The 144,179-nt window shown below is 37.9% G+C and overlaps 2 long non-coding RNA genes and 1 pseudogene across 4 annotated transcripts; 2 read left to right on the top strand and 1 right to left on the bottom strand.

The window, feature by feature from the left end:
* Positions 1-26,615: 26,615 nt before the first annotated feature.
* LOC134808068 (uncharacterized) lies at positions 26,616-36,965 on the top strand. Its single transcript, XR_010150233.1, has 6 exons — positions 26,616-26,665; positions 30,488-30,710; positions 30,840-30,971; positions 32,584-32,764; positions 34,581-34,772; positions 36,726-36,965. It is a non-coding gene; the product is annotated as an uncharacterized LOC134808068 (long non-coding RNA).
* Positions 36,966-43,080: 6,115 nt separating this feature from the next.
* On the top strand, positions 43,081-96,446 carry LOC129136062 (uncharacterized). Of its 3 annotated transcripts, XR_010150234.1 has the most exons (5): positions 43,081-43,210; positions 57,776-57,882; positions 92,772-92,869; positions 94,384-94,550; positions 95,024-96,446. It is a non-coding gene; the product is annotated as an uncharacterized LOC129136062 (long non-coding RNA). The 3 variants fall into 3 exon arrangements; XR_010150236.1 differs by lacking the exon at positions 57,776-57,882 and having other exon boundaries at positions 43,093-43,210; XR_010150235.1 differs by lacking the exons at positions 57,776-57,882; positions 95,024-96,446 and having other exon boundaries at positions 43,106-43,210; positions 94,384-94,696.
* On the bottom strand, positions 86,514-86,928 carry LOC100615603 (RNA guanine-N7 methyltransferase-activating subunit-like protein; annotated as a pseudogene).
* Positions 96,447-144,179: the final 47,733 nt, after the last annotated feature.

The following is a 144,179-nucleotide window of genomic DNA, read 5'->3' as shown; positions in this document are numbered from 1 at the left end:
TTTCAAGCACAAAAAGTGGGCGGCTGTTTGGGCAGACACTGAGGTAGCTGCAGGAGTTTTTTTTCATTCCCTACTGGTGCCTGGAACGCCAGCAAGACAGAACCATTCACTCCCCTGAAAAGGGGGCTGAAGCCAGGGAGCCAAGTGGACTTGCTCAGCAGATCCCACCCCCATGGAGCCCAACAGGCTAAGATCCACTGGCTTGAAATTCTTGCTGCCAGCACAGCAGTCTGAAGTCGACCTGGGATGCTCGAGCCTGGTGGGGGGCGGGGTGTCTGCCATTACTGCAGCTTGAGTAGGCAGTTTTCCCCTCACAGTGTAAACAAAACTGTCAGGAAGTTTGAACAGGGTGGAGCCCACTTCAGCTCAGCAAAGCTGCTGTAGCCAGACTGCCTCTCTAGATTCCTCCTCTCTGGGCAGGGCATCTCTGAAAGAAAGGCAGCAGCCCCAGTCAGGTGCTTATAGATAAAACTCCCATCTCCCTGGGACAGAGCACGTCGGAGAAGGGGTGGCTGTGGGCACAGCTTCAGCAGACTTAAACATTCCTGCTGGCTGGCTCTGAAGAGAGCAGCGGATCTCCCAGCACAGCGCTCGAGCTCTGCTAAGGGACAGGCTGCCTCCTCAAGTAGGTCCCTGCACCCCATGCCTCCTGACTGGGAGACACCTCCCAGCAGGATCGACAGACACCTCATACAGGAAAGCTCCAACTGGAATCTAGCGAGTGCCCCTCTGGGACGAAGCTTCCAGAGGAAGGAACGGGCAGCAATCTTTGCTGTTCTACAGCCTCTGCTGCTGATACACATGCAAACAGGGTCTGGAGTGGACCTCCAGCAAACTCCAGCAGGCTTGCAGCAGAGGGGTCTGACTGTTAGAAGGAAAACTAACAAACAGGAAGAGCATCAACATCAACAAAAAGGATGTCCACTCAAAAACCCCATCTGAAGGTCACCAATATCAAAGACCAAAGGTAGATAAATCCACGAAGATGAGGAAAAGCCAGTGCAAAAAGTCTGAAAATTCCAAACACCAGAATGCCTCTTTTCCTCTAAAGGATCACAACTCCTCACCAGCAAGGGAACAAAACTGGACAGAGAATGAGTTTGATGAATCAACAGAAGTAGGCTTTGGAAGGTGGGTAATAACAAACACCTTCGAGCTAAAGGAGCGTGTTCTAACCAAAGACAAGGAAGCTAAGAACCTTGAAAAAAGGTTAGAGGAATTGCTAACTAGAGTAACCAATTTAGAGAAAAACATAATGACCTAATGGAGCTGAAAAACACAGCATGAGAACTTCATGAAGCATACACAAGTATCAATAGCCGAGTTGATCAAGCAGAAGAAAGGATATCAGAGAATGAAGATCAACTTAATGAAATAAAGTGTGAAGACAAGATTAGGGAAAAAAAATGAAAAAAGCCTCCAAGAAATATGGAACTATGTGAAAAGACCAAAACTACGTTTGATTGGTGTACCTGAAAGTGATGTGGAGAATGGAACCAAGTTAGAAAACACTCTTCAGGATATTATCCAGGAGAACTTCCCCAATCTAGCAAGACAGGCTAACATTCAAATTCAGGAAATACAGAGAACACCACAAAGATACTCCCTGAGAAGAGCAACTCCATGACACATAATAGTCAGGTTCACCAATTTTGAAATGAAGGAAAAAATGTTAAGGGCAGCCAGAGAGAAAAGTCGGGTTACCCACAAAGGGAAGCCCATCAGACTGACAGCAGATCTCTCTGCAGAAACCCTACAAGTCAGAAGAGAGTAGGGGCCAATATTCAACATTCTTAAAGAAAAGAATTTTCAACCCAGAATTTCATATCCAGTCAGACTAAGCTTCATAAGCAAAAGAGAATTAAAATCTTTTACAGAAAAGCAAATGCTGAGGGATTTTGTCAGCACCAGGCCTGCCTTACAAGAGCTCCTGAAGGAAGCACTAAATATGGAAAGGAAAAACCAGTAACAGCCACTGCAAAAATATACCAAATTGTAAAGACCATCAACACTATGAAGAAACTACATCAACTAACGGGCAAAATAACCAGCTAACATCATAATGACAGGATGAAATTCACACATAACAATATTAACCTTAAATGTAAATGGGCTTAATGCCCCAGTTAAAAGACACAGACTGGCAAATTGGATAAAGAGTCAAGACCCATCAGTGTGCTGTATTCAGGAGACCCATCTCATATTCAAAGACACACATAGGCTCAAAATAAAGGAATGGAGGGATAAGTACCAAGCAAATAGAGAGAAAAAAAGGCAGAGTTTGCAATCCTAGTCTCTGATAAAACAAACTTTAAACCAACAAAGATCAAAAAATACAAAGAAGGGCATTACATAATGGTAAAGGGATCAATGCAACAAGAAGAGCTAACCATCAGATAGATATCCACCCAATACAGGAGCACCCCGATCCATGAAGCAAGTTCTTAGAGACCTACAAAGAGACTTAGATTCCCACACAATAATAGTGGGAGATTTTAACACCCCACTGTCAATATTAGACAAATCAATGAGACAGAATACTAACAAGGATATTCAGGACTTGAACTCAGCTCTGAACCAAGTGGACCTAATAGACATCTACAGGACTCTTCACCCCAAACAGACTATACATTCTTCTCAGCACCACATCACCCTTATTCTAAAATTGACCACATAATTGGAAGTAAAACACTCCTCAGCAAATGCAAAAGAATGGAAATCATAACAAATAGTCCCTCAGACCACAACACAATCAAATTAGAACTCAAGATTAAGAAACTCACCCAAAACCACACAACTACATGGAAACTGAGCAACCTGCTCCTGAATGACTTCTGGGTAAATACCGAAATTAAGGCACAAATAAATAAGTTCTTTGAAACCAATAAGACCAAAGACACCATGTACCAGAATTTCTAGGACACAGCTAAGGCAGTGTTTAGAGGAAAATTTATAGCACTAAATGTCCACAAGAGAAAGTGAGAAAGATCTAAAATTGACACTCTAACATCACAATTAAAAGAACTAGAGAAGCAAGAGCAAACAAATTCAAAAGCTAGCAGAAGACAAGAAATAACTAAGATCAGAGCAGAACTGAAAGAGATAGAGATGCCAAAAAACCCTTCAAAAAATCAATGAATCCAGAACCTGGGTTTTTAAAAAGATGAACAAAATTGATAGACTGCTAGCCAGACTAATAAAGAAGAAACGAGAAGAATCAAATAGACACAACAAAATATGATAAAGGGGATATCACCACTGATCCCACAGAAATACAAACTACCATCAGAGAATACTATAAACAACTCTACACAAATAAACTAGAAAATCTAGAAGAAATGGATAAACTCCTGGACACACACACCCTCTGGAGACTAAACTGGTAAGAAGTTGAATCCCTGAATAGACCAATAACAAGTTCTGAAATTGAGGCAGTAATTAATAGCCTACCAACCAAAAAAAAGACCAGGACCAGACATATTCATGGCTGAATTCTACCAGAGGTACAAAGAGGAGCTGGTACCATTCTCTCTGAAATTATTCCAACCCTAACTCATTTTATGAGGCCAGCATCATCCTGATACCAAAACCTGGCAGAGACACAACAAAAAAAGAAAATTTCAGGCCAATATTACTGATGAACATCGATATGAAAATCCTCAATAAAATACTGGCAAACTGAATCTAGCAGCACATCAAAAAGCTTATCCACCACGATCAAGTCAGCTTCATCCCTGGGATGCAAGGCAGGTTCAACATATGCAAATCAATAAATGTAATCCATCACATAAACAGAACCAAATTACAAAAACCACATGATTATCTCAATTGATGCAGAAAAGGCCTTTGATAGAATTCAACACCATTTCATGCTTAAAGACTTTCAATAAAGTATGTATTGATGGTACGTATCTCAAAATAATAAGAGCTATTTATGACAAACCCACAGCCAATATCATACTGAATGGGCAAAAGCTGGAAGCATTCCCTTTGAAAACTGGCACAAGACAAGGATGCTCTCTCTCACCACTGCTATTCAACATAGTATTGGAAGTCCTGGCGAGGGCAATCAGGCAAGAGAAAGAAATAAAGCCTATTCAATTAGGAAAAGAGGAAGTCAAATTGTCTCTGTTTGCAGATGTCATGATTGTATATTTAGAAAACCCCATCGTCTCAGCCCAAAGTCTCCTTAAGCTGATAAGCAACTTCAGCAAAGTCTCAGGATACAAAACCAATGTGCAAAAATCACAAGCATTCCTATATACCAATAGTAGACAAACAGAGAGCCAAATCATGAGTGAACTCCCATTCTCAATTGCTACAAAGATAATAAAATACCTAGGAATACAATTTACAAGAGATGTGAAGGACTTCTTCAGGGAGAACTACAAACCACTGCTCAAGGAAATAAGAGAGGACAGAAACAAATGGAAAAACATTCCATGCTTATGGATAGGAAGAATCAATATCTTGAAAACGGCCACACTGCCCAAAGCAATTTATAGATTCAATGCTATCCCCATCAAGCTACCATTAACTTTCTTCACAGAATTAGAAAAAACTACTTTAAATTTCTTTTGGAACCAAAAAAGAGCACATATATGCAAGAAAATCCTAAGCAAAAAGAATAAAGCTGGAGGCATCATGCTACCTGACTTCAAACTATACTACAAGGATACAGTAACCAAAACAGCATGGTACTGGTACCAAAATAAATATATAAACCAATGGAACAGAACAGAGGCCTCAGAAATAATGCCACACATCTACAGCCCTCTCATCTTTGACAAACCTGACAAAAACCAGCAATGGGGAAACGATTCCCTATTTAATAAGTGGTGTTGGGAAAACTGGCTAGCCATATGCGGAAAACTGAAACTGGACACCTTCCTTACATCTTATACAAAAATTAACTCAAGATGGATTAAAGACTTAAATGTAAAACCTAAAACCATAAAAACTTTAGAAGAAAACCTAGGCAATACCCTTCAGGACATAGGCATGAGCAAAGACATCACGACTAAAACACCAAAAGCAATGACAACAAAAGCGAAAATTGATAGATAGGGTCTAATTAAAGAGCTTCTGCACAGCAGAAGAAACTATCATCAGAGTAAACAGGCAACCTACAGAATCGGAGACAATTTTGGCAATCTATCCATCTGACAAAGGGCTAATATCCAGAATTTACAAGGAACTTAAACAAACTTACAAAAAAAAATCAAAAAGTAGGCAAAAGATATGAACAGACAGTTCTCAAAAGAAGACATTTATGTGGCCAACAAACATATGAAAAAAATCTCATCATCACTGGTCATTAGATAAATGCAAATCAAAACCACAATGAGATACCATCTCATGCCAGTTAAAATGATGATCATTAAAAAGCCAGGAAACAACAGATGCTGGAGAGGATGTGGAGAAATAGGAACGCTTTTACACTGTTGGTGGGAGTGTAAATTAGTTCAACCATTGTGGAAGACAGTGTGGCAATTCCTCAAGGTTCTAGAAGTAGAAATACCATTTGACCCAGCAATCCCATTACTGGGTATATACCCTAAGGATTATAAATCATTCACTATAAAGACACATGCACACGTATGTTTATTGCGGCACTGTTCACAATAGCAAAGACTTGGAATCAACCCAAATGCCCATCAATGATAGACTGGATAAAGAAAATGTGGCACATATACATCATGGAATACTACGCAGCCATAAAAAGGATGAGTTCATGTCCTTTGCAGGGACATGGATGAAGCTGGGAACCATTATTCTCAGCAAACTAACACAGGAACAGAAACCAAACACCGCATGTTCTCACTCATAAGTGGGAGTTAAACGATGAGAACACATGGACACAGGAAGGGGAACATTACACACCAGTGCCTGTCGAGGGGTGGGGGGCTAGGGGAGGGACAGCATTAGGAGAAATACTTAATGTAGGTGATGGGTTGATGGGTGCAGCAAACCACCATGGCACGTGTATGTATGCCTATGTAACAAACCTGCACGTTCTGCACACGTATCTCAGAACCTAAAGTATAATTAAAAAAAAAAAAAGAAATCCTGTTGTAGGTGAAAGAAGCCTTGCAATCACCTTGATGATTAATCACTGCTAACATTACAGGAAGGGAATCCCGATCCAAACCCCAAGAGAGAGTTCTTGGATTTTGCACAAGAAAGAATCCAGGGTGAGTCCATAGAGTAAAGTGAAAGTAAGTTTATTAGGAAAGTAAAGGGATAAAAGAATGACTACTCCATAGACAGAGCAGCCTTGAGGGCTGCTGGTTGCCCATTTTTATGGTCATTTCTTGATTATATACTAAACAACGGGTGGATTATTCATGCCTCCCCTTTTTAGACCATACAGGGTAACTTCTCGATGTTGCCATGGCATTTGTAAACTGTCATGGTGCTGGTGGGAATGTAGATGTGAGGACGACCAGAGCTCACTCTCACTGCCATCTTAGTTTTGGTGGGAATTAGCTGGCTTCTTTACTGCAACCTGTTTTATCAGCAAACATGTATGCTGTATGACCTGTATCTTGTGCTGACTTCCTATCTCACCCTGAAACTTAGAAAGCCTAACCATCTGGGAATGCAGCCCAGTAGGTTTCAGCCTCATTTTATCTGGCTCCTATTCAAGATGAAATTGATCTAGCTCAAACACCTCTGACAGTAAGTCCTCCTTAGTTTCACCTTGTTTTGCGGATCTTGGCACATGTTAAACCAGTTGGGAGACAGCATTAATGGAGTATCTGCTAAATGCCAGTCTCTGCCACAGAACGGGTGGGTTAAGGATTCATGTGAAATGATGGTGAGGGGATGTTGAGGGATCTATGGAAATGGCAAAGCATCAGAGAAACAAAGCACATGATTCCTGTCTTTAAATGAAAATCAGGCAATTACAAAATAGAGATTTTTATTTTGAGGAAAGCTATGTGGAAATGCATACAGTCCATACAGAAGATATGCATTTGAAAGAGTGGTTTGCTGTATGATATGGGATAATCTGCATGAGTCGACATTGGTCAGGGAAGACATCCCGAGAAGGTGAAGAAGTGGGGGAAGGGCATGTCCATCATGAGGGTGAGTTGTGTGGGCAGGCCAGAAATGAGCATAAGGTGGTAACTGGTTATCAGTGAGGAGATGGGGATGGGGAAGTCTGGAGAATTTTCTCTTGAGAATGATTCTGAGTGGTGCTGAGTTATACTTCTGTTGCTGTTGTTCAACGTTAGCTGTAAGACAACACCTTTGATCTGCTTCTAATCATCTGTTTGGCTTGCTGGAGGTGTCTTCTAGAAGGAATGATAACCAACAGTTATCCAGCATTTACTACATGCCGCATGCTGCTTGAGTGCTGTGTGAGAGTCATCTATTTGATCTTCAGGGCAACACTGGGTGTTGTTAGGTGTTATTATCATCACTCCATTTTATAGATAAATAATGTGTCAGTCAGGATGAGTTGGGCTATGTTACAAAACAAATAACTCTCAAATCTCAGTCATTTAAATTGTAAGTTCTACCACATGGGGTGGAAGAGGGGCCTCTCCTCACTGAAGTCATACAGGGATCGAGGCTGACAAAGAGCCCATCTTGAACTACGTTTCCTTGATCTCTGAGGAAGAAAAATGGAATCTCGTGCACTGGTTCTGAGAGTTTTCACTTGAAAGTGATGTGTGGCATTTCTTCTCACATTTTGTCAGACAAAACAAGTCATATGGCTATGCCTAACTTTAGAGGGAGCAAGGACAGAAAATTCTAGCATGTAACTAGGAGAGAAGAAGAGGACTATTTATGAATGGCTTTAATAACTAACTATAAGGAACTGTGGTGCAAAGAAGGCAGGGGACTTGACTTAAGTTTTCACAGCTATTGTGGTTCTATGGCCCTTTTCCCTACCAAACCTACATTTTGCTTTATATACAAACTGTGTGTGGGGGAGTCAGAGGGGATGGCTGGGAGTAAGACTGTGATTAGGGATGAGATTCACTCCTTAACCTCTTGCTCTCTGTGTCTAGATTATGGTGACTGGAATAAAATCTTCGAGAAAATCATTTCATAGTATCTCTTTGGCCACATGGGTAAGGAGAGGAGAAAGAAATGGAAAGTGTAGAAGAACGCTGAAACTGTATTCCAACAGACTCAGTGTAGTTGTCAGAAATGCTGAGGATTTGTTGTCCTTTTAGGGGAGAGTTATCAGTGTTGGAAAACAGTCATTTAAAAATAACAGTGAATTTAGACACAGTTGACCTCCGTCCATCCTTAAGATGTTAAGATGATTCTGCTTGTTTACTGTTGTCATCTTGATGCCATGAAGTGATTTGGGCAATTGCTGGGTGTAGGATGGATAGAACCATTTATGGGAGTGAAGAGAGTCATCAAGGAAGGCTCTGAGGGTAACAGAGAGAGAGCAGGACCTCCAGAGAGAAGCAAACGCTTGGAGAAAAAGACTTGAGCCTATGAAACAAGGGTGCATGTATGTGTGTGTGACAGAGAGAGAGAGAGAGAGAGAGGGAGAGAGAGAGATAGAAAGAGAGAGAGAGAGGGAATATGAAATAAGTAGGCCCACCCACATTCAAATTTTCTATTCCAAGAAAATCAAATTTCTGGGTTATAGGATCAAAAATAAAAACATCCTCTATAAAGAGACTGTTAAATCAGCTGGCTCAGCCAAGAATCCGAGGACTTTTGTGATCTTCCTCACCTTGTTGGGGTTGGCAGGCCCTTTCTCTGGAGCACATGGTGTCAGTCAGGCTTCAGTGGTGTGACTGGAGTTCAGGGGCTAGGGGAAGTCAATGTGGGGAATTTAATCCCCACCTCTACTTGCTGAGTGAGGCTCGGGTGGTTTTCTACGGGCTGAAACCCCTGGGTCCCCTGGCATCCAACATAACATCAAAAATAGCCCTTGCTTTTTAATTACCAAGGGTGAAGATCTATTATCTGCTCCAAGAATTGATAATCTGTTGTAATTGGGAATATAGAGTTGGTCTCTTTCAAATATGATATTAAAATATTTGGTGAGCAAAATGAAAAAAATTAAAATACAAAAGAACTGTTTGTTATACTACAGTCAGATTTTATCCACTTAATTTTTTATTTCTTGATATTATATACATATGGTCAGAATGATCACATTTCCACATACTTTTAAATAATATAATTTTTAGTTAATTTAAATTTAAGTTAAAGCTGTTAGTTTAATTAAGTTTAAAGTAATTATGTTTAACACAACAAATAATACAAGTATATATAATGAAAAGTAAAAATCCTCTTTCCATTCAATCCTAGTTCTCAGAGGTAATCACTGTTACTACCTTTCTGTGTTATTCTGAACTTTTCTTTCTATAAAATAAGTATATTTAAAAAAATTGATTTATCCATTTTGTTATTAATAGAATGGGTTGCTTTGAGACCAGACTCTAGTATTCTGGAAGCCTTGATGACCAGAAGCAAGGGACTCTATGCTTTCAAAGATTCAACAGTTTGCCATTTATCCAGAGGGAGCAGTGTTAGACTGCATTTTTGTTTTTTTGTTTTTAAAATATTCATTTTTTCTTTCTTTTTCAAATTTATTGTATCTTAAATTTAAAAAACAGATCTAGCAGGCACAAGTGCAGATTTCTTACATTCATAAATTGCCTAGTGGTGAAATCTGGGCTTTTAGTGAACCCATCACTCGAATAGTGAAAATTGTACCCAAAAGGTAATTTTTCAACCTTCACCCTCATCCCACTTGCCCACCCTTTGTAGTTTCCAATGTCTATTATTCCACTCTGTATGTACATGTGTATTCATTGTTTAGCTAGAGAGAACATACAGTATTTGACTTTCTGTTTTTGAGTTATTTCAATTAGAATACTCATCTCTAGTTCTACCCAGGTTGGGGCAAAAAAGCATGATTTTTATTCTTTTTTATGTCTGAGTAATATTACATGATATATAAATATCACATTTTCTTTGTCCAATCATCTAAATGTGTAAGTGCAGGTATCTTTTTGATCTGATTATTTTTTTCCCTTTGGATATTTACCCAGTAATGGGATTGGTAGATCAAATGGTTTTTCTATTTTTTAGTTTTTTGAGAAATCTCCATGCTATTTTCCAGAAAGGTTGTACTAAGTTACATTCTGACCAACAGTGTATAAGTGTGGCCTTTTCTCTGCGTCCTTGCCAACATCTCTTGTTTTTTGACTTTTTAATTAATAACAGCCATTCTGACTGGTATAAGATTTTATTTCGTGGTTTTAATTTGCATTTCTCTGATGATTAGTGATGTTGAGCATTTCTTCATATGTTTGTTGACTGCTTTCATGTTTTCTTTTGAAAAATGTTTATTTATGTCATTTGCCCACTTTTTAATGGAGTTATTTGTTTCTTTCCTGTGGAGTTGTTTGAGCTCCTTGTACATTCTGGATATTAGCCCTTTGTTGGATGCATAGTTTGCAAATAGTTTATCTCATTTCGTAGGTTGTTTGTTTACTCTGTTGATTGTCTCTTTTGCTGTGGAGAGCTTTTTTTTGTTTGTTTTGAGACGGAGTCTCGCTCTGTTGCCCAGGCTGGAGTGCAGTGGCACAATCTCCGCTCACTGCAAGCTTCGCCTCCTGAGTTCATGCCAGTCTCCTGCCTCAGCCTCCCGAGTAGCTGGGACTGCACACCCCACTAATTTTTTTTGTATTTTTAGTAGAGACGGGGTTTCACCGTGTTAGCCAGGATGGTCTCGATCTCCTGACCTCGTGATCTGCCCACCTCGGCCTCCCGAAGTGCTGGGATTACAGACGTGAGCCACCGTGCCTGGCCAGAGCTTTTTAGTTTAATTAAATTTCATTTGTCTATTTTCATCTTTGTTGCATTTGCTTTTGAAGACATGGTCATAAATTCTTTGCCTAGGCCAATGTCCAGAAGAGATTTTCCTAGGTTTTCTTCTAGAAGTTTTATAGTTTTGTGTCTTATATTTAAGTCTTTAATCCATCTAGGGTTTTTTTTTTTTAATAGTGAAAGATATGGATCCAGTTTCATTCTTTTGCATATGGATATCCAATTTTCTTAGCATCATTTATTAAATATGGTGTCCTTTGTCCAGTGTAAATTTTTTTTATATTACTGAAAATCAGTTGGGTATAGGCATATGGCTTTATTAGACTGCATTTTGGATTAGGAAGACATTTTCAGTAGCCCCTTTGGCTATATTCTGTCATGGAATGGGGAATTACCTTCAAAATCAGGTAAAGGGCTGTCACATCTTTCCAGAGAAGATGATCATGTTGACTGGGAGATGGAATGATTTCTTTCTATCTCTCAGGAATGTGAGGAGCCTTGTAGGGCAGAGGTGGGTTTGGGGATGGGAAAGAGACAGCGTGCTAGTGATTTTCTGGGGCCAGAAGACTATAAGGAGAGAGATGGCTGGGCAGGGAGCTGCTGGTGAGGGACACAGAATGGTATTCATTGAGTCTGGGGACAGTCTGCAGCCTGTGTAACCATGGGCAAGAAAGTATTCTCTCCATGCCTCAGTTTCCAAGTCTATTATATGAGGCTAATAGTAGTATTCACCCCCTAGGGCTATTATGAGGAGTAATATGTCTATGTGTCTATGTATGTATGTATGTATGTATGTATGTATGTATGTATGTAATGTATCTTTTATACTTAGAACAGTATGTTATACAAGTGTTTATTATTTATTATTACTATTTTCTACTTTATAATTATGTTCTTTTATTCTCAGGCCTTCAGTACATCTTTATTAATCTGACTGCCTGGTTGCAGTTACATTTGAGAATAAGACTGAGATCAAATTCCACGTTTAGAGTGAGAAATGACTGCAGTTGAAGACTTGGTTGCAAGAGTCTAAGAAGACACCTCAGGGAGAGAGACAGGATCCAAAACAAGATTGCTGGCTGAGGTGAGAAGCTATAAACCAGGAAGGACTCATGGAACCTAGAGGTATTCTCCAGAGATTCCTCAGAAATACCTAGGGAGAGGAATCTGATGGAAGACTGAACTTCTTCAAACAGGCAGGAAATGGTTATTTAGCCATTAAAGGAAATGTGAGCCAGAATAAGTTTGGAGAATTTGGGAGCATGTGAATTATACACAATAATTGTATTTTTCTGCAACTTCCTGTTTTCCACTTAATTGTATATCGTAAACTTATTTCCAGGTCAGTATATAAAGAACTATCTTATTTTTCAAGCAGCTGCATACTGTTTTTAAAGGTAAGTTTGTTTATTTAACTGTCTCCTCATTGTAGATGGATGTTGGTTGCTAGCAATTTGTTGTTGTTATACATAAACAGTGCTGCAGTGAACTACCTCACATATAAATCCTTGTAAACATACTCTCATATTTCTGTAGGGTGAGTTTTTTCAAGTGGGATTGCTGAGTTCCAGATGTATGCATTTGAAACTTTAATAAATTCTATAAGAATATCCTCTAAAACGTAAAATTTAAATTACTACACTTAAACTCCTATCAACAGTATATGAAAATGTTCATTTCAAGATGTCCTTAACAATGAATTCTATAAAATTTTTGCCAATATGATAGATGAAAATAACACCTCATTCTTTTCAACATACTTTTCTTTGATATTAGTGACACTAATAATCTTTTCACTGCATAATTAGCCATGTATATTTCTTCTTCTATGATATCTGTGCCTTGTTTGTTTATCTATTGGATTGTTTACTTACTTTCTAATGGTAGGGATTTTTCATATTTTATGAATGTTAAATTATTAAATTTAGTTTGTTATATGTGTTAAAATACTTTCTCCTAGTTTTTTTTGTCATTTGGCTTTGCTTATGGAGTCTTTCAACACAAACACATTTTAAATATTTATGAAGTTGAACATCAACCATTGACTTTATAACTACTGAGTTTGGGTAATTATTTAAAAGCCTTTCTTACTTCAAGAATGTAGAATCGTCTCATATATTTTCTTGTAAAATATAACATTTAAAAGTGTTTAAATCTTAACTGGAGCCCTCTTACAAATTTGATTTGAAGCAGAGTATAATATTCTATTTTTCTGAAATTATTAGCCAACTTTCCCAGTATTAAACAATCTACAGTTACCCTCTAACTTGAAATGCCACTTTTATGAAATACTACATTCCTATATTTTTGTCTAATGATGCATCTATTTTGTTCACTAAATTGTTTATTCTAATGCAACTATTTATATTATTTTTGTGGTACCTTTATAGTATCTTTTGATTTGTGGTAAACTAAGCACTCTCTCATTATTCTTTGTAAGAAAAAAAGTGTATTGCCAGTATTTATTAATTTTTTCAGAAGAACTGTAGAAGAAACATAATAGCTACCTTCCCATAAAAATGTTTTATATTTTTTGTTGAAATTATACACAGAATTCATCTATTAATATGGAAAAAATTGGCATATTAATCCTTCATCAATAGCAACATACTATGTCTCTCCATTAACTTAGGTCTTTTATATTTACTTCACTAATGTTTTATGGTTTTCTTTATATTTCTAGGTCTTACACATAACTCTTTTTATTTTTGTTCTTAAGAATTTCACAGCTTTTGTTGATACTATGAATCAGATTTTTCATTAATTCTTTTAATTGCTTATTATTGAACATGAAAAAGTAATCTTTGTATTGAAATCTTGAGTCTGATCATGTTTCTATTTTAAATTCATAAAGAATTCTAGTAGAAGAGGAATTCAAAGAATGTTATAAATGGATGTTTCTCTATGGGTGAAGGAACTATTTTATTCACAGGCTGATAATTCAACCTAAGCTAGTTTGGCATCATGTAGATAAATAGTTGAATTATGGATTTAAAATACATATTCTTTTCTAACTACAAAGGTAATGCTTATTAATTTAGATGGTTTTGAAAATACAGAAAGGCAAAAACTTTTTTTTTTTTTTTTTTTTTTTTTTGAGACGGAGTCTCGCTCTGTCGCCCAGGCTGGAGTGCAGTGGCGCGATCTCGGCTCACTGCAAGCTCCGCCTCCCGGGTTCACGCCATTCTCCTGCCTCAGCCTCCCGAGTAGCTGGGACTACAGGCGCCCGCTACCACGCCCGGCTAATTTTTTGTATTTTTAGTAGAGACGGGGTTTCACCGTGTTAGCCAGGATGGTCTCGATCTCCTGACCTCGTGATCCGCCCGCCTCGGCCTCCCAAAGTGCTGGGATTACAGGCGTGAGCCACCGCGCCCGGCCGCAAAAACTTTTTTTAAAAAACTGTTATTCTCTACCGCTACTCAATCTATCATCTATCTCTCCATTCATTCATCCCTTTGTTTATATCTGTTAATCTTTGTACGTGTTCATGTATAACTTTTACATGATTGGAATCATAATACATATTCCATTTTAAAATCTCCTTTTTTACACAAAAATATGTTGTGAATATTTTTCTATATTATTAAATATCATTAGCTGAACTTTTAGAATTGACTGCATGTTTTGGTACCATTTAGACATAGTTTAAGATACTCAGAAGTTATGTGGCTTTGCCACTATGGATGAATCTTCTTTACTCAATATTAATTACTTTAAAATAACCTCAGCTAAGTACTTCTCAGCCATAAAAAGGAATGAATTAATGACATTCATAGCAACTTGGAGACTATTATTCTAAGGGAAGTAACTCAGGAATGGAAAACCAAACATTGTATGTTCTCACTCATAAGTGGGAGATAAGCTATGAAGATGCAAAGGCATAAGAAGGATACAATGGACTTTTGGGACTCAGGCGAAAGGGTGGGAGGGGTGAGGGATAAAAGAATACAAATTGGATTCAGTGTATACTGCTCAGATGCACCAAAATCTCACAAATCACCACTAAAGTTCTTACTCATGTAACAAAATACCACTTGTTCCCCAAAAACCTATGGAAATAAAAAATTAAAAAAAAAAATAACCTCACCTAAAATGGACTTCTGTTTTTGGGAAGGTGAAATAGATATACTCTTCCCAGATCGCACCACTGCACTCCAGCCTGGGTGACAGAGCGAGACTCCATCTCCAAAAGCAACACAAAACAAAACAAAACAAAAACCCTGAACAAAATATGAAACACAAACAAAAGAAGACTCTAAAGGTCAAGAGAAGAAGGCAGAACTAGGGAACTTGGAACCCAAGAAACAACACTGTGGAAAGTTCCCTGGGTTTTCTTTTGGCCTCACATATCTGAGACTTGAAACTAACGAAGCCAGCAACCTGGAAATGCCAATAGGAGCAGACAAAAATGTCCCTTCCAAAAGCCTACTTTCTCTAGCCAAAGGCCAGCCAATAGGCAGCCTAGCAAGATAGAAAACTTTGACAATAACTGCTGTACTCCAGCCAATGCTACAGAAAAATACAGCGGCTCCAGCCTCACCCCCACCAGCAAAGGCCAAGTGGGGAGCATAGATTTGCTCCCTTCAGAGGGATAGTGAAGTGTTGTATGCCACCTCCACTGGGGTAATGTCAGAAAAATCTGAGCAGGGAGCTGGGAGTTTCATCCACACTGAGTATTCCCTCTGCCTCCTTTTTCCTCTACTTTTGATGTCAGTGGAGACTACATGGGGATTCTAGACTTCCACCCACAGCCACTGGTGCAGTAGTGTCAGAAAAAGCTTGGTGGAGAGTCAGGACTTTTACCACCACTTGTGGCCACCCTGCTCCCTTGGTATTAGAGGAGCTCAGGTGGGGAGAAGCAACTCCTACCTCTGTCCAGTGGTAACAAGTGGCATCCCCCACCCCAATGTGTCAATGGAAGCTAAGTGACAACCTGGACTTTTACCTTCATTTGCTAGGAATGAGGTGGCACCCTACTTTCCCTGCCAGGACTGTGTCAGAAGAAAACAGCTGAAACAGAAGGTTTAAATAACATCTTGAGTCTTTTAATACCCAAACTGTCCATGTTTCAAATGAAAATCACTTCTTAAACCAAGAACCAGGAAGATCTGAAACTGAATGAAGATAGACAATCAATAGTTGCCAACACTAAGCTGATAGAGATATTAGAATGATCCAGAATTTTATAGCAGCTGTCCTAAGATGCCTCAACAAGCAATTAAAAACATTACAGAATATACTAAAATTACAAATTGTAAAAACAGAAAACTTTAATAAATAGAAAGTCTCAAGAAAGAAAGAGAAAATATAAAGAATAATTCAATGAGAAATTTTGGAACTGAAAAATATAACAATCAATATAAGAGACACAATGGACAGGCTAAAGAGCAGTATGGAGGGAACAGAAAAGAATCAGGTAACTGGAAGACAGAACAACAGATATTACTCAGTTAGAACAATGTAGAGAAAATAATAACTGAAAAATAAAGGACAGAGCCTTAGGGACCTGGGAGAATATAATAGAAGATATAATGTGTAATAAGAGACCTAGAAAGAGAGAAGAAAGAGATGGGACTAAAGAAGCACTTTAAGAAATAATGACTGAAAATGTTCCCAATTTGGCAGAAGATGTAAACCTACAAATTTGAGAAGCTGGGTAAACTCCAAAGAAGATAAATCCAAAGACATCCATATGAAGACACAATAGAGTCAAACTTGAAATCTAAAGACAATTTTAAAAAGCTTCAAAGTGCTTAGTGACAGAAAAATAACACCTTACTTACAGGGCAAAAAATAATTTGAATGACAACATATTTCTCACCAGGAACTATAGATCCCAGAAGGAAGTGGTGCAACATTTTTCAAGTGCTGAAAGAAAATAACTGTTAACCTAGAATTCCTATACTTAGTCAAAGCATCCTTCAGGAATCAATGGGAAATCAAAGCCTTCTCAGATGAAGAAAAACTAAGAATCTGTCACCAGCAGATCTGCTTTAAAAGAACAGCTAAAGGAAGCTCTCTACATGGAAAAGAAATTCCAAAAGAAGAACCCTCAGAACATCAGGAAGAAAGAACATGGTCAGTAAAAATACAGATACAATATAACTGACTTCCCTTCTCTTAAGTTTAATTAAAAAAAAACACATGAAATAAACAAACCAAAGACACTTAACATGAAACAATATTTTGAAGCAAGTATCATATACAGATAAATGTGGACAGCATTTTTTCTCCATTAAAAATACATAGTTAATGGAATGTGTACTTACCATGTAACTCAAAATGAGAATTTGGCCTTCAAAATAACTATTAGAGAGGAAATTAATCCTAAAAAGATATGGTTAGAAACCATTCTGAAATTTTGTCAAAAGTTTCTTCCTTTCCTGTCTGCTTACTTGCATAATGTATGATGAAGGGATTGGACTTGATTGTCTCAAAGGTCTGTTCAGTTGAGCTCATGGCACTCTTGAATTTTTTTGGCTAAATTTCTGAAAGATCCACAAAATTGCAAAACCTTTAAAAATACTTTATTGTACATAAAATCACATCTTTGATGAATGAGGTGGTTTACTTTATGAAAGAATTTTAAAGACGTTAAGGAATGATGTTTTCCTGTACTTTCTGTGCTGGGTTCTCTTCCTCCTTCCTTTTTAAGAGTGAGAATGAAGAAATTTAATTTAGATTAAGCATTGAAACAAAAAAAAACATTGAGGCAAATAAGAAATTAGTCAATATTATAGGAACACTTATTACCTTTTTTTTTTCTGTTCTTCTCTTTTACCCCTTCTTCCTCTTCCTTCCCCTCTTTATTCCCTTTCCTTTTGGAAGCATTTGAGAGTAAGTTGCAATAACTATTACCCTTCTCCATAATTACTTCATTATGCATATCCAAAGAACAAGGGTAGTCTCCTAAATAACAACAATATAGTGACCAGATTCAGAAAGATTAACATTGATGCAATACTATATAAAAAAAATCCAAATTCAAAGTTATTTTCTTTAAACAAATAAAATGTCTATTTTAACAGAATAGGTTAAAAGGAAGGGAGGTCCCATCGCATTTTTATAACCCTTATTCCTTTGCCTCTTTCTTTCAAGTATCCTTCTCTGGGACTGGCATCTGAATGATTTCCCACCCCTACTGGCCCATCCTCTTTCCTGTCAACACTTGTGAGTCTTTCCCGTGTTCCTTCAGGACTCAGCTAGGTACTGACAGCCAGTCTTCCTAGCCCGATGTCCATGGATGATAACGATGGCTCCCTATGATCTCACTTTCCCAGGGGCATCGGCAGTTTTTTCAACTACTTTCAGAAATGTGGGCAGTTTATACAGAGCTTCAGAAGCCAGAGGAAGTATTTTGAAGAAAGGGGACAATTGGTATCTCCTTACCTTATTGTAGCAAGTTTCTACCTATCCATAAGCAAATATGAACAATTTAAAGTTCATAAGCAAATGAAAACAATTAAAGTTTAGGGGTAGGAAATGATTGAGGTGCCAGTCTCTGAGAAAGATATTTAAAAGAAAGAGGGAAAGAAATGAGTGTTAAACATTCTATGGGACCTCCCTTCCTTTAAACTTATTTTGCTAAAATAGACAGTTTATTTCTTTAAATAAAATAACTTTGAATCTGGGTATTTTAGTTAGTATTACAATTGGTATTTTCTTACCTTATTGTAGCAGGTTTCTACCTATCCATAAGCAAATATGAGTAAGTTAAAGTTTTCTGGAATTCAGTGTTTTTTGCCATATTTGAGAAGCCAGTGTTTTCAATAGGTCTATAATATTCTGCTATGGAAAAAAAGCAAAGAAAAGCAAGATACTGAATAATGTTTATAGAATGAGCTCATTGCCAAACATAAAGACAGTTTTTCTCTACATCAACATATGCTTGTGTGAGTATGAGGGAAAGAACAGAAGGATACACACCAAATTACTAACATGGGTTACCTTAGGAAGGTGGGCTTAGCTTTCTCTTCATGTATTGCTATATTTTTTTACTTACACAAAACATGTATCCTTTTTGTAATTAAAATAAAAATAATACAGTTTTTGAGAAGCAAAATACTCAGAAAGCATATAAAACTTCTGATTTAACACAAAACTCCCAACTACCAAGAAGAGAAAGAAGGCCATTGATAGTATCATGGAACATATTATATGGTACATAGGGGTTAATTGCTCAGTGATGAATGAATGATACAGGATTATCCATGATGAAATATAAGATTATCTTTTATATAAATCTGTTTCTCCTGGGTAAATTTTCTGGGTATTCTTCATGCTAAGACAAATTTTGCTGAACTCAGGAGAGAAGCAAATTGGGAAGGAAGTAAGATTTCATTTTGGAGAAATAAAACTTGAAAAGGTTATATTCAAGAAGGGAAATGAGGTTTTCTAGTTGGATCCTAGGAAAGGCATTAGCACGTGCATTCTGACTTTTAAAATTCCTTGCCTCAAGTGTCTTCTGGGTCTTATGATTTCTGGACTTAGTACATTCACCTTCTAGGAACATTCTTTTTTCTCTTAAGACACTCTGAATGCCAGACTGTGTCCAGTGACATATCATCTTAAGTGGTTGAAAGACAAAATATTTAAATTGCCATACATTTTGTCTGCCTCTTCATAGAAATGATGCAAATCAGTTTCATATTTCCAATGAATTCTTTGACTCTCCTGGTCTCACATAGGGCCTATGAAAAACACAGCTTTTCCCCAAAGAAGACCTTCATCACTTGAATTTTATTAGCCTCCCCAAAGGCCTAGTTTCTGTCTAGTGTCCAGTCTTGGAAGCATCTGCTTTAAATTTCCTTTAAACAACTGTTATATGGAAATGACTTCCTTTCTTCTCTCTCCACTCCTCATCCTAAACTGAGCTGCCCCTCTACTTCTCACTGTAACAATCTTTGATGTCAGCTTATTTGTGGACCTCAAACACAGGAGTGGGACAAGTCACCAGCTCAGAAGTCTCAGGACCAGCGACATCAAGAGCAGGAAGTGGCCAGTGCCTCAACTTCACTCCCCTCTCCCTCCCGGAACAGGCCCTCCATCACCGTATATAATTCATGTCACTGAGTGGAACATGTAAGCCATCTCACTTCTTTTTGTCTTCACAAATGCTTTAAACACAGGCTTGGAAAATCTGTGGGCTTCTCACACGTTCTCAGATATATTCCTTTGCACCTAACTGGAGTGAAATGATATGGTGCTCAGTGGAAGGAATCCGGTTGTGCCAGCAGAGGTTGGGGCTATGGAACAATGTAACTGGAAGCGAGCAGTGAAAGAAACCTGGAAACTCCTGTCACCCTGTGCCTCAGTGCAGGCTGGCTCAGTAGCATCAACTTAATGTTCTGTGTGGGATGCTAGCACATTTGTGTTTGGAGCCTGGTAATTAGATTGTGAGCAGGAGGCAAAATCCCAGCAATCTGGTGGCATGGACAAGTCTTGGTGTCAGAAGGCATGGTGTGTTGAGGCTTAACAATCTCAGCTCTATTTTTGTCTATCACCCCTTTGATACATATCAAAAAAAAATCCCACCCACTAGTTCTCTTTCTCCTCTCCCCATCAAGATCAAGCACCATAGATGAATTAAATAATAACAATAATAGAACAGGAAAATAATACACCGATGATCAGACATCAAAATGAAATGTAGACCCTTAGAACAACTTTGCTTCGTGTACTTTTAATACATTTTATATGCCACACGGCAATTTACTGAGAGGTGGATTTTAACATACCACATATGCTATTGGCAAGATGAGAATTACTGAGTTGAATGTTGGTTCACTAAATATGCTGAAACCCTTTTACAGTGTAGACTCTGAGGAACAGCTAACACTCTCTTTATGGGCACATTGAAATGAATTGTGCTTTTACTGTATGTCATTGTTATGTCTCAGGGGACATGATTTCAGCAGTAGCTTTGCCAAATTTTTGCAATAACATGATTCCACTGTATTTCTATTTTAGTACCACGATCTCATGGCTTGAAGTTTATTTGAAAAAAGAAAACAACATAAAAAAGAGTGAAGTTCAGCCAAATCCAGGTTATTCAGGATTTAAGTTATAATCCAGCATGAAGATTATCCTAAACTTTTGCTTCTCTTCCTCACCTTTATTATTTTTCATCTTCGGTGGATGTTCCTGCTCAGTAGCATATTTCCCAGAAAGAATCAATGGGATTTAATTAATTTCTTGTGTGAAATGCTGCAGAGATACTTTTTGAGGGAGGGAGAGAGGGAGAGAGAGATAGAGAGAGAGAGAATGAGAATGTATGTAGAGAGAGAGAGAAGAGAGAAATGGTTGGAAGCTTTTGGTAATATTTTCTGATATGTATAAACTTAAATTACCTAGAATTCATGAGCACTTCTGCTTGTTATCCATGTAGAAGAGATCATTAAGAGATTGCTGTATTTTATCCATAATGTACTTTTCTGACCTAAATTATTAGGAATAGGAATATCCCATCTGCATGCTATGAATAACACCATGTGTGGAGAATCTGCACAGATCCTGAGATAATTGTAGGGATGAAGCTGTCTAAGGAGAAATCCCAGGCCTTAGGAGGGTGTGAACCTTGTGGAAAGGTGAACAAAAGGGGAAGAGCCCTATTTTGAATCAAGGAAATCTTAACTCATGAGAATAAAATTAGTGTGAGGAGCCAAATCCTGAACAATCTTTAGCTTCCTTATTTTCTCTCTGATGACACTGTAACTGTCTAACTAAAAAGGAGAGAATCAAGTTAAGGAGCAAAGTATTTGGTCAACCCTTTAAACTATTTGTCTACATCATTTTATAGGTCAGCATACTTGTTTGAATTTTCCATTTGTCTTTAGAATATCTACCTGGAGAGAAGTCGATATTTAACTAGAAGAGATGGACGCTGTTGGGCTAATACAAAAAGTTGAAAAATTCAACCCATGAAACATTGGTTTTTATTTCATTAGCAATTTTGGTTTCATTTTTTTTACCCAAATTAGGCTGAAAAATGAAATCAAAATTGCTGGTGAAATGAAGCCATTTTATACAAATAGCACTTTGCATCCTCAAAAAGAGAGATTCCACAGAATGTTCTTGTACAAACACCTGTAGTTTGGGACCATGTGGAATCTCTCTTTTTAAGGACACAAAGTGGTATTTGTATAAGAACATTCTGATTCTGGATCCACTAGCTGCAAGAAGACCTGATTGAACCAGTGCCTCCCGCTGTGGGTGAAAATCAGCCTGGCCTCTCCTGGGACACAGAGGGGACCAAACTGTCAGTCACTAGAATGATTTGTTCTCACTTTCCAGCTGGCTGGTTTGGTGCTGTTGTTGATGCTGCCACAGTCATTGTAGTGTAGGGTAGGTAACAGACTAGCCTTCCAAGCACCTAGCTTTCCACCTCCTTGCTGAGACTTTGGCTTGGTCTCCTAGAAATGGCTCCTTTTAACCCAATAAACAGGGAAGTGGGTGGGGGGATAGCTGTTTAAAAAGAGCACATTTTAATGGAAAAATGAGGTATTTTCCATTGTGGTAATGTGTCTTTTTTTTTCAATCATAAAATTGCTCAAAAGAGGAAGCAAAAAGAGGAACATGTATTCATTTGTTTCAACTCGAATTTGTGAAATGAGTTCTTAAGAAAGCTAGCAGGCATCTATTTCGAAGAATTATGACTCCTTTTCGACATGTAAATATCGTATCATTTCCACAGTATAATTATCTCCCATGATGATCTAAATTTATATGACTGTAGATTCCAAACACAGTTATTGTGGAGTTTCAACAAGACCACATATGAGAAAGAAAGAGAGAAAATATCTGCATGTGTCAGTGTTCAAATGACACCATCAGAGACTGTTGAGAGTAAGACAAGACCTCTCCTTTTGTGACCAGTTAACTGATACTAGACAAGTATTGTTCTAGCAGGTAGAATGACTCGAAGATATCTTCAAACATTATATTTTTTAATAACCCCCATAATACAGAATTACCTATGGATGTACATGTTGGAGTACATTCATGTGAAAGTATAGAATCAGACATTATTCAGGCAGACTTTCCCTGTTCCAAATACTCCTTAATTGAGGAACTACCTTGACTACTAATTTTAAATCACAATAGTTCCATGTAGAAGGGAGAGCTAAGTTTTGGGTTACAAAATTTTGAAAACCACCATATAGAACCCACCTAAAATATCCAACCACCAACTTGCCACTGGCAATGGCTGAGAAAGCAGAAGGGAGGCAGATGTGGTTGTTGCCCAGTTGGAAATGATGATACTAATAAGACTTTAAGTGAAGTAAGCAGAAGGAGTTTGGGGCATTTGTTATGCTCTCCTTGAAGCTCTGTTCTAAGTCCTCCCAGACCTGGCTGGAGATTGATTTTCCTTCTGTGCTAGATATCCTACGTGAAAATAACCATGGCAGTATTAATAATAGCACTGTAGCAGCTGTTTGAAAAGTGAGCACCTTCCATACCTTAACTTTCTATTTTGCCTGGTAGATTGCACTCTTTTCCTCTTCACTAGCAGATAGTTCTCTGAGTACGAATCTAAAGAGAGGAGAGCCAAGGCTATCTATATTGCCTATGGTAAGACAGCATAGTGAGACATTTCCTTAAAAATCTGGGAATGACTGCAAATGGCATTGGGAATACAATCATGAGTTGGTTGCCCCTGATGGTAGTTCTTCAGGTTCATGCATAGGAAGCTCCAAGGGAAGGTTGACTCATTAGATGCACCAAAGGTTGGCTTACTCTAAAAATGAACATGTCATGAGCATGCACACAGGGTTAATAACATATATTGAGCTTTTCCTATATGCTAGATTCTTTTTTACCTTCTTATTAAATCCAAACAACAACGTCCCAGTGAAGATGTTGTTATCAACAAGAATATAAGCAGAATGAGTAGCAATTTGGGTTCACTTGTATACAATAAACACTTGGCACATTTGCTTTTCAAATGATTTAATAAATGTTATCCTTATGGATGAAGAAACAGAGTTTTGCAGAGATTGAATACTCTGCCAAATTCCCCCAGCCAGATAACGCCAGAGCAGGGAAACAGGCCTGACACTATGGGGAGATTTTGTTCCCTGCCAGAGGTTCAGCATACCCAAATCTCCTCCCTTGTGTGGGCCCTGGTTGGAGTTGGACACAAGAAAAATTTGCATGAGATATGGAAGGTAGAAGTGAAGCAGCAGCTGTTATGCTCAGAGGATGGACATATGTGTGCCAGGCACCATGACAGTGTCAACTTACATATCATCATTGATCTGCTGGTTCACCTCGTTGGTGTGGGGCAATGGCTGGGTCCACAGCTTCTCTAGTTTTCAGCAGATCTCTTCCTTTCAGTTCTCTGAGTCCTGAGCCATGGCAGGAACCTTGTGCAGCTTCATGGCAAAGGACACCAGTCTCTTCTGCAAGTTATCTATATTGTTGAGGTTGGAGGCCATGAGATACAGATGTGGGTTTTAGTTTGTCTTGTCTCTCTGTTCATGTCCAGCTTGTCTTCCTGATTGCCAGCCTTCTTGACCTCTAGTGACTTCAAGGCTACTGCCAGATGCAAAGGCAACAGCCTCCCATAGGCTTCTTTATAAGTTCCCACAATGCTGTCGAGTCTAACCTCTTCAATAAACCATTTATTTCATATCACTTATGGTGGCTGTGCTTCCATGATCAAACTTTAGCTGTTATGGTTTGTCAGACTCCAAATTTCCAGGATACTCCACTCACTGGGAGAGTATGAGGGTGAAGGCACGAGCAGGTTTCAGTGGGACTGGAATCCTCTGGCTTTAGGAAACTGAGTACTTCCTTAATCAGATGATCAGAGAACAAAGCAAGGGGATACACATGAGCAAAACAGAAAATTGAGAAGTCATATCAATGTTTCATTTAGCTTATGAGATTACAGAGCTAGTAATTTCATGGCCAATTATATGTTTAAGATAGGCCAAAAATAAGTTGAAAAAATATTTCAGTGGCCGTTTGTGGACAATATAAAAATGACATTTTTCTGATTTCTCAATCAGTGCTTTTCAGTATCTTAGTCACAGCCTACATTTACATGCCAAACATCTGCGTGGAAAGTGAAAATATGCTCTGTTATAACCTAGATGAAACATCTGGAAGATGATATTTTTCTACTTTTTATTCATTTGGTGTCACATAGATCTAGGCATCAACACATATCTCTTTTCCCTTAACTTTAAAAAAATATGATTTTATTTTTCAGTGCACTTTTTCTGGAAAACAATTTTGCAAGGTGCAAGGTATTCAGATGAAGTGCTGAAATCTTGGCTGTAGGAAAAGTTAAGCATAACCAACCAACACTTACTTCAACCCCAACTGCAACACTTCTGAGGCTTACCCTTTGCCATTTAGCACGTTCCTTTTGCTGTCTGCTTGCACACTATGTACCCTGGGACTTTCCTGGGTTTCTCTGCCTTCTGCTTTTGGGGTAATATTGGTTTAACCAATATTAAACCAAGAAGAACAACATTAGAAAGACCCAATTTTCTTACATGAAAGCAAGAAGTTTATTCAACTCATTGCTTCACTTTATTTCTAGGGGCCTTTTCTAGGTCCAGAAAGAAGTTGTCCTTAGCCCTAGACTTTCTGTACCTCTACCCACCCTCCCTTCAATATGTATGTACATTGTCTGTCTTGAGTGAGATAATATGCCCATGCAGATACGCTCTTCTTTGTTTTCTAAGCATTAGGGTTGCTGATACACAACAATATTTTTTCTTGGTAGAAGTATGTTCCATGCAATATTTGGGATATATTTTATGCACAATTACTTGCTGTTTAGCTAAAATTCAAATTTAACTGGGCATCCTGTATTTTATTTGCTAAATCTGTCAACCATAGTGTAGATACTTCTCACATCCCCAATCTCCCAAAGCTCCCATTTTCTAAATCCTGCACACTGACAAGACTTTCAACAGTAAGTTAACTTCTGGACAGCTTGCCAGACTCTCCTTGAGGAATGTGTTTGCCTTCTAGCATTTGGATGAATAATTTAGTTCTGCCACTAAAACAAAACATGAATGGGCATTTGATGTAAACATTATTTTCCTCACTGCTTTGGCTGAAGAGCTGAAGAGTTAGAAAGGTCCTACCAGCAACATCCACCTTTCTGAAATGCACTGCTTTCTCACAGACTTAACATGTAGCTTGAGCTGTTTCTGGGTTACACAGCTTTTCTTCTATTTCCGTTTTTTTCTTCTTCAAAGTTTCTAGTCTTCTTTTCTTACAGAAGTATGACCTCTCTTCAAGTCTCAACCAGGACCAACATTTGTGCATCCAGATTTTGCGACTCAGAAATGGCCATCTGACCAGTCCATGGAAGGCCTTCCTAGACTGGAGTGTGTATTCTTATTACCCAGATCACATAATACTGACAGAGAGGGATTTGGCAGTAACATGGGTAATAATGGTAAGGAAGGGTATATGGACTATGATTTATAAAGGCTTTTTGAAATTAGCTTGAAAATAACACTTATTGGGATTTCCCACATTTTAAAACTAACATGCTTATTGTAGAAAAACATGCAAAACATACAAAAGCTAAAAGCAAACATAACAAAACAATCACTCACAAATTCACATCTTGAGATATTCACTGTTGTTATTTTTGGTGTATATTTATAATATTTTTCTATAAATTTATTTGTTGTTTCAAAAAAGTACCATATAACACAGAAATACACAGCAACTTTTTTTTGTGATTTAACAATGGATTTTGAACATTTTTTTCTGTGCAGAGTACATGTGTATGTCAATAATTCTCAATCTTTTTTGGGTTGCAGATCTTATTTAAGAAAGTAAAGCTGCTTCTTTCACGAAAACAACTATACAGGTACCTAGAGGATTTGGGTACAATTTCAGATCATTAAAATACGTCTGTAGATCCTAAAGATAAAGAAGTCCTGTTCTAAAGTATCACAACTAATTTGAATGACTGACATGGGATATTTTGAGGCTTCCAGTAAGAATTTATTTTATATAAGCTAAATAGGCAATTAGACATTTGCTACATTGGGACCTCATATTATAAGATTTTGCTTTTTTTTTTTCTTGGAATTCAGGTTTAGGGTAGTGGTCCCCAGCTTTTTTGGCACCAGGGACTGGTTCATGGAAGACAATTTTTCTGCTGAGCAGGGGTGGGAGGTGGGCAGGGTTGGGTGATGGTTTCGGGATGAAACTGTTTCACCTCAGATCATCAGGCATTAGATTCTCATAAGGAGCACACAACCTAGATCCTTTGCATATGCAGTTCACAATGGCATTTCTGCTTCTTTGAGAATTTAATGCTGCTGCTGATCTGACAGGAGGTAGAGCTCAGGTGGTAATGCTCACTTCCCCGCCATTCACCTGCTGCTGTGCAACCCTGTTCCTAATAGGCCACAGACCAGTACATGTCCACAGCCCAGAGGCATGGCAAGAGGAAACATTAGCAAATTTGCAGATTGTCCTGTTTACATGTCAGCTCTGAAGACTGTTGTTGATGGGTCTTCCCTTGGTTGCAAGCCAACAGCAGTCAGAAGCAAGAAACCTTGTCTAGATTTCACAATAACCTTGTCACAAGTCTCACGTTTCCTGTAGGAAAGCTGAATTTACCAGCACACTCACTGTGAGTAAAACTGTAACTCTGCTCTGAGCAGAAGGCTTGTGCTGAGGATAAAAACAAATTCTCAGTGGAAATACAAAATTGATCTATTAATTCCTGGATGCTAAAGACAATGATTTTTTCCTGTCTAGTGGCTATTTTTCTTTTGTATGTAACTTTCAGTTTATTTCCATAGTTAGGAAAGAGATAAAGCAACTTGAGAAAGCATAGGAAGGTGTAGTCCCCTGAAATCTAAATGAAGCCTGTTTGGTCTTGCAGTTTCCTGTGCAGGTCTGGCCTGGGGCAGGACTATATGGGCATCTGCAGCCCACACAATGCAGGAAAAGGACTGGTAGAATATTATCATTAACTAAAGTAACTATAGATGTTCATTACTGGGCACTTATTGTACAATGGCCGTTGGGCTAGGTGCTCTACCTAAATTACATTAAATTCTCACCACTCTAAAAAGTAGGTATCATTTTTCTCTTATGTGGAAGGGGCTGTGCCACTGGATGGGTAAGAGCACAGACTCTGGCTTTCCACAATCTCGATTCATACATATTGGCCTTGTGACCTTGAGAAAGTTACTTAGTCTCCTTGTGCGGCATTTCTTTCATCTGTAAAATGGGGGTAAAACACAAATTTGAATCCAGGTCAGAGTTTCTTTTTTAAATTTATTTTTTAATAAAAAATTTTAATGAGATGTAATTCACATACATTAAAATTTGCCCATTTAAAGTGTACAATACCATGTTTTTATTTTTCATTTTTAAATTTTAATTTTTATTCTTCCAACCTTTTTTTTTTTTTCTTTTTTCCGAGACAAGGTCTCACTCTGTTACCCAGGCTGGAGTGCACTGGGGCGATCTCGGCTTACTGCAACCTCGGCTCACTGCAACCTCGGCTCACTGCAACCTCTGCCTCCCGGGCTCAAGTGATTCTCTTGCTTCAGCCTTCTAAGTAGCTGGAATTAACAGGCATGTGCCACCACGCCTGGCTAATTTTTTGTATTTTTAGTAGAGACAGAGTTTCACGATGTTGGCCAGGCTGGTCTTGAGCTCCTGGCCTCAAGTGATCTGGCCACCTTTGCCTCCCAAAGTGCTGGAATTATGGGCGTGAGACACTGCGCCCGGCCTTTCCCACCTTCCACCCTCAAGTGGGCCCCAGTGTCTATTGCTCCCCTCTATGTGTCCATCTGTACTCAATGTTTAGCTCCCACTTATGTGGTCAGTGTTTAGCTCCCACTTTAGAACATGCGGTATTTGGTTGTCTGTTCCTGAATCAATTTGTTTAGGATAATGTCAGCCAGAGTTTCTACCCAGGAAAGCCTACTGCCTGATTCAGTCCTTAGCTAAATTGTAAAGATCCCTTTGATTCCTCCCTTCAGCCCTCCTTTCTCACTACAGCACCCTCTCTCCCTATCTCCACTAACAAGATCTCTCCTTCCCTCTCCTTCTTCTCTTCATGACTTCGCTTGCAACTTCCAGTTTCCAGGCTACAGAATGCCGGCTTTCACAAATGTGAGGACTGCTATGAAAGAGAGGCAAATGCATAGCAAGGGCATTTTTAGACCTCCAAAGCCTCAGGAACACAGGAAGTAATTCTCTAATAAATAGATATCTGGAATTGTAACTGGTTGAAGGAAATACTTGGTGCCAAATTAATTGGGCTTTGATATGGGTCTGGAAGAAACTCATGAGCTGCAGTCTTTCATTCAGGAACTTAATAACTTTTGGCCATAGTTGGAATGACTTGTCATGTTTGGGTCCAGCCAGTAGGGAACACAGGTCACATCTTTCCCTGCATAAGCCCACAGCCACCCATGCTGTGGGTAGCTGTCCCTTTCCTTTCCCTTCATAAAGTGGATAGGAGGTGAATAAGGCTGAATAGTAATTATAAACATCTGGTGGTTACTTTATGATTAGGTCATGTTAAAGATTTTGGGAAGCCTTCCATCAGTCTCAGTTAATATCTTTCCAATTATGTTTACATTGACATTTACCCTGGACCCTGTAACTTGTCATTATGCCTTCTGGAGTTTGAGAAGTTCACCAGGGAGGCAAGGATTACTGCTGCTACTGCTTGATCAAGAGGAAAGGCAGCCAGCAGTTCCAAGGAGCCAGGAAGGGACTGCCCAGACATGAAGAAAGAGAATGTGGTTACTATTTTGTCATATACTTTGGCTTTATTTTACCTGAAAGTTCAATGACCAAGATACTAGAAAAAGTCTTCATAGCACTGAGGGGCTGTTTCTGAATTAGAGACACAACTGATAGTTGGAAGCCTGTTGTTTGTGAGAAAGAATTGTTTGACTAGCAACACACTTAGCCTTTCTGCATTAATCTCCCAAATGAAATTCAGAACAGATATTGGAAGCCTAGACCTGAAATGAAGGAAAAATGTATGAACTAAGTACACTGATTGCATTAATTCAGCAGGTGTTTTGTTGTTGTCTGAGCAACTTCTATATATTTAGCTCACTGCATAACAAGGTGCAGATACAGTGGTATATAAGACATTGTCAGCTGGGCACGGTGGCTCAGGCCTGTAATCCCAGCACTTTGGGGGGCCGAGGTGGGCGGATCACTTGAGGTCAGGAGTTCAAGACCAGCCTGACCGACACGGTAAAACCCCATCTCTACTAAAAATAAAAATAAAAATAAATACATAAAAAAAGCCGGGTGTGGTGGCATATGCCAGTAATCCCACCTACTTGGGAGGCTGAGGCAGGAGAATCAGTTAAACCCAGGAGGCAGAGGTTACAGTGAGCCGAGATGGTGCCACTGCACTCCAGCCTGGGCAACAGAGTGAGACTCCGTCTCAAAAAAAAAAAAAAAAGACATTGTCTCCTTTCTCTAAAGCCATATGGTTTAGTTTGGTGGTAAGGTAGATGATGAAATATTTACATAAAATTATAAGTATAGAAAATGAAGCATATACTCTAAATAATACACAAAAATGTCTCCTGATAAGCCTTTTATTTTGTGTTTGGTGTAATTTTTTAAAGTGACATGTTCATGTTTTTGAATAAATTTTACTTACGTCTTTGTGTTTTTATGTGCTTTCCAGTGGAAAATTATTAAAAATGTTTTCCCAGCAAATCAACACAATTTAAAAGTAAATAGCAATATTAGCAGCATTCCATCTAGTGCAAAATAGATCTTTCAAGCACAGTGGCCAATGACCCTGGAGAAGTCTCCCAGGAAGGTTCTGGAACAGGTTCTTACAGGAAGGGCAGCCGAGAACATCAATGATTAAAAGGGGGCTGAGGAGAGGAAACTGATGGACAAAGGTAGGTTTGAGATCTAAGTGCTGCTCTCAAATGACCACCAGCAACACCCATGGCTCTTCTGTTTGTTTCTTTTTCTTTACTCCTCTTTCTTTTTTTTCAATGATTGTACTCAAAACTATTGTTTTTTAGAGGTGAGAAGTGGGAGAAAGAACGAAAATCTGGAGGTTGGAGGGTAAACAAACCCACATCCTTGTGGATGAAGAAGGATACCAAAAACTCATTTTCCTGGAAGGAGCAATTTTTGAAATCAGCTACACTGAGGTAAATCTTGTGAAACTAGAACCACCCTGGTAGAAAAGCTGGCCTCTGAGGAGTAAGGGTCACCATCGTGTTCAGGTTTGTCAGGGCTCTGCCTCTTTGCTTCTTTCTAAATTTGGTGTTCTTGAGATTTGATGATAAACATCAAACCTTTGGAGTTTGAATAATAATTTTTCCTTCCAGGATTGGGTACATAGGACTCTACTGATGGCAAGAAGTCAGATGTCTCTTCCAGAAGTTGATGTTAGCATAATGCCAGGTGCATTAGTCAGAGTTTTCCAGAGAAACAAAACCAATATTTTATAAACACACACACACACACACACACACACATATGTATATGTGTGTATATATTGATATACATATGAGAGAGATAATTTATGTTTATTTACATGCACATACATTTATATAAGTCACATGTATGCAAATCATATAAATATATGCAAACATATATTTGCATGTTTACATAGAAAGGAGAGAGAGAGACATTGATTTATTATAAAATTTTAAGAATTTAGGTCATACCAACAACTGTTAGGATTGTCAGGTCTTAAATCTGTAGGGCAGGCCAGTAGGCTGGAGAGCTAGGAAAGGTTGATGTTGCAATCTCAAGTCTGGAGGCAGTCTGGAGTGAGAATTCTTTTCTTTTCAGAGGACCTCAATCTTTTCCTTTAAAACCTTCAACTGATTGCATGAGGCTGACCCTCACTGTAGAAGACAATCTGCTTTACTCAATGTCTACTTGTTTAAATGTTAATCACCTTTAAAAAAATACCTTCACAACGACATCTAGACAAATGTTTGACTGAACACAACCTGGCTCAGTAGCCTAGTCAAGTGGCATAAAAAATTAACCATCTTACCAGGCGAGGATAGATCGGTGTCCCATCCTGAAGGGGCTGTCCTTTTCACACAGGCATTTATTTATTTATTTATTTATTTATTTACTGAGACGGAGTCTTGCTCAGTCACCCAGGCTGGAGTGCAGTGGCACGATCTCAGCTCATTGCAAGCTCCGCCTTCTGGGTTCACGCCATTCTCCTGCCTCAGCCTCCCGAGTAGCTGGGACTACAGGTGCCCGGCTAATTGTTTGTATTTTTAGTAGAGACGGGGTTTCACCCTGGTCTCTATCTCCTGACCTCGTGATCTGCCTGCCTCAGCCTCCCAAAGTGCTGGGATTAGAGGCGTGAGCCACCGAGCCCGGCCTTCACACAGGCTTTTAGAATACAAGCATCACTCTTCCTGATCAGCCTTCAGATAATATGGGGTATAGGGAGGGTGGAAGTTTCCTAGCTTCATATTCACAGTCTCATCTGTGGTAGAGATGGAGGCGCTGCCCCACTCTCCTGCTTTTTGTCTCCTTCTCACATGTCTGGCAGAGAAGTCAGGTAGTTCTCTTTCCTCGAGAGAGGCTGGGTGGGGCCATGTCTGTCCATATGTGCCACAGATCATGGGAAAGAGTCCAAAGGCTAATGACATGGATGCATTGGATTCTATCCCCTGTGGCCCAATTAGCTTAGTTCTGTCCCAAGGCCATCAGTGTTGGCAGGGTGCAGAGAAACTTTGGCAAAATTCGCTCCTCTCATCCTTCTTTTTTTCTCCTTTGGCTATTTAGGGCACTTTCGTGGCTGCCAGACTAAAGATTAATGGAGCACAACTCCAAAGGGTGCCAACAGGAAGCAACTATACCCCCAATCATGTCATCACCCCCTGCCTATTTCAACCTGTCCTGGAGCTAGTTTAATGTGCCAGCTCCCATGGTTTTTCCAGTCATTCTGCGGTAGAAGGAGACCGCAGTAGGTATTTTCCCAATTTCTTCGTTTTGCACATCTTCTCCTTATCTTTGCCTGTTGTTGTGTTTGACTCCTTCTAGGTTTGTAGCTTCAGGTGGTTAAGAGACAGGAAAGGGCTTACTTATGGGAACTGTATGGATTTGGCTTTGGTGGTCTCTGGGCTTGGCAGATAAGCCAAGCTAAGTCAATTTTAGACATTAATTATTTACTTGCTACTTAATGCAGTTGAGGATTTAATGCTCATGTATTACTACCAACTCTCCGTCCCCCATTTCTCACAGTTAAATTAGATCTTTGATTAAATCAATAGCCATGTTTATCTAATATTGTTTATGCTGGGTCAAGTAGTTTACTATAATTTTTCATTGCTTTTTCTTTCTTCTTTTTTAAAAATCATCCTCCACTCCCAGCCACACCTTGAGTTAAAAATTACCTGTTCTAAAATTTTCCATTATTATCAATCACATTTTTCTTCTTAAATGTTCCAACAGACCTATCAAACTTCTATCAATAATTTTTACAGACACTCAAATTCATTTATAAATCAATGTTTCAGTTTTTAATTTTTCCCCTAGGGACCTTCCTGTCATAGCCCTCCTTCTCCTATTCCACTTGCAATTAGCTTCCCTCTGTGCCTGCTGCACAGTTGACGTTATGGGACTCCTTTCACCATCATCCCAACAATTTCTCTCATTTCCTGCTTCTTAGCATGTAAGATATCTCCCTCCTGATTTCCTCCCTTGTTTTACTGGAAAACATCCTCCAACAGAGTCCCTCTGACTTACCTTATACAGTATAAACATCAGTTCTACTTCAATTTTTTTTTTTAATTATTTGCCTGGACATAGCATTTTAGGTTGAAATTACCTCAAATTCTGAAAGTATTTCACACTGTTTTGTCTTATGGCATTCAGAGTTGCTAATAAGAAGTCAGATGCCAATCTAATTTCCAATCCAATAGTTCCCAAGAATTATTGTCTGGAAACTTTTAGGATCTCCTTTATTTGCCTGATGTTCTTAAATTTTACAGTGATGTTCTTGGGTGGTGATGTTTTCATTCATTTATTGGGCTGTTTGTGTGCTTTTTAATCTGGATACTCCATATTACAGTCTTAGGATATTTTCCTCATATTATTTCTTTGGCAATTTGGTCCATTATATTTTCTCTGTTCTCTCTGAAACTCCTATTATTTGTACCTTTAATGTTCTGAATTAATCTTCTAGTTGTCTTATCTTTTTATCCCCTGTTTTCTCTTTATCTGTTGATTTTACTTCTGGAAGTTTCTTTTCTCTATTGGATAATAAGTATTCACTTTTCTAGTGAATATTATGTTTTGGCTGTGATTTTTTTTTATTTTCAAGAGCTCTTGTTCTCTGAATATTCCTTTCCAAATACAATATCCTGCTTTTTAAATGAGCACAATATTTTTCTTATTTCTCTGAAATATAAATATATTTTTCTTTGAGTTGGAGTCTCCCTCTGTCATCCAGGCTGGAGTGCAGTGGTGCAATCTCGGCTCATTTCAGCCTCCGCCTCCCAGGTTCTAGCAATTCTCCCGCCTCATCCTCCTGAGTGTCTGGGATTACAGGCACCCGCCACCATGCCCAGCTAATTTTTTTGTGTTTTTGGTAGAGATGGGGTTTCACCATGTTGCTCAGTCTGGTCTTGAACTCCTGACCTCAAGCGATCCAACCACCGTGGCCTCCCAAAGTGCTGGGATTACAGGCATGAGCCCCTACACCTGGCTTCTCTGAGATATTAATAATAGTTTGAGGTATTTTTCTGCTCCTTGCTTCACGTATATATTTTTTACTTCAGGCTGCAGATTGAGTGAAGGTCTTTTCCATGTGAATTTGTCCTGCATCTGGGATAAAGGTATAATGATTACCTAAAGCATGTTCTGTTCATGGAAGATCACTGGAACACAAAAGACCAAGCTCACAGCATATTCAAGACATCTGCTCGTATTCCACTGGCCAAAGAAAGTGATGTGGCCCAGCCTAAAGTCAGGTAGGCAAAGAATTAGTATCTCCCCTGAGGCAGCTGAACAAATGATAACACACACACATGCATGTGCACACACACACATATGTACAATTCATAAAGCATATATATATATCTATGAGCTTCAGCTTTAAGGATTGAATGTGTTTTGTTTGGCAGATTTGGGCCATAAGTATTGCTCATATGGTTTGTAAAAGGACCAGAGAGAGTAACACTTTCTGCATTTTAATTTTCATGGTGACAACAGTAAAGGTTATTCTTTATCAAAGTTTGAGATATGATGCGATTAGACCCCCACCTTCTTATTGTTTATCAAGAATCCCATGACTCCATTTAACTTCAGAAAACAATTTCTTTTAAGTTGGATTCTGATCTACTGTTACATCGTTGTGTTCATTGAATTTACGAAAAGAATCATTTCCATTACTTGAGCAGTATGATTTTCCTTCAACAAACATAAATTGAAGCCAATGAACACACTCGTTTATGGGAAGAAACCCTACAAGTGCTATTGTAGGTGGGATTGGTGGGTGAATACCAAGCCAGATGCCTGCCTCTGGAGGTCTCATTGGAACGCCTGGCTCTGCTTACTAGTGGAAATATGTCTAGTGGTCTCATCCTTTTCTCAGATGTCTGTTCACTTCACTAAACCACTGCATGTTTTGGCATAGTATGTTAGCTTCTAGGGAGAGGCCTCCAGAATGGTATAGGATATATTCTGTAGGATGGGAATGAGGTGTGTGTGGTAGCATTCATAGTATCTATCTACATCAATTTTTTAGAAAACAGAATAGGTGATCTCACACCCTTTAATTTTATAAACTCTTGATTAAAACAGGGCATCCTGTCTCACCTTGGAATAAAAATCCAAAATTAGATGACATTCATTTTGAACTCTACCTAAGAGGCATGAAACTTACAAAAAGACGTCCTCAACACTTCTCAGTTGACAGAGACTGTTTTGTATTCATGTGGTTTATGTCTGTTTGTACAGTAATTAGGCTTTGATCTTTTGGGGTGAAGCTGCAGGCACACAAACACACATAGATACATGCACACACAGTCCCACACTGTGGGATAAAGGAACATACCAGAGTTTATGAGCATCGGGATTTAATTCTGGGAAATCTTGTCTTTTGGCATCTGCCAATATATCCTCTGGAATTTATTATGTGCCCGCAATATCTCTCCAACCAACCATTCTTCCCTATATCCACAGTCACTAGCTTAATATCAGCCCTTGTCATCTCACACCTGTATTATAAAAATAGCTTAGTCCCTTGTCTCTCTGGCTCCAATTGTCCCTAATTTCAACCCACACCTTTGGATGATGGAATTAGACTCTAAGACATTATTCTTATCATGTCACCTCCTTCTCCACCTCTGCTAAAGAACTCAATCATATATCCATGGAAAATAAGTTGTTGTCCATGTATCATATTTCCAGATCCTTGGGGCAGGGGAAGGCGATCCAAGCATATCTGATCTCTCTCTCTCTCTCTCTCTGTCACACACACACACACACACACACACACACCCCTATGTAAAGAACTTGAAAATAACTTTAAGATTGTAAGGTATTCTTTGCTAACTTTCCTAAAACAGTTGCTTCAAAACCTAACTAATAAGCTAGGAAACTTTAAAAAATATGTAGACTCCTGTTAGAATCCAGGATAGTGGCTATCCTTTCTGCTGTTAATGTTCTATGGCGCTATTTTTGGATCTGGGTGCTGGATGCACGGGAATATTCCTCTTTCATTTATTTTACATTCATTTCTTTACTTTTCCTGAAACACTTCAAAATGTTCTTGTTTCTGTTGACTTATTCAAGATGTACTTACTGTGATCGTTGTAGATTGCTTCCAAATACACCCTTTGTAGCTCTATTCTTATGCATAGTGGACCCTAGATTCGTTTTTAACAAATGGAATTATTTTGTCTTTTTTCTCCACCTCTTAGTGAATGGATGAGGAAAGGAAGGCATGGAAAGTGGACTGGCATGGCTATGAGTTAGAAGCAGTCAGAGTTCAGTTCAGAAACCTCTGAATTCAAGGCCAAGGCTCTGGGGACGAGGTTTTCCCCCAACATCGGTAAGCTTTGGAAACTTTTTAAAAAGTGGAAGAAAAAGTGATACCTAATACAGTGCTGTCCACATGATATGCAACCAATACACATTCAATAAATGAGTAAATATGAGAGAACAAATTTAAATGATGTCAACATATTATCTCCAACAGTTAAGAATCCTACACTTAGTTCCCTGCATAAAGCTTCCTGCATAGTCTTCAGTTTTGTTAACTAAAAGGTGTGACCTGATAATATTATTGGTTCAAGTGATAACTGCTTTGTACCACCTAACTGGTTTTTCAACAGATTTGTTATTACTGTGCATAAGTGTTGGAAACAGTTTGTTCATAGGAGTCTTTTTTTTTTTTCTGGAGTCTTAGGAAAGTGGCTGGTTTTACTCTGAAACATCATAACTTTGCAATCAGGAACCAGGTACAAAATGAGTAACTGTTAGCGAAAACAACCAGAAGCCACATTTTTAGCTATCTCTGTCATGTAGCTACAAATAAGAAACACCATTCCACCAACTTTGTGTCAGGTGCCTTTTTATATAATATGAAAAGTACTGTTTAAGTTCAGGGGAGAGCTAAATACTGGGGTCCCTGTTATGAAGGAACTCAAGAAGCCTTGATGAATGTATAGTGAATCATGAGTAACATGTTGGTCTAAGGTAGCCAGAGACAAGAAAGACCATCTCTGCCTGGAGAGGGCAGGCCAGCTTCATGGGGAAGATGATACTTGAAATGGATCTTGAAGGATGGTGATGCATTTAATGGGGTGCTTGGAACAAAAACAAAGGCAAGGATGTGAAAACATGCAGGGTGATTTTGGTGGAGAGTTTTGCTGGAGAAAAGCACTCAAATGGGGTCGTCAAGGTAGGTAAACCTGACAAGGGAGTTAGTTTGCAGATTGTTGCGGGCGTGAAGTGCTAGGCCAAAAGTTAGGAAGTTCTTGAAGTGTCTAGGTGTGAAACAATGATGGTCTGAATGAAGATGTAGCCATGAAAATCAAAAAACATTTATTCATTTTAGAGGCATTGATTTCTACAAATTTCACTGAATTGGTAATTCCAACGTAGGAGGCAAGGGAGATAAAGTATCAAAGATGACTAGATGCTGAGGCTGGGTAACCAGTGCAATCAAGATGCCATTAACAAAAAACCCTTGTTTTTTTTGTTTGTTTTCTTGTTTTTTTTTTTTTTTTTTTTTTACAGTCACAGTTCTAGGAATAGTAATCTATATTTGCTGTCATCTCTTTCATCTCAAATCACTTTTGATCCATTGGCATCTGTCTTGTGTCTATCTCATTGACACTTATCCAAGTCACCAATGACTTCCAACATGCCAAGTTTAATGGGGTGTTTCCATTTTTAAGTATTGATCTCTTTGCTGTATGAGCACTATTCACCGTTCCCTTCAGGAAGCCCTCTGTCCCACTGGTTTTTATAACTCATTTTTCAGCATGAAAAACATTTTTAAAAGAGCAGAAAATTTGCACAGGAATCAGAGGTCTTCAGCACAATAACAGAATGAAGCATAGAGCGCAATACCCATGATGTGAATTGTTTTTTGCCTAAGGCATTACTGCAAAGAAGTCTTTGCTCTTTTGTTTCTTTACATGAAAAATGAGGATGGCAAGTATAATCCTGATTTCACAGATATGACAATGTCTAATTAATGAATTGCCCTAAACAGGGAACAGAATGTATGAGGTGCTAAATAATATTGTGCAAGTAGAGATTAAATTTGACCAAGTGATTTATTAGACAAGTCTAACAAGTGATATCATCGGCTCAAGGGAGCAGAATTGGATTGCTTTATAAGATCACTGGAACTTTGAGTGATTGAGTTGTGGATATTTGTTGTTGCTTTAACTGCAGGGATCCAGAGTAACTTTTAGGCTTTCAAACTTTGGAATGTGACATTTATTAGGCCTGTAACTCCATCAAAAGTATTTAAAGCTCTTAAATTATTGTGGTTAAAAGAGTGAAAGTAAATAGATGTTCCCCTCTGTTGGTTTCATTATGCTGCAATTTTGTACACAGATTTGATGCTTAGGCACCACCCATGTTTATTACTGTATCATATTTTCTCATTTTGCAAGTTAAAACACAACTTTTTCATCTGCAGCCACATTAAACTCCACTTGGGACTTCAGGCCCAGCTGCAGTCTTTCTGTTTTCCGTTACCATCAAAAGCAATAAAATTCTGCAGTCAAGGCAGGTTTGGGGATGCTTGTGTTGCACCCAAACTGGCAGAAAGTCCAGCTCCTGCACTTGTACTCTCTCTCTCTCTCTGCAGCAACATGGATGGAACTGAAGGTCATTGTCCTAGGTGAAATAACTGAGAAACAGAAAGTCAAAACCTACATGTCCTCATTTATAAGTGGGAGCTAAACAATGGGTGCATATGGACAGAGAGATTGGGATGATAGACACTGGAGACTCCAAGAGGAGAATGGAAGTGGGAAGAGAAATAAAATACTACCTGTTGGGTACAACGTACACAACTCGGGTGATGGATACACTAAAAGCCCAGATTGCACCACTATGCGATATATCCTGTAACAAAATTGCATTTGTACTCCTATATTTAAAAAAAAAAAGTAAAGAGAGACATACTAGTCAGAAGAGATATACTTATGTTTGATCACTCTAATAAATAAGCAACCCCAGGAGCCACTTAGCAGTGGGAAGGCCAAACAGGGAGTCAATTTTAAGAACTATTTGCGAAATATCCTTCCTCTAACAAATAAACTGACTTCAATCTTCAGGATTGGATATAAGGGTTTCCAATTATTTTAAGGTAGGCATTATAACCTCAGGACAAAATGTATCTGCAAATTTCCCAATTTTTCAAATAAATGTAAGCCTCATGGAAAGTTTTTGTTGTTCTTTATTTTTTTTTCTGGTAAATGTGAAAAAAAGTCAGATAAAATGCACCCAAAATCAGCACACAGGGCAGAGGTTGAGGAATGCTGCTGGAGAAAACCTCTGCAATCAACTGAGAACTGAGGGATGGCAGTGCGATATAGAATGGTGCCTTATTGAAATTTATTCTGTGGGTCACAGTACTTTTCAGCTTTTTCTTTCATTTTAGCTGATTAGACACAAGTTTAGTACACCTGTGGCCCCTATTCTTGTGATACTGGAGTGCTTCAATACCAGCGCCTGTCAGTACTTATCATTTAATTATGCTGATCTTTCAGGGTTGTTAGGATAGGTCAAAACATATGTTAAAGACTGGGCACGGTGGCTCATGCCTGTAATCCTAGTACTTTGGGAGGCTGAGACAGCTGGATCACCAGGAGTCAGGAGTTTGAGACCAGCCTGGCCAACATGGTGAGACTCCCATCTCTACTAAAAGTACAAAAAAATTTTAGCTGGGTCATAGTGGTGTATGCCTGTAGTCCTTGTTACTTGGGAGGCTGAGGTGGGAGAATTGCTTGAACCTAGGAGGTGGAGGTTGCAGTGAGCTGAGACTGGGCAAGAGAGCGAGACTCTAACTCATTAAAAAAAATAGTTAAATTCGTAATATAGTGAATGGTACTCAGAAGGTGCTTAATTAATGGTAGCTTTTGTTCTACCATCTTCAAGATTTCTCAGAATAAAACATTTAATATAAAACTTCCAGGGAAAGTTGCAATACTTTTCTTAAATAAAATAGTTGTAGTACTACCTTTAGAATTTTTAGAAAGTCACAGTTTTTAAAAAACAACCCATTAGAATGTATGCATCTACTGGGGAGCATGAGCCACATGAACTCAAATTATTAATCCTGCTTGTGAGTCCATTTGACTAGAGCTGAGTCTTCTAATGGAAAAGCAATTCAGTAATCACTCTTTGGGATTCAGTAAATACCTCATAAATGCTTATTAAACATGTAACAGACCCTACTGGGCATTGGGATTGGCATTAAGGTTTATTATTTGATTGTGTTTGAAATCAGAAAAAGCTAAGATTGTGCTACTTATTTTTTATTCAGAGAAGAAATTAACTGGTGACTGGAGCTGATTGACTAGAATGGAGCAACCCACTGGATGTTTATATTAGTCACATAGCAAATATTTTTTCTGAGTAATTAACAAGGATTACTTTATAGTTGAAAACAATTATGGAGCAATTTGTAATTTTCCAAGAGCTTTTCCAATCCTGGTCTTATTGATTCTTTATAACGATTCTATAAATTGTAGGTTATACTGTCTTGTGTATAAATTGTAGGTTATTCTGTCTTCTGAAGATAACCTAGGCTTTAGAGTCAGACAGTACTAGGGAAGAACCAGAGCTTCAACCCCTGTTGGTTATGTGACCTGGAACAGATTACTAAACTGTCCTAAGCTTTAGCTATTTCCATACATAAATTAAGATAATAATATTTACCCTGTATAACCATTATAGAAATTAGTTTATGATAAACTTAGCATTATGTTGGACACACTGCAGGTGTTTAAATTGTCATCCATAGGGCTTATCTTTGACTTTTTTTTAATAGTGAGGATAGATTATACTAATCATTCAATTCCCTATTATCAAATTCTCTTGTGACACTACAAGATTACTGGCATGCCTGTAGATGTACTCTAGCCATGCAACAGAACATAGAATATTAAACCTCAAACCTTAAAATTTAGTAGACTACTCTGACCAGTTGATATAAAGAATGTGCTTATATTAATGAAATGACACTAATTTCACCACCATACAATCCTAAATGAACTAAAATCATAGGTGTACACTGGTCAATGGTTTATATCCAAGGAATGAAAATGTACAATTTTATTTCAATATTATTTACAAGTATTCAATTAAATTATTGAAATTATGAACTAATTACATTTCTACTGATGCAGTTTCAGCCACAGAGTTATCTGTGTCAATCACAGAAATAAAACCTGTGTATAGAACTAATAAAGCATCCAGAATTTTTTCACTACTCTCTTCAATTTGAACTCCAGTTTATTACCTGAATAAGAAATGAATCAAAGTATCTTAACTTTTTTTGATGATTTAGATAAATTTTTCTATTTTCATATGGTACAGATATCACAAATATATATTACATATATCAAACACATATATGTAACACATATATATCACATATATATCAGACACATATATAGCATATGTATAACACACATATATACGCCATGTATATATACATACACACACACACAACATATATATATATATAAAACACATAGCATCAGGGGTGGGCTGGCGCTGCCTCATACCAGCTTGGCAGAGCCAATTCTGCTCATCTCCTTCCTAGTCTGTGTTCAGCGACATTGCACTGGGAGCTTGAAATCAGCCACAGGGGAGTGTATACACCCAGGAGTCACCAAATGTTACAAATCAGGCCTTTTTTAAATCCAGAGTCACCTTACAAGTACAACACAGCATAGCAGACATTTTTAAAATATTTGTTATATGAACAAGTGAATTAATAAATTCAACATATTTGTATTGTCATTAAGCATAGCAAACATTAGAGGAAGATGACCTCACTTACTAAAACTTCCAAGGCATGTGTCTGTAGAGCAAAAATGTGAGTTCTCTGAGGCAAATTTCAGAAATTATCAGAGTCTAATTTCTTCATGTTTTTGTCTAAATAAGTGGATGAAACCACGCTCCCTTCAAACTTAGGTATTCAGGAAAGCAAACCTAAAATGTTTATGAATCCAAACCAACGGCTTACATGATTTTCTCTACATAGATATCTGTGATTGTATAAAGTTTCTCCCCATAGGGAACAAGAAAAGAACTGCAGATATTTATCACCTTTTCTAGATTCTTAAGAGTCCTAAAATGTTATCTCAGAGAATGCTAGAGTAACATAAACTTTTTTTTTGCGAAAAATAAGTAAATCACTGCCATATGATGATGGTTACTCAATTTCCAGATGATTTAATAGCTAATTCCAGGGCAATATCTTACTAGTTTCGACCCCTGCTGCGTGATGAGGTTTTGACAGTCATAATTGTACAGCAGGCCATAGTTTAATATAAGTAATTATAAACCAGGAATTATCAATCATTATCTAATAATCTGATACTGAACTATTGGACGTTGCTTGTGAAATAACAAGAAAATTCAAAGTGATTATATCAAGTGATTCTATAATACTTCTAGACAGCAAAATAAAAATAAAAGAAGAGGTTCAAGCTTTGTTAAGGTTTTAGCATCACAATCAGACAGCACCTATAAAATAAGTCAACTATGCCATGGTCCCAGTAGCCAGTAAAGTTCGTTGGGACCAACTTCCTTCCTCTTCAGCTCATGCCTCTTGGAACACATGGGGCAGCTGTGTGCACCTCAGATGGAGCAGCCGAAAAGAGCTCAGAGCTTTGGTCCTGACTTTGCAGCCCAAGTGAGATCATGGGTAAGTCACTTAAACTCTTTGGCCTTATTTTAACAACTCAGGATCATTGACCCTCTCCAATTTATGTCAAGGACAATAACAATAATAACCATCGTTCCCACTAATTTAAGGATGTGAAAAAATGCAGGATGATTTTGGTGGAGAGTTTTGCTGGAGAAAAGCACTCAAATGGGGTCGTCAAGGTAGGTAAACCTGACAAGGGAGTTAGTTTGCAGATTGTTGCGGGCGTGAAGTGCTAGGCCAAAAGTTAGGAAGTTCTCGAAGTGTCTAGGTGTGAAACAATGATGGTCTGAATGAAGATGTAGCCATGAAAATCAAAAAACATTTATTCATTTTAGAGGCATTGATTTCTATAAATTTCATTGAATTGGTAATTCCAACATAGGAGGCAAGTGAGATAAAGTATCAAAGATGACTAGATGCTGAGGCTGGGTAACCAGTGCAATCAAGATGCCATTAACAAAAAACCCTTGTTTTTTTTTTGTTTTTTTTTTTTGTTGTCGTTTTTTGTTTTTTGTTTTTTGTTTTTTTACAGTCACAGTTCTAGGAATAGTAATCTATATTTGCTGTCATCTCTTTCATCTCAAATCACTTTTGATCCATTGGCATCTGTCCTGTGTCTATCTCATTGACACTTATCCAAGTCACCAATGACTTCCAACATGCCAAGTTTAATGGGGTGTTTCCATTTTTAAGTATTGATCTCTTTGCTGTATGAGCACTATTCACCATTCCCTTCAGGAAGCCCTCTGTCCCACTGGTTTTTATAATTCATTTTTCAGCATGAAAAACATTTTTAAAAGAGCAGAAAATTTGCATAGGAATCAGAGGTCTTCAGCACAATAACAGAATGAAGCATAGAGCGCAATACCCGTGATGTGAATTGTTTATTTTAGAAAATATGTTTAGAATGGAAAAATTTAAAGAAGCAGAATAAAAGAATCAATTACAATCTCACCATGCAGAAGTAGTTCTACTTTTTTTTTTTTTTTTTTTTTTTTGAGACGGAGTCTCGCTCTGTCGCCCAGGCTGTAGTGCAGTGGCGCAGTCTCGGCTCACTGCAAGCTGCGCACCCCGGGTTCACACCATTCTCCTGCCTCAGCCTCCCGAGTAGCTGGGACTGCAGGGGCCCGCCACCACGCCCGGGTAAGTTTTTGTATTCTTAGTAGAGACAGGGTTTCACCTTGTTAGCCAGGATGGTCTCCAGCTCCTGACCTCGTGATCCGTCTGCCTCGGCCTCCCAAAGTGCTGGGATTACAGGGGTGAGCCACCGCGCCCAGCCAGTTCTACATTTTTGGCTTGTTCCTTTTTGTATTCTTTTAGGCATTTAAACAAATTGTTAAACTCATATTGTTATGGATTTTGCTGCTTGAATTTTTTTCAGTGAACATCATGTCAAAAGTATTTCTTCATGTAATACAAATTCTTTGTTTCTCCTTCAATTAGGTACATAATATTCATCTTCTTTTCAAGCCATCATTTTTCTAAACATCCTACAATTTTAGACCTCTAAGTGCTTTTTCATATTTTCATTTTATTATACATAATACTGCGGGAGATAATCTTTGTCTACAAATCTTTGGTTATATGTTTGATTATTTCCTTAGGAGAAATTCCTGATGTCAGAGGTATGAACGGTTGAAGGACTTTAGAAACATAGTCAAATTGTTTTGTAGTGAGGTGCTCCAGTCTCGCCCTTTAGCAGTGAGGGTGTAACTTCATGTCAACTTTTCAACCCTCAAGGATGATAATTTTTTAGATTCTACTCATTTGATAGGCAAAAGGTGCTATATAATACTAATTTGCCTTTAGAGTACTAGCGAGGTTAAACATTTTGTACACTTATTAGTCATTTGCATCTCTATGAATTATCTGCTACATCCTTTGCCTAGTTTTCTACTTAATTCTTAGAGTTTTAAAATTGGTTTGATTGAATTCTGTATATAGTGAGAGTATATAACTTTGTCTCCCGTATGTGATACAATTATTTTTCCCATCTTACTATCTGTTTATATTGGTTGGCATGTCTTGTGATATACGGAAATTAAAATATTAAAAATCATCTTGGCTGGGAGCGGTGGCTCACGCCTGTAATCCCAGCACTTTGGGAGGCTGAGGCAGGTGGATCACGAGGTCAGGAGATCGAGACCATCCTGGCTAACACGGTGAAACCCCGTCTCTACTAAAAATACAAAAAATTAGCTGGGCGTGGTGGTGGGCACCTTTAGTCCTAGCTACTCGGGAGGCTGAGGCAGGAGAATAGTGTGAACCCGGGAGGCGGAAATTGCAGCGAGCTGAGATCGCGCCACTGCACTCCAGCCTGGGAGACAGAGTGAGACTCTGTGCAAAAAAAAAAAAAAAACTACTTTATTTATATTTTTCCTTTGTAATTTCTTCCACTGAATTTGAGCTTAGTAAGTTCTTCTACATTCAGACAGATCAGATAAATATTGACCTATATTTTCTTTTGAGTTTTTGACTTTAATTTTTTAAAATATTTTAACTCTTTATTCTATCTGATCTTTAAGTGTATAAGTATAATTGAAAGCTATAAATTATTTTCATTAATATCTAAAAATATTATCCTAAGACAAATTCTAGAAAAATGCTTCTATCTTCCATTAATTTGTGATGCTCCAATTTATAAATATTTAATATTCATCTATACCAAGGACTGTTACTGAAACTTTGATTTTGTTCCATCTTTTTGTGTAGCCTTGTGTCAGTATCATCCTTATTTAACTGTTATAGACTTATTTTAATAGCTTCTATTGCTATTTGCCCCATTATTACCCCCATTTAAAAATTAGGTGGCCTACCTTTTTCCAGGTGACTTTAAAATCACTTAAAAAAATAAATTAGCAAAAGCTTTCTATTGGGATTTTATCACTTTTTAATTTTGGTTATAAGCTTATATATTAATTTAGGAAGAATCATCACAGTAAATAACTTTAAAATAAATGACAGCAAAATGGTTTACCTTACAAATCAATACAAAATGCAAATGAAAAGTTGAGGTGTTGCAGGAGCACAGAGTTTTGTAGAAAGGCATCAGCAAACTGAACTTGGGTCAAGTTCACTTATATAGACATATTTATTAGCTGCAAAGTCTTGGGGAAGTATCTTAAGGTTTGTGGATGTATTCCCTCATGTGTAAAATAAGAATAATTCCTTCCCTGCTTACCTTATAAACTTGTTGTAAGGATCAAAGAAAAGTGGATTATCAATGCTTTTTAAAACATTAAAACATGTATTTTTAAAAGTTAGATTATTTTGATTCCTGTAAAGATAAAAATTTCCCATATGTGGACACACCAGTATCTGAAAACTACAACTGATTTTCATTTCCTTCATCTGGGAAACTTATAAACTGTGCTCGCTATCCATCTAGTTCTTTAAAAAATCAAATTGCTCAATTTTTTCCTTTCCTATTGCAGATATAGTTCATTTACAAAGACTAAAACTTTTTAATACCAAAAAGAATGCCTTAGTATTTTATAAGCAGGAGGCTTGTCAAGCAAATTGCTCTTGGCAGGGAAACAGATCATGTATCTTGAGCTTATCTACCTCCTTTAGATTACATCCAGCCCTGATCACCCCCGGGTACACACAGAGCTATGGCAGACCACGCTGCACTGCCTGGGTTGGGGCTGCCTTGCCCAAGGCATTTGAAGAGAGCTCACACTCCCCAGTCTGTGGTTTAGGAAGCTCAGCTTCTTCCCCTGGAGCAATGACTTTCTGCTGTCATTTTCAAACTGCCTACTACTGTTTATTTGGAATCTAAACATCTGAGAAGCTTAAAAGACCCAATTTGTTGAGGGTACAGGCTGCACTCCCATTTTATGTGCACTAGACACATGACAAGTAAACATGTTGATAGCAAGATTTATTAAAATGTGACTTTTGCAATGTAATCTAGGGCCAGGAAAACTTAGTTCAATCTCCAATGGCATTGTTTACGATGGAATTTTAGATCTGAGTGAGACTGAACTATCACTAGTTAAACCCTTTGTTTTGCAAATAAACAGCCAGATTCAGAGAGATGGTGACCTCTCCATGCCATGTGGCAGTCAGTGGCATAGCTGGGAGCAGAAGAGAGTCTAGCTTTTTAAGTTCTCTCCCCACTGCTCAGACACTGGACCCTCCTGAATATAATACCAATGCAGTGCGAAGTTTTAATGACCTGGCCCCCCAGGAAAAGTTATAGCCATGACTGAATAGCCTGAAAATACCTGGCTCACGAGGTCATCAAACTCAGTTCTCTAGATATCTAAAAGAAGTGGAAACAAAAAAATCATATTTGCACCTTGAAGAGTCTCTTTTGGGGTATTGGATATCTGTTTAACTTATAGGAAAATATTTCATAGGAATAAATGTTTTTACTCAGGCTTATGATGGAAAATACCAGATCTGATTATAATCTAGGTTTCAAAAATATGAATGCCCATATTTGATCATCTCTGCAAACTGTCTGATCAGTTATACAGATTGGCTATTATCAAAATTGGAAACAGAAGATTTTCCTGCCAAAATCTCTTTGTCTGACTTTCTGGAATCTTCTCAATCTGCCCCTACTTGATTTAGCAGCTTCAAATTTCCATGCACCCCTAACAGGAGCTCTGCTTTTAGTGGACTTGAAATTTTTTTTTTTTTGAGAATAAAATACCTAGGAATCCAACTTACAAGGGATGTGAAGGACCTCTTCAAAGAGAACTACAAACCGCTGCTCAACAAAATAAAAGAAGATACAAACAAATGGAAGAACATTCCATGCTCATGAATAGGAAGAATCAATATTGTGAAAATGGCCATACTGCCCAAGGTAATTTATAGATTCGATGCCATCCCCATCAAGCTACCAATGACTTTCTTCACAGAATTGGAAAAAAACTACTTTAAAGTTCATATGGAACCAAAAAAGAGCGTGCATTGCCAAGACAATCCTAAGCCAAAAGAACACAGCTGGAGGCATCACGCTACCTGACTTCAAACTATACTACAAGGCTACAGTAACCAAAACAGCATGGTACTGGTACCAAAACAGAGATATAGATCAATGGAACAGAACGGAGCCCTCAGAAATACTACCACACATCTACAACCATCTGATCTTTGACAAACCTGACAGAAACAAGCAATGGGGAAAGGATTCCCTATTTAATAAATGGTGCTGGGAAAACTGGCTAGCCATATGTAGAAAGCTGAAACTGGATCCCTTCCTTACACCTTATACAAAAATTAATTCAAGATGGATTAAAGACTTACATGTTAGATCTAAAACCATAAAAACTCTAGAAGAAAACCTAGGCAATACCATTCAGGACATAGGCATGGGCAGGGACTTTATGACTAAAACACCAAAAGCAATGGCAACAGAAGCCAAAATTGACAAATGTGATCTAATTAAACTAAAGAGCTTCTGCGCAGCAAAAGAAACTACCATCAGAGTGAACAGGCATCCTACAGAATGGGAGAAAATTTTTACAATCTACCCATCTCACAAAGGGCTAATATCCAGAATCTACAAAGAACTTAAAAAAAATTTTTTTTTTTTCAAACAGAGTTTCACTCTGTCACCAGGCTGGAGTGCGGTGGCACGATTTTGGCTCACTGCAACTTCCACCTCCCAGATTCAATCAATTCTCCTGCCTCAGCCTCCCGAGTAGCTGGGACTACAGGTGCCCACCACCACGCCCAGGTAAATTTTTTGTAGTTTTAGTAGAGACAGGGTTTCATCATATTAGCCAGGATGGTCTCAATCTCCTGACCTTGTGATCCACCTGCCTTGGCCGCCCAAAGTTCTGGGATTACAGGCATGAGCCACCACGCCTGGCCTAATTCAAACTTTTAAAAGTCTTCTAAACTTTGTTAATTTTGATCTCCACATCTTTTTGTTCATCTTGTTCCTGCCTTTGGAATATTCACTGCCTTCTCACAGATGTCTTAACTTGCTGTGATCTTTCCTGTTTTTTTTGTTTTGTTTTGTTTTGTTTTGAGATGGAGTCTTGCTCTTGTCACCCAGGCTGGAGTGCAATGGCATAATCTTGGCTCACTGTGCAACCTCCACCTCCTGGATTCAGGTGATTCTCCTGCCTCAGCCTCCTGAGTAGCTGGGACTACAGGCACCCACCACTGCGCCCGGGTAGTTTTTTGTATTTTTAGTAGAGACAGGGTTTCACCATGTTAGCCAGGATGGTCTCAATCTTCTGACCTCATGATCCACCTGCCTTGGCCGCCCAAAATGCTGGGATTACAGGCGTGAGCCACCGTCCCCGGCCCTTCCTGGTTCTTAACTCCCAAGGCCCTCATGCCCACGTCCATGTCACCTTGATTCTTGTATCATCTGGCCTTGTCTCCCCAACCAAGCCTGGAAGGGTAGGGAATGCAAGACTTTGCCCATAAGTGTCCTCAGGACCACTAGATTATAGTAAAGGACATGAATACATTGAGAAGAAAAACTTCACTTGAGCGTGGGGGAGAGAATCAAATTGAGAAGCTGCTTCTATTTCTTATTCCAGACCTTGTCTAGTTGACATGACTCTCACTGTATTGATTCTTGAATTCTCATTACCACCAGTGAAATGACAGCCCCTGGGGTGTTCTCCTTTCCCCAGTTTCTCTGGCTTTATTTCATGGCCTCTTTCCTCTGAATAACTTTGTTTCTCTTTGAGTTATAGCAATAATTATTTTGCTTCTCATATATGTATTTTCCCCTTAAATTGTCTTAGGTATTTATTTTCAAGATCTGTAAAGACTATTGTAAGAATAAAAAATTAGGCAGACAGGCTGACTTGAGTAAAAAAGTTTGCCAGAGGCAAACTAAAAATGCCTCTTCTCTGAGCTTATAATTCCCAATGACATATCTCTATCATAATCAGTCATCTTCTATTATTATGGTGATCTGTGCCTCTGTTTCTTTCTTCTATTAGTCTGTGAACTTGGCTTTATCTATTTTTATGTTCTGAGTACCTAATATAGTCTCTGGTGCGTAGTAAAGCCACAATGAATGTGTGTAGAACATTTAAAAAAATTAAGATTTCTTTAAATAACTGTTTGGTAATAAGTGAGAAGACTTTTTTCCTTTAATTTTTCTTCGATTTTCTTTAGTAACAGAAAAAATGTTGATCTAGGCAACTCAGGCAACAAAGTGATGTCCTCTTCTCCACCCCACAACCTCCAAGTGTCCCTTCAATATTACCTCAACTTGTTGTTTGCTTTGTCTGGGATTGTGAGCATTTGTCCTTTCTATTTAAGGTTATGTGTGATGATTTTCTTCTATGAAAAAAAAAAAGCTTCTCGCAAGAAATGGTTTGCTGAAGCTGGTGAAATGGACTGGTTTTGTTGACAAATAGTCTTGGTCTGAATTGCTGACATTTCTCAGCCTTTTGCTGGGTTGCACAACATTGTGCAACTTTATGTGGAAATAAATGAGTTTATTAGCAATGAGTTGTGTGTTTGTGGCTGTGTCTGTGTGCAATAATAAACATCTTTTGTGGGTACTTACAGCAATAATGACACCGCTCTTTTTTCAGTTCACCATTTACCATAAACTATGCCATTATTCATTTCAGTGGGGGCATGTAACCTCAAAGAATGTTATGAGGGTAGCTCGTTGAAACAGAGGAATAGACAGTAGGCTCTGAGTAATCCTCTACTGGCAGGGCGGTGTGATAGCTGAGCAGATGGCTTTTTCTATGTTGGTGGTCTGTCATACCTCTACTTTAAACCATTCACTTTGAGCACAGCTCTACCACAGTAGGCCTGGGAGTTTTCAGTGACTAAAACCAGCGGAATGTTTTCTGGAGTTGGCCCTAGTCTCTTGCAAGGTCAGCCTATGCCTCGGGGATGTGCTTCTTGAGAGATTTGAGCTGCCCTCACAGAGCACACAATCTAAGATAACCAAACAAGCTACCAGAGACGCTCAACTCCACAAATAGGAGGAACCCAGAAACAAGCTTGTAACCAAATAGTGTTGGGCTCAAGGATGGCCCGAATGATTGGGCCATGTGGGATTAGGGTTAGCATGGAAATCCTTGAGGGAGATAGTCCTGAGCTAGTGAACGGAAGGACTAGAGGTTATGGTCAACAGAAAAGAGTACACAGAGTGTTCTCCTTGGCCTGGGGAGGGTCATAGAGGAAGTTAAGGAGGAAGGAGGAATGAGTTGTGGGAAATGGAAGGGAAATGAAACCATGAGATAAGCAGCCCAGCTAAAATTCCCTCAGGGAAAAAAGTATTACAAGCTCTCTGAATCATCAAACAGTTTTAAGTAAGATGGTAAAAACGAAGCAGAATCCATGCTCAGTGCAGCAGACATTGATTGAGCATCTGCCATAGGCAAGGCACTGGGTTACATGTTGGCTAACGAGGGTGAGTAAGAAGTGGTCCTTCTGGGAAGGGCCTCGGTCTAGTCAGAGACAACTGTGAATGGATCATTTCAATGCACTGTGATAAGCACTGGGCTAGAGGCACGCACAGGGCAATATGGAAGCACAGAGCTCAGGGCCCAACATGGCCTTGAGGAGCGTGACAGGTCTAGGGGACTATAGGGAGTTCAGGTGAGACATAAAGGAGGTCTTAAAATAAAAACTTCAGCAGCATTGAATTTAAAGAAGTTTAATTGAGCAATGAACAATTCGCAAATCTGGCAACCCCCAGAATCACAGCAGATTCAGAGAGACTCCAGCACAGCCACGTGGTAGAAGAAGATTTATAGACAGAAAAAGGGAAGTGACATGCAGAAATCAGAAGTGAGGTACAGAAACAACTGGATTGGTTACAGCTCAGCGTTTGGCTTATTTGAACACAGTTTGAACACTCTACAGTGTTTGAGTGGTTGACATGGCTGCTGGGATTGGCCAAGACCCAACCACTGTTACAGGCGCACACTCCCAAGTTACGTTCTCAATCTTGTCTACCTATTAAGTTGGTTGCAGTTTGTCCCCAAGGACTCAAATATAGAAATACAGAGTCCCTCTCTGGCCACATTTAGTTTGCTTTAACAGAAACAACATGATGTTTGCTGAAACTGTTAGTGTGTCTGAACTGGTGGTTCATCGGGTTTGAGTTGAGGTGAGTGAACGGCAGGAAATGTGACTGAGAAGACAGTCAGGGGCTGTGTTTTCACCATGGGAGCTTATCCTGTGTGGAATGGGAGCCTGTGAAAAGTCCAAGAAGGGGATCAGCATGATGGAATTTTGGAAGAATCCATCTGGTAATAGCGTGAGAAAAGGTAGAGTGAGAGCTGTGGCTGTTATCGGTTGAGTAACTGTTCAAGTTCGAGGTGCTGAGGATTTGCCTGAGGCAGAGGAGGGGTGGGTCCTGAAAGCATTTTTTGTTTAGATGAGAGAGGAAGGAGGCTAGGTTAACCATAAAACCCTCGGCTTTGATGGCTGAGCGAATGGCACTGCTTCCAACTCACCTGGGGTTTGACAGGATGGGTTTGAGGGGCCTCTGTGCCATCTCTTCTACAGAGGACTGGATGGGAGTCTACTTCCTTCCACTCACCAGTGGTTTGAATTGTCAGAGGACTGATGGCCTCAGCTCTGGTCCTGGCTCCTTCCTTTCCGGGTAATCCCGCCACCACAGGTGGGCGTTTCACTTATTACTCCTTTCTCACCTGCATGTGGTGAAAGCGATGCCTGCCCTAGAGGATGCTGGGAGGAGTAATGCAGAGGTGGCTGTGAAAGGCCACACAATACTCGGGTCCTGATGAGCAGCATCACTTCTGTGATGGCTGTCATTTTCTCTGTTCAGCCGTTTTCAAGAGTGTTAAGAAATAGCGGGGCTCTGTCCCAAGATTCCCCTTTCTTTGTAAAGCCTAAGAAAGCAGATGCTCCGGATAAGCAGAGACAACTCAGCATTTCTGAGGGTTTGTGGGTTTGAGTCAACATTATTCTAACACCTTTTAGTGCACTTAATAATTAAGCTTACAGTAGGTAGCAGACAATGGCATCGAGCTGGGTGTGGCTTCGGAGCCAGCCGAGTCCTTTCTTGAAGCTCTACAAAAGCCTCTATGATATTTCTCCTCACCTTGGAAATTTTTAAATAGTTTAAACATTTAAGCAGATTTTAATGTTTTCTATTTAAAAAATGGAAGGAATAAAAAGGCCACAGTAGAATCTTCAGGAAAGACAGTGGTTGCAGTTCTGTACATGTGAAAGTCAAAAAGTGGCTAAGAAAAAGATGCTCCGCCTGCCACTACTAAAAAGAAAAAACGTTTGCCATAAGCCACCATGACTCAGAGTTCACAGATGGGAAGAAACAGATAAATTAGAGCAAAGTTCCTGAAAGTGTTCTGTGACTGATACTGCTTCCTATAAGTGACTGGAAAGAGCTAGTGCTGATTTGAGTAGACATTGGTTCTTCTAGAAGAGCCAGAAAGTTTCACATGGATTTTTTTAATGTTGGAAAAACCAGGCAGGAGAACAAAAAAAGGAGAAAAATTCTTTCCCCCCTTCTTTTAATATCGTTTTCAGTAGCACAATGCATTTAAAGTAAGGCACAGTTTCCTCAGAGTAATATGGCCTCAGGACATGATTTAGATGGAAAATTTAAGTAAGATTAATGCAATTTATTATCCGACAGGATATCCCTACAAGCCACACTATTTGGCTGAATTTTAGATTCCCAATCTAATATTTCAGATGAGATTTCCAGATGGGTGTCTTATTCCTCTATTAGTTTAGTCAGGGTGATATAGAGTTTGTAAAATAGGAGAGGTTAAACTAGTTTTAACACTTGATTAATCATTGAAATTACTTTGTTACTGTTTGAATTCACTGACTTTTGTTTATTAAGTAACTCCCTAAGACCCAAAGCCAACACAAACTAGAGGCACCTTTCCAGCTTTGCTAATTTATTTGATGACTTCTTCAAAGGAAATTTTTTAAAAAGTAGTAAATTTATGGTTACATTGAAAGGCTGCTCAATGCTTGCCCTTTGCCTTGCTAAAAAGTAAAGTGTGGGTTTATAAGACTGGGGGAAAATGTACACACACACACACGTACGCGCGCACACACACACACACACACACCCCATATTCCAATTTCCTGGAACATTATGGGGCAGATAAATCTTTAAAACAAATTGGATGAATAATTATCAGAACCTTTGCCACTTCTATCAAGAAACAGACAGATAATATAGAAACCGTCTGAGGTGACAAACCACACATATATTCTGCCATTTTATAATCTGCTAGCAGGTCTATTAAGGGAGGTAGATTCTAGTGCACCTGGCAAGGCTGCTTTGAATGATGGGATGAGCTGAGTGAAAGGGCCATAGACAGCAAGACTCAGTGCTTAGCGTGGAGTGAAGGGGGAGGAGGGCTGATTCCAATATGGGACAAAGCTCCAAACCAGAAATTTTTGGGGGGATATGAAAATTTCCTGAAGTCTGGGTTTGTTAAATTGATTACAATCTCTTTTCACAGACCTATCAGGAGCAAACTAGTGAGTTGAAGACATAAATTTGAATTCCAGAGTCTCCTACTAACCCAACTCATAAATGAATTCCTAAATGCTGACTGAGCCAGAAGACCCAGCATTGGAAAACCACTTGGCAGGAATCATTAGTTTCAAAATGAGATGAACTGCTCTATTTAGCCCTCATTCAAAACTTTACAGAAATGCCAGATTTCCATAAACACAGGTTTCCTTGAATTTCCAGGGCTCTGATTAACTGGTGGATGAGGGTGCCTCACAAATACAGATTTGTATGCAATATTCAGCTTGGAGGAGATTGGAGGTTGGAAACCAACACAAAGTATTCCCTCTCCTTTCTAATGTTAACTCTTCCTTGTTTTTCAGAAAACTTTTGTTGTTGTTGTTATAAGGAGTTTGGACAATTAAGAATTAGTCTATGGTTTAAAGACATAGTTATAGATCATATTCTTGTCATTTATGTCATCATCTGTTAAGCTTTTTATGACTGATTGACAACCCACTGCTTTATAGTGTGGCTTTATTGCCCCAAAGGAATGAGAGAATTGAAAAATACACTTCTGTCTCTGCTGAAAAAGTCATAAAGTTGTGGCTTCTGCTAAGTAAAGAGATTGCTTGCAAAGAGATATTTTCTTTTTTAAATGTGTTTTCATTTTTTTTCTTTCTGCCATTTTTCTTCATTGATACTGGCACATTAGATAGAGTACCTAACATTGGTACAACATAGATCTATAGAGTTAAAACTTTTGGTGGTTGCATATTTTCGGCTTCCATGTTCAAGTCAATAAAGCAAAATAAATTTGAAGGGTAAATAGCCAATTTCTGTATTCTGAAAAGCTATTTCCTTCCAAGGGAGTGAGTTTGGAGCCGGACTGACTTGAGTTATCACATGGATTCCATTGCCTCTGCGGGCTTTTCCTGTATTTTGTTCGATGCCTGTCATTTGTCCATGGGGATTTTAAACACAAGAGATCATGCAAGAGGAAAATACTAGTTCAGTTAGTTAAAATGCTGAACAAAGTTGAATCGTTTGTTTTTTGCGGAAGGACTAAAATGTGTTCAAACAGCAGGTACATTAGTTCTAGGTTGAAGTTTAACTTACAACAGAAATAAGCCCCACAGTTATCAACATGTTTGATACCAGTTTTAACCTATTTCTGGGTGGTAGAAATTCATACGCTTGACACAATGAATTGAATCTTACAGGAGGGTCTCCAGAATTTGAGCTTCCAGTTATAGAAGGAAATGGTATAAAAGTCATCTTTAGGCCAAATGTGGTGGCTCACGCCTGGAATCCCAGCACTTTGGGAGGCCAAGGTGGGCGGATCACGAGGTCAGGAGTTTGAGACCAGTCTGGCCAACATAGTGAAACCGCGTCTCCACTAAAAATACAACAACAACAACAACAAATTAGCCAGGTGTGCGGGTGTGGTGGTGCATGTAATCCTAGCTACTCCAGAGGCTGAGGCAGGAGAATTGCTTAAACCAGGGAGGCGGAGGCTGCAGTGAGCCAAGATCATGCCACTGCACTCCAGCCTGGGTGACCGAGTAAGACTACGTCTCAGAAAAAAGAAGAAAAAAAAAAGTCCCATCTTTAGACAGGGCAAGATATAGGTTTTTCTTTAGGCCACAGGATAGCATGAGCATTCCTGAAGTCAGAAAGCTATAGATTTAGCCCCAGAATGACGGAGCAGCAATTTTTGTAGCCATTTATTCAAGCAGGACAGTTTCAAGACATTCATTCTAGATTTGTCATGACAGTAATTCCACTTATGCAGTGTTTGACCAAGGCTTTGTCTGTAGTTCCTGGTAAGCAACTTAGAACTAGATCTGCCTCCTCCCCCTCCTCCTCTCTTCTTCTTCATCATCATTATCGTCATAATCATCATTACAATCTTTTCAGTCCTTAGTGATTAACTTAGAGATTAACCAAGGCAAAAAATAATTTAGGCTACTTAGCGATTTTCTTCCTCCCTTCCTTCTCTTTTATTCCTCTTTTCTTTCTCTTTCTCCTTCTTCTTCTTCTTATTCCCCTTTTGTGAGTCAGTTCTGTGAGATTTATTCCAAGAGCCAAAAACCAAGGTAAGATTTCAGAAATAGGCCTTCTAGAAGCCCACACAAATGTGTACATGTGAGGAGCTTGGTTCCAGTGGGATAAGCAGATGCAAATCCAATTGGTAAGCTGTCTTGGATCTGGCTATCTTATGAAATTTCTGGTATTAGTTATTTGAGACTCCTATCACCTTGCAAAAATCCCGAGAAATCCCATTCCTCAGTTGGACAGAATGAGGTGCCTTAGAAATCCCATTCCTTGTTTGGACAGAAAGAGGTGCCCTAGGTGTCAATTACTATCTTGACAAATCTGGAATGAAAGTCTTGAAACTATCCTCCTTGAAAAAATGACTACAAAAATGGCTGCTTAGCCATTCTTGGGCTAAATCCACATCTTTCTGACTTCAGGAATGCCCATGCTCTCCTGTGCCCTAAATGAAAACCCATATCTTGCCCTTCTAAAGATGATCTGTATGTCACTCCCTTCTATAACTGGAAGCTGAAAGTTTGGAGAACCTCCTGTAAGAATTGAATTCATTTAGTTAAGCATATGAGCTTCTACTATTCAGAAATAGGTTAAAACTGAAATTAGTAGAAAAAACTGGAGATTTTGTGTAAGGACAGAAAAAATATAGATGATACTGGGTGAAAAAGGGACAAGAAGTGAAAATGATAAGAAGACAGCAGAATCCACTCAATGGTAAGTCTGAATTTCCCACTTCACACTATGGGCAAGATTCATTTGTATTATAGGAACAGGAGCAGGAGGCTTTGACAACTGAGATCTTCGATCATGAGTGTTGTGAATGCAGACGGGGTGAGTTTCTATATGAATGCACTTTCCTGTGACTTGATAATTATTCTGTGGAGTCTAGCATGCCTCAGATGTTCAAACCTCTTCCCTCCCTTGGAGTGTGGCATCAGATGCTGCCTGCCAGCAACTTGCAGATGACAATCTGCCCCTTGTCTTTTCCTGGGATCTTGCAAGAAGGAACTACTTCCCTACACTGTGGGTCAAGCATAGTAGTTCTTTACCATCACTTGTTCGTTAAATATTTTTTTTGCTTCTAGGTTTTGTACTCCAGGCACTGTGCTAGGCACCAGGACTATAATACAACTTGTGATCTATAGAGGAGTCAGACAATTACCCAGGCATCCCAAAGAAATGTCAATTGCAAGTAAGCAAATTCTGTGAAAGCAAAATACACAGCACACAACACTTCACCATGGATTTAACCTGGTCAGGAAGGTCTGGAATATGATGACAGAGCTGTCTGAAGTTTGGGTAGGAATTAACTAGTTGAAGAGGGGAATTAGGAGGTTCTGGTTAGAGACCTGGGTTGTACAAAAGCACGTGTGTTCTCTCAGCCAAAACCATACTGGGATTTCTGTGGAGGTATAGAGGGAGTGGGGAGAGTGTCCCTTTCATGGCTTCTGGACTGAAATCTATCACTTGGGTCTTGAAAACTCTTTTGTCACCTGTGCTCCAAGTCTCACATGGCCTCTCAGGTAAAGATTGCTTTACCCTCTTTGTCTAATCTTTCAATATACTTCTCATTCTCCCTGCCCCTGCCACCAGTCAGTGTAAGGCGGGGCAGGGCAGAAACATAAAGAGCCAGCAAACATGTCTTTGTCTTTTTTCTTTCATGTCCCAAGGGAATAAATCTCTTTCTTCCTCCAGACAAACACCACACAACACGCCTCATGTATATCATTTTAAGCTACAGAAATATGGAATCTTCAGTGAAGTTTACCGTTGGGGCCACTCCCACCTTAACCTGGTATGGCCACTTTAAGAAGTCATCACTTCCCCATTATGGAACCTACCAGGCTCAACTTTTTTGTTCTTATTCCTTCACTTTTCGATTTGATCTGTTCTATTGTTTATTTCCTAGTAGCTTCAGTTCCTCTAAAATTCTGACTCCCTACCCCAGAACCCACTCATATAGCCTTGAGTAACATACTCTTCTCTTTGATCCATAGGCCTGGATCCCTTTTTTCCTGGAGGCTGTTCTGAAGGTGGCACCCTACCTGCTCACCTTTTAGTGTACCTGGGCACCCATGCCTCCATATGGTGACCCTCAAATCATACTGTATGAAGAGCAGCTGTTTTGTCAACTATTTTTTAATGAGATTTTTTTTTTGCTTTGGTTTAAAAAATAGCATATATTTGCATTAGAAAATTAGAAATACAGAAGAAACAGAAATATAAAAGAATTACCTATAACATGCAAAAATGACTAGTACAAATGTTTTTGTTTTTTTACAGTATGTGAACATATTGTGTGTTTATATTAATATCCATAGTATTTATTTTTGCCTACATATTTTACTTAACATAAGTAGTAAGCATTTCCTATGTTAGTCAAATTATTTGTGGACATTATTTTTAATGACTATTAATGTTATTACTCTACAGCTTGCCGAATAAGTCTCCTATTATATGTCATTTTGGGTCCTAGCAACATTTTTGTGTTTAAATCCTTGTAGCAGTTTTGACTGATTTCCTTAAGATAGAGTCCAAGAAGAAAAATAATTTGCTTGTTTGTTTATCATTTGGTACTTTCTTTTATGTTAATGTCCTTGGGGCTGATAATTCAGAACCACGAATAAATATGATTCTTGTCTTTGAGGAAATTGTAGCCTTGTGCTAGGTTAAAGAATAGGCACATTTTAAAGTTCTCGATACACATTTTCAAAGTGCTTTTCAAAAATTTGTATCAATTCATCCTTCTACTATAAGAGAAAATCTGTTCTGGGTTGTTTTTCTGGTATATCTTCCTATTAAGAACTTGTTCTCCCTCCTGCTTTGTGACTCACATGGAGTTGCCACTGCATGCTATCATCTCCATCCCTTAGAGCAACCTATTAGAGAACTTACTCTCTGGAGTCCCAAAAGAGAAACAACAACAACAACTCAGCAATTCATCTGGGGTCAGCGTGTTACCCAGTCTGGGCCATTGGAGATTTTTTTAAAGGGAAGTTTCTCTTATTTTCTTCAAAATTCTGAGCTGTGAAGAGGACCACTGGAAAGTTCAATCTATTTATGGTTTTTAAAAAAACTGTTATTATATATATTTAAGTATATGTCATGTTTCCACACATATATACATAGTGAAATGATCACTGCAATCAAGCTAATTAGAATATCCCCCATCTCGCATAGTCAACTTTGTGTGTGAAAAGGGTTCAGTGCTTCCCTCTCCACTCTTCATCTCCCCTTTAAAAAAGCAGAGATGAATGGAGAGGGAAAGGTTGAACAATGGTTATGTGGTGGGATGGCTGGGATTCACCTGAGAGTTAAAACCAGCTAGTTCTACCCGTATGTTTTTCACTTAGATAAGCCAACAAATTAATTTCTTTTCCTCTATTCTTCTTGTCTTCTTTCCTGCCTCTTTACCTGTCTCCCTTCCTTCCTCTCTTCCCACTCTCTTTCTTTCCTTATTTAAATTGGTTTGAATTGAGTTTCTGACACTAATGGAGAGTCCTTATTGTGCCTTCACATTATTTTTATCAAACCGGAAAATGTTAATGACATAAAACAATTACTGTTTGGACAAGGAAAATTGTATTTCTTTCCTTGAAATTTCTACACACATACACATTTGTGCTTGTTAGTGAGGCTAAGCATTTTCCCCCTTATTTGTGAATTATATATTCAATGTTTTGATCCATTTATCAAATAAATTCCTTAGTTTAAAAAATATTTGCAGGTGCGGTTATTATGGAAAGCAGCATGAAGTTTCCTCTAAATATTAAAAATAGAATCACCACATGACTCAGCAATCCCTCCTCTCTCTATATTTTTAAAGGAAATGAAATCAGCACTTCATGGAACTATCTCCACTCCCGGCTGGGCGCAGTGGCTCACGCCTGTAATCCCAGCACTTTGGAAGGCCAAGGCAGGTGGATCACGAGGTCAAGAGATGGAGACCATCCTGGCCGACATGGTGAAACCCTGCCTCTACTAAAAATACAAAAATTATCTGGGTGGGGAGGCACATGCCTATAATCGCAGCCTTTCGGGAGGCTGAGACAGGAGAATCGCTTGAACCTGGGAGGCGGAGGTTGCAGTGGCTGAGATCGCACCACTGCAGTCCAACCTGGTGACAGAGGGAGACTCCATCAAAAAAAAAAAAAAAAAAAAAATATCTCCACTCTTATAGTCATGGAAGCATAATTAACAATAACCAAGCTATGAAATCAATGTAAGTGTCCATCAGTGGATGAGTGGATAAATAAAATGTTACACACACACACACACACACACACACACACACACACACAGTGGAATTTCATATAGCCTTAAAAAAGAAGATGATTTTGTTATTTATAACATGCCTGAATGTGGAGGACATTAGGTTAAGTGAAATAAGCCAGAAAGAAAAATACTGCATGATCTTACTTATATGTGGAATCTAAAAACGTCAAGTACAAAAAAGCAAAAAGTAGAATAGTGGTTGCTGGGATCTGGGGCTGAGATTATGATGGGCAAATGGGAAGAAATTGAGTGCAGAGTTTTGATTAGGATCAGTAAGTCTAGAGAGCAAATGTACAGCATGAAGACTATAGTTACTACTGGGTTGTATACTGGAAATTTGCTAAGAAAGTAGGTTGTAGGTTCTCTTACCATACACACATATACAGGTAACTATGCAAGATGATGGATATTCTAATTAGCTTGACTGTATAATCATTTCACTATGTATGTGTATGAAAACATGACATACACCTTAAATATATATAATAACATTAAAAAAACCCAAAATCTTGAAAAGATTATTAAGCTTTCCAATGCCCAAGAAAAGGAAGAAAAGAAAAAGAAACTGCCACAGCTTATTTTAAAAATAAAAGTGGGCTCTCTTTCTAAAATATTAGTTTTATAGTACCTTATATAGTAACCAAAATATTTTTAAATATTCTGATGCTATTATAGTATAATGATTCTTTAATAATTTTGTAGATTTCACTTTACTGAACAAAGCCCTAAGCAAAAACATTGAATATAACAAAAACTTGCATAAGTTTATATCATACTGAAGACATATATGCTATAGATTTGTAGAAATACTTCCCACTTGGTTACTTGCTTATGTTATGAGTTTTTACCTACAGAAATTTGCTTTTTTTCTTGTAAAATTTAAATTAATTTCTTTAGTATGTTTTCCTACTGCTTTAAAACTTCAGAATTCCTTTTTTCATAGAACTTTTCTTTCTATTTTCACTTAGAAACATTCAGAACTTATGTTAGTGTGTGATTTGAGGTGGTTTTTATGTTGACTTTGTTTCCTACCTTGTTAGCTATTTTTTCTATGCCATTGTGGAATAATCTGTTAATTTTCAGTGGATTCATAATGCCTTTAAAAAATAAGGTTGTGTTCTCAGAGGTGATAAATTTTATTTATTTATGATGTTCCATCTATGTTAAGGCTATTTGTAAGTCTATGTGTATGGTAGGATTTTAGTTCTACACTGCATCTTACACAGGTTAGTAAAATATAGCACATTTATTAATTATTTAGAGTATAGGATTACGTACTGATAAGTACAAACTATTGAGCCTTCCCATGTCCTAGGCACTTTGCTGAATTTTAATCCTTATCACAACTCAATGGGATAGATACTGTTGTCATCTTTTGTAGACATGGGTTTATTATTGCTATTTTAAAATGAATTAGCAAATTCAAATTTCAAAAATTCTATTTTTATTTCTAATAATGTAAATATTGATAAATAAAATTTATATAAACAAATATTTTGATGTACTCAGTAACCCATAAGAGTATATAAGAGCCCTGAAATGAAAAAGTTTGAGAACTGCTTATAAGCCCTATATAATTATTAGGTATTAATATCATTATTAATTTTTGAATCTTTATTCAACTATAGTTATAAAATGAACTTCATATATGTAAGTGTATACTTTGATGTGTTTTGACATATGTATATTATAATGAAACCATCATCATAATTAAGATAACAAACATATCCATCACTCTCAGAGTTTCCTAATGCCTCTTTGTTATTCATCTCTCTCTCTCCAGGGTCCCCAAATTGAGGTAACCAATGATCTTCTTTCCATCAATATAGAGTAGATGGCACTTTCTAGAATTTGATATAAATGGAATCTACACTCTGTTGTGACCATATTTATTCAACTCAGCATAATTTTGGGAATTATCTATGTTGCTATGTGTATCATGAGTTTGTTCCCTTTTATTGCTGAGTAGTATTTCATTCTATGGATATACCACAATATATTTATCCATTCACCTATTGGTGAACATTTCAGTTATTTCCAGTTTTTGGCTATTATAAATCTGCTATGAACATTTACATATAAGTTTTGTGTGGATATATTTTTTATTTATCTTGGATAGATATTGAAGAATGGAATGGTTGAGTATTATAAGTGAATGTGTAGTTATTTAAGAAACTGCTAAAATATTCTCCAAAGTGGTCATAAAATTTTACATGCCCTAAATTACCACCAGTAGTGTGTGAAAGTTTCAGTTGTTCCGCATTCTTGCTAATATTTGCTATGGTGAATTTTAAACATTTTAGCTATTTTAGTGAATGTGTAGTGTGATTTTGTGATGTTAATTTGCATTTCCATGTGTTTATTTGCCATACATATACCTTCTTTGGTGACATATCTGTTCAAATCTTTTCCCCATTTTAAAAATTGGTTTTTTTTCTATTTTTAAGTTGTAAGAGTTCTTTACATCTAGACACCAGCCCTTTATTGGACATAGATCTGCAAATCTTATCTTTAGCCTATGGCTTGCTTTATATTTCATTAATAGTGTCCTTTAAAAAAATTATTATTATTTTTTGTAGATACAGGGTCTAGCTTTGTTGCCCAGGCTGGTTTCAAACTCCTGGCTTCAAGTGATCCTCCTACCTTGGCCTCTAAAATTGTTGGATTACAGGCATGAATCATCGTACCTAGCCATTAACAGTGTCTTTTGAAGAACAATAGTTTTTAATTTTTATTAAGTCCAACATTATAGATATCATAAATTAAAAAGAATAGATACCTATGATTACAAATGGTGTCTTTCGTGCCCTATTTAAAAACTGTTTACCAAATCCAAGATCACTGAGGTAGTCTCATTTGTTTTCTTTTAGGATTTTTATAGCTTGAAGTTTTACCTATAAGTCTTTGAAAATTTGGGGTTAATTTTTATATATTGGGTAATGATTGACATTTCTATATATTCTTGACTCTCTATTTGATCTGTTTGTCTATCTTGATGCCAATGCCACACTGTTTTGATTACTGTAGATCTATAGTAAGCCTTGAAATAAGATAGCGTAATGTTCTGTCTTTATTCTTTTTGTTTCAAAGCTTTTTGGTTATGCTAGGGCCTTTGAATTTCCATAACAATTTTAGAATCCACTTGTCAATTTGCACAAAATATCCTGTTGGAATTTTGATTGTGAGTGCATTGTATATAGTAGAGATAATCTATATCATAGATATTATCTTATTTGTCAGAATTTGCCAGCAAACATTCTCTTATTAGCCTTTTAATATCTGTAGGATCTGTAGTGATATCCCCTCTCTGATTCTTGATGTTGATGGTTTACATTTTCTCACTTTTCCCCCTAGATCTTTATAAAATTTGTGGATATTCTCAAAGTTCTAGCTTTCAGTTTAATTGATTTTCTACATTATTTTTCTGTTTTCTGTTTCATTGGTTTATGTTCTTATTTTTATTTTCTTTCTTCTTTTATTTTGTATTTATTATTTTTTCTTGTTCCTTAAAGTGAAAGTTAGAGTAACTGATTTGAGACTTCTTTTCTAACAAAAGTATTTAAAATTATACATCTCCCTTTGAAAGTACCACTTTAGTAGTATCCCACACATTTTGGTATATCCTGTTTTCCTTTTTATTCCATTCAAAATACTTTCTAATTTTTCATTGATTCTTCCTTTTGATGCATTAGTTATTTAGAAATGTCTTATTACATTTCCAAATATCAGAAAATTTTGTAAAGATTTTTATGTTACTGATTTCTAATTTAATTCCATTGTGGCCAAATGACATATTTTATATAACTTGAATCTTTTTAAATCTATGGTGACTTTTCGTATGGATTAGAACAGATTTATCTTGGTAAATGTTCTTGGTGCACTTGGAAAGAAATTGTGTTTTGCTGTTGTTGGGTAAAGTGTTCTATAAATGTTAATTAGGTAAAGTTGTTTGAAAAGTTGTCCATTTCCATATTCTAGTAACTTTTTGTCTATTCATTCTATCACTTATTGAAAGAGATGTTGAAATATATGAAATATATGTAGATTTATCTATTTCTCCTTTTACTACTCTGAGTTTTTGCTTCACATATTTAGAATTTTTATTACTAGCTGCCTAAACATTTAGGATTTCTATGTCCCCCTGATAATTTTAGTACTTTTTCCTTATGAAATGACCCCTTTTATCTTTTATCATATTTCTTACTTAAAAATCTACCTTGTCTGATATTGAAATAGCCACTTCTATTTTCTTTAATTTGTACAATTATATATATATATTTAAATCCTCTTATTTTAATCTATCTGTGTCTTTATATTTTAATTTATTTCTTCTAGTAAGTTGTCTTTGTTTTCTTTGTTTTGTGTTTGTTTGACTTCCAATCTGACAATCTCTGCCTTTTCCTTGATATGTTTGTTATTTACATTTAATAATTATTAACATAATTGAGATTTGTTTTTACTTGTCTTATCTGTTTGCTTTTCCACTCTTTCATACCTTTTCTGCCTTATTTTAGATTAGTTGCATATTTTTTAGATTCTATCTTTTGTTGTCTTATTAGTTATACCTTTTTGTTTTGTATTTTTAATGGCTGCTTTATGGTTTGTCATGTATATCTTTAACCTAGTACAGGCTGCCTTTAAGATATAGTATACATTTCATATAAACTACAAGAACTTTACAAGGGTATGCCCATTTTTCCCTTCCTCACCTTATTATTACTATTGTCATACAGTGTACTTCTGCATATGTTATAGGTCCAATGATACATTTAAAAGTGATACTTAAATAGCCAATTTTAAAAAAGAGATAAGTCCTTTATGTTTAAACCCACATCTTGTATTTCTTGTGCTCTTTGCTCCTTTCTACATTCAAGTTTCTAGTCGCTATCCTTTTATTTCTTCCTGAATGGCTTTTTTCCCCACATTTCTTGTAGTGTAATTTTCAAGCAATGAATTCTTTTAGATTTTGTGTGACTAAGAAGGTCTTTATTTCATGTTTGTTTTTGAAAGATATCTTTTCTGGATATAGAATATTAAGTTGATTGTTCTCTTGCCTTCCCTTCCTACCCTAGCACTAGGTTTTTAAAAGATGTCACCTCACTGTCTTCTGGTTTGCATGGCTTCTGACAAGAAATCTGCAATTTTTATCTTTTTTACTCTGTATGTAATATGTCTTTTTTTTGATGGCTTTTTTTAAAGATTTTTAGTTTGTTATACATTTTAAACCATTTGATATGATATGTGTTGCTGTAATTTTCATTTCTTTTCTGCTTGACATTTTCTGAACTCTTTGGATCTGTGTATTTATAATTTTCATCAAATTTGGAAATGTTTTAGTGATCATTTCTTAAAATATTTTGTTCTTTGTTTATTTATCCTTCTCTAGAACTCTAATTATATATCTCTTAGGTCACTCCATGTTGTCCTACCACTAACTAATAACTAGTTATTTGCTCATTTTCTTCTGCAGTGTTTAATCTGTTTTCAATTTCATTATTTTTTTTTAATATCAGGCATTATATTTTTCATCTTAGAACTTCAATTTGGGTCTTTATAATATTTTCAATAACTATCTTTCCATAACCATCTTCTGAAATCTTTATAAATATCTTCAGTAAGTATCCCTATTATATTCCTGCTTTCTCCTGCCATTTTAAACATATAAAGTCTAGATGTAATAGCTATTTCATATTTGTATATAGTGATTTTATTATCTGTGCCCTTTCTTGATCTGTTTCTATTAATTGATTTTATTCCTTATTATGGATTTTATTTTCCCATTTCTCTGCATGCCTGGCAATGTTTTCATGGGACGCTAGACGTGTGAATTTTACATTATTGGATCCTGGATTTCATTTTTAAAATATTCCTTCAAATATTTTGACATTTGGACTGGTATACACATAAGTTACTTGAAAATAGTTTGATCCCTTTATGGCTTGCTTTGAACTTTGTTACATGACAGATGTCAGTCTATGGCTAACTTGGGCCCAATTCTGAGTCAATACTCTTCTGAGAACTCTATCTAATACCTCTTATGTTATGAGGCCTTTCCACCATGGCTAGTGGGACTGCTGACTATTTTGAGACTGCATGAGCCCTGGAGATTGTTCTGCCTGCTTTTTCTACTTGTTCTTTCCCTGGCCTTGATACTTTTTTCATATGTTTTTACTGATAAGTCCTTAGCTAAAGGCTCAAAGGGAACTTGCATATTTCCAGGACTCTCTCTCCCTGGGCACTCTTCTTTCTTTAGTACTCTTCTCTGTGAACTCTAGCTACCAAGGACTCTTTGAACTTTGAACCCTGTCTTCTCAACTCAAATGAAATTACCAGTCACCAGGTTCCATTTAGCTCTCTCTTCCTGGATTACACCCTGTACACTCTTTATGGGCAGTAATCTGAAGCACTCATAGGGCTCACTTAGTTTGTTTCCCATGTTTCAGGGATCACTGTCCTATACTGCCTGTTGTCTGAAAACTGCTGTTTTACATATTTTCCAAGTTATTTCATTAAGTAAAAAGGATCATTCTAGTCTCTTACTTTCTCATGCCAGAAGTGGAAGCGAGCAATATAATTTTAATTATTACTCTATTAGTAAGCTACTTATAATACTATATTTGCTCATAATTTGTTCCTTCATTTACATATTTACAGACCATTATTGATATCTACTCTGTTCTAGATTCTGTATTAATTACTGCAAACAATTCAGGGGTCACTTTATCTGCCCCCAATGGAGTGGCAGTGTAGTGACAAGGAATATTTACATACAAATAATAACAAAACTAAGCTCTGGTAAATTTTTTAATAGTCACCAATTCTTATTCCAATGTGCATATTACTTTGCAATGTGACCTTGGCACTCCACTTCACTTTTCATCCTTAAATCTGGACTAGGCTTCTGAAGTGGAAATGGTATCATGTGAGTTTTGCAGCCCAAGCCTCAGGAGACCTTGAAGCTTCCACTTTCACCCTCTTGTAATGCTATACTGAGATCTCCATGTAAGGACATCAGGGTGACTTAATGGAGGATATAAGGTCACCTAGAAGAGAATCAAGGCCACCTAGTCAGTAGCCATCGACAACTTCTAGACCAGCAGACCCTCCAGTTGAGTGCAACTTCAGAAGTGAGCCTGGAGAAGATCAGCAGAAGGGCATCACAGCCAATCTACAGGATCACAAAAAATAATAAATTATTTTTCTTAAGCCACTGAGTTTTGGAGTCTAACTGAAAAAAAGCATTGCTATGTCCTCCCAGGAAATGTCTACAATAGCTCCACCCACAGGAATAGCTGCCATCTGTGATATTTGAGGCATTTGTTTTTCAGGCCATTCATTTAATGCTCAATGCATATTATTATTATTTTTTTTGCCATGGGCCACATAATCTATCAGATTTGTCTCCTTGACTAAGTCAGGAGCTTTTTAAGGCCTTTTTCATCATTGCATTCCCCATGCTTTGGCAGGAGTGGTAGTTAAAAAAAAATTGATGACATTGATAAAAATTTTTTTTAAATTATATTTCAACCAACTTATGAACTATCCTGGGCAGTTTGGTACAATAGATCCTATAAACACTTATGGGGATCCTATGAAGGGTTATGCACTGCGCTTTCAGAAACGTTAGTATTGTTGTTGTTAGTATAATCATCATAATTATTATTATTTAAATGATCACAATAACTTTATAAGGAAGTTATCTTTATCTTTATTTTATAGTTACAGTATTTGAGACTCAGAGAAGTGAAATCTTTGTTTGAAATACACACAATTCATAAGTGGCAGAGCTGAGATAAAAGCCCAGGATTTGCCTCTTTGTAATAGCTTCTCAGAAATAGGCAGGCAGGTAAGATGACTGTTACGTCATCTCTGCTGGGGAGGCCAGTTGGAATGAAGGCACTGTAGGGCCCCTTCCTTCTTGGATCTTGGAGGAACATGTGTTACAGGAAATAAGAGTTAACAAAGGGCAGCTGAGGAGTGGGGTGTAAGGCCACACTGCATTCAGACAACAGCCCTCCTCAGTCATCACAGCCTGCTTTCCTGGGGAGGAGCAGTGTTGGACTGACGTTACCCTTATTTATGACCGTTTGACTTCTTTTCTTACTGAGCCCCATGGCATAGTCTCAGGCAGCAGCAACACAAGGTCATCCAGTGGCATGCTTTCCAGCCAATACAGGGAGATCATTTGGGGTAAAGAGGATCACTGGCTGGAAAAAGTGGGCTATTTGGACACAATGCTTTGGGTGTTCTTGATGCAATTGCACTACGAATATGAGGTTCCTGAGACCTTCTGGGAGAAAGCAATTTGGATTGTCCCCATGAGGGAGATGCAATATTAAAATGACAGAAATATATATGAGATTTTAAAAAAAAATTATAGTTTTCCATTTAGAAAAGATCCAGGATCTTTTAAGGCACATGTAGAAATAAATATAAAAGAAAAATGGAAAGAAATGGAGGAGAGGGAAGTGGCCATAATTTTCAAAAGCATGAAGAATTTAGTTGAGTGGCTGCAGAAAAGTTTATTGATTCAATTAATGATAATAATAATGTTAATTATAACTAATGTATATTGAGAACTAACTTTGTACCAGGTGCTATGTGAAACCTCTGGTTTAATAGTGGTAAAATTTTAAAAAGAGCCAGATATGTCTTTGCTCATAAAATTTGCAATCTAATGGAAGGAGACATACTTTAAACAATAAAATACATAATTCCAAGTTATTATACAGCTATGAAGAAAGAATGGGATGCTATGATTAAAAATATAATGGGGAACATGTAAATTGGATTAGGGGGTCAGGAAAAGCTTCTCTGAGGAAGTAAGATTTGACATGAGCCCTAAAGCCTTGGAGACCAGAAAAAATAGATCCAATGGAAACAGTCTGGATTTGTGGTGGACATAAGAAAAAGACATTAAAATGCTAGGAGATAAAGTTCTGGCATGGCTTTCAAATGGTTTGGTTAAGAAGCTTCTAGCCCTGCAAGTAATTGCAAACAGTGAGAAGACTTATCTGAAATCAAGCAGCTAGAAAAGATGACTTCTCCATGTCGCCTGTAGAGATGGGATTCCACAGCCCTGACTGATCTCCATTCAGGACAAATGGAATGCAAGGACAGGTAACAAACCATTGATTATGAGAGGCTGCCAGGGTCATCCTCTCACCTCCTCAAGGTGGCTTTATACAATACTATGTTTTATACAACTCTAGTGGCAGTATTTATATTTTCTGTAAAACAAGGCTTAATTCCCAAACATTTAAAAATCTGTCCTCCAGGAAACATTTTAAGAACCACCAAAGAGAACTAGGCAGGCTGCACTGACCAGCCCAATAGACCACAAACCGGGCTGATTCTGCAGTGAGTCACTAACCTCTAGCGCTCAATGTTCCCCTTGGAGGAAAGAGAACAGCCATTGCAAACTGTTGTCTGAGAACTTAATAATTAACGGTTTTGTAAAAAGTGTCACTCTGTTTCTGGCAGAGCTCTGCTCTCTTTGGCACTGGAGTGGAAGATCAGCCGGAGGGCAGGTCAGTGGCAGTCTGGAGTGATTCTCAGTGGGAACTGGCCAAGCATATAATTATATCATGAGTCAAGCTCTCTCCAGGGATGTAAAATGACCAGAGGAAAATGAAATAACATTATATCCCACATGAATAGAGGCACTGGTGGAGTAAGCTGACTCCTGAGAAAGAAAACCAGGCTAAGAAGTTTCCCAGCACTTAAATGTCTTATGACTTGTCCCTGTGTCCCTTCTTTTAAAATTAAGAGATTCTATGGGCACAATTTATGCCTTTGCCTTCAACCCAGAGGAACAAGTGACCAGAGACAATAATCCACATGGATAGATAATCTTGATAAACAAAAGGCCATTTAGCTGAAAAACTCCTTGTGTCATTTAGCTCCAAAAAAGAACTGTTTATTCAAGAAGAAATTAGACTGACAAATGTTGTGGTGGGAGTTAAAAAATATTTTTTCCTCACTAAACCACTTCCAAAGGTATATTTTTATGTGTCCAGGAATAGCAGTCTGTTTGTCTTGCTTGTGCTTGTTCCCCCTCTCGTTTCTTTTTGGTCAACATCCAAAGGAGAATTAGTCCTTTGAACAGTGGCAATGTAGTAGCTGAAGCCAAATTAGTATGAATGGTACTGGCTGCCCCTCCCAATCCCCACTGCCTCTGCTTCCCAGATGATATAATTAGCCAGGGGACTTTTGATCAGTTCATCAAAGAAAAACAGTTATGGGGCAGTCCCAGCATGGGTTATGGGGTAAGAAACATCAAAATAGGAGTGACAAGCTTTTATGATGATTTCCAAAAAGGGTTATTTTAGACAGAAAGTGCAGAAACAGAAAAATGCTCTGAGAGGGGAAGAATAAATAGAACTTGATATTTACCTCTCGTTAGTCATTAGTAATATTTTTGAAGAAAGCAAGCAGTAAGCTTGTGACAAAGCTTGGGAGATGAGGGACAGTGTCTCAAGGAGAAAGCACAGTACAGGGTGGAGTCTGTCAGATACTCTTTGGGAAGTCACTCAAGATAAATATCTAAAGTTCAGTTTCTATTTGTTCAATGTTCAATATGAACATTAAGGTTATTTACTTGGGGATGAGGAGCAAAGTGTTGAAGCAGAAAGAGGAGGAGTATTTGAAAGAGACTGGGGATTTTGATTTTATATCCACCCCTGGGAAGTGGCTGTCCATGCAGGGAAATTTTCCTTTCAGAAAGAAGTAAGCGGTGGGTGGATGAAAGGATAAAAAGGAACACATCTACACCTTCTCACCCTCAAAATAAAAATGAAGGCCACTTGGAATTACTAGTGCTCTCATGTGAATATCTCTGAAGTGATGATAGTACTAAATCAGTCAGTCAGCATTGACTGGCTGCCTGCTTGATACTTACGCAGTTCCTATAAAAAGGAACTGGAGCATGGTAGGGATTCAAAAACAAGGACCTTGTAAGAAAAAGCCTGTGGCTAATAGAGTTGTCAGTGTGTAGTGTACTACTTCCTAATGAAAGAACTGGAAGAAACTGAGCAAGTCCTCTTGCCTCTGCCTTTAAACCCTCTGCTCCAGTCCACACTGAAAATATCCTCAGTGATATTACAAGTGTTGAGAATGTGAAGTTAAATGATCTAAACGGCTCACTCAGTGGAGAGCCATCTACTTATGTCTTTTTCATCAGCCATAATTCCAACTCTCAGAGCTTCAGTTCTATAAATCTTACAAGAATTTTAAGTTTTCAAAGTCATTTACTATCGTATTTCTTAAAAGATAATTATTTCTCTTACGTTTCACTTGTCCAAAATTAGGATGCACCTTGAAATCAACTGATATGTATATTTAACCTGGAAGAAGTGTTTTCATTCCCTCTTGTACAGTTAGGAAGCCGATGAAATTAGTTTAACATCAAGGAATAAGGTGAAAGGTAAATAGACCTCTGAGGCAAGGACCTTAAGGTGTGTTATGGTCTGAATTGTGTCCCCCTGCTCTCCAAATTCATATGTTTAAGTTTTAAACCCCAGTACTTGAATATGGGGGCTTTAAGAGGTAAAATGTGGTCATTAGGGTGGGCCCTAATCCAATGTGGCTAGTGTCATTATAAGAAAATAAAATTAGGAAGGACACAGATATGCATAGAGCAAAAATCTGAAGACACAGGGAGAAGATGGCCATCTACAAGCCAAGGAGAGAGGCTCCAGGAAGAAACCAAACTTGTGTCAATCAGCTTGGGCTGTTGTAACAAAATACCACAGTCTGGGTGGCTTATCCAACAGGAATTTATTTCTCACAATTCTGAAGACTGAGAAGACCAAGATCAAGGGACTAGTGAATTCAGTTCCTCAGTGAGGTCTCTCTTCCTGGCTTGCAGATGACCATTCTCCCTGTGTCCTCGTGTGATGGAGACAAAGTTCTAGTGTCTCTCTCTCTTCTTATAAGGGCACTAATCCCGACATGAAGGCTCCACCCTTATTACCTCACACAAAACTAATAATATCCCATAGGCCCCAATGCCGTCGCATTGGAGATTAGGGCTTCAACGTATGAATTTTGGAGAGGAGCACAATTCAGTCCATGGCATACCTTGATCTGGGTCTTCTGCCTCCAAAAGTGTGAGGAAATAAATTTCTGTTGTTTAACCCACCTAGTTTGTGGTATTTTGTTATGGCAGCCCTAGCAAACTAATAGAAGGTGTTGGTTGCATACTGGAGCAGAATGAGCCTGACAGGCAGTGGGGCCAGTCGGGAGAGACCCATGGGGCTAAGAGAGGACACAGGAGGCTGTCGTAATCTGCTCAAGCTGCTATTACAAAATATCTGGGACTGGATAATTTAGAAAGAAGAGAAATTTATTTTCTCACAGTTCTAGGGACTGGGAAGTTCAAGATCAAGGTGCTGGCAGGTTCAGTGTCTCTGAAGGCTACTCTGTGGTTCCAAGATGATGCCTTGATTCTTCACATGACAGAAAGGAAAAAAGCTGAAAAAGGTACATATGAGGCCTTTTTTATAAAAGCCTCCTTTCCATTAACTTAGGCTTCACCTGCATGGTTTAATCACCTCCTAAAGACCCCCATCTCTTAGTCCTATCATATTGGTGACTACATTTCAATACAGAAATTTGGGAGGGGAGTGAACATTCAAACCTTAGTAGAGACAATAGAAAAATAAGTTCAAAATTATTCAAATGTCAAAGAATGGATTTGTCTCAGATGTCAGATCTGTCTGCAAAGAAGAACATCAGCTCCTTCTCTAACTTCATGGAAGGATGGTGGAATATTGTACCTAGATAACTGTCCTTAGTTTTGTCATTTTGCTTTGTCATAGAACATCAGCCCTTTCAGGATGCCTGCTCTATTTCCGTAACTTTGTACTGACTGGTCAGTTTTTCCTCTCATTTTACCTCATGATGGCTTTTTCTATATAAACCCAAGAAAATGGGTCAATTCTGTCAAGTCAGTTGGAAAAACAGACCATTCGGATTGGTTGATAATATCCAGGTACAATCTTAGACACTGTCCTGAAAAGAGTCTTTTTTCCATGCCCCCTTCATTTTGGAGCTGAAGTTTTTTTTCTTCTGAATATTACCTTTTAAGTATTGTCAAAAGATTATTTATAGGATCTCTGAAAAATAGCTTTGGATGCTCTTGGTAGAGGAGATGTGGTAGGGAATCAAATTAGATTGGGTCACAAGGGAAAGTGTCTGTAAGAATATGAATGGGACCCAGGGGAAATAAAAATTAAAGAGAAACCAGACTCGAGCTGCACTTTCTCTATTTTGCCAAGCTAGACTTGGATTATGTCATCATATGTAATTTCAAGGAGTGGGCAAACCAGTTTGGATAAAACAAAAAGTGATCGGATTTGCTTCCCAAAATGTAAATTGAATCATAGAGAGAAAATTTTCTTGGATGCAAAATAAATGTCCCTGATATATTCCCCCCATTATTAATTCTTATGAGCCTTATTAATTTTCATCCTAAATGAGATACAAAATGCTGGAATTACATAAATATTATCATTTCCAGGTTGTGTGCAATTTTCTCACTCTTTGGTATCAATATTATATTTCATGCAACTAAAGGTAAAATTTTTCTCCTTACTTATAGTGCAGGATATATCCCATATGGTATGTCTTGTTTTTTCACCTGCAATTCCATTTCTTCTGTATATCCTAAAGGGAAGTCCTGAGTACTTCATAGATATATCAGTTTGCTATTGCTGTGCAACAAACCAATTCGAAACTTAGTAGCTTAAAACAACAAAAATCTATGTAGCTCATGATTCTGTGGGTCAGCAATTTAGGCTGGGCTCGCTGGGTAGTACTGTTTATCTGGGCCAATCTTGGCTGATCTTGCCATGGATTCACTTACGCTTCTGTAGTCAATTGGCATAATAGCTGAGGGCTGCTTTATTGTTAGCTGGGTGTCTCAGCTCTCCTCCGGCAGAATAGCCTGTGCTTGCTCCCATGGTGGCTGGTTCCATGAGTGGCAAGCAGGCAAGCTTCAATACACAAGTGCTTCTAATGCCTCTGCTTGTATCACAACTGCTAATGTCCTATGAGCCAAAATAAGTCACATGGCTAAAGCTAGAGTCAGTGTGAGAGGACACTGTCAAAGGATATAAGGAAGAGTGAATAAATTTGAGCTGTTACTGCAATCTACAGTGTAGGCATTTAAAAGGTTTGTTTGATAACGAAAGTCATCCTACTCTTATAATTAATTGTGTAGACTAATATATTGGAACAAATGAACCACAAAGGCACTTGACACTTTGTGGAAAAGAACTATCTATTATGCAAGTTACAAGGGTATTTGTTTCCTTTCATACATACTTATTTGAGGAGAGTGTGAACTGAGAGGATGTGGGAAATCTAAAAGGACACATCATTGTTTACTCTTTTGGGGAAAGAGTCCAGAGCAATTACTAAAGCCACCAGGGCAATTAGAGACCCTGAGGGAACCCTGGTCACATTTTTGGCTTTAGTAGAAAGTGGCTGGAAAAAATGAGTCCACCATGGTCAGGCCAGGAAATCTCAGATCACTTTACCTTTGGGCACTCCACACCCATATACCAAACCATGGTGTCTTAGAGTCTGTATGTGGCAGTAAGTCTATCTCATTGTTTTCTCCACGTTCTGGTGTGGCCTGGGAACGAACTGTGTTATGTCTATTATTTAGGAGGGGCCTCCCTGGGGTGGAGCACCAGCTTCAAAGATAGGTGGCAGGAAAAAAAAGGCTCACTGACTTTTGGCAGTGTAAATCCTGAGTTATCATCGGCAGCCTGATGTAGTGGTGGTAACAGGGTGTCTGGCTTAGGAAGCTCATTAGAACCTGAAGCTAATGGACCCAGTGGCATTGGCTAGGATCCTGTTAAATTCATTTTCCTTCACACAGGGAAACATTCTCTTCAGGAGACCAAGGCAGCCATCTTGGTCTTGTGAGCTTGTGTCCCAGTCCCTGGGTGAGAGTAGGAATGGGTTAGCACCAGCCAGAGCCATCACTGGCAGGCTGTCTCAGTGGGATTATCTCAGGGATGATGGGCTGCAACACTGAATATTCCCAAGAGGATTGGAAGCAAAGGAAGCAGAGCCATGTCTTGATGAATTCAATGATTGTGGATAATCAGGATCATTCAGATTCAGACTTTCTTCCTCACTAGCTGATCATACACGTGAATAACTTAGATAATGACCTTCCTTGACCTCTTTTTTTTTCTCTAAGTACAGTTTTTAGTCTAAGTCTGGAGGTCTCAAGTCAAGATCCAGATAACTAATTTGACACTTGAATTTGATTCTTATAAGCAGGTAGTTTCAATATCTCTAAATACAAAACCCTTTTATTACATTAGTTTTTCATGCTACTTTATTTTTTTAAAATATACTTTACTTTTTGGAACAGTTATACATTTATAGAAAGAGGCTACCAGATACCACACATGTAATTTTTCCTGTATTGACATCTTGCATTAGTGCAGTTCAGTTGTTACAATTAATGAATCAATATTGATTATTATTAATTAAAATCCATAGTTTATTCAGATTTCCTGTTTTTTACCTAATGTTACTTTTCTGCTCCAGGATCCTATTCAGAATACCACATTATGTTTAATTGTCATGTCTCTTTAGGCGCCTCTTGGCTTTCACAGTTTCTAAGACTTTCTTTGGTTTTGATGGCCTCGACAGTTATGAGAAGTACTGGTCAGGAATTTCATAAAATGTCCTTATACTGGAAATTGTCTGATGTTTTTCTCGTGATCAGACTGGGTTATGGGTTCTTGAGAGGAAGACCACAGAGGAAAAGTGCTATTTGCAACATATGTTGATAATGTGCCACATGCAGGGTACATTATCAATAGGACTGATTATCACTGTTGATGTTGACCTCCATCACTTGGCTCAGGTAATGTTTATCAGGTTTCTTCATTGTTTAGTCATTCTTTTCTTGTTCCATTCTGTACTCTTTGGAAGGAAGTCACTGTGTCCAGCCCACAGCTGAGGAGTGGGAGTTGCGTTCTCCCTCCTTGAGGACAAAATATCTGCAATTCTACATGGAAGATTTGTCTCTTCTCCCCTATTTATTTATTCATTTGTTAAATGAATATAATGAATAAATAATGAATAAATGAATGAAGTGAATAAATTCATTCAATCATTTACTTATATCAGTATGGACTCATAGTTATTTTTCCACTTTTAGTTATAATCCAACACTATATTCTGTTCCTTAAATTGTTCCAAGTTTGGCCATTAGGAGTCCTTTCAAGTGGCTACTTTGCTTCTTTGACATACCCCCATTAATATGTGTGTGTATGTATATATGTATGCATTTATTTATTTTAGCACTTCTTACTTTCTGATATTACAAAATGCTTCAAGATCATCTTGTATCTTTTCTGCACCAGTCCTAGAATCAGTCATTTCTTCAAGGAGCCCAGGTTCCTTTTATTGCAGAATAGTATTAGAAAGCAAGATCTTGGTGTGTAGAGTACTTGTTGCTACTGGAGTGTCTTCGATTCTAGGCCATCTCAGCTAATAGAGTTAGGAAATATATGTGTGTATACTAACCCATGTACACATATCTATACATCTTTCTATTGCAACTATTTGTATCTATATTAAGCTAAGTGTGGGTTCATACTGATGTCTTTAATGCTAAGCATTACCACATGGGTTATTCTAGCTGTTCCCCTTACTTGTCTATACAATCCCACTTCAACAATGAGCAATCTGGTCTTCAACATCCCCATTTAAGTTTACGCTATGTGCTAAAGTTCAGTTTATTAATTGCTAAATTCCAGTATACATAGATACGAGCATCAGAATTTTTAACCCATACCCACCCGGGAAATAGCTTCATCCTTCAGAGTACAGTGATTATGTGCAGTTTCTTTTGTCTCTAGTCTTACTCGAGTCATTTCTAGCATTGCTTGAGTCAGTACCATTTTCCCCATCCTTTTCAGTGAGGTTTCATAAATTCATAATAGGTTATGTTATTGCTGCCTGCATTCCTTTCTGAGCTCTTCCAACATTCTAAATGATTTTTAAAATTTTGCCTACATGTAGGTTACCTTTTGTGCTATTAAGCTCAATGGGTTTTGAAAAATTCATAATGCCATGTATCTATCATTACAGTATCATACAGAATAGCTTCACTGTCCTAAAAACAGCCCCTGAACCCTATCTATTCAGTCCTCTTCTTTTCCTCTTAAACCCCAGGCAACCACTGGTATTTTTATTGTCTCTAAGTTTGCCTTTCAAAAGTGTCATATACTTGCAATTACAGTATAAAGCCTTTCAGGTTGCCTTCTTTTACTTAGTAATATAAATTTAAAGTTTATTCATATGTTTTCATAGCTTAATAATGCATTCTTTGTTACAGAATAACATTCCATCTGATGGATACTCTACAGTTTGTTTATCCGTTTATTAATATTTATTGAAGAACATCTTTGTTGCTTGTAATTTTGAGTGATTATGAATAAAGCTCCTAAAAATATTCATCTGTAGGTTTTTGTGTGGACATAATTTTGCAGATCAGTTGGGTTAATAGCTTGGAACTTGACTGTGGAATCATAGGGCACTATGGTCTGGATGTGTCTCCCAAAATTTGTGTGTTGGAAACAATTTCCAATGCAACAATTTTGGGATATGAGGCCTAATGAGAGGCATTTGAGTCATGAAGACTCTGTCTTCAGGAATGAATTAATGCTATTATAAAAAGGGCTTGTGGGAGTGAGTTTCCTCTTTTGCCCTTCAGCCCTCTGCCATGTGAGGCTGCAAGAAGCCCATAACTGATGTTGGTGCCTTGATTTTGGACTTCCCAGACTTTAGAACTGTGAGAAATAAATATGTATTCTTCTTAAACTGCCTCGTCTGTGGCATTCTGTTACAGTATCACAAATGCACAGCGACATATGGCATGATTATGTTTAGCTTTGCGAGAAAACACCAAACTGTTTTCCAAAGTGGCTGCATCCTCTTAGCAATGAACGAGCATTCCTATTGCTCTGCCAGTAATTTACATTGTGTTTTAAGATTGTAGTTATTCTAATGTATATATTATGGTATCTCATTATTGTTTTCACTTGCAATTCTGTAATGACAAATGACAAACGATGTTGCGCATTTTTTTCTTTCGGTATACTTTTTTTTTAAAGTCTATATATCTTCTGTGGTGATATATCAGGTCTTTTGCTTATTTTTAAGTAAAGTTTTTTCTTTTTTGTTAGTTTTAAGAGTTTTTTTTTGTATATTTTAAACACAAGTCCTTTATCAGATATGTGTGTTGCAAATAATTTCTTCAAGTTTTTGGCATGTCTTTCATTCTCTTTACGGTATATTTTGTAGGGCAAAAGTTTTTATTTTAATAAAGTCCAATGTATCATTTTTTTCTTTCATGGAGTATGCTTTCAGTGTTATACAAGGTGTCCAAACCCATGGTTATCTAGAATTCTTCCTCTGTTATCTTCTAGAAGAGCTGGTACTAATCCTACTGAAACTATTCCAAAAAATCAAGGAGGAGGGACTCACTCACTAATTCTACAAAGCCTGCATCACCCTGATACCAAAATTTGGCAAAGACACAATGAAAAAAGAAAACTGCAGGCCAACATGCCTGATGAACATAGAGTAAAAATCCTCAACAAAATACTAGCAAACTGAATCCAGAAGCACATCAAAAGTTAATTTGCTATGACCACATAGGCTTTTTCCTGGGATGCAACATTGGTTCAACATATACAAATCAATAAATATGATTCACCACATAAACAGAATTAAAAACAAAAACCATATGATCATCTCAATAGATGTACAAAAAGCTTTTGATAGAATTCAGTTTCTTCATGAAGAAAACATCAACAAACTAGGCATTGAAGGAACATACTTAAAATAATAACCATCTATGACAAACCCACAGCCAACATTATCCTAAATGTGCAAAAGTTTGAAGCAATTTCCTTAAGAACAGGAACAAGACAAGGATGCCCTGTCTCACCACTCCTATTCAACATAGTACTGAAAGTCCTAGCCATAGCAATCAGACAAGAGAAGGAAATAAGAGGCATCCGAATATGAAAAGAAGTCAAATTGTCCCTCATTGCTGATATGATTCCATACCTAAAAAAACCCTAAAGATTCCACTGAAAAGAACTTAGTGCTGATAAAAGACTTCAGTAAAGTCTCATGATACCAAATCAATGTACAGAATCAGTAGCATTTCTGTCCACCAATAATGTTGAAACTGAGAGCCAAATCAAGAATGCAACCTTATCTACAATAACCACAGAAAATAAAATACCTAGGAATACATGTAGCCAAGGAGGGGAAAGATCTCTACAAAGAGAACTGCTATGTACTTCTGAAAGAAATCATAGATAACATGAACAAATGGAAGAATGCCCATGGATTGGAAGAGTCAATATTGTTAAAAATGGCCATGATGCCCAAAGCAATCTATAGATTCAGTGCTATTCCTATCAAACTACCAATGTCATTTTTCATAGAAATAGAAAAAAACTATTCTAAAATTCACATGGAACCAGAAAAGAGCCTGACTACCCAAAGTAGTCCTAGGCAAAAACAAAACAAAAGAAAACAAAACAAAACTGAAACAAACAAACAAAAAAAACAAAGCCAAGACATTACATTACCTAACTTCAAACTATACTACAAGGCTATGGTAACCAAAACAATAATGGTACTGGTACAAAAATAGATACATATACCACATAAATCAATGGAAAAGAATAGAGATCCCAGAAATACAAATGCACATCTACAATTATCTGATCTTCAACAAAGTCTACAAAAATAAGCAGTGGGGAGAGGACTGTCTATTTGATCAATGGTAATGTGATAGCTGACTATCCATATGCAGAAGAATGAAGCTGGACCTCTACCTTTCACCATATACAAAAGCAAATTCAAAATAGATTAAAGATTTAACTGGAAGACTTCAAATTATAAAATGTTCTAGAAGAAAACCTAGGAAATGCCATTCTGGACATCAGCCTCGGCAAAGTATTTATGACTAACTCCTCAAAAGCAATTGCAACAAAATAAAAAATTAATAAATGGTGCCTAATTAAACTAAGGGGCTTCTGCACTGCAAAAGAAACTATGAGTAGAGTAAACAGACAACTAGAGAACAAGAAAAATATTTACAAGCTATGCATCCAACAAAGGTCTAATATTAAGAATCTATAAGGAACTTAAACAGTTGAACAAGCAAAAAACAAACAATTTCATTAAGAAGCAGGCAAAGGATAGGAAAGTAAAGTCTCAGGATATAAAACTTCTACAGACACTTCTCAAAAGAAGACATCCAAGTGGCCAAAAAACATATGAAAAAACACTCAACATCACTAATCATCAGAGAAATGCAAATCAAAATGACAACATGATATCATTTTACACCAATAAGAATGGTTATTAAAAAATGAAAAAACCCACAGATATTGGCGAGGCTGCATAGAAAAGGGAACATTTATACACTGATAGTGGAAATATAAATTATTTCAGCCACTGTGAAAAGCAGTTTGGAGATTCCTTAAAAAATTCAAAATAGAACTACCATTTGACCCCAGGAATCCCATTTCTGGGTATATCCCCAAAGGAAAATAAATTGCTGTACCAAAAAGACACATCTATTCATATGTTCATTGCAGCACTATTCACAATAGCAAAAACATGGAATCAACCTAGGTGCCCATTAACAGTGCATTAAAGAAAGAAAATTTGGTACATATACAACATGGAATACTATGCAGCCATAAAAATAATAAAATTATGTCCTTTGTCCAACATAGATGCAGCTGGAAGTCATTATCCTAAGCAAATTAACTCAGCAACAGAAAACCAAATACTGCATGTTTTCACTTCTAAGTGGGAGCTAAACATTAGTTACACATGGACGTAAAGATGAGAGCAACAGTCACTGGGGACTACTAGACATGGGAAGGAAGGAGGAGGAGGGAAAGGGCTGAAAAACTGTCTATTGGGTCCTAGGCTCACTACCTGCATGACAGGATCATTAGTATCCCAAACCTCAGCATTATGCAATATATACCCATGTAACAAACCTGCACATGTACTCCTGAATCTAAAATAGAATTTGCAATTAAAATTTTTTTAAAATTTAATTCATTAATATAAGTTATCTCTCTATTTAACTCTTCTTCAATTTCTCTGGTCAGTGTTTTGTGGTTTTCCTCATATATACCTTTTACATATTTTTTCTTAGGTTTATACCTGAGTATTTCTTATTTTTGGTGTAATTGTAAATTGTGTTGTATTGCTAATTCCAATTTGCAATTATTCATTGCTGATAGGTAGGAAAGCAATTAAATTTTATGTATTAACCTTTTATACTATGACCTATAACTGTTTATTAGTTCTGGTAGTTTTAAAATGATTCTTGGGAGGCAATTTCTGCATAGAAAACTATGTTTCCTGTGAACAAGGACAGTTTTATTCTTTCCTTCCCAATCTGTATACAATTTATTTCCTTTTTAAATCTTTTTTCGCTCTCTAGGGTCTTCATTACAAAGTTGAATAGGAGTGGAAAGAGGGGATATCCTTGCCTAGTTCCCAACTTTAGAGAGAAATCATCTAGTTTCTCTATATTAAGTAAAATGTTACATATAGTTTTCTTTGTAGCTGTTCTTTATCAAGTTTAACAAGTTCTTGTGTATTCCTAGTTTATTGAGAGTTTTTATCATAAACGGATGTGGAATTTTGTCAAATACTTTTTCTGCATCAATTGATATGATCATTAGATTTTCTTCTGTATCATGTTGATGTGGATTATATTAATTGATTTTGAATGTTGAATCCTTCTTGCATACCTAGAATAAATCCCACTTGGTTGTAATGTATAATATTTCTTACACATTGTTGTATTTAGTTTGCTAATATGCTATGAGAATTTTTGCATCTGTAGTCATTATAGATATTGTTCTGCAGTTTTCATTTCTTGTAATGGCTTTGTCTGGTTTTAGTATTAGGGCAAAGCAGATCTCATAGGATGAGTTATGAAGTGTTCCTTTTGCTTCCATTTTTGGAAGAGATTGTGAAATATTGACATAATTTACTTTTTAAATATTTGATATAATTCACCAGTGAAGTTATCTGGGTCTGGTGATTACATTTTTAGAAATTTACTAATTATTGATTCAGTTTCTTTAATAGTTATAGACCTATTCAGATGGTCTGTTTTTCCTAGTGTGAGTTGATAAATGTGTTTCTTTCAAGGAATTGGTCTTTGTTGTGAGCATGTAATTGCACGTAGCATTTCTTTATAATCTTTGTAACATTCATGAAATCATTGTGGTGACTCCTCTTTTCTGAAATTGGCCATTTGTGTCTTCTCTTTTTTTTCTTTGTTAGACTCTCTGAAGGTTCATCAATTTTATTAATCTTTCCAAAGAACCAGCGTTTGGTTTATTTGATTATCTCTATGGTTTTCCTGTTTTCACTGTTACTTATTTCTGCTTTAATTATATTATTTCTTGTCTTCTTTTTACTTTAGGCTTATACTGCTCTTCTTTCTCTAATTTCCTTATATGGAAGTCTAAGTTATTGAATTTCCATCTCTCTTCTTTTCAATACATCCATTTAATGCTATGCATTTCCCTCTATACATTGCTTTTGCTGCATCCCACAAATTTGGTAAGTTTTCATTCTCATTTAGTTAAAATATTTTAAAATTATCTTGAGATTTCTTCTTCTACACATGTTATTTAGAAGTATGTTGTTTAATCCTCAAATATCTTGGGATTTTCCAGCTATCTTTCTGTTGCTGACTTCTAGTTTAATTCCACTGTGGTCTGAGAACAGACATTGTAAGATATCTATTCTTTTAAATTTCGTAGTGTGGCTTATGGCTTAGAATATTGCCTGTCTTGGTGAGTGTGTCATGTGAACTTGAGAAGCATGTGTATTCTGTCATTGGCTGATGTAGTATTTTATAAGTGTCAACTAGATCAAGTTGATTACTAGTGCTATTCAGGCCAATTTTTTGTTGTTGTTGTTTTGCTTTTTGTTTGTTTGTTTTTACTGATTTTCTACCTGCTTGTTCTATCAGTTGCTGAAACAGGGATGTTGAAATCTCCAACTATAAATAGTCTATTTCTCTATATCTCATTGTAGTTTTAGCACTTTTTGCTTCACGTATTTTGTTAGGGATGTTAGGGATGTTGTTAGGGATGTTAATAGTTGTTATGTCTTATTAGAGAATTGACTCCTTTATCATTATGTAATGCCCATCTTTATCTCTGATAATTTTTTTTTTGCTCAGAACTCTATTTTGTCTAAAATTAATACAGCTACTCCAGCTTTCTTTTGATTGATGTTAACATGATAGTTTTTTCTCTACTCCTTTACTTTTAATCTTTTCATGTTTTTAAAATGGGTTTCTTCTAGAGAACATACAGTTGGACCCTTTAAAAAAATCCTCTCCAACAATATCTATTTTTAAAACTGGTTTATTTAGATCATTCACATTTAATATGATTATTGATAAAGTTGGATTAATTATCTACCATGTTTGCAGCTGTTTCGCAATCATTGCACTTATTTGCTGCTTCTTTTCTTTCTTCCCCTCTATTAGTTTGCTAGGGCTGCCATAAGAAAATACCATAGACTGGATGTCTTAAATAACATACGTTTATTTTCTTACAGCTCTGGATGCTAGAAGTCCAAGATCAAGATGTTGGTAGAGTTGGTTTCTTGTGAGACCTCTCTCCTTGGCTTGCAAATCATTGCTTTCTTGCTGTGTCCTCATGTGGTCTTCTCTCTGTGTATGATTTTGTCTTGATCTCTTCTTCTTAAAAGGACACCAATCATATTGGGTTAGGACCCATGCTAAGGACCTCATTTTACGTTATTGTCTCTTTAAAGGCCATATCTCCAAATACAGTCACATTCTGCGGTTCTGAGAACTTTTACATATGACTTTGGCGGGGTGGGGGAAGGCAAAATTCAACCTCTCACACCTTCTCTTTCTACCTTCTCTTGTCTTAATTGAGTATTTCATATGATTCTATTTTCTCCCCTCTCTTAGTATAACTGTTATTCTTCTCTTTAAATTTCTTTTCATCCACTAGAGTTTGCAATATATATTTACAACTAATATAAGATCATATGCCACTTCACCTGTAGTGCAGATAGCTTAAAACAATGTAGTTCCTATTTTTTCCTCCTATTTCTTACAATGTTGCTTTCACTAATTAAAATTACCCGTATGCTGCAATCACTCAAAACTTTATTACTATTATTACTCTAAACAAAGAGTTACCTTTTAGATCAATTAAGAATAAGAAAAACTGAAGACTATTTTATGTTTATTCACTCTTCCTCAAGGTTCTTTTCTTTTTGTAAACCTGAGTTTTTGATCTATATCATTATTCTTCTCTCTGAAGAACTTTTAACATTTCTTGCAGGGTCCACTGCTGGATTTGAGTTGGATTTGTTTGTTTAAGAAAGTCTTTCTTTTTCCTTTTTGAAGGAGAAGTTCACTGGGTATAGAAATCTCAATGGGTGGTTTTTGTTTTTCAACATGTAAGTACCTCACTCCACGCTCTTCTTGCTTGCATGGTTTCTGATAAGAAGTCCACTGTAATTCTTGTTCTTGGTCTTCTATAGGTCAGGTGCTCTTTTTTCTGGCTTCTTTTAATATTTTTCTTTGCTTTTGTTTTTCTGAAGTTTAAAAATAATATGTCTACATTTTTTTTTTTGGTGTTTATTCTGCTTGGTATTCTCTCAGTCTCCTGGAACTATGGTTTGGTGTTCTCATTAATTTTGAAAAATTCTCTGTCATTATTACAGCAAATATTTTTCTCTGTTTTCTCTTTCTTCCTCTTCTTGTATTCTAATTATGTATCTATTATACCTTTGAGATTATCACAGTTTTGATATTTTTTTGATATTTTGTTTTCTGATATTTTCTTTTTTTCCCCATTCTTTTTCTGTCCCCTTCTTATTTTACAGCTTTATTATGGGTTTCCTTGTAAAAAGAGACCAAAATAAATGTGGGGCTACCTCCTTTCTATAGAATAAGGAATCACACAGTACCATAGTCACATAACAAAAGCAAAAAAAAAAACCCAAAATTAAAAACTGTTTTACCCTTCAACTGCTGATGTTATGTATAATATATCACAAGTAAGCATAGCTGTGCATTCATGAGATTCGTGAGCTGATTCTATTAATTTGTAGAATTTTAGAGATGAGCACATGTAAGCATATGGATACTGCCCTACCTTACAAAGTAAAAGCAAGCATTTTCTATTAATTTTTTTATTTCTGTGTAAAACAAAGAACTCCTAGAGGTCAAATAAGAAAATTATACCAAACTCAAAGCACTATTAAGTCATGAAAAAAAGAAGACTCTGAGGTACAAGTCAAGCAATATAATTCACAATTTTAGGTATTCCCAGCAACCATCACATCTCACAAGTAAGATCTATTTTAAAAAAAAATCTCAAGTTCCAAAATATCAATAATCTAGTCTCTAAAATCAGATGTAAGACTATGACCAACAGAAGACACCCAAATTTTTGTCACGGTAGCAAAGTAAATGGTTTTACTAAAAGCTGCTGACATTTCTATCAGTAGTAACCGTAAGGAGGCTGCTGGTTGTAACCATAGTGCCAATATTGGTGGGGATAGTAAGGTTCTTGTTTGTGTTATGGGTAATGTTACCCCCAGAATCTTCCATGCCACTGATTGGATCTATTGTCACTTGGCCATCCCTGGCTGCTATCCCTGCCTCTGAACTGTCTGTTATCTTGAGACTAATTGTCTCTATTTCTTTGGTTCCCAGCAGCTCTGCTATTCCATTCCTCAACAATTAGAGGGGACTCAGGAGGGCATTTCAGGTATTGCTGATACTCCCTGTCACCTTCTGTGAGTCTACTAGCAAACATCTCTTCAAAAGTTGGAACAGCTTTGGAAGTGTCAGTCATTCTGAAATTGCCAAAGATTTGAGGAAGGTGTATTGCTTAATGTTCAGGTTGTTTAAAATCCACCAAAGGCTGTGTCAATCCACCTTGGGCCGAACCCCGCCAGAGAGACACTGAGAGGTTGCAGGAGAGGTGCCTCTGGCCCACTACGCCTGGAAGTCCAGACCACTCCAGCTCCTAAGGTAATGGAGTCCCTCCCACTAGCATCTGACAACCACCTCCCATCTTTTTTCTCTTTACATTTTGCTTTGGGAAACTTCTACTGTCATGTCTTCAAGCTCAGTGGTGTTTTGTTTTTGTTTTTTCTTTTCTTGGCCATGTCCAGTCTTCTGATAAGCCTATCAAAGGCATTATTTATTTCTGTTACGTCAAAAAAAAAGAAAGAAAAAAATGAGCAAACATCTCAGGAGCCACCCCCAATTAATGAGGGACAGAATTTCTACCATTTTCTTTTGATTCATTAGAATTTTTATCTCTCTGCTTATGTTACTTGATTACTTGATTGTGTTTGTTTTTGCACATTGTGTACATTTTGCATTAAAGCCTTTAACATATTAATCATAGGTATTTTAAATTCTTTTCTATTCCACTCTGTGTGTCTATGTGTACACATTATTTAGCTCCCACTTATAAAGGAGAACATGCAGTATTTGACTTTCTGTTTTTGGGTTATTTCACTTTTGATAATGACCTTCAGTTCCATCCATAGTGCTATAAAAGACATGATTTTATTCTTTTTTATGCTTCAGTGGTATTCCATGGAGACCTAGAAAGGCAGGAGGGTGGTGAGGGATGAGAAAATACCTAATAGGTAAAAGGTACACTATTTCGGTGTACCTGTAACCTGTACCTCTCTCCAGGTTACACTAAAAACTCAAACTTCTCCACTATGCAATATATCCATGTAACAAATCTGTACCTGTACTCCATAAATCTATATAAAAAAATTCCCTCTCTGATAATTCCAGTGGCTATATTATATCTGAATTTTATCCTGATACTTGTCTCCTCAGATTGTGCTACTGCCCCTTGAAGTGTGCTTATATGGATTAGATAAATGTATCTCTCTGTGTATATATCTGTTAGTTACAGTAGTGCTTGGCATAAAGTAAGCACTGGATAAATATTAGCTGTTATTGTAACCAGTCCTTCTTCCCCATTTTGCACACATCAGCCCTGTCTTTATGTAATGAGTCTAGTGGCTTTCTCTCCAGGACTCCATTTTGGCTTTCTTGAACATAGATATATAGCCACTGATTAGGGGAGAGGGATAGTTTTCTGGCCAGCTTTATACTCCACTTTAAATTGCTGGCCTCTAAATTTAAATCCAACCTCAGGTTTTTAACGGTTTTGCTAGTGTACTGAGTCCAGCATATAATTCCTCATGCCTAGTGCCTACAGGGTGTGGTACAAGATGTACCTTTCTGGTTTGGCATTGGCTTCCCTGATGAACTCCTTCCACTTCCAACCCACCCATCCACCCTTCTGTGAAATTATATTCTTTGGCCATTGCATTTCATGTAATGGTAGCATTTAATTTTGAACTCATGCCCGGAGGCCTGTGGGCAGTGGGCGTGTTTAAAGAAATCTAATAAATGAAGGGAAATAAACGTACAGGGTAAAAAGTAGATGGGCCAATACTATTCAGAGAAAAACCTCAAAGTGCCTGTCTGCTTGCAGGAACAAAAATAATTTTAGAACAAGTCAGTAATGTAAACAAGGTGAAAAAAAACATTTTACTTAGTAAATACGGTAGGTTCATGTTTTCTACCTTACTCCCGGGTCTTTGCTTCATAAGAGCAGCCTTTTGACCCTCTTCTAGTGAATGAAGGGCCTTGGCCAGAAGTCAAGGTAGGTCAGCCTTTCACTCAGTTCAGTTTGTGGGTGGCCAAGAATATATTTAGGCTGAGGAATAATTTAATTTTCTCTTGTTAGCTCCATTGAGAAAAGGATTGTATGCATTGAGTCTACCCCAATGGGAAAGTTCTCAATCTCCCCATAAACACTTCTTTCATTTGGTTGTTCACTTTGACCCTGCTTGTGCTTTGGTGGACTTAGTTCTATTCTGCTCCATCCTCAACGAAATGAAGTGGGTCCCAAAGCAGCTGGTCACATGGATGCACACGAATGTGCAGATGGCCACACCAGGGTTAAAAGTCAGAAAGCACTCCTCTCTGTATGCATTTTACTATATATATATAGAGAGAGAGAGAGAGTAAATTATAAATAAATATATGTATAATTATATATATTTATAAATAGATATGTAATTTTTTTTGAGATGGAGTTTGCTGTTATTGCCCAGGCTGGAGTGCAGTGGCACGGTCTCGGCTCACTGCAACCTCTGCCTCCTGGGTTCAAGCAATTCTCCTGCCTCAGCCTCCCGAGTAGCTGGGACACTGTATTAAAGAGAATGCAGAATGTCAAGAAGGGATTACAGGCGCCCACCGCCATGCCCAGCTAATTTTTTGTATTTTCAGTAGAGATGTGGTTTCACCATGTTGGCCAGGCTGGTCTCGAACTCCTGGCCTCAGGCAGTCCAGCCATCTTGGCCTCCCAAAGTGCTGGGATTACAGGCGTGAGCCACCACACCCAGCACTAATTGACATATTTTTAAAACTATATACACACACACAGTTGATAAATAGGAAGAATTTTTGTTTATGCATTTGTTTTGTTAATGTGACCCCTCTCGAGGAGTAACTATGCCTTACATACATAGAATGCTTTGTACTTGAAAGAGCACATGCACACATACGGTGGTGGAAAAAGCCTGGGAGTAATAGTTAGGATACTTGGTTCAAATCCCACCTTTGCTAATTGTCAGTTCTGTGATATGAAGCAAATGATTTAATCTTTCTGAGCCTCAGATTTTCATGTGTTAAATGGAGACTGTCATTATAGATAGGTATACCATTCTTGTGTGAGGAATGCGGTTTTGTTGTTGTTGTTGTTGTTGTTATTGTTGTTGTTTGAGATAGAGTCTCGCTTTTGTTGCCCAGGCTGGAGTGCAGCGGTGTGAACTTGGCTCACTGCAACCTCTGCCTCCCGGATTCAAGCAATTCTCCTGCCTCTGCATCCTGAGTAGCTGGAATTATAGGCACCTGCCACCACGCCCGGCTAATTATTGTACTTTTAGTAGAGACGGGGTTTTGCCATGTTGGCCAGGCTGGTCTTGAACTCCTGACCTCAGGTAATCCTCCTGCCTCGGCCTCCCAAAGTGTTGGGATTACAGGCGTGAGCCACTGAGCCCGGCCGGAATGCATTTTAAAATGCCTGTGAAGATATTTTGTGAATTCTAAAGCAGTACATAAATATTAGTAGTGATTAATCTTTTCATCCATCCCATGAAGTAATTGAGGCAAATATTTTCATCCTCATCTAAAAGTAAGAAGTCTTAGTGTAGCAAGTGCTATGTGTGCCCAGCCCATATACCTTTATCTCATGTGGGAAGTTGCCAGCAGATGCTTCTCCTGCATTTGGCCAGCTTCCTGGGTCTGTCTGCGTGAGGGTGCCCTTTGACCTTGGGGCAGGCCAAAAATGCTGGAGAGATAACACCTCAAGAGCTACCCCCATTAATGCTGAACAGGAGTAGGTGGGTAAATTCCCAGCTTCTTCCCCAATGTGGTGGGACAACTTTGAGCTATGTCCTGCATAGTGTCTCAGAGAGTTGTGGGTGTGGTTTGGGGGTGGATTAAGCAACAGCTGTCCTGAGGAATAACAATGTTCACCAACACTCCCTTCCCTGCCCCACTCTTCACTAGCTGATAGTGTTTTCTCAAATTGCACCACCACCACCATTACCACCACAAATAAGCTACATGCACCAAAATCCTTGGGGTCTGATTTGGGGAGGACTCCAATAAGACAAGACTCAGAGGTTTAGGGATTCACACAAGGTCACATTTCTGTTGAAACACACCACCATTGTGTTACAGGATTACACATGCAGGGACCTGAAAAACAATGGTATTTGATTTTTAAATGAAAAATACAATGGTTATTGAGGAAAAAAATAAACTTTTCCTCCTTTGTCCTTGGAGTTATTAATATATAGCATATTTTAAAAAGATATGGGCAGAATTATAAATCTTATGGTGAATAGATAAAAGTTGTACAGCCAATAAAAATGAGATCTGGGTAACAAGGATGATGAATGTGCTGAGGTTTAAAAAAAATTCCGAAACCATAGAAACAGTTATCTTTATGATAAGAATTGTTAAATATTTATCTTTATAGTAATAAGAACAATAAAGGAAGGACATTTTTACTTGGAGATGGTGGCATAAAGTTAACCGAAGCAGAAAAGGCAGAAACACTTGAATTTTTTTCTCTTACCTTTTTTTTTTCTTCATGGAGACAGTCTTTAAATGATATAATTTGGTACTTACTTGCTTAAGATTGAATTGTGACTCAAAGTTTACAAAGGAACTATTATGGGAGCATTTAGCTGCTTTCAATGAGTTCCTAAGCCTAGACCCTGTTCAATATCATGTACTGGAACAGTTAGAAGATATAATAAAAGAATCACTTCAATAACTGTCAACTTACTGTGAAGACTTGGAGATATGCCAAAACACATAAATCTGTAATGCAGAAACTACAGACAAATACATCTGAAATTTCTTCTAAACAGAAACTTGTAAAGTGGATTCTTAGAATATAGTTATTTAATATTTAGAAAATGAAACTGATCATCACTAGGGAGCAGGAAAGGCCTGCTAAATAGACTACTAGAATCAACCTTATTTAAAATTTTGAATTGCATTATCAGCTGTATACCAGGAGAGTGCTTTGTGTACTGAATATTGTGTATACACAATAACATACTGATTTGTAGTTTTTCATGGCAACGTTGTGTACTAAGTGAAGAAATGTTGACTAACTAGAATTTTCACTTGGATTCAGAACTTATTGACCAATCGTTCAAAGAATGGCTGCTAATTTTGCTATTAATATTTAGTTTTGGAACAGTGAAGTTGGTATGGTTTTGATATCAGATCTGGGTTCAAATCCCTGCTGTTTCTAAGTGAACCATTATACTTAGTTTTATGTAGTTTCCTACACTACAAAAAGCAAAGAAAAAATAATACTTATTTAATAGTGTTGTGATGACTAGATTAAATAAAGTATGTCAAAGAGCTTTATAAATTATTATGCCTTAGATAAATTCTAGTTATTATTGTATTTCAGCCAAACTGTGCTTAAATTTCCAATTATGAGAAAGTCTAAATCTGGACTATGTTTCTGCTTATCTATTTATGTCAGAATAAAAGTACAAAATAGTCTCCATCGTTAGAGAAAGTTCAATACTTTGCTAAATTAAAAACTCATTTATTTTTAGAGCAGGTATAAAATTATTTGAGCTGATTATTAAGGCTGCTTCGACAAGGGCACAGCAAACTTGGATGATGGGCTAAACCTAGTTCACCATCTACTTTGCAGTTTTATTGGAGCACAGTCATGTCCATTCACTGATGTATTGTCTATAATTGCTTCCAAGCTACGACCGCAGAGTTGAGTGGTTGTGACAGAGACCGTATAACCCACAACATGCAAAAGATCTGGTGCTTTATAGGAAAAGTTTGCTGACATCTTGACCTACACAAAAATGTCTATAGTGTGTAGCCATACCTAATCATATGTGGGGAGGATATGTTTAGCAAAGATAAGGCAATTCTGGAGTTTACCAATTACAGTAATCAGAATGAGAGTCCAAATACTGTGTGCATTTTGTCTAATAAAGTCACAAGGGAGTTATTAATTTTTGTAAGCTCATAGAGAGTATAACATAAAGAATAGGGCTTTGGAGCACAATTTTAAAAAGTCTTTGGTATTGGAATTCCAGGAGCTGGCCTGAAGAACTTCTTGGGAATAAAGACTCCAAAGAGAAGCTGAGTGTTGCTTTGGGACTGCCTGGCTGGAACTTCCCTGTTTTACTTTGATGTATGTACTGGACCAATGCTATCATGAATCCAATCATTCCTGAGAGCTGAGGAAATTCTCTCTGAAGTTTCCAGAAGCTATAAGCATTATGCTGCTGAAAAACGCATTATTTCCGGTAGTAGTTGCTTTGTGCTAAGAACCTGGCAGAATGAACTTTGTGTAGTAGTTTGGCTCAGCCATTTTTGAAACAGGCAATTGCCTTTACTAAAATAGGAACCAATGTCCTCCTTTGCCCCACATTTACACTAGATCCAAATTTTCTTAGAGACAAGCACTTGCCCTGTTTCCCAGGCTGGAGTGCAGTGGTGCAATCATAGCTCATTGGAGCCTCAAACTCCAGGGCTCAAGTGATCCTCTTGCCTCAGCCTCCCAAGTAGCTGGGACTACAGGCTTGTTGCGCTCAGCTTCTTTAAGAAGTTTCAGAATAATTCAATGCTTTTCCAAGAACATTTTCAAGCAAGAAAGAAATCAGAATAGTCTTATTCTGATTTCTTTTTAATTTTTTTATTTTTTAAATTTTATTTGTTTCAGATTTGGAGGCACATGTGCATATTTGTTACATGGGTATACTATACACTGGTGGGGACTGGGCCTCTAGTGCATGTGGATTTCTGTTTCAGTGGTCAAGGTTAAATGAAGACATTAATAAATGGTATTTTGTAAGATTTCAGACTGACCAGAGATGGTGGTCTGGATGATGCTGGAAGCTCAGCCATAGTAATGTTGTTAATGGTGGGCTCTACTCATAAGTTAGAGCCAGTGGACTGCTAAGTTATGATAATAAAAACTCTAATATTGAACTTACTATTTATTTGAGGGCTGAGTAAGTCTTTGATAAATTTTGTAAGTTTATGATTTGGGCTGATGGAAATAAATTATGAGTAGGATATCTATCTATATTACTCTTCTAGAGGTGAGATGCACTGAATTGTATGAAGGGAAAAAGGACAGCTAGAAGTAGTCTTTAGAAAGCTACTGAAGCTTTGATATGATTTGGCTGTGTCCCCACCCAAATCTCACCTTTAATTGTAGCTCTCATAATCCCTAAGTGTTGTGGGAGGGACTTGGTGGGAGGAAATTGAATCATGGGGATGGGTTTTTCCCCATGGTGTTCTCATGATAGTGAGTAAGTCTCATGAGATCTGATGGTTTTATAAAGGGCAGTCCCCTTACACACGCTCTCCTGCCTATTGCCATGTAAGACATGACTTGCTCTTTCTTCACCTTCCGCCATGATTGTGAGGCCATCCCAGACATACTGAACTCTTGAGTCAATTAAACCTCTCTCCTTTATAGATTACCCAGTCTCTGATATGTCTTTATTAGCAGCATGAGAATGGAGTAATATAAGCTTTCTCTAGCTAGTAAGTTGAACTAGGTCTCTAGAAATATGTGCATATTTCCTAATCTTAAGTAGAGCATAGATAACCTTAAACTAAATCATAGAGGTTTAGAGTTTGGAACATTTGCAATAATTTATTTCCATATTTTCCAACTTTAACCCCATTTTGTAGATTATGAAAAACTGAGGAAGATGAAATGATTTTGCTATTGTCATACATCCAGTTTCTGGAAGAACACAGATTAGAACTTGACCCTTTGGTGTAATGCCGTTTCCTCTATACAACATTCCAAAGCTAATTGAGAAGGAGTGTGCCTGTGAAGGAATTCAGCTAATGGGGTATGAACTGAGGGAACCAAGTTGTGTTAAGTGAGCATGGCCAATACTGAGGATGCCTGAGGCTGAGTACTAAGGAAATGAGTTTGAAATGGATCTGAGAGGAAAATTATTGCCATGGCAGAAACAATGTGGACAACTTTATGCTGGTGACTAATTATAACTAAAAGATTTTAAGAAGTCATTTTAATTAGCAAGTCCTTAACAGTCTAATGAGAAAAGTGAATGCTAATAAGCATGTCTGACATCCTAGACCCTGTCAAAATCCTGTCAGGAATGTGGCGAGTGGTGCTCCCGACAGGGAGGCAGTGAATGAACGACACAGGCTGACAGGGCAGGCCTCTTAAAGGGCACACACTTTTAGCGACTGATTTTTGAATAGAAGAGAAGACACAATATGAGGACATTTGGAATTTGAGTGGGGGGATTGGAATATAATCATCATTTAACTTAATAATTTATCTATGTTACTACAGGTGAACAAACAATTTCACATGCGTTTATAAACTGTGGGAAGTCTACCTCTAACCTGTGTAGAAAGATTTCTGGTTCCAATAAGGATGTTGCCCTCTTCTCTCAAATTAATCCTGGAGAAAAGAAAAAAAATAAACAGAAGTGAAACATGAATTCTAACAATGAATAAAACCAACCAACAGACTTTGGGAACACCCTGAGGGTACAGAAGACTATTTGCACTTGCGTGTGTCAGTTTCAGCCAGGGGAAGAAGGTGGCCCAAGGTGGCAGTGGAGCTTTTTGGATTCTGCTCTTGTCCTTCTCTGGCTTTACTTCAAGACAGCCATCACTCGCCTCTTCACTGCAGAGGTGACCCAGGATCACAGAGAGGCTGCATAAATATTGCTGAGGGAGGAGTTAATGAAAACAAGGGCTTCTGGACCCATTTGCCTTACCCCTACCCTTCAGACCCACAGGGCTCATGGATTAAAATCTAGGGAGGCTACCTTCTCATAATGCATCTTCTCCTTAAGGTTTAAGGTCAAGACCTGAGCAATAGAGTTACATGATGGGTTCCTACAAATCAGGGTAATTCACAGTGGTTTGGTGATGTCTGGGATTTCCACATGGAGGCTCATTCTCTCTTTATTAACTCACTTAAACTGGGCAGGGTAGCTGGTATCCTCACGGGAAGACTTCTGGGCTAAAATGACCAGACATCTAAGGGGTACATGCATTCTCTGAAATGGAAATATTAGAAGTGGACTAAGAATTTAAAATAAATATGATAGAAACACTTAAGCTGATAAGGGAAAATACTAGCAATGTAAGACAAAGCAATGACAACAAGTGGAATAATAAAGTATGGCTTAAAAGGAAGAAAAATATATAGGAGGACAGATATAACTGAAAAAATAAATTAATGCAGTAGAACAGTTAATTGAGAAATTCTTCCAGAAGGCAGCAAGAATGTATATAAAAAAGAAAATAAATAGAGAAATTAAAAAAGCTAACAGGCATGGTGGATAAAAGTGCCAATATCTAGTATTAGAACACTCAGAAGGAAAGTGGAGATATATGGAAGGAAATAATCTGGAGAAAGAATAGAGGTAATTACTCCTACTTAAAAAAAAGACAGAAGACTTCAGTTTGAAAGGGCTAATGAATTGTCAAACATAAAAGAAAAGGAAAATTCACCCTACACATTATGATAATATCTAAGAACATCAAGTACAAAGAAAAAGTTCTACAAGTTGCCAGAAAGTGAAGATTACGTAAAATAAACAAGAATGAGATTGGTATCAGATTCCTTAACAGCAACACGGTGTGAGAAGCCAGTGAAGCAGTACTTTTAAAATACTGAAAGAAAATAACATTGAACATAAAGCTTTACATCTAATAAAATTGCCATTTGATTTTGAAGGGTAATAAAAATATTCCCAGGTATGGAAGGTCTCAAATTTTTGTTTTATGAAAGGATACATTGAAAATGTTTTGGGGAAAGTACTGTTTAGAAGTAAATATACTCAGATATACTCAAGTATATTTAGAAGTAAATATACTCAAGATATATGCTGAAAGAGAGAAGGAGAAAGTATTTTGGGATTCTAGACAATATCAACATGATGTAGGATGTGGATCATAGGACACTAAGGGACCATGGAACCTGTCAGACCACTTCTATGTTTAGGGAGAAGACACAGATCTTGACAGACTGATTGTATTAGTTTGCTAGGGCTGCCATAACAAAGTACCACAGGCTGACTGGTTTAAATGACAGAAGTTTATTTTCTCACAATTCTGGAGGCCATAAGTCCAGATCAAGGTCTTGGCAAGGTGGGTTTTCCCTGAGGCCTCCCTCATTGACTTGTAGTTGGCTGTCTTTTTCCTACGTCTTCACAGACATGCATCTGTATCCTAATTTCTTTTTATAAAGACACTAGTTATGTTGGATCAGGACTCATCCTAACAACCTTATTGTAACTTAAAAATCTCTGTATAGACCCTATCTCCAAATATAGTCACATTCTGAGGTACAGGGGTTAGGACTTCAGCATACGAATTTTGAGGGGACACCATTTAGCCTATAACACTGATGTCTTCCAAACCCATGCCCATAAGCATACTAACCAGTGATCATTCTGATTTTCTGTTGGTCAGTGTCAGTGACGTTTTCAATTGTTATATAGTACTTTGAATACCACATCTAGATATTGCTAAGTTTAAGAAACAAATAAGGACCAGTAATGATACATATCTTATCACTATAAGAACAAAAATAGAACACATAGCTTTTAAACCAGAAGAGAAAAAAGTTGGTCTATTCAATAGAAAATAGGAAAGAGAAAAAGAAGGCAAAACATGCAGTAAATGAAAAATATAAAATGAAAGACCAAATAGCAATTTAAAAAATTACATTAAATATAATGAGTTAAACACTTTTGTTGAAAGAAACAGATTAGATTTTTTAAGAAATGAAACAATATGTTGAGTCCCAAAGATAAATTAAGATAAAGGACATAGAAAGTTAAAAAAAAAAAGATATTTGGAAAATATAAATTGAAAGAAATTTGGGGTAGACATCTTAATAGCTGACAAAATAAAATTGAAAAACCAAAAATTTTAATAGGGACAAAGCAGGATGCTATATACAGTAAAGGAGCAATAGAATAAAAAGATACAACCATTTTAATCTGTTACGCACCTAATCACACAGCTGTAAATAATATCAAAAACCAACCAGCAGAATTTTAGGAAGAAATAGATAAATCAACAGGTGTGGCTGGAAATTTCATACTCACCCCTCAAGAAACCATAAATCAAGCATACACACATACATACACACAAATAAGCAGCAGGATCAAGACCTGAACAGTAAAATATAATAAATTAGCTCATGCTAATATATCTAAATATATATGCATACACTTATGTATCCAACAGAGAATACACATCATTTTCAAGCACACATGGAACATTTATAACAATAAAGTATAAATCAATTTCACCAAGTTCTTTGAGCATAATGCAGTAAAATTAAACATAAATTACAAAAAGTCACTAAAACATCTCATATATTTGAAAGCTAAATATTTCAAAATAATTCATATGTTAAAATCTGTGAATATAGTTAAGCAGAAAAAATTTATAGCTTCAAAAATAACATGAAATAATAAAGTTTTAAAAGAAATGAACTAACTTCAGCTTGTGAAGTGGGAAAAATAGCAGTGACAAAACCAAAGAAACAAGAAGGAAGGAAATGATAAAGATAAAGCCGGAAATGATGAAGACAAAGGTAGACAAAGACAATTAAGAACAGAAGAACAATACAGGAGATTAACAAAACCAAAAGCTGATTCTTTGAGAAGATTAACAAAGTAGACCTCTGATAAGATTAATGAAGATAAAAGAAGAAGCAAATAAACAAGGCACATAATGAAAGAGTGACATCACTACAGATACAACAAAGATTTGAAACAGATAACTTTAAGATTTTAGATGAAATACATTCCTAGAAAATATGAAATGCCAAAAATTGTCACAAGAAAACATGAGTAAATAAAATAAATAATAAGCTGATATGGTTCTTAAATAATTATCCAACATCAATGGCAACAAACAAAAGTCCCAGGTTCAATTGTTCCAGCCCCTGTTGTTGAATAGTTTATCCTTACCCCATTGAATTGCCTTGGCACTTTTATTGAAAATCCATGAACTATAGGCTGGTTGCGGTGGCTCATGCCTGTAATCCCAACATTTTTGGAGGCTGAGACAGGCAGATCACTTGCGGCCAGGAGTTTGAGACCAGCCTAGTCAAAATAACGAAACCCCATCTCTACTAAAAATACAAAAATTAGCCAGGTGTGATGGCACACGCCTGTAATCCCAGCTACTCAGGAGGCTGAGGCACAAGAATCACTTGAACCCTGGAGGTGAAGATTGCAGTGAGCCAAGATCATGCCACTGCCCTTCTGCCTGGGTGACAGAGTGAGACTGTCTCAAAAAGAAAGAGAAGGAAGGAAAGAAAGAAAGAAGGAAGGAAGGAATGAAAGAAAGGAAAAGAGAAGAAAAGAAAAGAAAATTAATTGACTATAAATTAAGGGTTTATTTCTGTGTCATTGGTGTTTATTATCTATCTTTATGGCAGTACTGTCTTGACTCTTGTAGCTTTATTGTCTTCTGAGATACTGGGAGACTTCGATGGTGGGTGAAAAAGTTATAAGTAGGAGAACAAAAGGGATGGCTGGGGTTGCTCTTCCGATCTCCTTCTCTCTCTCCTTGGATCCCTGGATCTAGTCACAAAAGGTAGGTCTCGGATTGGCTCATGAGCTCTCCTGGGCTTCTGAGAAGCTGACATAGGTCTCAGGGGAAGGAAAAGGGCAACTTTTGTAGCAATAAGTATGAAGAGTTATGAGGGAGGAGCAACTGGTATGGCAGGGGTGGTTCTCCCATATTAGAGAGAACCAGGAAGCCACATTTCCATGGAAACGTCTCAGGTTAGTGATGGAGAGCACTATTTGTGGTAGATGTAAGTAATATTTACCATCACATTTAAGCAAGTAAGCCAATGAGACCCAAGTCTTGGATTTTATTTTATTTTTAAAGTAAAAAAAGAAAGTTTATTTAACTGTTAATATGGTTTACAGATATTTCAAGAAAGCACAGAAAAATATCTACATATAATCTAAATCCCTTAAGGAAAAAGAGAATAAGAAAATTTTTTTTGGAACTTTTTAAAGAGTTTTTGAACTCTTGGTGATCTAAGTTTTGCAAATTGGATGCACTTGAAAGAATGTTAGCCTGGGCGTAGTGGCTAGAGCCTCACTCTGTCATCCAGGCTGGGGTGCAGTGGCATGATGTCGGCTCACTGCAACCTCCACCTCCCAGGCTCAAGGGTTTCTCCTGCCTCAGCCTCCGAATAGCTGAGATTACTGGCATGTGCCACTATGCCTGGCTGTTTTTTTCTATTTTTAGTATAAACGGGGTTTCACCACGTTGGCCAGGCTGGTCTTGAACTCCTGACATCAAGTGATCCGCCCGCCTCGGCCTCCCAAAGTGCTGGGATTACAGGTGCTAGCCACCGCACCCGGCCCCAAGTCTTGGATCTTATCTCCAACACGGACCACAAAACTAGAAAAAATCTCTTTTGTAGATACCAACTATGTCATGTTGTTGATCACAGGGGGATACAGGGGGACCACCTTTAGCTTCAGAGGTCTTGCAACTCTACCCCCAATATTAAAAAAGCTAGGCTATGTCCTACTGCTGCTAAAAGTCTCCAGGCTCCTTCTCTCTTCCACCTCCTTCCTCTGCTTTCCTTCCTTTCTGCCTGTCTACTTGTGTTATTCCCCAAAGGGTCTGCAGTAGTTACTGAAGGAAACATATACTTCTCATTCCCTGCTAGTAGCGATTACCACAACTGAAGTTCTAATTCCTGTCTTGCTGGAGTCTTGCGCATGACCTTTAAAAAGTAGTGCCTTTTAAAAATGTTTTAAAATCTTTGTATGGGGCTTTTCCCACTGGACTCACTACCTGCTCTAGAAGCAGAGAGGCTATTGATGTTGTTTCCTAACAGTGATTCTCCAACTTGTTCCAGGAGCTCTGCCTTGGTGAGGGTCAGAACATGGAGGCCTTGGTGAGACTGGTGCTTTTTGTGGACCAGTGTCAGATGACTGATATATTTGTTTCCATTCTGTGATTGAGGAACAGCTTCAGCAGAAGACAACGTGACTGGCATATATGTATGTAGCATAAAATCACAATCATAAGCACAAATTTCCACCAACTGAACAAGCCATTGAACTGATTGAAATTATCTGCACACTTTTTATGGGGGAGCTCTCATTAATATTTAGTAAAATAAATAATAACGGACAATATTTATTATTTTCTTCTATGCTACACACTATGCTAAGTACTTTACCTGTATTATGTAATTTAATATTCACAACAATGCTGTGAAATAGATTTATTGCCTCTATTTTACAAGTGAAACAACTGAGGCTTATAAAGTTTATGTAATTTGTCCAAGGTCTTGGAGCTAATGCATGGCAGAGCTGAGGCTTGAAATCTGGTCTACCATCAACGAGGCCTACTCCTTAAGCATAGTGTTTGTGATGTTCTTGGATGAAGGCGGAAACTCACATTTGACTTAGCAGGAAACAAACAAACTGAAGTGGATTTTTCTGTGATGGTTTTTATTCCTCACTTTTATTATTGGTGTTCATGGAGAGAATAAAGTGCTATGGATAGCTTGTGAAGCTATTGCCTGGAAAATTTCTTTCAAGATTCTTGAAAGAAATTTTCAAGAATCTATCATCTTGAGCAAATCATTTTTAGAAAATGTCTGGCTTTGGGGAATCTTTTATGGAAATATACTTTGCCTCTGACAATATAAGCTTTTGATTGCTGTGGGGCAGGACAAGACTGGTAAGCCAAGAAACCCGTCATTTATCCCTTTGCTGAGTGTCCTTCCTTCTCTTGCTGGTTGCAGGAAGCCACTGGGGACTAGACTGGCCCGTAGACAGTCTAAACGAAGGCATCACTGCCAGGATTTTGTCCTCTGGGAACAGACGATGCTGCTGTGTTTGCCAAAGGAAGACAGCTCCAAGTGTCTCTGTTTTCAGGCTTCCCTCAGTTTTCAAATAAGTATAATTTTCAAACCTGCGTTGCATTCCAAAGAACTTTTTTTTTCAGGAATGCTTTTGTACTTAACACCTCTGTGAACTCTGTGACCATACACCCTCATCTGGAAGGTCTATTTAGAGGTGGCTGAGCAGCCTGCCAAATTCAGCCTCTGAACCCTATCATTTCTGTATTATAAATGCTTTCCCCCACCCCATCCCCCGACAGCTGGAATTAAATGTTCAGAGGCATTTGGATTAGATTTGAATTGCTTGGTCAAATCTCAGTCACCTCTTCACAGACAGACAGAATTTCTAACCTGGGAAAGGGTATTAGTTTGAGCTCAGAGAATCAACTAAAGAGAGATCCTTTAAGCACAACATTCCCAGTTAGAATAAGGTTCAGCTAGCTGTCTTGAGGAACGCATGAGCTCATCATAGTGTTGCCTAACAAAGGCTGTTATTTAGCGTGCTCTCGGCAGATATTTCCCCATGAGGAAAGCTTTTCTTTTAGTATCGTCCCAAGTAAAACTTTTTGAAGTTAATTGTCAAATTCAAACATACAATGATACTGATTCTCCATCGTGGCCACAATATGTGGTTTCTGGGCATATGTCAGAACACTCTCTTAAGGCATTGATTTATTTGTCCATCAGTAAAAATGTGTTGAATTTCATGGCTATTTTGTTTTTTCTGTCTGCTCAGTACTTCTATTACTTATTGGAAAACTCCCCTCCCCAATTGTACGTGGTCTTAGTGGCCTATAGCAGTGTTTGTGACAGCTACTCCCCACCCCAGTCACAGAAATGGGTAATAATCCAGATGGGGACAATTGTGGAGGCTGACCAAGGATGAGACTGTGACTCAAGCAAGGCCAGGCTGGTAAAGAGAAGTTCACTTTCTGCTGGAAGGGTACAAATCTAGAGTTATGTATAGCCATCTTCTCTATAATATTGTGCCTGTCTGCAGAAAGAAACCAACATACAGAAGAAACAAGAGGCAAATTGTGTAGAGAGACAAAGCCTTGATTATATCATTTGGGTCTCAGAAGCCATGCCTGATCTCTTCCCAGGTATGGAGGTCAAATTCCTTTTGCTTTCTGCTTAATTGAGTTTGATTTTGGTTTCTGTTACTTTGAAGCAAAAATGTCATTATTAATATACTGTATCCACTTTGTACCAGGAACTGTGTTAGGTAGTGGGGAGACAAAGGTAGCTTAGACACTGTAATATCTTTAAGTCACAAAACTGAAGTATAGATAGAGGGCTATGGGAAAATAGGAGAGAGAGAGATTGTGCTTTAGAGTTTTTGAGAGTTTTGAACGTAGGAGTGAAATGGTAAGATCTGTGTTTTCACTCTGGTTATCATATGAAGAGTGGATTGGAATAGATGACCAGGTGTGGATGGTGAATTTAGGATGATAAAAGGGTTTTAAGGCTTTTGGACCAAAATGAGATTCTAGTCATTGATAGATGGATCTATACAATATGGAGGGATCCCTCTGGTTTTAGTATCACTGGGATTATTAGAAAGTAATGTCATTTGGCTGGTGACAGAGTCTCACTGTGTCTCCTAGGCTGGAGTGCAATGGCACCATCTCTGCTCACTGCAACCTTGACCTCCCGGGTTAAAGCTATTCTCCTGCCTCAGCCTCCCGAATAGCTGGAATTACAGGCACATGCCCCCACCCACACCTGGCTAATTTTTATAATTTTAGTAGAGACAGGGTTTCACCATGTTGGCCAGGCTGGTCTTAAACGCCTGACCTCAAGCAATCTACCCGCCTCGGCCTCCCAAAGTGCTAGGATTACAGGCATGAGCCACTATGCCCAGCCATGTCTAGTTGTTTTAAATTTATGTTTCATTCCTGTTCTTTAACATGGCAATTATACAATTTGATAATAATCCTTTTTAAGCTTTCATCTATATAGATTTGTATGTAAGAATTTAAATTCTACTATCAAGTCAAAACTGCTCTTCTCCCTGGGCATTTTCCTTGTTTTCCTCTATTGATTTCAGGCCATATGGTATATATTTCTTGAGGTCTGATGATTGACACATACTAATCATCAAATGAAACTAACAAAAACATTGATAGCACAGGCTAATTTTACTGATTTTAGTGTCCCCACTGCTAAGCATGTTGTCTAATTTGCAACAATTTTGAAATTGATATATTAATTTTCTGTTACTGCTGTAATAAGTTACCACAAATTTAGTGGCTCAAGACAACAAATAATTTGTTACTTTGTGGTTTTGATGGTCAAGAGTTCAACATCAGTCACAGAAGTCTAAAGTCAAGGTGTCAGCAGGGATGACTCATTCTGGAGCTGCATGGGAGAATAAGCTTCCTTGCCTTTTTCAGCTTCTAAAGGCTGCCTATGTTCCTTGGTTCTTGGCCCCTTCCTCCATTCTCAAAGCCAGGAGTATAGCATCTTCAACCTCTCTCTCTGACCTCTGCTGTCATTGCCACATGCCCTTCTCTGACCCTGATCCTCCTGCCTCCCTCCTGTTAGGACACTTGTGATTACATTGTGCCCACCTTGATAAAGCAGGATGATCTCCTCATCTCAATGTCCTTAACTTAATCACATTTGCAATGTTCCTTTTGCCATATAAGATCATATATTCACAAGATTTAGGGGTTAAGATGTCAATGTCTTTGGGGGGAACATTATTCCATCTACCACAAAAAAATTTGTTTTGTTGATACGATATTTTAATATGAGTTGATAGGTAATTGATGGGTTATTAACTAGGAGTCACCACAATGAGACTTCCTGATCTTAATGATCATTAAGATGTTTGCAGAAGTATTTTACTCTTTACTATAGTAATGGAGGTGGTTTGGATGAGTGAAAATCCCAACTTTGAGAAGAAGAAATAATGGTACAATTGCTTTTAGCAAGTAATCATATTAAAATTCATAACCTCTGGTTTAAACAATTGTTTAATCTTCCTGATTTTGATGAGATATGATTTGGTCACCCTATTCATATCCTCATAGGTCAAATATTATAATGTAGTTTTTAAAATAGTGTCCAATAATCATGGATCTGTGAAATTTAGTCATGGTAGGACCAAGAAAATGGTATTACCATTTTCTTCTGTTCTTCCATTGCTTCTTTCAAATCCTGGAGAATCTTTATAAGTTTCACACAGTTGCTATATCTCATTAAAAAATATGTGGAGAGTTTGAATCCTGGTTACTTTCCTAAATTAGCATCAACAATTACCAAGGAGTCACTCATATTGTTAGAGGGCAGAGCAGGTAATTGTGCATCATGCACTAGGTGAACAATTAGTATGTAATTTGCATAGCTTAAAATCAGATATTTTAAAACCACAAGATTTTCATTGTAAAGGGGGTAGTAAACATTATCTTTTAAATATACTGGAATTTTTATAACTAAGTACTTTGATGCATCTTTCATTCATTCAAATACTTATTGAGTGTCTACTCATGTAACATCCTGCTGGGCACTGAGACAGAGCTGTGGGGCAGAAAGTTTTGCATGATGTAATATGTTACCTTCTTTCGGGATACTATCAGTATAACTGATAAAAATACTTCAGGCTGGGTGTGGTGGTTCACACCTGTAATCCCAGCACTTTGGGAGGCTGAAGGGGGTGGATCAACTGAAGTCAGGAGTTCGAGACCAGCCTGGCCAACATGGTGAAACCTTGTCTCTTCTAAAAATACAAAAATTAGCTTGGCATGGTGGCAGGCATCTGTAATTCCAGCTACTTGGGAGGCTGAGGCAGGAGAATTGCTTGAACCTGGGAGGCGGAGGTTGTGGTGAGCTGAGATCGTACCACTGCACTCCAGCCTGGGCGACAGAGTGAGACTCTGATTCAACAACAACAACAACAAGATTGCTTTTTCTCCCAGTTGACCATTAGTTGGGAGCTAACTAGATATTATTTTAATTAAATAATCAGATATTTATAGTTCTTTTTTCCCCCCTCTATAAGAGTGACATATTTGAATCGGAGTTTTGGAAAAATTTCCTCCCTGGTGAAAAATTTGGGAAAATCTCTGTTATATGCTTGTAGTCAACTTGTTGGAGAAGTTGCTTTAAGAACAGAAAGATAACAATTTCAGTCCTTAAGGAGCTCATGGTCTAGTTTTAAGGGACAGCCTGGTAAGCTTATGATGGAAGATCAGAGAAATATAAGAACTATGATAAAATAGATATCTGTCCAGGGTGCCGAGGAGCGCAGAGGCTCAGACTGAAATATGAGTTCCTCCAAGATTTTCTTTTCTTTTCTTTTCTTTTCTTTTTTTTTTTTTTTGAGACGGAGTCTCGCTTTGTCGCCCAGGCTGGAGTGCAGTGGCGCAATCTCGGCTCACTGCAAGCTCCACCTCCTGGGTTCACGCCATTCTCCTGCTTCAGCCTCCCGAGTAGCTGGGACTGCAGGCGCCTGCCACCACGCCCGGATAATTTTTTGTGTTTTTTTTTTAGTAGAGACGGGGTTTCACCGTGTTAGCCAGGATGATCTCGGTCTCCAGATCTCGTGATTCGCCCGCTTCAGCCTCCCAAAGTGCTGGGATTACAGGCATGAGCCACCACGCCCGGCCTTTTTTTTTTTTTTCGAGATAGGATCTTGCTCTGTTGCCTAGGCTGTGGTGCAGAAGCATGATCATAGCTCACCGTAACCTTGAACTCTTGGGCTCAAATGATCCTCCTGCCTCAGCCTCTGAGTAGCTGGGACTATAGGAACTCACCATCACGCCTAGTTTTTTTTTCTCATAGATAGTTTTTTCTCTTGCTATGTTGCCCAAGCTGATCTTGAACTCCTGGGCTCAGGCAATCCTCTCACCTCAGCCTCCCAAAGTGCCTCCAAGTTTTTCTCTAGGAAACAGTGCCCTCCCTAAGTCTCAAAGATCAGTGGGAGCTGGCCAGGTGAAGAAGATGGGAGGGGCATCCCATGCAAAGACAATAAATATTAATTCAATGAACCAAGAAACAGTATGACTTTCATTTAGCAAACTGAGGTTCTGTGTGACTGAAGAAAAAGTGTGTAAATGAAGAGACGACATGAGGACGCAGAGGTCTTGAAGGACCTCCTTTCCCTGACTATGGAATTCAACCATGGAATTCAATAAGAAAATGTTGCACAGGGAAGTGATTTTATCACATTTGTATTATAAAAGATTGTCACATGAGCTTTATGGGTAATAGATAAGGGCACAATGACGCTTGGAGACCTTCAGGATTTCATCTGAGGGATCTGGCTGGGAAGTAAGGAAGGTCTAACTAAGGGCAGTGGCAGTAGGGATGAAAAAGAAAGAGATTTCACGTTTAGTGAAATACACAATCATAAAGTAATCTGATTTTTGAATGCTAGTAGAATGTTTAATATTTATTTAGAAAGATGATCATTTCTAAAATCATCACTGATTATAGAAAAGGATTATTTTAGAAGTAAAAGAGTGCATTCGTCTTCTTATGTTGGATATTAGTGGAGTCTCTATGAAACTGGGCAGGAGATTGGGCTCTATCTAGCACATTACCAGAAACATGGTGTGCGTTTCAGAAATCTTTGCATTTTCAATTTGGGTAAATAATATTGTACAGTTTGGCTGTGTTTTGGTGAGTTCTCTGTATATGGCTGTCTACTGAGTTTCTTCATCATAACACGGGAGATATATTGTCCTAGAAAGAGCTAGGCCTAGAAATGAGAAGATCGTGGTGGCCGTCCTTCCCCTGCTTCAAGCTGGGACTGACCACAGACAAGGTTCTGTAACTTACTGAGCTTCCATTCCTCAACTATTCGAAAAGGAATTATGGTACCTGTGCAGGACACTACAAGCCTCCTGGGGTAGTGAAAATAAGCAACAAACAAGAAATAGCTTTGAAAATCATTACAAACCAGATGGGGGAGCTGTGTGTTGTTGAGGAATAATTATGGGCTTTGGATTTAGGTTGATATAGGTTCAAATCGCAACTGCAAATAATTTGGGGCAAGCTACTTAACTCTTTTGAGTTTTAGTTTTCTCATTTCTGTAATGGGTTTAATAGCAACTATTTCAGAGTTGGTGGTGGGCCTGTGTGAGTTAACAGAGGTAAAAGATGTTAGGTTTAGGTGAGTTCTCTCTTTCATTTAAGAAAAAAGTGGCAGTTAAGAACTTCACTCTTTTCCTACTGGACTAGAAGCTAGCTTTGATCCTGGGGTGAGAATGATTGGGGGTGGGGAGTTGGCTGTTCTGTTATTGCTGCTGTCCTTGGTGGCTGCATGGCCTGGAGGAAGACAGAGTCTCTGGATGCTCCCATGTGCCATGTCTTCTAGGGTCTCCTATCTGCTTTGGTTCTTGAGGGAAAACATCTGCTGCTATTACTGAGGTTTTTTCCATTGTCATCTGTCTTCAAACTTGCTTGTGTTTATTTGTAATTTTCATGGATCAATTTAGTAGTCTCCCATTTGGTTTTATCTGTATCCTCCCACTTCCACTTTGCTCTTTATTTCTCCTTTTTTTTTCTTTATGCCTACATCATTTATCTCCTTATCAGGTGTTTTGCTTTGGTAGAGATTTTTGCCAAGTGTCTTATCTGTTGTTTCCGTCTGAGATCCCACAGCTTTGCACAATGAAAACTCCTCATGTGGATATGGTTTCCTTTTATTTTATTTTTCTTTCCTTTTCTCCATTTTTTTCTCTGGCCCTGCACCAAATTTTTCCTTTACCCTTGGGCTAAATGTTGTCATGTTCCCTTAACGCCATCTCCAGAACATACTTTGGCCTTCTCTTCCTGGGATGTCATTTTTCTCCTGGGGTCTGCACTGCAGAGTCCCCAGGTTCTTCCTGTTCTTTATAAGCCATCTTCAGCTCACAATCATTGCAAGAGACACTTTTCCTTTTTCTAGTGACCGTAGGATAATATTGTGAGGAAGATTTCTTAGGGAGTGGCGCTTAGGGAAAAGAAGTGGGTGAAAAAAGTAGGATCTCTCACATTTAAATGTGATGATATATTCAAACCATTTTTCAGTGCCTGCATATGTTAATGTTTAATAATTAGTACTATCCAGGACTGGTTTATTATGGGATGGTATTTTGGGAGGTTGGAACAGGAATTCTTTGCCACATTTGGAGATGGTGAAACATAACCGCATGTTGATCTAGTCGCAGGACATTTTAAGCTTAACTCCAGGAAGAAAGAAAAAAATATGACTTCGATGTTGGAAATAGAAAAAGGAACACTTGTCTCACTATGCTTATCAATCAGTTTGGGGCAAGATTGCCACCTCGTCTTTTGAAAAATTTGGTTACAAGTTTCATGCCTGTTTGTAAACCCTCATTTTTCCTTATTTTAACTCAAAGTATGTACAAATGCTCTAATTTCATTTAAAAATTAATCACTCACCAGCTTGAACTTAATCTAAAAACTGTTAGAATAATTTTCCTCTGCTATGTTTACGTGGTATTTCTTCCTTTCCTATTTAAGTTTGTGCTTTTATTATAGCACTTCTCATGGTCATATTTTTATTATAGCTTCTTATATATTCTCTGCTTCCTGAGGGGCTGTGGGTTTTTGGAAATCAGGAGCCATCTTTGGATCTGCGCATTTCCCACAGAACTAGAAAGCACCTCATATATAGCAGGAATTCCTTACTACAGTGTATGGTGAGAAACTACTCAGTGGGCACAATAAACCTTATTTGGATGACAGATATCCTAAAGGTCCTGAATTTACTACCACACAATCTATGCCTATAACAAAATTACACCTGTATCTCATACATTTACACAAATAAAAATAAAATAAATTGTCTCTGCTATGCTTAAGAACCAAATGTCAACTGATATCCACTGTTAAGTCAATAATTCACAATTTCCCAGATTATCTGTAGAAGCATTATTGACAAAAGTCTTTGCTGAAGTTTTACAGCTAGTTTGTATGGATTTAAGAGAATATTCAGGGGTTTTGCCAGCCAGTTGTTAAATCATTTGTAACTTAAAATTGGCTTTGCTGGGAATATTCACACCTTGGAAATAAACAAAGGATACAAATTAGGATTTTTTTTTTCTTTTGAGTGCCAGTTTGCCAGCCCTCCAAGGATCATAATGCCTTTGGTGAACTGGAACCCTAGTGAAAAAGACAAACCTTGACACATTGACATAAGTTAATTTACTATTGGCTTTAGTCAAAATTTTCTTTAACAATCAGAGATTGCAATAGAAGGCTAAACAGAAGTCAATCTGCATTGTCAGTAGGGCAGGTAGATAGATTTATGAATAGTAACAAGGAGGGAGAATGAGGACTACACATTTAGAGTGCCTTCAAAAAGACCTGCTTAGGTCTTCCTCAAAAATAAAAACAAAACCAGACCATAGCTGAAGAAAGCAAGATAGACAGCTTCTCACAGGAAATTTCTCCAAACGGCAAAGGTAGTTCAAGGTAATTGGGGAATGCCTCAGATCTGTATTGTGACCTGTTCCATTGGTTTTTAATATTTGAAAATATTTTGTTTTCCTGGCATAGACGTTAAGTCCATGGCAGTATTAGAGTGTGGTTTTAAAGAATATTATATTAAAAGAAAATGTTAGAAGATGTATTTGGAATTATGAAAAGCAGTTTCAGTACATATTAAAATAAAATGCAGAAATTGTAAACCACTTCTCACTTCCTAATTTCTAGCAGTTAATGATGCAACATATGAGTGATTCCTCAGTCAGTCATATCTTCAAAGACTGTGTAAACATCATTCTTGTTATTGCACCTGCTAGTCCCTTAACAACATTTGCATTAAAGTTTGTATTCACTAAATGCATCAAACAATGGTAGTCTAGAGAAGCACTAATGAGGTTCACGTACTGTTGTGAGGCACATCTAAAAGAATGATTAGAAAGCAATTTTAAGACATTAAAAAAACTAATCAAAATATCATTCATCTTAGCCACAAGATATCGGAGTTGTATAATCTGAATATGATAAAATGTTTTCGGGGTTCATTTTATTTTTTTTTAAAATTAAGATGTTGAAACCCTAAAAACATTACACAAGGCAGTTGAAAAATATTGCATTACGTATCAATATAGCCTTATTGGATAAAAATCTTCTGGCATCTTAAAACTGGTTTATGAGGTATACTAAAGAATTATGAGAAAGCTGGAGCTACTAAGTTGATTCAAAAGGTTAAAGTAGTGTGTAGCATGTAGCTCGCATATCAAACTAGTCCTGACTGCTGAAAAGCACCAGGCATGGACACTCAATCACCTAGTAGAGCGATCTCAGGAGATCTTTTTCCGGCTCCCCACAAGTGCTCCTTGCTTTTCAACAGTCCACCATGTGCATAAAATTAACAACATGCTACAATGGCTTCTTATATCATAAATGGAGCCCCTTAAAGTGATATTCCTTCCCACACTTTTGCAGCCTTCCGGTGAGAATTACTACTGGACTCTGCTTATTTGAACAGAAGGTGTGAATTTAAAGGCATGAACAAATACGCCAGCCATATATTAGCCATTCTTAGTAATGTACAGATGCTTGAGTTACTTGTAGGCTGTGTCTGGCTTCAGAAACCTATTTCACTAAAGACTAAATCTTAACCAAAACATCTTTTGGGAGATTGAAGGTGTTCCAAACAGTTATCTCTACTGAATTTCTCAGTGCACTTTTCATTTTTCACATGGTTATTTTAGCACCATGTAGACCCAACATAATCACGTACTTCTGTGAGGACTTTCAGATCAAACTTCTGTAACTAGCCACCAGTTGAATAATCAGCAATTCCTTACCAATTAGATGATTAAAATGGGGAAACATAGAGACATCTAAAGGAAAAGTTGAAGCCAGTTGAACAGTTAGTTAAAAAACAATTTGTCTGTGGGAGTGAGAATGATGGTAATGATGATGATGATATGATGATGATGATATTGGTGGGAGCAAAATAAACATTTACTTGAATGCTTATTAATGCCACTATAGTAACTTTTTTAATCCTCACAAAATCCTGTGAGATAGGTACTTTTTATATCTCCATTTTACACATCAGGAAACTGAGGCAAAATGAAAGTAATATGCTTAAGGTCACACAGCTAGTAACTGATGGACGCTGAATTTCTATCCCAGCAGTATGTTTCCAGGGCCCACCTCTTAACTACTATGCTTAAATACCATAAATGACCTTTCACTATGGTGCATCCAAGAATGACAGGGACATCCTCTGGGGCAATATGTCTGTGTCCTTGAAAAGACAGACTTAAAAGATAGACCTAATGGAAGACCTCATCTTCTATTCTTCTTTGACTTCCATATCTTACTCAATTCCATATAGGCAAGGTCAATCACATACAGAAGATTTTAATTTGCTTCTATTAATTTTTGTAATAACCTTAAGATTTCCATACCTAACAAATAAAAATACAGGATACTCAGATAATTTTGAACTTCAGATAAGCAACAAACACTTTTTAAAAGTACAAATGTACCCCAAATATTGCATGGTATATAATTACTTGAAAAATAATTTGTTTTTTATATGAGATTCCAATTTAACTGGGTCTCCTTATTTTATCTAGCACTCCTAAATAAGCTAAGCTTCAAACCTGAATGCTGGCACTGTAAAAATCACTCTTTCATCTCTTGGAGGTGTTGGAAAAAAAACAACAAAACAAAACTTGCTTTAAGTTTGTCAGGCTGGAGACTGGGTTAAACAGATCAGACATGGCGTTTCTATCAATCACATCTATATTCCTTGGGGTTCTCCAAATTGTGTTGAGAGCTGGGGAGGTGTGTTTAGCACACAGGTTATTATACTTTGATAGCTACACAGCACTGGAAACCCATCATTTAGATTAAAATGAAATTTCTAAATGTTGTTTTAATGATGTGAGCACCACATTGCAAATGGGCCTCTTTGCTGTGGCCTCTAGAATAAAGTAATTGACCCTGACGCCATTCAACTTGGGACACATAACTCACGTCATGGTCAATTATCTCTTGGTGACTTCAACACAGTGGGAGCCATTGTCCACATAATGACTGTGGGGCCTGCAGAACCTACATAACTGCAAGGGGCCTCTTGAGTGCCTCACTTGCAATATAAGGGCTAACCAGTATTCATCTTTGCACCCCAGTACTTAGCACTGTACCTGGCACATTTATATTTGCAACAAATGCTTACTGAACACCTACTCTGTGCTAGGTGAAGGGGGTCACAGGAGGTAACGAGTAGGTCCTGCCCTTGTTATTATAGGGTTTACAGTCTGGAGAAGGTGTTCAATAAATAAGAGTAGTACAGAGACCAATTCTTTGGGAACTGGAGGGTTTCTTAGCTACTTTGCACATAGATGAGGATATTGAGGCCCAATTATAGGCACCATATTGGGAGTTGGAAGACTGGGGCTCAGAAACCAACTTTTCTATTTAGCCTTTGAACAAGTCACTAAACTTCTCCCAGCCTCAGTTTCCTTATCTATAAAATGGAGATATTATATTCTATGTAATAGAATATATATGTAATAGAATATATATGTAATATATATATTATATGTAATATAATATGTAATAGAATAGAATATATATGTAATAGAATATAATATGTACATAGAATATCGCTACCTAACTGTTAAGGCAAAAATGAGATAACGGTCTAGAAAGTTAAAAGCATTATATAATTGCAAAAATAATGTTTAAAAACATAGAATTGAGATTGCCCAGTTGAACACTTAAATCTAGAGAGATAGCTTAGCATAATGGTTAAAAGCAGAGATGCTGGAGATAGGCTTCCCAGGTTTATATTCAGCCTCTGCCACTTACAGACCATTGAACCTTTAGCAAGTTATTTAACTTTTTAATTTAATTTAATTTAATTTTGTTTTATTTTATTTTATTTTGAGACAAAGTCTCGCTCTGTCACCCAGGCTGGAGTGCAGTGGTGTGATCTCGGCTCACTGCAATCTCCGCCTCCTGGGTTCAAGCAATTCTCCTGCCTCGGACTCCGGAGTAGCTGGGATTACAGGGATGCACCACCACGCCTGGCTAATTTTTGTATTTTTTTTAGTAGAGATAGGGTTTCACCATGTTGGTCAGGGTGGTCTTGAACTCCTGACCTCGTGATCCACCCACCTCGGCCTCCCAAAGTGCTGGGATTACAGGCATGAGCCACCGCACCCGGCCAAGTTATTTAACTTTCTATGCCTAAGTTTCCTCATCTGTAAAATGAAGACAATTATGATACTTACCACAAAAGATTATTGTGAGCATTAATTGAGTTGAAACATGCAAACATAATAAGCACCCAATAATTGTTATTGACAATCTAAATCTACTGCAACATTGGAGTATGGGAAAATGTGTGTGATGTTTTTAGGCCATCAAGGCAAACTTCACATTTAATAGTCATCCTTCCATTCCAACATAGAGAGATTCATTTTGAGAATGTAGCAAAAAGAGATGTAAATTACACTGTCTGTGTCTTAAAAATTTTCAGGTCAAGAGATGTTTTTATAATAATGTACTATGATCAGAAACTTCTAAACAGCTCCCACATCAAAATATCAGCAATGGATAATGAAGAGAAATGGAAAACTGATTTATCCATTCCTAGTCAATAAAGAAAGCATGCAGTAGCTGGATTGGAAATACCCCTGCAAAGTGAGATTTACAAGACATAATATTGGAAGACAGATTTATCCCAGTTGAAAGTGGACTGCTGTTGAAGAAAGTTCCAGTGGAATTTATAAGACAAAGTCCTTGAATGAGGACTCAAAAGCCTTGGGGAGTCATGAGGTTTGCTCATGAGGCTTGCTAGGCACAAGCTGATTTGCATTTTTAAGAAGGCCAAAGTGTTTTCTGAAGATATTGCTGGGAAAAGAAAAAAACAACTCAGGGCAATGGCATCAGCTTTGTTTAAAACTTCCTTTTACTCAGGACTGTCGGGTTGATAAATCAAAATTATGTGTCCAGTGAGGAAATGGGAAGTAAAACTGTTTCCAAAAGAAAAAAGAAAAGAAAGCAAGTGATTCATTTTGGCCTAAATAATTGAAAATGCAGAAAGTCCAAGTGTTCCTGGCTGCTCAGCCCTGTGCTTACTTGTCACTTTTGCTGTTGTGTAGCAAATTCTATGATGAAGATTTGGAAGACAAGCTGCCAGCCTCGGCAAATCTTTAAACTATTTGGTAAAACCAGTTGGAACCCAACCCACAGCTACTTACAGGATTTGACTTCCTGTTCGCATGGAGCAGGATTCAGAATAAAGCAGTAGAACCATGATTGTGTTTACTTTGTGTAAAAGAAAAAAAAGAAAGAAATGAAGGAAACAAGAAAGGAAGGAAAGAGAGAAGGGAGGAAAAAAGAAAACAATAACTTAGAAATGAAAAAAAGAAAAAATGGGGCTGAAAAGTAGCCTTTCTGAGACATCAAATCAGAATTCTAACTCCTACACCACAATGTCTGCTGGGCATTTGGTTCATCTTTGGGGCCCAAGTCACATCTGAGCATAGCCCTCTAAGTGACTAAGACTCAAACAAAATGCAGAAGGTGAGCTTGTTAACGGCTCTGAAATATGATAGCTTTGAGTAGTAGTACCACCAATCAGAGAGTCACTGCACATTTTATTGGTGTCTAAGTAGAACATCAGCAACAGCCCAGGGAATAGGATTTCATGGTTTCTCAGGGTTTTCCTGCCAGGAATCCCAAGAACATTGGAAAATATCCATCCCCATTATACAACACAATAGAAAGAGTTAAATGACATAAGTTGTGCTACCTTGCACAGTCGGTGAAAAATGCAAAGGAAGGAGATTTCTTTTTTCTGGCTGAGGCAATTGAGGAAGGCTTCCTGGGGACAGTGGCTTTGGAGCTGATCCCTGGAATATTGTAAGAGTCAATAGAAATTGGGCAGCAGGAGGGGTTACGGAGTGAAAAGTGAGAGAGAAACAACTCAGGACTCTCTGGTCAGTAAGAGTATTTATAAAAATGGAGGGTGGTTCTGAAAAGTTAGACAAGAGTAGTAAATCTAATTACGTGTCTATATCCAATATGAATGGAGACTAAAATTCCCTTTCCTATTTGTCAACACTTAATATACTACCGTGGAGAGTGGAATATTTATACTTTGTCCTAAAGATATAATTGGCTTTCAAATGTACAACTATTGGACTCATAAGATGGAAAGGGAGTAAAAGGATTGCCTACTGTAACTCATTAGTCTATGAGTAAAGTAACTGTGTAAAGTGGTTGGTTAAAAGGTCACAAAGCTAGTCAGCAGCAGGGCTGGGACTGGAATCTTAGCCTCTCGGTTCCAAATACAGGGCTTTCCCCAGGACATTACCCTCAAGCAGTTGGTAGAGATGCTTGGTGAATATATGGGAGGAGCCATTTATATGCTAATGGACCAAATAAAGAAACTGAAAAGCTGCTACAAGACCAATACCCAGCCACCACCCTTACAGGGCTCAGCAAAGAGAAGGAAATTTAAAAATTCAGGCTTTGACATACATGGTTTATCTTTGCAAAGAAGATTTTACCCAATCGTGAGTGAAATAGAAATGCATTTTGTGTAGATAGGAAAAGAAATGATTTTTGTTTTTAAGTTTCACCTGGGGTCATGAAGAGAAAAGGAAAGTGATAAAGTTTTGTTCATCAGTAGCTTTTGTTCTTGACTAACTGGCCTCAATCAATTTACAGAATCTTAGCTTCCATTCAGCCAAGAACCAAGGAGACCTCACTTTGCACAGAAAGACAAACTTTGCATGTTCTCTCTTATTTGTGGGAGCTAAAAATTAAGAACCAATTTCTGATAGGATAAGTTTAAGTATATGCCTACTTTCCAATAAAGAATGCCCTAGACTGTGAGGTCCCTGAGGTCAAGGAGTATTTTATTCACCTCTGTATCCCCAACAGTGTGTCCCATTGTGGCATTCAGTTAAAGTCTGTAAATGGATGAAGACATCCCTATAGAGTTTTATTCTTTCATAACTTGCCTTATTAAAATGACTGCCACCCAAATCTCAACTTGAGTGTTGTTTTGGCATGTGATGTGATTTCCCGAAACATGCCTTGTGGTGGATGAATCCTTCAGCTGGGTTTAAGGACCCACTGCAATATAGATTAGATAACATTCCTTTTTCTTTCTTTTTTTTTTTTTTTAACAATCGCTTTAATCAAGTGCAACTTCTCTTTCCCTAACCCAGGACTAAACAAGTCAGAGCTTTGGCTTTCTAATTTATCAGCCAGTAAATTACAACAGCAAAAATCTTGTGTATGGCCAGGGATTTTCCACTCAGAGTGAAGGAGATCCTGAGGGGCCAGGCATAGTGGATTTGATATGTGACTCATGGTTTGGGTAGCATTACTTGTGAACACAAAAAGGTCAAGCAGGGAAAAGCTATATTCCATAAATAATAGAGTAAAATGTAAAAGTTCCTCTTCATGACACTGGAATTTTGAATGCTGCTATAAAATGATTAATCAGAAGATGTGTCATTTGTGTAAGTAAGAAATGAGGGATAACTAAAGAAATGGGAAATAAGGCAAATTTAAAAGGCATAATTTGAATGTAAAGGAGAAGCAGCTAAAGATACCTAATTTTCATATTGTGCTGATTTTCATAAGGAGTATCATTTCTTTTTGTAGCCTAATATTCTCTATAGTTAGCAGAAAACAATAGTTTCCATATATACTTATTGTGTTTCTAGTTGTATTTCCATTCTGAAACTTAAACATTCATTTGTATGTTTATGATTAATTACATTATGGTTAAGTATATTAAATAATCATTCAACTTGACTTCCAGGTGTTAATTAGAAGTCTTATTCTAAACTTGAAACATTTAAAAACATTATAAATTTGCATAAAACTTACAAATAAGAACCTATTATTAAAGAACTCTTACTTAAAATAAAAGAGGTAGCTAGATGGTCTCTGAGGCCGCTTCCAATTCCATGAGTCCAATGACTTTAAATGGCTGTGGGAGTAGAAACAAACAGAACTACAATTCTCTTACTTCCTAATTGCTTTTTGCTTTTCCCAGCTGGCATTTTGGATTCATGTTTCACTTGTAAGGAGGTCCTTATTTCCTGTGCTTTGGTCTCTCCAACTAGATGGTAACGTCCTTGTGGCACAATCCAAGCTTCTAGTACTTCCTGTAAGGTTCTGTGCCCAGTGGGCAGAAATGAGAATTAATGGAGTAAAAGCGATGGATTCCCTGATGTGGGCTAAATGCACTGATCATCACTTGTGAGATCTGGAATGCTTTTCTAACAGGTCTTGAATTTGACCTCTGACTTCATACCAAAATGAAGGAAGGAAATATGGCAGGTGTCCAAGAAGTGTGAAATAAAAGGATAAAAGGATGAAAGGGCCGTAGATTGTTCTCAGCTTGGGACTAGATGGAGAAGGCTCTGGGCTTTTTTGGACAAATAAGAATTTGAATTGTTTTTGAGTTTTCAATGAAGCCCATGTAGGTCCCTGAACAAGATGGCAGGATGGCAGTCAGGGTGTGAGCAATGGCTGTGCTGATGGGAAGAAGTCATCTGTTCAGTGTAGCATCTGCTTTTGTCCTATTTCCTTCTTTTGCCTTGGAGGAAAGAGATGATGGAGTCTTCTGGGCAGATTTTACAGTGATTGATTGATTCGAAGCACAGAATGTTAGTACTGGAAGGCTATGGAGCTGAGGAAACAGACCAGAGAGAAGTTACTCAGCAACTTGGAACAAGAACTCTGATATTCAGATTTCCTCTGAGTCCAGTGTTCTTTTCTCCACATCACTCTGAGAATGTTCTACTTGACCTTAATCTTTTTCCTGCTTTCATCCAATCTAGGCATTCTTGTTTTTTGCTGTCTTAAACCACAGAGTGTTTGAATACACATTACATTTGGGGAGGGGGGTTGTTTTGTTTTGTTTTATCTTGCTCTAGCCCTTCTGGGAGATAAGCTCATTTAATTTATCTGCAATTTAGATTATGAACAACCATCCTTCTTAGATTAGACATGTCTCATCAGAGGTCACTCCATCCTACATTTTCCTCTGGTAAAAATAAGCATTCTGAAAGGTGACCCAGTCATAGTAGGGAAGAGGAACACAGGGGACTCCCATGACTGTGATGTATGATGATATTTCTGAAGAAAGTCATAACCATTTAGAGACCAGGTTTTGATGAATTGCAGGAAATGGCGGATTTGCAACCATTCCAGAATTCCCAGGGACTGATTGTCATCGAGCGATGATAAGAATTTTAACTAGCATATTGTGGAATCCAGATCATGGCCAGGACTCGGGCCGAAGTGTTCTGTTTGGGTCTCCTGTTATATAGCATTTGCCTCTGGGAGAAGAGCTTAAAATTATTTTTAACTTGCCTGAGTCTCATTTCTATTTATCTGCTGAGGTCAGGAATTAGCAGTAAGGGAAAAAAAAGCATACTGCAAAATGCTCTGCCATGAAGTCAGACTGCACTCATCCTCCCTCCCCTTCCAAAAGGAATATTTTCTCCCAGGAAACAAACCCACATGATGGAATCATTAACTTGGGCACAGAGCTGGCAGGGAAAGGATCAGCCTTTCTTCCTACATCACTGGGTCTCCGGCCTTCAACAGCCATTGCTGCTAAATCAAGATACAGCAGGGACGTAACTGGGCACTCTGACCACCTTTGATTTCTTGGTGGGAAACCAATAAATATCAAGATGACAGGATAAGAATGCAACTGAGCTGATGGAAAGTATTTTCCCACTATAGATTGTGATGACTTGGTTTCATTAGAACAGTTGAGGGTACAGCCGATAACTAAAAGCAACAACAGTGAACAAAGGCTTGGTGAGGAGACTAGCATCTAGGGGTTTCTCCTTCTTCTGACCCTTTGAGTAACCCCATTGCTGAAACTCTCATTATATCATTTTGAGAGTGCTGCTGATCTCTGCCATCTCATTTGTAAGCTTTTCTCCATCTCCCTCTCTGTCAAGCATGGTATTAAGCAAATAGTACACTCTCCAAACACATGTTTTAAATTGATTTCTTTCTTTTGGGTGGTAAACCCAAAGATAGGATTTTGTAGAAACAAAACCAGATCTTCCCCCTCCACAGTTATTAAATTATCCAAAGCAAGAGATATTTTTACCAAAGCCTGTAGTGTTTTAATAAGGCCAGCTATTTAGGAAGTGGTGACAATGTGCAATCTGCAAAAAGGGGAAGCCTCGGAGGTGCTGTGGTAATAATGCAGTTACTTAAAGAACATTTAAACTACAAATATCTCTGTGGTTTTTTATTTGGTTCCATATGACAGTCACTCTGAGAAATTTCTCAAACCTTGGCTAATCACTTTAAAATGTAAGGCTTAGCAAATAATCATACTTCCCCAAATGCTCTGGTCTCTTCAAACTTTACTTTTTTTTTTTTGCATTCGATAAAGGTAAGCAATTCAATGCAAAGAAGAGCTAGGGAGGAAAATTGAGAGCATTTTAGCAGACAGGTGGAAAAAAATAGCTATAGCCCTGAAGTTGTAGGACAGTTTCAACTATCGATATGGAAAATAACTAAACTGTGATGAAAATGTAGGAGAGTCATGTCTTTTGAAGGCCAAGCGTTTGGTTCATTGAAATTGTGGGATATGCCTGGTTTATGTGAGTGGAAAGAAAGTACTTGCTTACAGGGACTGAGCCCCAGTGTTCCAATGTGTGCTGGGTCACATTAAAAGAAGCAGCTGGAAGTGTGTGTGTTTGTGTGTGTGTGTGTGTGTGTGTGTATGTGCACGTCTGTGTGCTTTAACTCAATTTGGAATGACATTTGCTCTTCTCAGCATCTCTTAATTTGACTAGTCATTAACCTAAAGTGGAAATCTTGCGTATGATTCTATGTTTCCAGTAGGTGGTGGGGTGGTAGAACATGTGGATTCTGCTGACGCCCTCAGGGAGCTAGTGACTAGGAGGAACATTAACATGCACTGCAGTGCAGCATAACTATGACTTTCTGAGCTCTTCGTTTGACCTGCAGAGAAGGAGCAGTCCAATGGTTTGCCTGGTCTCACAAGGTTAGCAGGAGGCTCTAACTGAGCTGTTTCGTGAGCGGTAGTCTCGTTGAACCAACTATATTACGAGTTTTTAGAGAGCAAATGGCATGCCTTATTCTTTAAAAATGTATGCCACTTCTTTTAAAAACCCTTCTCTGTATCTGGCACAGTATATGAAAGGAGTTTAAGATACACTTGATGAATTAATGAGAAACAGCTTCAGATTGGAAGTTCTGCAATTACTGTATTGTCATAAGCTCATTCCTCAAAGCGTTCAGGTTTGGGTGTACTCACTATGTCCCCTCGCCTGCATCCACTCAGATGTACCCCAGGGCAATCCTCCCATTTCCCACTGCAGGCGATTTCCATTCATGCTTCTAGTGTGGGGGGCCAGTGGCTAGTGAACCCGACCATCAAAACCAGAATCTTGAAGAGAATACAGAACTCTGAGCTGGATGATGATCTAAGGCACCACTTACACTGGCATGCTAGTATGTGCAGGGTGAATGCATTTCTATATAACTCCTTTTGATAACAATTGTAGTTGACATATTTTAAGTGTCAATGATGTACCATGATCCAAATCTGGATATACACTGTTACTTTTTCTTAGAGCACCATTTAGGTTAGGTATGAGCATTCCTATTTTACAAGTAAGGAAATCAAGTCTCAGGGCACATAGCAAGTAAGTAGCAGAACTGGGATTTGAACTCATGTCTCTCTGGCTCCACAGCCTGTGTTCCTGCCACCAAGGATACTGCTGCTTTAAAAGCAGGGAACCAAAAACTAAAAAAAATTCAGTTCATAACAGATATACAAATGCACAGCTGCTTTAAGAGGTTGTAATGTTGAAGAATTATTCTACATGCTCTTATACCCAACTATGTATATTTTTAATGGACTTAGGGCTTTCAGTTTCATAAATAAATATATCTTCTGCTCTTTATTGAAATTAAATTAAATCATTTGTTTGCTTATTTACTTATTTATTGTAGAGACAGTGTCTGCTGTGTCACCCAGGCTGGAGTGCAGTGGTGCCATTATATCTCACTGCAGTCTTGAACTCCTGGGCTCACCTATCCTCCCACCTGAGCCTTGCAAGTAGCTGGGACTACAGGCATGTGCCACTATCCTTGGCTAATTTTTTTTTTTTTTTGTAGAGACAGGGTCTCTCTATGTTGCCTAGGCTGGTCTCAAACTCCTGGCTTCAAGGGATTATCCCACTTCAGCCTCCCAAAGTATTAGGATTACAGGCCTGAGCCACAGCACCTGGCCTGCTATCTCATTTTATCTTCACAATAACCCAACATATTATATAAGGCTGAAATTATTCGGATTCCAGACACAAATGGTAAAAACAAGGTTATGAAAAGGTAAGTAACTTGCTCAAGGTAATTCCTCTGGAAAGTGGCAGACCTACTAACCTCTTCCATGTCTCTTCACTCTTCTCTATTTCATAAATAACTCCCTGCGTAGCAGAACTGGCCCATGTACCTAAAGACTGCTATGAGCCCATTGTGAGTTATCAGTCGCCATCATATAAAAAAGTCAATGGAGAAGCCATTGAGGTAATCCTGGGCCCCCATTTCCCTGTGCTACATTCTGTTTATGACTTTAACATGACTCTCAGGGTATTCATAGAATCATTCTGCATGGATATGGAAATGTAGTTGGAGGATTTGCAGTTTAAATAGCCGCAGCATTTCTCCAAGTTTCAGCTTCAGATTCCTTTGTTGGGATGACATCTTTGACACAGCAGGAAACCTCTAAGTGATTTGGAATGTAAACAGGCTCCATGATTGTTTTCACAATTGTGTCTTAGCTGATAATTTGCATACCTAGCTGTCAGGCTACCTAGCAGTGCCCTGCCCTCCCCCATTTCCACAACACTATAAATGGAATCTGGGGAGGCTGTGTGGACTATTGACTTCCACTTAACAGTGGGTGGCAGGAATTCAGAAGTTTAATCCCAGACCTGCCTGCTACTAATTTCCTGGATGGCTTTTGTTTCATCCATTAATCTCTCTCTATCACTGTTTCCTTCTCTGGAGGAGATAGCAAGAATAATGGGATGTTTTATGCATTAACACATTTATGATCCTAATGCGCTGTGTAAAAGCATGGTTTTCTGGGAATGCTCCACAGTAGAAGGTAAATCAAAAAAAAAATCCAGTTCCTTGTTCTTTAATATGAAATATTGATGGAATCTATCTTTTTGTGACTGCCCTAGTTAGAAACTACATCTGAGATGGACTAAAGAACTGAGTGGTTTACTGTATGAAAAACAGTGTATTTTCAAATGCTCCATCCTGGGCTACCAAATAATAATCACAGAGGTAACTGAAAGTAAGGATGAGTACATGAGGGTACTGTTTTAGCATCAGGACTAATAAAATTAAAATCTCATACTTTCTCAATAGGAGTATTTTCATTAGTCATGGTGGATATGAAGCTGAAACTGGTCTCATTAGGACTTTGGCTGGAAGTACTTAATTTTTTTTTTTATAACACAACACTTTGGTTATGCATTTTACAAATATTTTACTGCATCAGTATGACTTATATGAGACCAGGGAGGACAAAATAACCTCTAAGATGTCATTCTGGATGAACTGCATTGCATATTCTCTAAGAAATGTCCTTGCCTATTTTGTCTCCATAAATTCTTCGGCCTCCTAGGAAGAGATGGGAAAGCTCTAAGGAGAACTCAAATCATGTGTGCAGTGACCCCATGCAAGATAGAATTAAAATGTGTTCAGTTATAAAATTGCAGTCCAGTCCAATCTTATTTTTTAAAAATAATTCTACAATTTAAATGTGCTGGCTTGTTTTTACTCTTTGACATTTTCTTTATTCAAGGACTATTGTTTCTGACATAAGAACTGGGAAAGTTAGCAAATAATCAAAATTAGTTCATTTTTAAAGAAACCATCCAACTCCATAGATTTTTCTTTGTAAGGAAAATTATAGTGTCTGTCATTTCAATGCATTACCAGCCAACCCAATCAAAGTGGACCATGTGGTTATATAAAAAAAATGTAACTGAAGATATATCTGGGAAAAGCCTTGAGGAGATAAGTTACTCAGAAACAGGCCATTTTGCAAACTATCCACATTGTGCCTTCAAAAATATCTCTTATTGGAAAATGATAGGGAGGGTCTCTGTCAATAGACCTGAATATTGCATCATGGAAGACACAGTGTGTAAAATGTAGCAAATGCAAGAACTTTTTTGGAATTTATTTTTTGGGTTTTCCCAATCCACCTATCCATAAATAATTTTTAATTAGTATAGTCAAGGGAATAGATACACTACTAATGTGAACTTATGTGCAGTACACCAAAAAGCTATTTGATAAGATTAATAATATAGCAGGAGACATGCAGTTTAGATTCATTTAAGTAGTAATGAATCCCATGTAACTTCAAAATTGAAAATGCCCTTTTAGAAACTTTCTGGTGATTGTGGTCTAGGTTATTCAGATCTACTTTCTTGTTAAAAGCAATAAAAATTGCTGGCTAAAAATTTCATTTAAAAATTAACTTTGAATTGCTGAAAGAATGATGAGGAAATTCCAGGTCGATTTATGGGTGAAAGTCTGTATCCAGACAGGTAGCTAGAATATTGGAATATACAGGCTTCTTATGCCCTTATGCTATTTGTCCATGCAACACATTTAGATTTGGGTTAGTGGCTCAGTGGAGTAAGAGGGACAAAAGTCAAGACCCAAGTCATGCTGAAGTTGGAGAGCTTTATGGGATATTCTCCCTAATTAAGTTGGCACTCAAAGAGCTACAGACTTAGGGCTGAACGAGGACTAAACTCACTCTTTTCCCCTTAATTTTAAGGTGTGTAGAAGAAAGTTTATCCATGCTGAGCACAGCAGTAGAAGAGAAGGATGTGAGGGAAAAATTTAGAACAGAAATCCCTATCTCTGAGATAGCTACAGACTGGTACAGATTTGTAGCCTGGACATATATAATGTGGATGAGCGTAGATCTCAACCCTTGGTTTGAGATAGTGCATGCCTAGTAGTATACTAGATGCCTGGCAGAAAGCAAATACAAATGCTCTGTGGTGCAAAGAATTACTCATCCTAGGTTGCAGGTTATTTTTCAGGGACAATGATCAGCACGTGTTCAAAGATAACTAGACACCAAAGCAAACAAGGTGACATGAGTGATAACTAGCAAAAACAACAGACAACAGCAGAAATAGGTCAGCCCAGATATCATATTTGGGATTATTAGGCATAGATTATAAAACAAGTAATATCATCAAGTTCAAAATAATAAACAAAAAGTTCAAAAATATCTACAGGAAATAAAAAACCATAAAAAATGACAAAGAAGAGACTTAGGGCTTCAAGTTCTTACAATGTAACAAAAACCTGGAAAAGAGTAGAAATCACATCACTTCTTATTCCTGGAGCTTCTTCTCTGATTCTGATCAGCAATACAATTTTCAACATGGTCAATGAATATACCTCAAGGAATCAGGTAACAGAATATATCTTGTTTATGCTGTCTATGACATAGTTATCTCAGAAAGTCAGTGGAAATAATTGTTCATGACCCCTTCTCACACAACATAAACCTCCAAACAAACAAGAATAAACTGAGTTCCATTTAGTTGCTTTTAGCATATAGTAAGTAGAAATATAAATAATCACTATTTTATCTTTTTACCAATTAGGATGTTATTTTAGCACTTATAGACAGAGGAAGATTCAGGCATAGATGAGACAATCTTATTAGGCAGCCTTTTTACAAATCTCACTCCTAATAACAAAGACATTCCTATTCAAATTCAGCATTCCTATCATTGAACAGTTCATCTTCTTTTGAGTATTAACTGTTTCTACTCTAGAATCTTTTTGAACATTCATGTTAGGACATGTTTCCTGAATGTGTGTGTGTGTATGTGTATATAGTATGTATGTATGTGGCATGGTATGCATGTACATGGCAGGTGTGTGTGTGGGGTGTGTGTATGTGTGTGTGTCTGGGTATATGTAGGAGTGGTATATGATTGTGTTTGTATGAGCATGTACCTGAGTGGTATGTGGTGTGTGCGGTATGGGTATGCCTGTACCATTTACATTTCTGAAATGGAATTCAGTGCTTTGGGTCATAAATCAGGACTTCCTTCTTTTCTGAGTTTTAAACTTACTGCTGACAGCCACTTGTAAATAAGTTCCCCTAAATACCCACACACAATGGAAAATAGGGATCTGGACAGCTGGGCTCAATTCCTGCAGGCTTATGAGAAATTTGCTCCAATGTATTGAAAAATATTCTCAAAGTGAACACTTTGAGCCAAAGACTGAGGCTGTGAAAAGTGATGTTTTCATGGTCCCCCAATATTGTGATCTCCTGATCCCAGAAATTTCTGTGACTGAAAGAATACAGACAGCTCGAGAACTTGCATTAATGTTTCTAGGACCAGGCTTAAAGAATCATACTGTGTGTGTGTGTGTGTGTGGCGGGGGGGGGGGGGGGGTACATGGTATTATGTGTGGTGGTGGTATTTAATATGCGTGCCCATGTGTGCATTTATGTGCTGCACATGTATGCACTGTGGTGCTTATGTGTGTTTTCTGTGTGTGATGTGTGTGTATGTGTGTGTGGTGGCAGTGTGTGTGATATATGTGTGTGTTGTGGTACATACATGCTTGCATCCTGTAGGTTGCATTAGGAAGCAATGACTTTGGGGTTCCTGATATGTCCAAATCCCTTTTATTTTGTCAATTCTTTCACTTTTAAATAAACTTCTGTCAACATGATAAATAAAGCTATTGTTGTAGTACTTTCAATGTAAAATCATTATAAAAAATTGTAAGTAAAATTAGGAAAAGAATGAGTGATTTTAATAACCACTGGAATTATTTTAAATGATTTTTTGGAAGGGTAGTTTGGATTCCCTCCAAAAAAGGGTGCAGAGGACCCCTTTGTTGAGGGGTAGTTGTACCTTCTTAATGATGCTCTGAAGCTGGTTTTTTCAGGTTATCTGGCACATAGTGGCAGCTCAATAAATATTTCTTAAATAAATGAATGGATACATTAGTGATAGAATTAGTCCCTGTGCCTCAGGTTTCTTATCTGTAAAGTAGGAATAAGAATAATACCTACCTCTTATTTAAAGTATAATAATAATTAAAAAAAGAATAATACCTACCTCTTGCAGGCACGAGAATTGAAAGAATGAGTGCAAGTAAAATCCTTAGTATAGTTTCTGGCACATAGAAAATACAATGTAAATTGTATTACTATTAGAACTTATTATTACAATTTAACAATAATTGAATTATTATTATGGTCATGGTAATTGCTTTCATTCTATGTAAATAGGAGACTAAGGTATTGGAATGTTTCGATTTTCAGATCACGCATCTAATTATGTCTTTAAGAAATGGTCAGGTTGACTTGGTTGTTATCTGCCTCTCCTTACCCTGTATTTGGGGGAGAATTTCTGCATATAGGAAAAGTGTGAAAGTTGTGTCCAAGTCTCTAACAGCTTGCATGGAGTCAAAACCCATGATCTTGGGCAACGGTTTCTTGGAAAGTCCTCTGATTGTCAGGAGCACCCACTTTCTGGTCAACTTTCCAACTTTCTTAATTCCAGGAACCCCCTGTGCTGAGCTCCCTTGTAATCTGGGAAGAAAATGGTTTTCATCTGCCTGGAAGGAGTACGTGTGACCTGAACAAATCAATCTTGCAGCCATCACATTCTCTGCTGCAGGAGCAATTATTCTTCTCTTTTCCTAGCTGATTGTTGCAGAGCTGAGAATAGCAGGCACTGAACAAATGGGATCAACATGAACAGAACTCAAGAGCTTTGGGGAAAGTGCGGCCCAGGGCTGAAGAGCACCACCCTTCCCTTCCTCAGCATCACATTGGCCTCTAGTGGCTCACAAGCAACCGACAGACGGCTCAATCATTTCCTCAGGGCCAGCGAGCCAGCTGGCTTTGACATTAGTGCTCAGGCCCTGACTGACAGGGGACTTGTCCTTGGCTGCGCCCTGGAGGGCTGTGAGAGTCTATTCAAACTCCTCCTTTAGCTTGTTGATTTACTGTCCCTCTTGGCTGGTTGTTGATCCATTTTTCCTCTCCGTTTGCTCACAGGGCACCCCAGAAACCATCCTCTAGTAATATATTTGTTTATGATTTCCTCAGAACCTAAGGAAGAAAAACAACCTCAGCAGTGCACCTGTTGTATTTTAATGTGCACAAGGCCCTTCAGCTAGGAAGGCACAGAAAGAAAGACTGTACAGGTCCCAGGGCCATATGGAGCTCACATTATTCTATCAGGATACCAGCAGAAGCTGCATTAGGTCCCTTTGAAATATACTTGTTATTTTATTTATAGCTCTGTTTGGAGCCTGCTGCCTATATGTCTGACTTTGGCCAATGTACCACTAAAGAGTATGATTCCAAACAGCAATTATCAGGGAGACAACGATGACCTAGAAGCAACCTGTGTGCACTGCAAGATGTGTGGGAGGCCTGCTCCACCACAGCTGAGGTTTAAGGGCAAATACAACCAGTTCATTACTGACTTCCTATCAGGCACAAAAGTTGGGTCACGTGCCCCCTGCCCAATGCTTAAGAGATACTCAGCTGGTCTTGAAGGAAGTCAGTCCAGGAGAAATCAAGTCTCCTCTGCTTCTTCTTCTAATTTCTTTTCTATCAGACATCCATGGAGGTTTGCTTGGAATAATGAGCTTAGGGAATACATTTATTTTTTAGTATGGACTGGGACTATTTAGGGAGTGGGCAATATTCACCCAAAAGATATGAAGCAAACTGGTGTCTGACCTTTTTGGATTAGGTGTGGATTTTAAGGGCTGAATAAGTCTTCTCTCTGTCTCATTTTCCTTGAATTTAAAGTGAAAATTGAAAGGAATTAAGAGGGATTGGGGCATAGAAAAAGGGAGGTGTGTAAATGTGTACCACTTGCAGGTGTATGTGTATGTGGGAGACAGGTGAAAGTGTATTAAAGAGTAGTCTGGCCTGCCTGTAATTTCTGGATTTAAACCTTATACCAGTGGTTCTTAAAGTGAAGTTCCAAACCAACATTATCAGCACCACCTGGAAACATGTTAGGAATTCAAATGTTTCAGGCCCTGCCCCAGACCCACCGAGACAGAAACTCTGGGGGTGAAGTTGGGTGATCTGTTTTATCGCGTCCTCCCGGTGATCCTGCTACACACTCAAGCACAAGGGCAACTGCTCTACACCAACAATATTTTATTAATCATCTATTTATTTTTAACTATAGAGGAGAACATTAGCTAGGGAGAAAGAAGTACCATGCTTAGGACAGAAGAGGACTTTCAGCACAGGAATGACAATGGTGCCAAGTATTTTCACAAGGAATAAAATAATAGTACAAACTATGGAAAATTATCTCTGACTGCTTTGATCCAGGCAAAAGAAGAGTGTTATTTTCTCCATTTATGAACAACAACAACAGCAATGTGTCTGTCTTCTTCACAGTGATAGGAAACTCTGAAAGGCTCATTTTTGAGATACATCCCATAAGCCATGTTTCTGAAACAGTACAGTGAAATGCAGTGAAAGTCTGATAATAAGCTATCCTTCTAAGGAGGCTGTTTATTCCTGTCCCAGAGTATAGACATAGACAGTAAGATACGGTGTTTTATCTCAAAGGGTTCACATTGTCATACGCACTGCAATCGACATTCTAAGCTGTTGCAGCTCTTATACCCTCATGGAAAGTTGTGTGAAGCAGCATGTTTAAACAAACTAAAACTGTCTGAATCTCCTGACAGATCCTTTAGCGATAGCAGGTGGGCTAGAGGTGGACATTGTGGGACTCTAACCAAGTTTGTCTGTGAAAAATCTTATTACTTATGGAAGTTCCCAGCCCTCATGACCCTGCCATCAGCTGGCTTTGTAATCTTGGGTGGTAAATGAGTCTTTGTTTCCTTTTCTGTAAAATGGAGCATGTGGACAAGAGAACCTGTAAGATTCTTTGATAGTCTGTGGTTACCCACTTCTCCTAGAGTCCCTGAGTTAGTTAATGGGAGTAAAATGATCCTTCTGTGTGGAAGTTAAGTCTCTTTACTCACCTGAACGTGTAAAATTGCCACTGCTACCTGGAATACTTAATTTAGGCCCTGGTGAGTTCAATAAATATTTATAAGAAATAGATTTATGACTGGTCCTGGCTGCCAATGTCATCTTTCATTTTGCTTTATCTTATTTTATTTATTTTGAGATGGAGTCTTGCTCTTTTCGCCCAGGCTGGAGTGCAATGGTGCGATCTAGGCTCACAGCAAACTTCACCTCCTAGGTTTCAATGATTCTCCTGCCTCAGCCTCCCCAGTAGCTGGGATTACAGGCAGCCGCCACCATGCCCAGCTAATTTTGTTGTTGTTGTTGTATTTTTAGCAGAGACACGGTTTCACCATGTTGGCCAGGCTAGTCTTGAACTCCTGACCTCAGGTGATCTGCCTGCCTCAGCTTCCCAAAGTGCTGGGATTACAGGCTTGGGCCATGCACCCGATCCCAATGTCATCTTAACATATAACTTGCTAACAGTAGTTACCATAGAGTATACTGAAGAAGGATATACTTAACAGGAGTTGCTTTGATCAGAATCCAGTCTCTATACCTGGACACAATAGTAGAGTTAGGCTGAGAAAAAGGTAAGGCTTTTATATGGGGCAACTATGCCAAGCCAAACTTTCTCCCATGCTTTAGGGAGGAGGGTTTGGAATGCATCCTGCTGCAGTCTGCCCTTCGGGTGTCTACATAATGGCCTGCAGGTGCTAATCAACACACCTGCAAAGTCCTGTCAACACACACCCTGACAACTTTTAATAATCTCCAGCTGAAACCATCCTAGGTCCTGGGAGAATGCTGCCCTCTTAACATCTGGGAGGAATCTCAACTTTAATGCCAGATCCAAAAGACTCACCCTCAGGAAACTCCCAGGTACTAAAGGTCCATTCTTGGGAGGCTCTGGTCTTTGCCACAGTTTAAGGCTGATGCCTCAAACCTTGGCGCTCCCAATTCAGGCTTAATTATTTGATTCAGTCTCTGTGGGTTACCCAGCCAAGGCTTATGGTCATCTTGTGAAACTCGGTGAAGAAAACCAAAGGACTTATGTAAGGCTATCAGCTAGAAAAGGAAAGGAATTGCTCCTAAGATCAGATGGGAGGAAAAAGGAGAGAAATAGGAAGAGAAGAAGAGAGGTGAAGGGATGGGGGAGACAGAGAGAGAGTAAGGGAGAGAGAGAACGAGAAAGAGAAATGAACCATGCACTTCAGGATTAGTGGGCAAGTGTAGCTGGAAAAATTTCAGATCCTTTATTGGGCTCAAGCAAAAACTCCTTTAAATATTCTGTTTCATCTTGTGTTTGCCTGAGATTCGTGGCTACAGAAAAGCAAGTCAATATCAGTATGGATGTGTGTATTTCCTGGGGAAAGGTCAGATTTGTTTATCTATTATTGTTACCTGTGTTAGTTTGCTAGAATTTCCATTAAAAAGTACTACAGAGTGGGTTGCTTCAACAACAAACATTTATTTCTCATGGTTCTGGAGGCCAGAAGTGTGAGATCAAGGTGTTGATGGGCTTGTGTCTTCTGAGGGCTGGGAGACAGAATCTGTTTCATGCCTCTCTTTTAACTTCTGGTAGTCTGCTAGCATATTTTGGCATTCTTGGCTTGTGGACACGCAACCCCAATCTCATACTCCCATGCCATTCATGTTCACGTGTCCTTTCCCCTATATGCATATCTGTTTCTGTGTCCAAATTTTCCCCTTTTGTAAGGACACCAGTCATACTGGATTAGAACCCAATTTATGACCTAATTTTAACTTAATCATCCCTGTAAAGACTTTCTAAATAAAGTCACATTCTGATGTAGATTAGGTTTTCAACATGAGAATTTTCACAGAAACAACGCAACCCATAACATTACCTTTCTGGCTGGGCCTCGGTGTCTCATACCTGTAATCCCAACACTTTAGGAGGCCGAGGTGGGTGGGTAACTTGAGCTCAGGAGTTTGAGACCAGCCTGGGCAAATGACAAAACCCTGTCTCTACAAAAAATACAAAAATTAGCCAGGTGTGGTGGTGTATACCTGTAGCCCCAGCTACTCAGGAGGCTGAGGTGGGATGATTGCTTGAGCCTGGGAAGTGGAAGTTGGAGTGAGCCGAGATCATACCACTGCACTCCAGCCTGGGAGACAGAGTGATAGAGCAAAGCACTGTCTCAGACAAAACAAAACAAAACATTACCTTTCCATATCTTCTTGAGTAAAATGTATTCATCAAACTGTTTGCCTCTGATAAGCCTGCATTGTTATTGGGAAAGAGTTCAAATCTCATTTAGTGATCAAACTGCCTCTGATCAGTCTGTGTCATTATTGGGAGAGTTCAATCTAATTTTAGATTTAAGATGAGCTGAATTGGTGAAGCAGATTGCATTTTTCAAAGAGCTAAAGCATCTCTCTCCCCAAATATTCTTCTACAATATGGCTGTGCCACTCCCTATCAAAAGGTGGAGTCTAATTCCTCTCCCCCTCAATCACAGCTATTCTTCGAGACTCTAGAAAGCAGTGCAAATACTGTTCTGGAACTTCTGAAGCTAGGGCCCATAAGAAGTCTTACAGCTTCCATCTGTACCTCTTGGTGGGTTGGCTTAGTCTAGAAATGCCCTCGTTTAAATGCCTTCTTCCTGTAGGGAAGCCCAGGAATCCAGTGGAAGGCCCATGTGAGGGAAATGAAGACCCCTTAGCTGAGCTTCCAGTTGACCATCAGTATCGACTGCCAGCCATCTGAGGGAACAATTTTGAATGTCTTGCCCAGTGAGCCTTCAGAGTGCAGCACCAGCTGATATTGATTCAAACAACTCATGAGAGATTCCCAGGGGAGAACCATGGAACTCAGCCTCTGTCAAACCACAGAACTCGGCCACATACAGCTTTACCTAGGAGTATAAGAGTTGCAACAGCTTAGAATGTAGCTTGCGGTGGGCATGACTATGTGGCCTCTTTGAGTTAAAACACACTCTTCCACCTTGCTGTCTATGTCTATGAGCTGGGACAGGAGTAACAACCTCATTAGAGGGATACCTTATTACCAGATTTTCACTGTATTTGGTGTTCCATTTGAAGAACATGGCCTATGGGATGTATCTCAAAAGTGAGCCTTTTAGTGTTCCCTAATGCTGTGGAGCAGATAGACACGTTGCTGTTGTTGTTTCAAGTCATAAAGTTTTGGCGTGGTTTGTTACACAGCAATCAATAGAACAGTTGCCTATGGTGTTTGAAAAAAGAAGGGGCTCCTAATTTTCTAAGCTGTATTCTTAACATTTTATAGACTCACTTTATGCCTCTGCTTTTAAAAAGCATTTTCATACTCCTTGTATTTTACAAGATAAATTAAGATACAATTATTTGCTTTGCCAGAAACTTCTTTATTGTGCAAAATGAAAAATAATCTTTGTAAAAATGTACATGGGTCACTACATGGCAATACATATTTTGATAGGAAGAATTCTTTGATATTTTATAAAAAGTTTTTCTGATTTGTTTTTCACAGATGATTATAGAATCCTGAGTCTAAGTTCTTGAGAGCCTTGGATTTGGGATCTGAAATCCAGTCCAGGAAGTGCTTTCACATTTATTAAAACCAAGAATGGACAGAGTGTCTCTTTAAAAAAAAATTTACAATATGTTTTATGTAGAAATGATAGACTCAAGTACTTTTCAAAAATGTGAGTAGCTTACTATTTTTAAAAGAAAAGATAGGTGAATTAAAAGTATATAAGTTTTCTGCATGTGCTCAATAATTAAACAAGGAGGGAGAGAGAATAAAAGAAAAGTGGGGAGGAAAAGGTGCTGGTGTGTGATACCTTTGAGTTTTATCAAAATGGAGACATTTGGGATGGAATTTGTTGTACTAGACTACTCTAACATGCCATTTTGGTATGTGCCTTAAGAAGGGAGAGATTCATGGCACACATTTATGGAGGAAATCCTGATACAGGGTTTCTAAATTCCTGAGCTATGTGGTGGGAGGAACTATTAGGTAATTTATACTTCAGATATGGAACATTAATCTCAGTTTAACAGCAGGCTTAGTGAAACAGCAATCTTTTTTTTATAAAGAGGGACTTAATTTATAATTTTCTTAGCGGGAGCATTAAAGAAATGATATGCAATCATCAAATTATGTGCCCAGAAAGAATTATTAACAAAATGTGAAGCATCTCCTAGATAGAGAATTATTCAGTTGATTATAATTTAGTCTCTTTAGCCTGAATGGTGATTCACAAAACTAATGGCATGTCTTCATGATCTTGTGTAGAAGGAGAAAAGGGAGGAGAGTGGAGGAAGAGAATAGAAAGCATAAAGACAGACAGATAGCAGCTTTCACAATTGTTAGCAATTTCATAAAGTCCCAAACTAGAATATATAGATATGGATTTAATTCACGAATATGCATGAATATACGTGGCCCTTCAACTAGGCTTGGGAATGCCCATTGATGGCTTTCACTGAATCCAGTTTTCTAATCCTCTGCCATGACACAAACTTAAACTAATCAAGCAATCAACTGACCAACAGCAAATAGATTCACTCATTCATCAATGTATTTTAATTGAGCACTGACTATGCACAGCACACTTGGTTAGGCTTGCACTGCCATGGAGAGAAACACTCGTACACACATGGAGATTATCATCTAGTAGGGTAAGTTTCAAACAAATACAGAAAGAGATTGTAATGTTGAAGCTGAATGAGTTCCCTGGAGATGGATTATATATGTTTATGAAAAACATAATAAACATATTAAGCATAGTCAAGAAATGAAGGAAAGATCTCTTTCTCTCACTACAAAGCGAAAACTGGCCTCAGAAATAGGCTGAGTAGGAGATAACTAGGTAAAGAGGGGAGGAAAGAGTGTTCTAGACAGAAGAGTAGCATGTACCAAGACCTATGGAATAAAAAACTGTCATAGGCAGTCCAAGGCAGGCCCCTGAGGCTGAATTCACTGCATGCACCCCACCTCCAGGTCCAACTCATGGCTCCCTCTTTTGTCTCCCACAGTACAGCCATCTAGGGCTTTTAGTAGCAGGAAAGATAATCATTGGTTCCTGGTACATTTTCGTCATTGCCCTCAGCAAGGGTTCTCTTGCTTTGAACTATATAGGTGTGTCTATATGTATTCAGTTACTTTTTGCATGTATTTATTCTCCATTGCCCACTGGCTCTCTTAAGGATTTGTTATGTGTCCTTCAAATTGTATGTATCCTGAATTAGTGTTGTTTTCTGTATGTAGGGATGAATTTTTAAATTTTCATAAAAATTATTGTACTATAAATTTCATAGTTTCTTAATTTTGCTTTAAAGAAAGCATTGCTTTTAAATCTATTCATGGTGCCATGTATTCCACGTGCCATGTCTAACTTCTGTTTAGTATTTCTGGGTAAGCTTCCATCACATTCTGCTTACCCATTCCTTGAGGTACCTTTTCCTGATACCACAAAATCCTGGGGTGAACCTCCTCCTCTGGATCAGCCAGCATTCAGTTAGAGAAGCAGATGCACTAGGAAGGATATAAAATAAGGAGTTTATTATCAGGTCTTGAACTTATGCCATTTTTATAGCTGGTTAAATGGCTTATATACACTTGTTGTTTCTGTAGGTGGTACTGGGGCTGAATTCAGCAGGGCAGGGAGCTGGGAAGGAAAGACAGACAGAAAGTAAGGGAAAGCAAAGACTCACTGGAAACTGCAAGGATGACCTGAACTTCTCTTGCTGCCTCCAAGCTTCTTGATGGTGTGGTGACTGCAGGAGAAGCTGGAGCCCATTGTGGTGGAACTAAACACCTATCTGGCCCAGGATTTGGAGGAGGAGGAGGAGGAGTGGAATAAGGAGGAGGAGGAGGAGGAGAAAGAGAAGGAGGAGGAGGAGGAGTGGAATAAGGAGGAGGAGGAGGAGAAAGAGAAGAAGGAGGAGGAGGAGGAGAAGGAGGAGGAGGTGGAGGAGGAGAAGGAGGAGGAGGAGGAGGAGAAGGAGGAGGAGGAGGACGAGGAGAAAAAAAGTTGGAGGGGTGTAAGCTCAGCTGTTTCCCAGGAGGTGGAGGTGCTCATTGCTGGCCTAGGATGGAGAAGGTGAAGGAGAAAATCTGGCAGGAACTGCAGGAACTGCAGCCAGCAAGGTGAGCCAGCACATCAGTGACGATATGCATAAGCTCCTGTAGGCCTGGTGCCCTGCACAGAATTTCCAAATGGAATAGGTTATGTTAGCTGCTTCCTTTCTGTCTTCCAGATCTTACGTGAAATGTCCCCAAGGCCCAGATTAATTCAGAATTATAGAAGAGAATTCTAGGAAAAGTAGTTGTATCTTAGTTGTCACAGTTCAAATCCACTGTGCACACTATTGTGTGTTGTGGACCCACGTGGGCAGCTTTTTGCAGCAGACTTCTCAGAACTGGACTGCTTAGTCACAGAATGTATGTGCACTCAATTTGACTACACAGTGTCACGTCATTCATCATAAAGGCTATACCAGGCAATACTCCCAGCTGCAGGGACAAGAGTTCCTGTCTTTTAGCATTAAACCACTTCCCTACTTCTGTAGATCTGACAGACATAAAGCAGTATCTTATTTTAATTCAAATTCAAATTTGTCTGATTTGTCATACATTTTAACATCACTGCATATACTTGTTAACTGTGAGAGTGTCATGTTTTTTGAGTAGCCTGTTCATATTCTTTGTCCATTTTTCTACTGAGATTTTTATATTTTTCATTTTGATTTTCAGAAAGTCTTTTTGTATTCTAGGTATTCATCATATATTGATTTAGGTGTTGAAAATATTTTTTCCTAATTGTCACTTTCTGTGAAATTTCTCTAGAGTGTCTTTCGTTAAACAGAAATTCTTAATTTTGATGTAATAAATATTTTCCATCTAAAAGATTTCTGATTTAGGTAACTTACATTTCCTTTAACTACCCAAATCTATGATTCGTTTTGATACTTCTTTTTAATACTATTAATTTGGGAGTATTGCAGGGAAAATCCCCAAGAAAGATTAGATTAAAATGAAATAATTATAGATAAAAGAGGAAGCATTAAATAACATTGATTTCATTCTCAAACTCTTTTCTATGTAGATGATTGTGTCATTTGTGAATAGAGACAATTCTATTTCTTATTTTGTAATCTTTATGCCTTTTGTTATTTTTGAGCTTTATTACCCTGGTTAACACCTTCAAAACAATATTTCATCGAAGTGGTAGAAGCAGATATCCTTGTTTTATTCCCAATTTTAGGGCAAAAACATTCAGTCTTTCATCATTAAGTATAATTTTAGATTTGGAGTTTTGTATATGCCATTTATCAAGTCAAGGAAGTGCCTTTCTATTCCTAATGTGAAAGTTATTTTCATGGACGGATGCTGAATTTTGTCAAATGCTTTATCTACATCTGCTTATAGTCATATTTTTCTCAGGGTATTGAAATGGTGAATCATATTCATTAATGGTCAAATATTAAACAACCTTAACAACCTTGCATTTCTGCAAGGTTTCTTTTTTTAGCACCTTAATCTCATGGATACCTGTATTTAAAAAAAAAAAAAAACTCTAGTTGAGTTTTCTTTGTTGCTAAACTGGATTATAGAGCCTATTAAGTATAAAGCCAGAGAGGCAGAGAGAGAGAGAAAGTTTGGGTGGGGGAAATGTAGGATTAAGAAAAGGGAATAAGAGGAGTTGAGAGTTTGGAGAGTGGAGAAGAGAAAGTGGTTTTCAGTTTTGCAGTTTAGAACATTTGATGACTAATGGGAATTTTCCACTAACTGTGTCCTTCTGAAGAGAATACCCAGGTAAAAAGCCAGATTAGAAGTTGAGGTTTTAGGACTGGCTTTTTGAGTGACTCTTGGTTAAGTGCTTCAGATTTGTTGGTGACAGACGTGCAAATGAGGAAAGTTTCTTGGTATAAAAAAGACAACATGCAAAATATATAATTCAAAAACTAATACACCTATAACAAGAATGTATCCCTCCATAATTAGGTGGAAGATTTTTAGCCTGACTTTCTCAGAAAATGACAGAAGGAGTATAAATAGAATACATAGATAGATGATAGATGGATAGATAAGTAGATAGATAGAGATCGAGGGGGTGGTATTTGAATAATGTAATTATCTTTTTTGGTTGCATATATACATGTATATATAATATACATAAATACAGAAGTACATATATATCTAAAGTCATGCATGTATATTTATGTTTATGTGTATGTATGTATATTTTTTCTTCATCCAAGAAAAAATACATGTGCTTTTCAACCTAGACAGATTGTTTACATAAATCGAACATATAAGTCAAAAAAGAAGTCTGAAAAATCTCCCAAAATATAATAATTCAATAAAATTACAAAATAAAACACAAAAGATGTCTAACTTTGTTTTTTCCAATGGCATCACCAACATTTATCTATAAATTTTTAAAACAATTTAATAAACTCATGAGCAAAGAGGAAATTAAATAGAAATTGTAAAATATTTAGAACTGAAAGAAAGTATGGAGTTTCTAATATCTGTGGGAATGAAGCCAAAATAATTCTTAGTAGAAATTTTATCCTCTGAAATGCATTTACAAGGGAACAAATACTAAATGAACTAGACTCTTAACTTAGAAAATTAGAAAAAACAAGCAAGCAAACAACGAAACAAATATGTCAACACAAAATGATTAAGAAGAAGGAAACAGTAAGGATAACAGCAGAAATTAAAGAAAAAAGTAAAAATGAAGTTGATCAACAGCCCAGAAGCTTGAACTCTGCAAACAAATTAAAGAGATGCACCTGTGGCAAATATGACAAAAGAAAAAGAGAAAAGTCATAAACTGCATTAGGAAGTAAAAAAAATACATAGTTCTACATCAAAAGAAATTTTAAAAATTAAGGGTTTTCTAAGAATAAGATAAATTACACTAATAAATTTAAATACGTAGGTGCAATGGGCAACTTTTTAGGAAAATATACATCATCAAAACTGTTCCAAGAAGCAGCAGAAAAACTGTGACCACCATGACCTTAAAAGGAATCAGGACAGTAGTTAACCTATCAATATTCAAACACCTACCAATCTTAAAACACCACTGGGCCAAAATAGAATGTTTTACTAAAATCTAAAGACCAGTGAATTCTTATGCAGATTATTTTAGAGCATAAAAAAATAAAAAGTTTCCCAATTATTTTAATGAAACCAGCATAACCATAATCCAAAGGTAACAAAAAGGGAAACAAAGCAATACAAAACCACAGGTCAGTTATAAGTATTGGCAAAACTCAGTTATAAATGCAGGTGTGAAAATCATAAATGAGATTTTTACAAAAAAGAATCTAACAGTGTTTTATTTGTACGTATGTATGTATGTATGTATGTATGTATGTATGTATGTATGTATTTATAGAGACAGGGTGTTGCCCAAGCTGGAGTGCAATGGCTCAGTCACAGCTCACTATAGATTCAAACTCCTGGGATCAAGTAATCCTCCTACCTCAGCCTCCTAAGTAGCTAGGACTACAGGTGAGTACCACCACATCTGTCTAATTAAAAATAATTTTTGTAGAGAGAGGACTTCGCTATGTTGCCCAGGTTGGTCTCCAACTCCTGTCCTCAAGCACTCCTCCTGCCTTGGGTTCCCAAAGTGGCCTGTAATCCCAACACTTTGAGAAGCCAAGGCAAGAGGATTGGCTGACAGTATATAATAGAATTATAAAAATTATATTGAGATCATGTAAGATTTATCCTAGGATTGCAAGGATTGTTTGTTTTTTTAAAGTATAAATATAATTTACCACAAAACAGATTAATGAAGAAAACCATACATTCATTCCAATAGATATTACAAAAGCATTTGATACATTACAGTATCTATTAATGATAGACATTGTATCAACTTTTCCGGAATAAAGATAGCTTTCTTAATCCAAAAAGTATGCCTACTAGAAACTGTGGTAAATATTATGTAGCAATGAACTGTTAAAAGAAGTCCCATTACACTCCAAGACAAAGATAAGGATGCCTACTCTTTTTTTTTTTTTTTTTTTGAGATGGAGTCTTGCTCTATCGCCCAGGCTGGAGTGCAGTGGCACCATCTCGGCTCACTGCAAGCTCCGCCTCCCGGGTTCACGCCATTCTCCTGCCTCAGTCTCCCCGGTAGCTGGGACTACAGGCGCTCGCCACCACGCCCGGCTAATTTTTTTTGTATTTTTGGTAGAGACGGGGTTTCACCTTGTTAGCCAGGATGGTCTCAATCTCCTGACCTCGTGATCCGCCCACCTCGGCCTCCCAAAGTGCTGGGATTACAGGCGTGAGCCACCGTGCCCGGCCGAGGATGCCTAGTCTTATTAATTCAACATCATACTGGAGGGCCAGCCAAATACTGGAGGGCAATAAAAACTAAATGATATGTACATATTTGGGAGAAAACAATACAATTTTTTTTTTTTTTTTTTTGTCATATAGTAGTGGATTCTGTGGTGCGCTACCCAGATCTCCTCCTTTCAGGACTGAAATACTCTTCCAGCTGCTATGAAAGTTAATAGATGACTCATCTCCCTTGTGATGGTAGCTCTTGACTGAAGATAACTGTTTTACTTAAGGCCACAGCCTATTCCTGAGTGTGGTTCATATGCAAAAACTGGCTAAGGTGAGAATAAAAGGCCTGTCCTTTTCCACACGGGGATTTGATCCAGGAAGAACTTCTTAGGAAGCTTCCTGCATGAAAACTGTCATCTCAGAGTCAACTTCTTAGGAACCTTGAACTGAAACCCATAGTGAGGATTTTATGATCTAATTTAATCCCTCCCAAATAAACCAGCAAAATATTAAGATTAGTAAGACCGTCTATCAAAATGACCAGCAGACAAATCCCGGTTCAATGCACAAAAATGTTTTCCTTTAATTAGTAAAAACAAATTTAGAAGATATGATTAATATAAATCTTTCACAATAGCAGCACTATATAACAATAAGAAATAAAACCAATCAAATACATAGGATTTTTATGAATAAATAATTAAAATTTTATTTAAAAAATTTTTTTAGAGACAGGGTCTCACTCTATCACCCTGCTGGAGTACAGTGGCATGATCATAGTTCACTGCAGCCTCGACTCCTGGGGTCAAGTGATCCTGCTGTCTCAGTCTCCCAAGTAGCTGGGACTCCAGGCATGCACCACCATGCCTGGCTAATTAAGAAAAAAAATTTTTTTTGTAGTGACAGGTTCTCACTATGTTACTCAGGTTGGTCTCGAACTGCTGCGCTCAAGTGATTCTCCTGCCTTGGCTTCCCAAAGTGTTGGGATTATAGGCATCAGCTACTGTGCCTGGCCTGAAAGTCTTATTGAAGGACATTGAAGACTTGGATAAGTGGAGACAAATATTGCAGACAGCCTATGTTCTGTCATGATTGGGACTGATAATTGGTCAGTTGATGGCAAAACATTTCTTAAAACATGGAAAAATTAAAGAAAAAGATAAAAGTAAACTTAAAACATTTTATTGCAACTTTCAACATATAAATTTATATTTATTCACCAATGTGTTGCTGTAGAGCTGTGGTCTTTATCCAAGGCCATTGATTGGAGCTCTTCATTGACTTTTTTATAAATCATATTCATAGAGATGTCATCTTGGATGTCCAGTTTCATTGCCTTTGAATTGAAACTAGTAGCTTCGAATGATGAAGCAATCTGAGAGAAGACTCTAGAATTTCACAATTTGCTTGCTTTAATGTTTGACCAGTCTCTCACTTACATCTTATTTTAGCAACTTCCCTTCATTGAGCTTTTCCAAAGCATTTAATTTTGCTTTGGTATGAACAACTCTCTTTTTCGCTTGCTATGGGTTTGCATAATATTTACTTAAATTGCATAATAATATTAATGAGTGCAGTTGTCATGAAAGGGTGTGTAAGCTTTCAACTCAATTGGTGAGAACTGAAATATGTGGTTGCTCTGAGAATGCCCTTCTAGCTGGGTGCTTTAGAAGGAAATGGGTGTCACTATGTTTCAAGAAATTTGGTTACGGGAGTTTGACTCAATATGGCAAGGATATCAGTTCTTCTAAAACTAGCTTATAAATCTAAGTGATTGCCAGAACTTCATAAACTGGTTCTGAAATTCATATACAAGAATTCTAAAAAGATAAAATTGGTAGAAACAAAGAAAGATAACTAGTCCTACTATATGTCAAAACATGAGTTTATAGTATCTGTAAGAGTCAGGAAAAGAGCACCACATCAAGAAAATAAAATAAAGAAAACAAATCATGTGTATTTAGAAATTTGGAATTAAAAATGACATTTGAAAATTGGGAGAGATTGATATTAGGACAATTGGCTCCTCATATGGAAAAAGAAATCCAATGTCTTCATATTTTATGCAAAATCCTACCCCCAGACAACAACAAATAGCTTAAAGATCTAAATGTTTACATATATGTTATAAAACTCCAAAAAATAAAAATACGAAAATCAAAAGTGCAAGGAAATATTCACAGTTGACCATATCATAAAAGAGAAAGAAAACTTCTATATAACAAAAAGACATCATAAGTAAAGATAAAATACAAGCAACAGACTGGGAGAAGACTTTTTTTTTCACATACAAAAATATTTGTACCTTAAAAATATAAAGAATATCTACAAACCAGTACAAAATTGGGATGACAGACATCCAAATAGAAAGAAATAGGCAAAGTCTACAATAGGCAAGACACAGAAGAGGAAATACAGCTGGCCGACAAAACATGAAAAGATGCTCAATTTAAGTACTAACTAGAAAACCGTAAAATAAAACAATGAATAAGACATAATTTTTACCCATTAAATAGGCAACAAACAAATATATAAATAAAATACAAAGGACAATAAGAACTGGGAAGAGGCTGAGTGTGATGGCTCACAACTGTAATCCCAGCACTTTGGGAGGACAAGACCGGTGGATCACTTGAGGTCAGGAGTTTGAGACCAGCCTGGGCAACATGGTGAAACCGTGTCTCTACTAAAAATACAAAAATTAGCCAGGCATGGTGGTGCATGCTTGTGATCCCAGCTACTTGGGAGGCTAAGGAGGGAGGATCACTTGAACCCTGGAGGTGAAGGCTGCAGTGAGCCACTGCACTTCAGCTGGGGCAACAGAGTGAGACCCTGTCTCAAAAAAAAAGAAAAAAAAAAGAACTGGGAAGTTTGTGGAGAACTAGATACTCCAATACATTGCTGATGAGACTATAATGTAGAGTATATCATAATATGCCACTTCAGAGGGCTACATAGCTGTAGTCATTAAAATGAGAAATGCATCTACCTAAGACTTCCCTTTTTTTAATATCCAGCCTACACTTGCACATGTGGGCAATAATATAGGTAAAAGGATGTTCTCTGGAATAATGGTGAAGTAAACAATCCACAAATAGTAGGATAGCCAATCATTGGACTCACAAGACATAGTATTCCACAAAAGTTAAAAATAATATACTGGATATTTATATAATGATAATAGAGCTAAAAATACATATTGTTGCATGAAAAATGTAAGTATTGATTGACACTTATAGTAGCAGTTTCTATGGGTACATATACATAAGTTTGAAAATATTAAATAACATAGATTTAAAAGTCCTAACAGAGCTACATCTAGTGATTGAGTTGATGTTAAAGAGGAGTTTAAATTTATTGGTTATGACTTTTTAAAGAAGACTGTATTTGTGTGTTCCTTGTGTAATTAAAAATTAATTACATATGTATCAGTGAACATATCTAATTTCTAATTCATTGAGGACAGGACAGATAACTGTATTTCCAACACAAGCACAGTGCTGGCACAAGCTCAATAAAGTTTTGTTAAATGTATAAAGAAATGAATGGATTAATAGATGAATGGTAAGATAAACGAGTAGGTGCGTGAGTAGATACTGATTTGGGGATCTGATTTGGGTGGGGCTGGAGGAAACACGTATGTTTTTTAAAGCCTCATAACCTTTTCATTGATGGTCCCTTGAGAATGGTGATGGGTGGTGTATTAGTCTGCTAGGGCGGCCCTAATCCAGTAATACCGAGGACCTTTTAAGAGACATCAGATTCTCTCTCTCTCTCTCAATCTCACCCCCTGACCCCCCACCCCCCACCCCCCACCCCCACACATGCACGGAGGAAAGCCCATGTGAGGACAGAGAGAAGGCCGCTGTCTGCAGGACAGAAAGAGAGTCCTCACCAGAATCCAACTCTGTTGGTGCCTTGATCCTGGACTTCTGGCCTCCAGAACTGTAAGAAATAAACCTCTGTTGTTTAAGCCACCCAGCCTGTGACATTCTGTTATGGCAGCCCTGACTAACACAAGTAGCATAAGGAAATATTTAGGAATGGGCTTAGCAAGCCCATTCATTTTTTCACTACTTAAAAATTAATGTAACTGGGCCCAATGCTCTGGTGTGTGTGGTGGGGAAGCCCTCCCCTGCCCTGCTCATGCCTGACTAGGTACCCACTGTAACATTTTCCCCCTCAGGTGTCCAAGACTCCAAACTTCTGGGAGAAAATGAACGAAG

The sequence above is a fragment of the Pan troglodytes genome, chromosome 1, assembly GCF_028858775.2.
Source record: "Pan troglodytes isolate AG18354 chromosome 1, NHGRI_mPanTro3-v2.0_pri, whole genome shotgun sequence".
Lineage (NCBI taxonomy): Eukaryota > Metazoa > Chordata > Mammalia > Primates > Hominidae > Pan > Pan troglodytes.
This window is presented reverse-complemented; position numbering and strand designations above follow the sequence as displayed.